Source organism: Melanostigma gelatinosum (assembly GCF_949748355.1).
Source record: "Melanostigma gelatinosum genome assembly, chromosome: 7".
Taxonomy (NCBI): domain Eukaryota; kingdom Metazoa; phylum Chordata; class Actinopteri; order Perciformes; family Zoarcidae; genus Melanostigma; species Melanostigma gelatinosum.
Window position 1 is genome coordinate 18,042,253 of NC_136640.1, and position 144,179 is coordinate 18,186,431.

At 43.2% G+C, this 144,179-nt stretch overlaps 5 protein-coding genes across 8 annotated transcripts; 4 read left to right on the forward strand and 1 right to left on the reverse strand.

The window, feature by feature from the left end:
• Positions 1 to 1,263: 1,263 nt before the first annotated feature.
• frya (furry homolog a) lies at positions 1,264 to 49,009 on the forward strand (the record flags this gene model as incomplete). 4 transcript variants are annotated; one of them, XM_079272033.1, is made up of 61 exons in its annotated part: positions 1,264 to 1,333; positions 7,937 to 8,136; positions 11,577 to 11,630; positions 12,479 to 12,618; positions 12,736 to 12,826; positions 13,016 to 13,095; positions 13,191 to 13,271; positions 14,149 to 14,317; positions 14,489 to 14,581; positions 14,709 to 14,807; positions 15,376 to 15,477; positions 15,667 to 15,770; positions 16,271 to 16,379; positions 16,528 to 16,614; positions 17,004 to 17,175; positions 17,321 to 17,453; positions 17,684 to 17,791; positions 24,477 to 24,732; positions 24,942 to 25,124; positions 25,217 to 25,303; positions 25,841 to 26,100; positions 26,234 to 26,423; positions 26,695 to 26,819; positions 27,051 to 27,108; positions 27,319 to 27,410; positions 27,628 to 27,800; positions 28,275 to 28,435; positions 29,629 to 29,739; positions 30,254 to 30,408; positions 30,735 to 30,837; positions 30,924 to 31,095; positions 31,448 to 31,704; positions 31,798 to 31,944; positions 32,031 to 32,199; positions 32,442 to 32,532; positions 32,618 to 32,700; positions 33,043 to 33,193; positions 33,462 to 33,565; positions 34,434 to 34,619; positions 35,832 to 36,033; positions 36,459 to 36,580; positions 36,689 to 36,876; positions 37,155 to 37,249; positions 37,349 to 37,911; positions 38,036 to 38,133; positions 38,213 to 38,383; positions 38,514 to 38,654; positions 39,166 to 39,345; positions 39,984 to 40,148; positions 40,296 to 40,370; positions 40,458 to 40,628; positions 42,595 to 42,795; positions 43,491 to 43,634; positions 44,465 to 44,628; positions 44,703 to 44,910; positions 45,274 to 45,423; positions 45,508 to 45,606; positions 45,705 to 45,788; positions 47,099 to 47,209; positions 47,297 to 47,502; positions 47,595 to 49,009. In XM_079272033.1, the coding sequence occupies 61 exons, from the start codon at positions 1,264 to 1,266 to the stop codon at positions 47,851 to 47,853; spliced, it is 9,003 nt and encodes a 3,000-aa protein (XP_079128159.1). In that variant the 3' UTR covers positions 47,854 to 49,009. The 4 variants fall into 4 exon arrangements, 3 of the variants coding, with proteins under 3 accessions (XP_079128159.1, XP_079128160.1, XP_079128161.1); XM_079272034.1 differs by having other exon boundaries at positions 30,738 to 30,837; XM_079272035.1 differs by lacking the exon at positions 1,264 to 1,333 and adding an exon at positions 5,510 to 5,656.
• Positions 49,010 to 54,686: 5,677 nt separating this feature from the next.
• Positions 54,687 to 68,178, forward strand: brca2 (BRCA2 DNA repair associated). Its single transcript, XM_079271666.1, has 27 exons — positions 54,687 to 54,788; positions 55,142 to 55,240; positions 55,446 to 55,667; positions 55,887 to 55,950; positions 56,506 to 56,558; positions 56,661 to 56,680; positions 56,802 to 56,913; positions 56,996 to 57,051; positions 57,509 to 57,599; positions 57,766 to 58,434; positions 58,558 to 62,973; positions 63,125 to 63,214; positions 63,304 to 63,373; positions 63,480 to 63,961; positions 64,051 to 64,241; positions 64,326 to 64,513; positions 64,614 to 64,784; positions 65,048 to 65,420; positions 65,499 to 65,654; positions 65,746 to 65,893; positions 65,967 to 66,079; positions 66,170 to 66,368; positions 66,466 to 66,632; positions 66,752 to 66,890; positions 66,977 to 67,233; positions 67,530 to 67,673; positions 67,761 to 68,178. The coding sequence occupies exons 2-27, from the start codon at positions 55,186 to 55,188 to the stop codon at positions 68,130 to 68,132; spliced, it is 9,018 nt and encodes a 3,005-aa protein (XP_079127792.1). The 5' UTR covers positions 54,687 to 54,788; positions 55,142 to 55,185; the 3' UTR covers positions 68,133 to 68,178.
• Positions 68,179 to 68,963: 785 nt separating this feature from the next.
• n4bp2l2 (NEDD4 binding protein 2-like 2) lies at positions 68,964 to 72,001 on the forward strand. The gene is made up of 6 exons (XM_079271443.1): positions 68,964 to 69,045; positions 69,314 to 70,293; positions 70,429 to 70,553; positions 71,335 to 71,423; positions 71,508 to 71,584; positions 71,678 to 72,001. The coding sequence occupies exons 2-6, from the start codon at positions 69,314 to 69,316 to the stop codon at positions 71,844 to 71,846; spliced, it is 1,440 nt and encodes a 479-aa protein (XP_079127569.1). The 5' UTR covers positions 68,964 to 69,045; the 3' UTR covers positions 71,847 to 72,001.
• Positions 72,002 to 93,222: 21,221 nt separating this feature from the next.
• On the forward strand, positions 93,223 to 98,694 carry trmt9b (tRNA methyltransferase 9B). Its single transcript, XM_079271482.1, has 4 exons — positions 93,223 to 93,288; positions 95,855 to 96,054; positions 96,188 to 96,361; positions 96,801 to 98,694. Exons 2-4 carry the CDS (start codon positions 95,898 to 95,900, stop codon positions 97,757 to 97,759), a joined length of 1,290 nt encoding a protein of 429 aa, XP_079127608.1. The 5' UTR covers positions 93,223 to 93,288; positions 95,855 to 95,897; the 3' UTR covers positions 97,760 to 98,694.
• A 376-nt stretch (positions 98,695 to 99,070) lies between these two features.
• On the reverse strand, positions 99,071 to 101,123 carry hdac12 (histone deacetylase 12; the record flags this gene model as incomplete). Its single annotated transcript, XM_079272291.1, is given in 9 exon segments — positions 99,071 to 99,317; positions 99,444 to 99,583; positions 99,667 to 99,783; positions 99,997 to 100,147; positions 100,261 to 100,329; positions 100,331 to 100,458; positions 100,546 to 100,604; positions 100,606 to 100,703; positions 100,956 to 101,123. Coding segments are annotated over 9 exon segments (954 nt in total), but the record flags the coding sequence as incomplete, so codon positions are not given.
• Between the last annotated feature and the right edge of the window lie 43,056 nt (positions 101,124 to 144,179).

The window sequence follows — 144,179 nt, forward strand, 5'->3', positions numbered from 1 at the left end:
GTGTGTTTACCAAACACTGCGGCAACCAGCGATGGCTTCTCCGTCACAGAGTGTTATGTAAGGGAGGTCAAGTGGCTGTCGCTTGATGGACGGACAGAGTTCCGGTAGGATTATGCTAAGAGCGTTGAGGGGACAGCAGAGTGAGGGGGGGATTGGAGGATGTGCCGTTTGGTCCATATGGTTGATGACATGCATCTGCTTTATACGTATAAAAAGGCTGTGAGGACTGGATTTAATTGTTGCATGCCAAAAGCAACAATAATGTGTGTTTTTTTAAATGGGTGAAAAGCTCAAAGGCTGAAAATACAGATCTGGAGTTGTTGAAAATGTAAAAGTGTTTTATTTCACATATTCAACATGCCTGCAGTACATATCTCCAAATTGATGCAAATAACAGTAATGAGGGAAAAGGCATGATTTAAGACATAATGAATGATAATGAAACTATTACACAAGTAATTATTAATCACATTTGTAAACTGGTTGGTTAAAAAGAGTTGATCGACAGAAATAAATGATTGATTTGTCTTTTTACTTCATATTTTAGCATTTTTTAAAAATGAATACTTTTGGACTTTTTTTTGTCTTTTAGATAAACTGACAATGAATAGTAATATATATGATACAATGACATGTTTATACTTGGTGCTGTTCAGGCAAATAAAAGCCACCAGTCAGCCCCTGCTCCCATGCAGATCCCTTGTGTGCAGTTAATCCCGTCTGCCCGCTGATCACTTCGGTGCCTTCTTCTTTCCGCCGCCCTCACAGATGTTGGCTGCTATGTGTCATACTTCCCGCGTTCTCCATCTCCTCTGTCAGTGGCGGTGGCCAGTCAGATGCTCCCAGTCACGCTGAAGGACGCACAGGCCCAGCGATGTCATCGCTGTCGGGCCCTGCACGCAGACAAACAGTGGTTATTATTAACTGCACTCCGCTAAGAGGATTGCTTCCTGCACTCTCAGCCTCCGCGCAGTTATTTAAAGGGAGCTTGCATTGCCGCCCACTGCCTGCCACAGCTTTAGAGAGAGAGAGAGAGTAAGAGGAAGGGGAGAGAGAGAGAGGGCTGATAGACACAAGAGGAGGAGTAGAGCAGTGCCACTGTGTTTTCTCAGGGCCTCGGCAGCACAGCATTGTGTGCGTCACAGAGAGGTGACAGCAGGCGCTACATGCTGGTCCCAGCTCAGCTGCTGCTGCTGCTGCTGCTGCTGCTACCGGAGGGAAACCACAAGTAAAGTGGGGGACACTCAACGGCAAGCTGCAGCCATGGCCAGCCAGCAGGACTCGGGCTTCTTTGAAATCAGCATCAAATCCCTGCTGAAATCGTGGAGCGGCAGTGAGTAGCAGTTTGTCTGTTGTTGTTGTTGTTTTGTTTGTCCTCAGCTGACAGAGCTGACTGACTCCACTGCGGAACCTGACTTTTTATAGCCTCTTGTTCCTGTTGTGGATCCGACCAGGATGGGCTGTTGCTTGTTGCAGGATGAGCAGAGTGTGATTCGTCGCTGCAAACTCGGAAGCGTCGTACTTTTAGCGGCAGAACGGTTTTAATCGTCTCATAGCAACAGCCGGGGAGATAAGTATCTAGCAAGAGTTGTTGGCTACGAAGAAGTTGCTCATTATTACACAGGCACACAGTGCTGTGGTACGGTTACTCTTACTCCGATTACCCTGCGTACTATGCAGTAAGTTCTGCTGATGTGTGCAGATCATATGTTCTGCTTTTCTTCAATCCCTAGCCTTATTCTTCTTCAGACTGTGAGTCTCTAACAGAGTCTAAACAGCTCTTATTAAGTGCGAGGGCACAGTAATAGGATTAGTGGAGGTTCAGCTTGGTTGCATATTCTGTCCAGAGCTCACCGCTCCACTGTCTCCCATCATGGCCCATGAGGATGGAGTAGGATGCCTCTCTGCAACCGATTCATGGCATGATTCTGTTTTATGTAACATATGAAAGGTGGATTATGAAGATGGACTCTCTCTGGGGAAGAAAAAACAGAAAAGTGGCTGTAGCTAAACCAGGAAATGTCACCTCAGCCAATGAAACAGTTGCAGTATAGATCCCCCGATAATAATTTAGGAACATATCTGACATGTAACGATGCTTAAGATCCAAAGTGAGTTATGTCAGGAAGTCAGCTGTGCCTCTCATGGCAGCTTGTGCTGTTGAATATGAATGAAAAGAGATACTACAGGACATGCCGTCCTCGTACAAACACTCAACATTGAGCCGTCTCCCGATGATGTTGCACAATCCTCAGAGTGGGTCACTTTGCTGATACAGGCACAGGCACTCATTGTGCAATACCAACCGTGGCAGCCCACCGCTACGCATTTAACATTAAACCTAAATTGTAAATATGTGATCTCCTCATCTCATCGCTCTGCTGCCGTTTACATGCGCTGTTTCGTAACGAATGACAAGATGACAAGAGAGACGGTGTATAAATAATCACTAGGATTTTAGATGTACTGATCTGGAAAATAAGAAGATATATATATATTATCTTTTAATTGCTGAATGTATAAGAATTGATCAGGTTTGAATCAGACTAGAAACACCTGTTTATCAGATACTGTTTGCACTGTGACCACAGGGTAAACAAAGTCGGGATCCTTCAGCCAGTGGCCTGTTATAAGTCAGTGTGTCCAGCTCTAATGAAACAGTGACAACCAGCAGCACAGAACTGGCATTGTGCAGCAGCAGCGTCAGGTCTGGTGTTCTAATGGCCTGAAGGCTGGTCCACCATCAGCCAATCAGAGCAGGAGATGAGCTGCAGCGAGCCGAGCACAGCGGTGCTCCTCTTATGAGCATAGTCACACGTGTCCAGTTCAGTTGTTTCTGTTGTGAAACGCTGTTGTGGCTCAATTTCCGTTTAGTTTGGCAGTTTCCTCACATTTTGACCACGTTTTTAAAATGATCCTTCCTCCGTGTTGTAGCTCGACGCGATATGTTTTGCTGTGCAATACTTGTGCTCTTTTTTTGAGGAGGTAAAAATAGAGTTTCAACAGTGAATGAAATTGCAGAAGTTATTCATCGACGAATCCTTTCCGTTTAGCTGGGAGAGACAGACGCAGGCGTTTTCACGGTCGAGGACTGTTATAAATGAAACGCTCCCTCACAGCAGGCAGCCGTTTCCAGCATGATGTCAGCTGGCTAAAACAGGGCTGATGGTCAATAGTTTCAGACTGACATTTAACCTACTTTTCACAGAGGTCTGTATTCACGCTCCCCATTTTTTTTGTTTGTTTTTGGGGCACTCAAACTGTGAACTTGTGATAAAGTATTAGTATTAGGATGTTATTGCAGGGGTCACTAATAGGCGGACCGCGGTCCAGACTCAGACGCAGAGAAGTCTTTAACCAAGAATGGACAGACTCTTGTGTCTTCATTCTTCCCACAGACAGCTCAAAACCAGTATGTGTCTCATACCTTCAGAGACCGTGGCCATTATTAAAAGCGGTAATGTGAAGCACCCCTACGAGACCAAGCTCACATCTTTTCTCTCGCATCCAAAGCGAAGGATCACAATCCTAATACATGAATTCACTGTCCACCAATGATGTTGAAGAGAGGGGAATATAATTTCTCTTTTTAGAAGATGAGAATATAATATTGTGGCTTTTTTTGGTGACATCTCTTCTTCACACCTGAATGAACTGAATTTAAAGCTCCAGGACAATTCAGTTCAGTTCATTTTTTTACAATCAAGTACTTTATTTTAAGATAAACATTTTTCAAAAGCTTTCTGCTCTGTTTTTTTATTTGTATACATCAATCATTTATAGTAATTGAAATGAGGGAAGAACATTTATTTATTATTAGAGTATTTATTGTTTAGAATTCATCCAGTTTAATTTGAAAACTGACGATAAATATTGTTGAGATATTATTCAATAAAACTTTTTTAAATTTAATTTGACAGTCAGTTGTTGACTACATACAGACGTTAATACAACTGTTGACTTAAATATATATATGGGACTAAATCGTAGCACAAGTGAGACATTATTGTGATGTCCCGACCTTTGCGTGAGGACATTCTCTCTAACTGGACCTCGTTGAACTTTAAATGAATACTCCTGCTCTGTTGGCTCAGCTGTTGCCTGCCTCCTCTTTTGATAAATATTTCAGCAAAAACAGTTCAGCTTCAACTCCAAACAGCATTCCAGGATTTTAAGTCATAGATTAAATGAAAGCTCCAGTGAGTTATTCGGTTTCATTTTTAATATGGAAATATAGTTGGTGTGGCACATCTGGTGGTTAACAGGGTTATTCCCTTTGGCCTTAAACTTTACGATCTAAACCAGATGACAACATTTTTCCCGCTCATTACGTTACATGACGCAAACTTCTTTATTAACGCCCACCTTTGGTGGAGCACCTAAGAACAGTGTCCCTTTATACCCAGCCTAGAAGGACAATACTGTACAGCGGTGGAGGAGAGAATTAAATGCAATTTCAAAGCCTATAGATTGCTTACTAAGCCCTCACAGAAATGCAGAGTCAATGCTTCTCACGGCAGCTGGACAAAGTGCTCCCAATGGTCTTTGTTGACGTTGGAATTTCTGGTTCAGTAAAGGAGGTCAGTGGTATCTAAGTATCCACCCACTGTTCACAAACGAGCGCTAAGGCCGTTGTTTACTCGGTTGGACAGTCGGGAACTGCATTCTTTGCACATGTGTGTACGTGTGTGTGTGTGTGTGTGTGTGTGTGTGTGTGTGCAAGAGGGACACTTGTTGGCCTGTTTGCATTGTCCTCTGGGGAGCACCACCATGCTCAGGGTGTTTCCAGCATGGCGATGATGTAATGCACACTGTGCCCGCGCTCCTTGTTTGCAGAGTCACATGTCGAGTCGAGTCGTGGGGACGGGGCAACAGAAAGGGCTTGATATGCACACTGGTTGCTCTCTTCACCTCCTATTTACAGTTTCAGTAATTATGGGATCGTTTTGACAAAATGACATGTCAATTTGATTTTATCTCACAAGTTGTGCCCTTTAAAATGTTCATTGAATCAGACGTGTTTGCATCTAGACTCTCTGTTGCTGGGAAGTTTCCTAGAAGTCTGAGATTGATTTGATTTGCCTTTAACGAGTGTAGCGCTTGAAAAGGTGTAGAAATGATTGAAGAACTCGCCTGTGTGCCGAAGCAGTGCCTGATCAACACTGGTGTTGATCAGGGGAGAAAGGGGAGAGTTGCTCTGTCAGTATAGTGTGTACCCCGGGATAAATATAGTCACACAACTATGCCACCGTAGCACGTTACACCTCGTCGCCGTGCTGTGCCTCAGCTAAAAATTCCTGCCTGACCTTCACTCTTGGAAGGCACCGGGTGGTCACAAGGCTCGAGGAAGCCACAGCAGAAGCAGCTCAGAGAGAGAGAGAGAGAGGGAACGAGAGAGATCTAGAGGTTGCGTGGTCTCCCGTACCAAACGCTACTCCCACTTTTTAAAACACACCCGCCGTTCGGCTCTGCGCGCCATGGAAACTATGCCCAGCAGGACAGTGCCATCTGACGCACAAGATATGGACGTCGGTGGATTTCACTAGCAAGCCTTGATTCAGGACAACCCTGGATACCATACCCTCCTTCCCCACTATGGACAGGACGGCTGTGTGCTGGAGTAAGGCCAGCGTCATCAGCTTCATCAAGGGCCTGGGTAGGTGCTGAGTTGCCAGATGTGAGGGGAGAGCGTGTTCTGAGAGATCGTCACACGTGCTGGGCATTCCTTGAAAGATATCCAAACGCTTTGTGTCCTGAAAGGACCTGGAGAAGAAGACCTGTTTACTGGTACCACGGCGTTCCTCCAGCTTCTTCTGTGCAGCTTTGTCAGAGCTTCATAATTCTAACTGCACAGCCTCTGAAATATGCTCATTGGAAATTTGTGAAGGCTAAAACTCACCCCACAGAGAAGGAGGCCAGAGCACGTGTCCGGCTGCTTTTACAGTCGACACGCTGCAATAAGAAAAATAAGAAAGACTGGTTTACAATTAAAAGGAATTTAATCCCACCGATGCAAGTACATTATTTACAGTGAAGTACACTATTTCATGAAATATTAAATCAATAAAACCCTGTTTGCAAAAAACTCAACTCAGCTCCTCAGGTATAAAAAACACGTCCGTCGTCCGAGAGCCATCACGCGAGAGAGAAAAAGACTTGAAATTAAACCATCCACATCCGTTCGAAACACCTCCTCTTTAGTTTATCCCGATTCCTATTGGCTAACTCCAGGAGTGTATTCGCCTGTCTGGCTTTCTGTCCCTGAGTTTACGAACACATTCAATGACCGTCAGTTACGGTTTAATCCCTTCTATGATAATCCTTCAGTATAAACGTTAAACTTCTGCAACTTTGGCAGAAGCTTCATGTCTTATTAGCTACTAATCCTACAACCCTTTATGTTTATCTTAATTATGCATTTCCAAAACCCTTATATTTATGACTAATTGTGAATTCTTAATTATGAATTATTGAACACTTTTATTATATCTACTAAACACAGTTCTATGCTCAAATTTCTTACAACTTCGCTCATCTGTCTTTTTTTTGTGCCGATGTGCATCTCAGTTTCCCGTTCCTTTGAGTGCATTTGTCAGTTTCTTTCAACTACCTGTAAAGAGGTAAAAGTTCTGAGTAAAGCAGTTTAGGTAAGTCATCAGAGCCGCTTTTATCCTCCCATCCTTTGATCTGCAAGAAAAGTGATGCTCCTGTTTGTTTGATTCCTCTTTTGGCAGGCTATAGAAGTAATTAGATTAAATTACCAGCTGTGCGATTCCTCTTTTTAATACACACTGTAGGTTTTTGTCTCGTCTCAACATGAATACATAAATTACTTCAATTTCAAGGTTCGACGGGTCTGCATGTGATGTGCTTAAACACGATGTGCAGGCCTACCGTACGCTAAAGTGCTGATTCTAATAATCTTATCTCACATTCATTTAATTCAGCATTTCACACAGTTGTCTCAGGGAATTCTCTCAATTTGACATTTTCACTTTGCATAACTTTGCAGCAAGGCCGAGCTGTTTCCATGTGCTGTGTTTTGTCTTCGTAAGCTCGAACCAAACCGGTTTTAACAAAGGTTTGAAACAGTTACAGTCCGTAACTCAACGAGCGAAGAAAACAAAACTCATGCTGGCCACAGAGTCTGGTGTTTGGCATGATACTTTGACAGATGTATTGTTCTCCTGACACAGTGCAGGCTCATCTTTGCCGCTGCTCATGTGATTTCTGTCCCATTTATTTATCAGACTCACACATTTTAACAAGCTCAGATTGCTTTGGCTGAAGGAAACGTGGTTGTAACCGTGAGGCAGTAAGTCTCTGAATATTTAACACATTTATGGCAGTGTGTGAGGTGGACCTGCAGTTAGTGCTTGCAGAGTTTCAGGCTGAAATAGAAATCTCACAGTTATAATGAGATGTTTGTAAGCGGTTCTTCACTATATTTAGCACTTTTGTGTCTGGAAGCAGCGGAGTGTAACGCTGAGGTACATTTTAACTTGTGTGTTAGTTTGCGTGGTTTTTGCGGCCTAAGCCATCCGTAATTAAACGTGGGCCACATCAGTGAAGGATGGTCACATGCACACGATGTTTTACTTCCCTCAAAGGGCAATGACATCTTTGGTACGAAATGAAAACACCAGCTGCTGTCCATGGTGTTTTAATATCCATATGCGCTGTGCTCACTGTAGCAGTAGGAAAGAAAGAGCAGACTCGGGGCAAGCCAGTGCCCTTTGGACCGTCTCCCTCAGGAATGTTCAACATGTTGGGAACTTCATGTCCATGTTTGGAAGCTTCACAGTAATACTCTATTCGGTGATCTCTCTTCGTAAACAGATCGGTGGCTGGTCCTGTCTCACTCGTTTGGGCTTGAATAGGAAATGTTGGACCTGACTACGGTGTTTACCATCTCGTGCTTTTTCTCTCTCCGCAGCCTCGCCTGTGGGGAACGGATTCAGCAAACCCCCCATCCCTCCAGTCTGCTGTCCTCAGGGAGAGAAGGGCCCACCGGCCATGTTGCCCATTAGCATTGACCCGGAGAGCAAGCCGGGCGAGTACGTCCTCAAGAGCCTGTTCGCCAACTTCACCACCATGTCAGAGCGCAAGATGCGCTTCATCATGGCCGAGCCGCTGGTGAGTGGTCAGAGGTTACTGCTCTTTGTGTCCTGTGGTGATTGGCTGTTGTTGATATTTTTAACGATGTGTGGAGATAGTCACGTGCTTCAGAAGTTGACACAAAATAAAAAAGATCAGATGTTGTCACTGCTCGTCAGAGGTTGCATGAATATAGTGTGCAATTCAAACACAGCTTGAGTAAAGATGTTTAAGATTGTTCCATTTGAATAATGTTGGACGTAAAAAACTGGATTCAATTATTCAGGAAGTAAAAAAGCAGAGATTGGAGGAAAGTCCCCAACATAAGCACATTGCTTTTAAGGTTCATTTGTTTTTGTTTTTCTTATTTGCTGCCCTGTTAACCATCTCATGACCCCTTGTGGGTGTCCCGACCCCCAGACAGAGTCAGACAGGAAGCCTCATAGACAGGCTAACAGGAGCTGGCTTGACATGAATCAATTACAAACTGTGGTGAAAGAAGTATTTAGATTCTTTACCTCAGTGAAAGTACCGATACAACTGTTGAAAAAGTGCTTCATTACCAGTTAAAATAATTAAAATCTACTTAAGTTAAGGTACAGTACATATTATTAGAAAAATGTAAAGTAAAAAGTACTCATTCTGCATAAAAATGTCCTCTGTGACTGATATATTATTATACATAACAATATTTGATTGTAATTACCAATACATGAATGCTAATGAAGCATTTTACTGCCGTAGCTTGAGATGATTTCATTTTAACTCACTAATAATGTAGAGTTTGGTAGTTTAGTCCAGTGGAAACCGAACTACAGCTTAAGAGTCACAAGATAATTATTTGGGGGGTCGTGAGATAATTAATTGGAGAGTAAGGAAGACAGAACTAAGTTCTGCTACTCAGGTTTTTTTCTACCAACATACGCACTGCATTGTGTTCATCTTTGAACTTTGATCTGATTCATGATGAATTCATAGTACACTGATATATATGTTTGCAACAACCAACAGCCTGACTCACTGCTAATGAAGCCAGTAACAGTTTCAAATTCAAAGTGATATAACACTGTCAAGGCCTTGGGCGTGCAACTGAGTCTCACACACATAAAAGCGGCGATGTTAACTACGTTGTCATATGGAATTGCCGGCAGCTAAAAGCCTGCTGGTTCTGTGTGCTCCATCAGCACAAAGGAAGGAAGCAGCCTTGGGACAAAATGGGGAATAGTTCGCCAGCTTCAGCGTGCGTGCGTACAGTGTTTACAGGCTTCAGCGTTTGTCAACACAGCAGTTCCAGGTTGTTTTGTAAGTGATCGTACATAGTCTCTACATTGCTGCAGGGAGACATTCTGTATGAATAATTTCATTTGCAGGTAATCTGCAGATTATTTATTAGATGAATCAATCAATCGTTTAGGATACGAGACCCTTAAAATATTCAGCTTAGAAGGATATATGACAAAAGAAAAGCAGCAAATCTTCTCATGGAAGGCGCTAGAATAATCATAATCACACCATTCTGAGGCTTTCAGCTCACTGTCAAATGCCTGATATTTAAAATAGGAAAGTACTTCCAGCTTGAATGTCAATCAGCAAGTAGTTGAATGTATTTGCTTTGGTCTGTTCCATCTCGTGTGTTCAGGCCTCGTCTTTATATTACCACTAAAGACACAGACTAATGAACACTTCCAGAAAGTTAGCTGACGGTAAAAGCTTCCAATACAATCTCTGAGAGACTTCTTGTCCAGTGGAGGTCGAAGCCGATCAGCGGGGCCAACAACAGCTGTCACAAATAATTCTGTGCACAGACAGCCAGGCAGACAGGGAAGAGCTACCGCACTGATCACCACCTGCTCCCAGAACCACATTAGTGTCATACAAGAGCTGCTGAAAGTCAACTAAAAATGACCAACTGATGCATCTTACTAAGAAAAGCCTCAGAGAGCAGAAGCTGCAGCTGTATGTCACTGAATGCATTGTTCACCACAAATACTTACCCTTTACTGTTGCGTAAATGAAACCTGAATGTGGTGAACAAAAGGATGGTGCGGAGACCATTTACAATGTTTTTAATGCAGGTTGCACAGGTCTGATTTACTGTGGGTTTACTTGTGGTGTCCACTTTTAGGGAGTGTGATTTATAGGAAGCTGTTCGTCACCGGTCCCGGTCTAAAGGGAAGTGTTAATTACCACAGGGAATGTGAGGACCCCGTCGTTTCAGCGTAACTCCCTCTAGAGAACTGCAGGGAGGATGTGTCTGTCCTTGTTTTTCCTCTTCAGTGGAGACTCGGCTGAGTAATTTGTTTTCGCCCTGCCTTGTAGTTGTTGGCACACAGTCGTCCCTCCTGCTCATCCTCATCATTCAGGGGAATTTGTTTCACTCAATCTGTCCTCTTCGACAAACTGAAGTCAGTATTAATTCATCAAATACAGAAGGAATTTCATTTTGCAGAAAAAGAATACATGAACAAACAAAAATGCTGTAAATCTGCGAGATAATTGAATCCAAACAGTGTTGCTGTTTCAGACGGCCACAAAGTGCAGTAAAGTCCTTTTAAAGCTTGACTGCGCATGAGGCATCGACCTTTCTGTCCTAAGATGCAAGCATCTGTCCAAAAACTAAAAAGTTCATCAGATCAGGGCCTTAGCTGGCGTTGCAGCTGCAAGGATAGAGAGAGAGCGACATTACCATCAGCCCACGCAACGTCAACGTCAGACACATCAGACAGTTGGCTGCTTTGGATGAATCATCAAGTAAACGATGCGCTGTGATTTGCTGTCTGGTCCAACGAGGCAGCAGAGGGACCAATCGAGCAGAGTAGCAAAAAGGTAAAGGGAAGCAGATGCTTTTATTTGTGCAAGGATACATCAGGTGGCAATGTAAACATGCTCCTATTACTGTTGTGTGTGTGTGTGTGTGTGTGTGTGTGTGTGTTAGATAGTGTGCCCTGCTAAAGCTGCGTTAAATATCTTTAAAAATGCTTAAGGAAGCTAAGTTAATGTGTTAGTATGTAGTCAAGTGTTACAATGTTGTGTCAGGCAGAATGTTCAATATATTCACCATCCTGGTCAGCAGCTCTTGATATCTAAACACATTCAGCCTTCATTTACTAACAAGTAGGATGTGCTACTACTGATATACAGAAGTCAGGGCTGTCGTCACAGCCGGAGAGGACCGTGCATAACCCAAATCCCCCATGAAGGCCTTTATCTCCGATGATGGATGACTGTAATAATGGGAGCTGTCATGCCTGTCCCATCTCTAATATCTGACCCCGGCTGCTCATGCCTGGCATCAGACTGATTGATGGCTCTCTCATGAGCTGGGCTGTAATGAGTCCCCGTTCAAAAATACTCCACACAGTCTCGGGACCTGGCGGATGGAGTTACGAGCTTCAGACCAGACTTCGCCAGTTTGACTTTGTACAAATAAGAAAACCTACAAAAGTTGTAAAATGACTCCCTTTTTCTGTGTTTTTTAGGAAAAGCCGTTAACAAAGTCACTGCAGAGGGGAGAAGACCCTCAGTTTGACCAAGTAAGTGCTGTGAAAAAGCAAAAAAAGTGATGTAAGCAGCTACTTTATTCATTTCACAATTAGATTAAAGGATGGGATTTTGTGGTTGTAATTTCATCTCCACGAGTTTTACAGTATAACCTGCAAGTGGTTATATACAAGACCAACATTGAACAGTTTTGCCTCTCCCTATGAGCACCGTGGCAAGTCATGCATGATGCACTGTACCATGAAAAAGGCTGACGGGTGAAAGCTGTGCTCACATCCCAAAAGGTCTTTTACATCCAGTCAAAGGCGGGAGTGTTTACCTTGAGAGCTGGCACTAGCTATGCGCTAGGTGTGTCCAGCAGGTCCGTGGTTCTGGAGAGAAGGCCCTTTCACAGCCACAGAGGTGTGTTTGTGCTGCTGCGTGAGGCCATTCAGCAGCCACACAGAGCCAGGATTCTTCTCCGGCCTCGTGCTGAATGAAGGGCTCGCTGTGTTCCCAAGCCCGACCAGACTCTCCTCCCTTCCTGTGTGCCCGGCCCATCCCGCCCGTTCCTTCCTCTTCCCTCTCCCTCCCCCAAGACTGAGGGAGGCTGCGCCACGGCCACCTTGTCTCTCTGCATAGTCCGAATAAGGACCAGCTCCCCCTTCAATCTCATCTCTGTCCCTTAATGCAGCTTTGGACTTCACTCAAAAGCTCCCTCGTTGACTCCGTCTATTGTTCAAATGTTAGAAACATCGTGAAACGTACACGAATTCCCTTTGTTTACATAGCTGCACAAATAAACAAAGGAAACGCCTACTGCTATCTCTTAGTTTGGTATGTGAGCTGACAAACACAAAACATGCATTTGCACGATGTATGTGTCTTCTTCTTCTTCCAGCTGATAAGCACCATGAGCTCTTTGGCGGAGTACTGTCTCCCCTCCATCCTGCGCACGTTGTTTGACTGGTACAAAAGACAAAATGGACTCGAGGAGGAGTTGCACGAGTACCGGCCAAGAGCCATCACCAAGTCCAAAAAGTGAGAATCGCTATGTTGATTACTGCATGCGACAATGGGTCACTTGTGGAAAATAGAAAGAAGTAATGGTGAAGCTCACGTGCAAACCTGTGCTCTTGTTTTGTTTCTCTCAAACAGCGATGAGCAGCAGAGAGATTATCTACTTGAAAGGAGGGATTTGGCCATCGACTTCATCTTCTCTCTTGTTCTTATAGAAGTTTTGAAACAGGTGACTGAACTGTTGTGCACAAACGCTGCCTAGTTTATCCTATTTCTCATGATATAAAACTCACTTAAGTAGAGCTGTTGTGATTTACCGCTGCTGCAAAAGGATTCTCATCATGACCGGTAGTTTGTGAATGTGTTGTTTTTGAACATTCCCTCTCACGCCGTTGTGTCTCCTGCTTGTTAACTACAGATGCCGCTCCACCCGGTCCTCGACAGTTTGGTCAATGAGGTCATTAACTTGGCCTTTATGCACTTTCGATACAAAGAGGGGTAAGCTTCTGTCCTTGAGCACCACTCCTTCTTTCCTGTTGCTTTAAGTTTCTCTAAGGTTTGTCTTATTCTGTCTCGTGTTGCGTCTCCCACAGGTATCACGGTCCTAACACTGGCAACATGCACACTGTAGCTGACCTCTATGCAGAAATCATAGGCGTATTAGCCCAGTCCAAGTAAGTAGCAGAGACAGAAGTTTGGTTATATGATTAAGTATTATTGTTTCGTTTTTTTCTGCTTCATCTGTCTTTATTGTAAATCTTCATTCTCTGCTCTATTGGGCTTTGGTGTCATAATGGTGTGTTGCCATTCCTAATGCCTTTCTGCAAAACATCTCCCTGTTCAAGAGACTGGAACAGGCTGTAGGGACACCACACTTTTGGACAGGTCGCCTTCACACCAAACTAGGACTGGAAATTGATGTGTGTTTATTTGAAGTTTTCAGATCATTGCAGCACGGAAGAAACCCTTTAAACAGAGATATGGCTGTTGAGCCCACTTCATTCCTCCTTTCAAAAGTGCGCTCTGCTTAATTTCCTGCAGAAGATACTTCACTGAGAGGCTTTTATAGAGATCTTTACTTTTCTCTGAGGTCAAGACAGAAAGAAAGAGGTCATGGATTTTACTGTGAACCCGAAAGTATTCCGGTGTAACTCACAGTTATATTTGGTTTATCAATCATAAAAAATAACAGAAACAGCTGTATTCAGTTTCGTATCAGTACACTACCAGGCACCAGAGAAGAGATTAAGAGATGAATTATCTTCTAAATTTAGAACAGCTAAAGAATCCCATCTCTGGTTGAAGTTGGGCAAGGGATCCGGTGCCGGGCCAGGAGTTCATCTTGGGGCACAGACTCAGAGTCTGCATACTGAGGGTAAGACGAGGGGATGGTATTTTTGGGAGACGTGCTCCTTGAATATTGTCTATATTCTCTCCCCGTCACGACTCTGAAGTAGAGGAACTTTTTTGTGGAAGTGCTGATTTGGGATTTGTCTGACTGAGCTATACAGGCATGTCTTAATATAGAATCTCTTGTTCTCTTTCTCTCAGGTTTCCTGCTGTGAAGAAGAAGTTCATGACGGAGTTAAAGGAGCTGCGGCAGAAAGAGCAGAGTCCTTATGTAATCCAGAGTACTATTAGCCTGATCATGGGGGTCAAGTTCTTCCGAATTAAGATGTATCCTGTCGAGGACTTTGAAGCCACTTTTCAGTTCATGCAGGTACAGCAGGCTTCTACAATCTACAATGATAGAATAAACCTGCCTGACAGTATAAACTCTATTTGTGTTATAAACTCTATTTTCTGCAATTTTGTGTGTAAGCACCACATGTATAGTCGTGTAATATGTTTTCATTGTGTGTTGAATTAGTTACTACTCTGTTTATTACAGGAGTGCGCCCAATATTTCCTGGAAGTCAAGGACAAGGACATTAAGCACGCCTTGGCTGGTCTCTTTGTTGAAGTCTTGGTTCCTGTTGCAGCCGTAAGTTGTTGTTGTTTCCTTCAGTATGTGTTGCATGCGTAACAAAGTATTTCATTTGAATGGTAGAAGAGCACTACTCTGGATTGGTCTGTGTCTCGTCACGTGACCGTGTGGAATGTTGTCCTAGGCCGTGAAGAACGAGGTGAACGTACCCTGCCTGAGGAACTTCGTGGACAGCTTGTACGACACAACCCTGGACTTGTCCTCCAGGAAGAAGCACTCGCTGGTCAGTTAATCGGCAGAAAAAACAAACACTTGACACTTGATTGTTGGCCTTGTTAGATTTGTAGACCCCCTGTTTCGTTTTCACTCTTGACACCCTCTGCTGCATGCTTAGATGTCCTGGATGCCTGTGGTCTCTGTGAATCCGCAAGCATTTCAAGGTTGCTCTTGTGTAATGTCCTCTTACAACGTCATCGCCCACACTAGAAATAATTTACGAGGGAAGACAGGTGGCCATTTCAAAGCATTAAAACGAGCATGAAAGCAGTGGAGTGTATATAAGCACATGTAAAGTCTTCAATAAAGCGTTTCAACACAGCACTTCACAGTGAAATGGAAGGACAACAACCCTTACAGCAACAGCAAAAAGCATAACAAAAAGAAAACTGGTCTTACATTGCTGTAATGCAGATATGGTTCAGCGATAATGCGTAATTCCTCAAATTACCCACTCGAAGGACAGACTCAAATATTACACCTGGAAACTATCATTTTTCAACCTGTCGTTAAGTCAGTGTGAAGCTATTTTAACATGATGAACGAGATCTAAACACTGACTGTTCCCTACGCAGGCGTTCTACCCGCTGGTGACGTGCCTGCTGTGTGTCAGCCAGAAACAGTTCTTCCTCAACAGATGGCATGTCTTTCTCAACAACTGCCTCTCAAATCTGAAGGTAACGCAACCTGGAAACCAGCAGCCTTTAATTCAGACTACAGCAGTCTTTGTGAATCACAGAGGACTGTTCAGATACATAACGGTTGTGTGTATCAAATGTGCACAACATTTAATAAACTGGTGGGCTGCCACTTGTTGAAAAGCTGTTCCGTCATTGACTTTGTTTCATATCTGTAATCTATTACAGAGCAGAGACCCTAAGATGGCTCGCGTTGCACTGGAGTCCCTGTATCGACTGTTGTGGGTCTACATGATCAGAATCAAGTGTGAGAGCAACACTGCAACACAGGGGTAAATATCTTAAAACTCCTTGGCCTCAGCCAAAGAGGAAGAATTATGTACTGCTTTTACTATTTTCTTCCTGTGATAATCATTTTCAGTCGGCATGGATTCTGGCTTTAGGGGAAGAAAAAAATAATACATTCAAATAGCTGGTTACTGGTTTTATTGGTGTTAGCCGAAAAAGGAATGCTTTTTTTCTTTTCTTTCCTTTTTTTATGAACTGGGGTCAGGCCTGCACCAGATTGTCAGTGCCGGTGGCCCACAGGTTTCTCAGCAGCTTTACAGATGTTATTATGAGCCTGAGCCCAGAAAAGAATACCAAATGGGTCAAGCCGGACATTTTAAACGTGTTAATTAGGCTCAAAATAAACTTGTCCTACAAATAGATTTCCTCTTAACGCAATGGAGTAAACCAAATGATTACAGTTCTCTATGTCATTTTATCAAACTGTTTTTAAAATGCTTGTTGAAGGTATCCTCATAACGTGTTTATTTCTCTGTGTCCACAGTCGCCTCAGCACCATTATAACAACACTTTTCCCCAAAGGCTCCCGCAGTGTGGTCCCAAGAGATATGCCTCTCAATATCTTTGTCAAAATCATCCAGTTCATTGCACAGGTAAACACAATAATGTGCTATACTGCACTATAGAGAAGTCACACAAATTATAATTCATGTAACTCTATGTTAAACATACCAATACAAGGTAAACTTGTATCTCTAGACAATCACGACATCACATTTTCACTTTCGTATTTCATTACAGGAAAGACTTGATTTTGCCATGAGAGAGATCATCTTCGACCTCCTTTGTGTTGGGAAACCTGCAAAAGCCTTTAGTCTTAATCCAGAGGTATGCATTCAACATTCACTCATACAGTTTAATGTGTTCATAGAAACATGTAAAGAAGAAGAAAATGCCCCATTTAGCCCTTTATCGAAATCTAATTACCGGTGTCTGAAAGTAATAATACGTCCTAACTGCTCCTAGACTACTGTATGTCTGCGGGACTTACAACTTTGTGTCACAGCATTTCCCTCAATTGTAAGGCAACAAAACAATCTATAACAAATCTATTGTTTACTTCCTGAAACTGCAGTAACTGCTGATACAATTGATTTTTTTTTTCCAGCTAAAGTGGTGTTTCATTGTCTGTTGTGTTTACTCGAAATTTCTCGAAGGACAAATAATGCAACATTGAAAATGGATGAAAAAAAAACAGGTGAACTTTTTTTGTGCAGAGAATGAATATTGGTCTGAGAGCATTCCTGGTCATCGCCGATAAACTGCAGCAGAAGGACGGCGAGCCTCCCATGCCTAACACTGGTTGCACTTTACCCTCTGGGAATACACTCCGAGTCAAGAAGACATACCTGAGCAAAACGCTGACAGATGAGGAGGCCAAAGTCATTGGTGAGTGAGACAGACCGTGGTCAGAAATGCTGAAAGTGCCATGCTGTTGCAGACTCAAATAGCAGCTTCAGCATCAGATGTGGAGTTTAAATGGCCGTTTGCAGATGAGTGACAGCGGTATCAACCGTTTTTCTTTCTTCTCCAGGGATGTCCCAGTATTATTTTCACGTGCGGAAGGCTGTTGACCATATCCTCAGACACCTGGACAAAGAGGTGGGACGCTGCATGATGATGACTAATGCTCAGATGTTGAACAAGGAGCCTGAGGACATGATCACGTAAGTGCACACGCCTCTCTGTCAGCCTAGAAGCCAAAACATTTCAAGTTAGTAGAACTCACGAGTGTTAAAATTGGTTTCAGCCCCATCATAAACTCTACCTTACCTTAATTAACCCTGGATGACAATCCGGTTATTTTCCCAATGCTAGTTCAGTTTACACTTGACAGTTGAACACGTTGAAAGCAAGCTTTTGCTGTTAAACCTGCTGTAAAATGTGACCTTAACAGAGGTGAAAGAAAGCCCAAGATTGACTTGTTCAGGACGTGTGTCGCTGCCATTCCTCGCATCCTGCCTGACGGGATGTCCAAGCCAGAGCTCATAGACCTGCTCTCACGGTGAGTCACCGTCTCTTGAGGAAAGCACCTTTATGAGGAAGACAAAGCACTGGCGGCACACTCCCACTGCCTGACAAGATAATTAACCTGAAGAGATGGAATCAAGTGCTATTAATGTTTGTGTTCAGGAGAAAAAAAACTGCCACAGTAAGAACCTGCATTTCCTGCTATCCCAGTTTTACCGAAGATGATAATTATAATATATACCGTAGTTTTCGGACTATAAGCCGCTAAGTTTTACCCCACGCTTTGAGGCGTCTGCTTATAGTCCGGTGCGCTTTATATACGGATTTTTCCTTAGCTTTTCTCCGCCACAACAACAACCGCAACTTCCGGTTCCGGTCTAACAGCAGCAAGCCAGTTAGCCGTAAATGCTATTCAGAGCTATGAGCAGAGACGATCAGTTTTTTCTCAAGTCTGCCAGTGGATCCTAACAGCTCGGAACAGTGTGACAGAATCCACCTTCACCAACGGGTTCTGAAAGGCTGGGATAGTACGAGATTAAGGGGACAGCGTAATGAGGACGACAACGCAAGCTCAGGGGCGGATTTGCCCTGGTTCATGATGTGGTGTGTTCAATGACCCAAATGCAGACTCGTTTTTTCCAGGGTTTTTTTTCCAGTTCTACAAAACTTGTTCTACAAAACTTGTTCAAGAGTTTTTTTGTGTGCGTGTTTTTGAGTGAGAGAAATAAATGTTTTGTATGATCTTAGTTCATGTATAATTGTGTTTACAACGGCTGGTATGATGATGTTGCGCGGACTTTTTTTTCTGACTTTTATTTTAATATGTCTGGACTATTTCCGGTGATCATATCATAAGATCGGCCAACAATCGACGAACTATGATCGCTGTATGGCGCCGTCTCACCACGGAGCATATGGGGGATGAATACATAACACACCTGTATTCGCACTGGGCGGAGCCGATCGCACACGGCGGATGAATGCATGCTCGTGATTTGACCCCGGACGGATAAAAGCGTGTCCAGCCACTGTGAGTTTCATTCATTCCACGCATCTCGCCTCGCTCGCCATGGAGAAAACCGGTACACGAAGAAATGCGTATGATGCTGCCTTTAAGTTAAAAGCGATCCGCCTGGCTGTCGAAGAAGGAAATAGAGCTTCTGCACATTCGCTCGGCGTCAATGAATCGATGGTGAGACGCTGGAGACGCCAGGCCGAAGAACTGAGCTGCTGCAAAAAGACGACAAAAGCCTTCAGAGGCAGGAAAAGCAGGTGGCCTGATCTTGAAAACACTCTTGAGGATTGGGTGAACACACAGAGAGCAGATGCTCGAGGTGTTTCCACCATGCAAATCCGACTGAAGGCTAAAGCCCTCGCCACCGAAAAGAACATTGGAGATTTCAGAGGTGGACCGTCTTGGTGTTTCAGATTGATGCAACGAAAGGGCCTGTCGATTAGAACACGGACGACCGCTGGTCAGCAACTCCCTCCCGACTTCAAGGAAAAAATGACAAACTTCAGCGAATACACGCAAAGACATATAACCGAAAATTCCATTGGACCAGACGACATCATAAATATGGACGAAGTACCTTTGACGTTTGACCTCCCTCTCACTAGGACTGTTAACAGAAAGGGTGAGTCTTCCATCACGCTCAAAACAACTGGCCGTGAGAGAACGCATTTCACGTGTGTTCTGGGCTGCACGGCATCCGGACAAAAGCTTCCACCCATGGTGATTTTTAAGCGGGATGACAATGCCGAAAGAAAAATTCCCGTGAAAGTGAACAAGAAAGCAGGCCCGGCGCTAGGGGCGGGCCTTGGGGTGCAAGGCCCGCCCTGGGACTCGGTTGGGCCCGCCCTGGACGGACGAGCCTGTCAGTCACTTATCACACGTAAAAAATCACAATTACAAAAATAACTATCTTTTCCCGAATAAATGCATACTATAATTATTATTATTATTATACTACACTTAATATGAAGTTTGCTAAAAAATAATTTTAACCACTTTTGGTTTGACGTAAAAACGGAAATGACAAGTGCAGAGCGGGCCGCGGCTGCGAAGTGCCGTGCGAACAGAATAGGCTGCTCAACAGTAGTTGTGATCCGAGTCCGAGATAGAGAGATAAAGAAATAAAAGATGGATATACGACGTTTCTTTCATAAACCGCGGAGTGTCTCAGAGGACGGGGACAGAGCGCGTGTAAGCGAAGCCGGGTGCTCACACGCACAGACGTCTGAGGAGATTGACAGCTCCAGAGAAGCTAACGTTAGCCACCCTGTCGAAGCTAGCAGGCAGCAGAGGTCCTCACAGCAGGCATCTGAACCAGCAGGAGATCTGGGCATTGATCAACCCAATCAAGTGGTGATAAAGAATTACCCATCAAGCCTATTTTCAGGTAAAAAGAGATCATTCCACAGCGCCTGGTACACTAATAGAGACTGGCTGGAGTATTCAGTTAATGCAGATGCTGCATATTGTTACCCCTGCCGAAAGTTCCGGGTGCCTGGGTCTTCCATGGACTCTGCCTTTACTCTGAATGGATTTTCCGATTGGAAGCATGCAGTGGAGATGGGGAAAGGGCTGAACAAACATGCAGCATCCAAAGAACACATGCTTTGTGCAGTTATGTGGAAAGACAAGGCAATGAGGATTGCTACAGGAAGAGAGGTATCGACGTTGGTTAACGCTGAACAGTTGCAGCGCAATAGATACTACCTGTCATCAATAGTAGATGTAATTGAGTTTCTCGCCGTCAGCCACTTGCCTTTCAGAGGCGATAATGACTCGTATGCGAGTATGTCTGATGATGGCTGTGGTTTGTTCTTGTCTATGTTTGAGTATACTCTACGGAAAGATCCTGTTTTGGCCACGATTGCCCAGTCCATTCCACACAATGCCAGATACACCAGCCATGAGATCCAGAATGAATTGTTGGACATCATGTCCACCATGGTCACTGAGCACATCGTGACAGAGGTTGGGGAGTCATTTTACACGATAAAAGTGGATGGTACTCGAGACCCAACAGGAAGAGAAAACATCTCAATAGTTGTGCGCTTTATTAATGAGTTATATGAGCCAACCGAACGTCTTCTGACAATTGCCACAGCTGACCAAGGGGATGCGGCTACACTGACTGACACGATCGTGGAGGAATTGTCTAAAGCTGGACTGAGTCCGAGGCGAATAATTAGCCAAGTGTATGACGGTGCTTCTCTGATGTCCGGTAAGCACGGGGGAGTGCAGAAACGGTTGCAAGAGAAACTGCAGCGAGACATTCCTTATGTCCATTGTTTCAACCACCAATTACATCTCGTGGTCTCGCATGCCCTGGCAGCAGAACAGGCCGTGTTGGATTTTTTCAGCACCTGCAATATCCTCTACAAATTCTGCAGGAGACCAACAGTAGCCATCCTGTACAAGGGAGAGAGGTTGAAACGCCTCTTGGAGCAACGCTGGACTGGTCACTTTGGCACTGTCTCTGTTGTTTTAAGATCATTTGATGACCTGGTCACCCTCCTCAAAGAGATTGACAGCCAGAGGACCTATGGCGCAGACGTGCGCGTTGAAGCGGCAGGTCTGCTTCGGACCATGTCTGAGCCCAGCTTCAGGTTCATCGCCGAGATGGTACACTCTATCCTGTCATACCTCGACCCCCCTAATACCATGCTACAGTCAGAGAACATGGATCTTTTGACAGGTATGCAACTTGTCAATTCTGCGTGTGTGTGTATTGAGAACCTGCGCTCTGAAATTAAATTTGTGGCTCTCTTGGAGCGCTGCCGGAGTGCAGAGCCTCCCATGGAAAAGAGAAGGCGCACCATCAACCCAGCCTTTGACATCTACATTGTTGAGGAGAGAATCGCACAGGAGGACCCCAACGACGAGATGGAACTGCGGAGGCTATATTTCAGCTGCATTGATTCAGTGTGTGGGGAAATCAAGGAGCGCTTCGGAGAGCGCAACTGCGCGGTTATGGGTGCATTAAAGGCGCTGGACCCAGAGGACGCAGATTTTCTCGACGCATCTAAGATCACCCCACTATTGAAGCTCACCAACACGTCCGTGGTGGATACGGAGTACACGGTTGCTAACCAGTTCCTACGTGCGCGAATGGATGACACATCCCCACCTGACGGGGGAAGATGGACTATGGCAAAAGTTCTTAAATACCTTCACCAGCCTCTTGAGGCAATGCCAAGCGTCATAACTGCTCTGAAACATGCACTGACTTTTGGTGCAAGCACGGCCCTCTGTGAGAATTCCTTCTCCACTTTAAAGAATGTTTTCTCAGATCACAGACAGTCGATGCTCCACAAACGAAAGGCCAACCTGATTATGCTAGCTTTCGAGAAGGACTTAACAAAGAAGTTCAGGAGTGAATGGAGGGACACTGTCCTACGCAGATTTCACTCGGTGGCCAATCGTCGTCTCCCGCTCTACTAATGGTGAGTTATCAGGTTTTATCCAGCCTCCTGGCCCTATGGACTAGGCTAAATGATTGGTTGTAGGCCTATGTGTTTGTTCTTTCTTGGAAAAACAAACAAATATGTAATGCAAAGCAATGTTTTCTTAATTTCTGTTGTAGGCTAGCTGTTGGTAGGCCCTTTTCGTTGTTGCTGCATGCTGCACTGCTGTGTTTCGGACAAACTCCGCACAGTGTGTTGTTGTAGAGTGTGTTATTGTTGTTGTTAATGTTGTTGCTGGATGTGCCTATTTTTTAAATGTCTTGTTGTGGCTGAATCTGCTACCTGCTGATCTTTCAACACACAAGTTGACCTACTATGCTACCATCGGCTGTAAAAAAACAAACAAAGAAAACGTGCCCCCCCCAAAGCAACGTAAGGCCCCCCCGCAAATCAGTGCCTGGAGCCGGGCCTGCAAGAAAGGGTGGATGATAGAAAGCGTAATGAAGGAATGGCTGACGGAATGCTACGCGAAGCGAACAGGGGGATTTTTTCACAGAAAAACGGCATTGTTAGTTTTGGACAGCATGAGAGCCCACATAACGGATTCTGTTAAAGTAGCCATCAAGACGACAAACTCTATTCTAGCTGTGATTCCTGGGGGCACAACAAAGTATTTGCAGCCCCTTGACATTAGTGTGAACCGTTCATTTAAGGTGGCACTCCGAGTTCAGTGGGAGGCTTGGATGACTGACGGAGCGAAATCCTTCACAAAAACTGGCCGCATGCGAAGAGCAACTTTCTCTCAAGTCTGCCAGTGGATCCTAACAGCGTGGAGCAGTGTGAAAGAATCCACTATCACCAACGGCTTCCGAAAGGCTGGACTACTGCGAGATGATGACAGCGCAAGGGCGGATTTGCCTCGGGAGCAAAGTGACACTGACGAAAGATTGACTGAAAGCACGAACGAAGCAATTCTGAGGCTGTTCAATTCCGACACTGAAGAAGATGACTTTGATGGTTTTAGTGCACAGGAGGACGAAGGCGACAGCGACAGCGATCAATAGCGATCCTGTGTCTATCCAGCCACTTTCCTGCTCGGATCAGAGGGATTACCGTAAGCCACTTCCCGGCTTGGACCTGTGCGGAGCACGTGGAGACGCCTCCTAGTTGACTTACGGTATTACCGTTTTTTCCTGTGTTTATTTTATTTTTTTATTTTTTATTTTTTTATTTTTTTTATTATTTTTTTTTAATTTTTTTTTTTTATTGTTTATACAGTTCTACAAAACTTGTTCCAAGAGTTTTTTTGTGTGCGTGTTTTTGAGTGAGAAATAAATCATCTTGGTTTGCAATAGAACTCTGCTGTCCTGCGTCTGCATTTGGGTCCTTCAACACACCACATCATGAAACTGTAGGTACCATACATGTCCGACTTGCTAGCTTCTAAGCTAATTTTAACATTACGGCCAATGGGGAAATGCTAACCGCGATTATCATTAGCGAATATAATATATCTTCGTACATCTTTTCATGCAGACATACTTACAGACTAAGGTCTCTCAAGGCTACCAAACAGAAGAAGTGAAACGAAGCAGCGTGTCTTCTCATTAGAATCTAAAAGCAACGAGGCAATAACTTGTTGCTCGTAGCAGTCTGCAGTTAGCCGTAAATGCTATTTAGAGCTAGGAATGATATATACTGTATATACGTGTGTGTGTGTGTGTGTATATATATATATATATATATATATATATATATATATATATATATATATATATATATATATATATATATATATGTGCGTGTATTTATACAGTATCCACACATAATGGCTATTTACTTTACTGTGTTTAAAACAATGTCATATATGCAGCTTTCATTTTCATTACTGTTTGAAGACTCAGAATCTGGGGTTTTATTGAAATTGCTGTCGAAATAGCGTTTGACAAACCCTCGTCTGATGAAAATGCACTTACCATCCACAGATGACAAAATAGTTTAAATTCTGATCAGCACTTCAACAATCAGTTTGCTTTCTTACACTTAATTCTTATTTCAGATGTGAGGCACTGGAAGCTTGACAATTTATCTTATTGTACACAGCAGGCACATTTAAACTAGCTAAATCAAAGAAGTACCTCAGATGAGATGGATTTTTGCACTGTTAACATCCTGCCCGCCAGGTAATCTTCAGGTTAAATGTATCTGAAATGAAACCTTCTCATTGGTAGAAGATAAGGGACTTAATTGAATGCCTCTAAAGAAACCTGTTTGATTGTAGTTTGTCTTTGTCCCCTTTTCAGATTGACAATCCACATGGATGACGAGCTGCGTCTCATTGCCCAGAATTCTTTGCAAAGTCTGCTGGTTGATTTCTCCGACTGGCGCGACGACGTTCTGTTTGGATTCACTAACTTCCTGCTGCGTGAGGTCCAAGACACTCACCAGGGACTGTTAGACACATCCCTCAAATTACTGCTGCAGCTGCTCACACAGTGGAAACTAACCCTGGCCGCCCCAGGGAAGAGCTATGACACCGTTAAAGTACACACAGCAGAGGTATACAGTACGCACCTTTGTGTCAGACATGGCATATTTTTGTGCCTTTCACAAGCGGTAAATCACAATTCGACTCATTCAGGTTTATTCTGCTCCAACACTTGAAAAATACCTGTTGTAGGAATACAAAATGTTATGTGCTAAAGTCTCATTTTAATCATGCTTTTTTAAAAATCCGCTTTTGTTTTATTTCCATGTTTATGTCACAGCTGCTGCAGTCCAGCTCAAGTGTTAAGACGCCTGCAGAGCGAGGTCCTCACTCCACTGTGCTGCATGCAGTGGAGGGACTGGCGCTCGTGCTGCTCTGCTCCTGTCAGCTGAGCACCCGCAGACTTGCCATCGCCGTACTGAAAGAGATACGAAGTCTATTTATGACCATTGGGCAGTCTGAGGTAAATGGGACAAAGTTAAACTGACAGAATACCTTAAAGTTTGATGACTGAGTTTACAGACTGTGATTTTATGCTTATTTTGTCAACCGCAGGATGACGATAAACCAATGATAGAGATCATGGACCAGCTCAGCCCTGTAATCCTGGAGAGTTTTGTCAATGTTACAGTCTCCGACACAGTAAGTTGTTTGTCGCTCCAAACTAAACCTGGAGTCTCAATAGCGATTCATTCACACCGCGGTGAGACGCTCATTCGTTGCGTCTACTCAGGCTACTTTCATGGAAAGATCCGGTGTCATTTAAATATCTAGCCACGTGGAATCTGGTTCACAAAACAGCAAATGCTTGTTACGTCGACTGTAAGACAGAAGCTTGGTTTTGTAATCTGGCGTGTAAAAGAGAAACAGCTGGAACTGAGCAGCTGTTGACCGTTTGACTCTGTCTTGTGTAATCGTCACGCTCTCAACATGACGCTAAGATTTATTGAGAAAGGGATAATACAGTAAATGTCCGTGTATGCATTCTCTAATTGTTTTTCAAAATATTCCATTTGATTATTTAACTGCATTAATTACATTTAAATTATTCTTTATTATTATTTATTTCATTATTCTTAAGCATCAGGATGAAGACAGAGTGGGAAAAGACATGTTGCTATTTGGACGAGTTGTCCAGTCATCACCTTTGACCCTTCTGTGCCACTTGCTCGTTTGCAGGTCCCGCTGCCAGCTGGCCACCACATGGACCTGCAGTGGCTCGTGGAGTGGAACGCACTGCTCGTAAACAGCCATTATGACATTCAGAGCCCCTCACACGTGTGGATCTTTGCCCAGTCCGTGAAGGACCCCTGGGTGCTGTGCGTATACAGCCTCCTCCGGCAGGACAACCTACCCAAGCACTGCTCCACGGCGCTCAGCTACGCCTGGCCCTACGCCTTCACTCGAATGCAGATGCTCATGCCCCTGGTAGACCCAAAGTAAGTGTCCTTGTTTTAAGAATAGCCACTTGATACCACTTACCCGTTGCATACGATAAACTCCTCCTCAAGATCCCCCGTTCTACACAGCTCAGATAAAAACAATGATTTTTCTTTTTGTATGATTCACCAGTAACCCCGTGTATGCGAAGAAGACCAGCGCGTCTGGCAGCGGGGACAATTACATCACGCTATGGAGAAACTACCTGATCCTTTGCTTCGGGGTAGCTAAGCCCAGTATCATGAGCCCCGGCCATCTGAGAGCATCGACACCTGAGATCGTGGCCGCCACGCCCGACAGCGGTGTCAGCTACGATAACAAGGTAGCTGCCTAGCGGTCCTCTGACCTTATTAACTATTAGCCAAGTCCCCGAGTGCTTTGTCTCTCCAGGATCAGGTGTTCATACGGAGCTTGTTGATATTCAAACTCTAAGCATCGAGTTACACAGCAGCTATCTCACATGAATGGACCAGGACGCCGGTATATTCTTCACTTCACAGAAACATCTTATTGCAGCCCTGTGTAATTAGTGGTGTTCAAGCAGCGTGAGTCATTTATGCGTGTGACTGAACCGTCGATGTTTGATGTTTCAGGTTATCGGGAGCCCATCTGTGGCTTGGCTTCTGAAGCAGTTGGTTCCACTGATGAGAGCAGAGAGCATCGAGTTGACAGAGTCACTGGTTCTGGGCTTTGGTCGCACCAATTCCCTTGTATTCAGGTATATCAGAAGGCATCATTTTTGCTATAATTGATTGACACATTGGTTTTAAAGATGGATAAATATTATAGCGGCTTATTGAAGTATTGTTGTTGTCACTTTTCCTTAGAAAATAACAACAGTCTTACTGAAGTGTAATTTGTCCATTTAACGAAATGTATTTACGACGGTTGTTTGACAATGCATTTTACCTGAAGATGACTTGTGTATGTTTTGACTGCCTGCACACAGGGAACTTGTGGAAGAGCTCCATCCCCTAATGAAAGAAGCGTTAGAAAGAAGACCGGAGGTTGGTTGATTTTATATTTACACCACAGCACACAACAAAACCAAAACACATACTTGCTGGATGTCATCAGTGAATGAACTGGATAGTGCTGTGTAAAGCTGTCAGAGAGCTGACGTGTCTCAGAACATCTCAGTCACTAAATAAAGATTAATAATGATATCACCAGCAGGACTTAAGTCATGAAGGACACTTCTTAATAATTGTTTGCAGAACAAGAAGCGGCGTGAACGACGAGACCTGCTGAGACTGCAGCTGCTGCGGATCTTTGAGCTGCTGGCTGATGCAGGTGTCACCAGTGACAGGTTAGTGTGGTGTTTGTTGACACATTACAGCCCCGCTGCACAGTGTCATACTCACTGTCCACAAAGGGGGAGCATAAGTAAGACACCAAAACAAGATCATCAAGGTATAACCTTTGTGTTACGTGACTCCTGAGCATTAATACAGGTTGAAAAAGAAGTTGAAATATTTTTGGTGTGTAATTTATTTCCACTGGGTGTCTCCCTGTTTTTCCTACAGTACAAACGGAGCTCTGGAACGTGACACCCTCGCCCTGGGCGCTCTCTTCCTGGAGTATGTGGATCTAACCCGTATGCTCCTGGAAGCTGAGAATGACAAAGACGCAGAGATCCTCAAGGACATCCGAGCTCACTTCAGCGCAATGGTGGCCAACCTCATCCAATGCGTACCCGGTACTGAAAGATTCAGCCTGAACGGCCTTTCTTGTCAATGCTCTGCGGGTCGCATTGATAAATTGCTGAATATGTTGTTTTTATTTAGATGCCTGACACAATCCATCTGTCCTTTTTTATCAATTTGTGGATTGTGAATTCTATAATAGGCTCCCGTTCGGCACGTCACATGGAGCACAAGACTCCTGATATTGATCTTGATGTGGACGTAGCCCAAGGGGAGTAGATCCAAAAATAGTGCAGCTTAAGGACAGAGCAGCCAAGGATAGATGATGACTCATGGGTTGCCGAGCCTTCACTGAATGGCTAATGATCTGTCAAGGGACATCAGCACCTTGTTATCATATCGCGAAATGCACTTTTAGGAGTTAGTTAAGGGTTTAATAAGATGCTTGCATTTTTTTCTTTATTGCTGACTCCTTACTCTCTCTCAATGAGCAGACCTATAACAGACTTTCTTGTCTCTCTCCCCAGTGCACCACAGGCGCTTCCTGTTTCCACAGCAGAGCCTGCGGCATCACCTCTTCATCCTCTTCAGTCAGTGGGCCGGTCCTTTCAGCATCATGTTCACCCCTCTGGACCGCTACAGTGATAGGAATCACCAGATCACAAGATATCAATATTGTGCCCTAAAGGTAAACATACATCATACAATCCAATGCCTTCCACAAACTATTATATATTTGAATATTACCCCCTAATGCACAGAAGAAATAGAAACATTTGTCTGTTTTTATTCAATTACAAAGCGCAGAATAAGTCCACAAATGTCCTCTTGTCTGTTGTAGAATGATACATTGAAATATGTTTTGTGTATATAACGATCTAACCTATTTTGCTGACCGACAATCTTTGAAACGAGACGCTGCCACCTTTTGCAATCTGTGTGCTAGCAAATCACTTTTGTGAAATGGCCGCTGCATCACTAGGTGGTGCTGCCTCCGAGGAAAATCCTCCCATTCTGTCTCTGCTTTAAATGTAATGATGTTGTTTGGTATGGACAGCGTCGGAAATACACGAGGGCAAAAATGCCCCTAAGAAATATAATTTTGCCCCTGATATCACTAGGAGGGGGGCAAAAAATGCCCCCATAATTTCCTCTAATAATAATTATAATTGAATGAACTTGTCAAAAACATCGTAGATGTTAGATTAAATTAATTATATTCACATTAAGTATAAAACATGCTACCTGCATCTCGTGAGTTAAAGGGAAAATACACCTAAATTGTGCGCAAAGTGTCTTTATTCTTTGATTTGAGGGTTGCTAATGAATAATACCTGACTGACAGTCAATTAAGATATTTTACGAAGTAGAAACTCTATCTTTCTCAATAATTCCATACAATGACTGATGTATATGTAATCAAGGCATCGTTGACTTAATAATTGTTAATAGTCGTTTAAAAAATGTAATAACAATAAATAACCACAAAGAAATAAGAATACAATTGAATATGATTGTCTGATTGGTTTTTTAATCTCAGAAAACACTTTGAATCTGTAGACTACTGCCTAATAGTCTTATGCTCATATACTGTAAGCCTAAATAATATAAATACGTATTTCAAAAAAGATGTAAATTTCCTACCCTGAGTACAGAACACTCTCTCCTGAACTGAAGTGTGACCGTGAGCGTAAATCCGCCTAGATTTTCTCAGCCCACTTCTATCTTTAGGTTCTAAAGCAACAACAGACTGTGTTGATTGGTAAACATGAGCGCTGCAGTGCAGTCACACAAAAAGGCTTCTGGGAGCTCAACACGTACCTCCTGCGGGCATTCTGAGCCGTGTGCAGTGTTGCAACTGTTGACTGTTTGTTCTTCCAGGCCATGTTTGCTGTGCTGTGCTGCGGGCCCGTGTTTGATAACGTTGGCCTCTCTCCAGACGGATACCTCTACAAGTGGCTGGATAATATACTCGCCTGTCAGGATCAGCGGGTACGTGGCCAATGCTTTACCACCGCCGTGCATTTCAACAAAGAGCTGACCCAGAAAGCCCCCCTTCTGATCGCTTACTTTGTCTAAAAGCCCAACAACAGACATTGCCAAGTGCTCGCCATTATCTTGCAGGATCACTGGCAAGTAGTGAGGAGAGTTTTTGTATCAAAATAAGTTTGTCTGATGTTCTCTTTTTTCCAGTTTTACTGTGATGCGAGATAAATCACCTGCATGTTTATTGAACACATTCGTCCTTGTCAAAGTTGACTTTGAGCCCTAATCCAATCATTACATGGCTTGATGTGTACCAGGCACTGGGCAGGTAGCCAAGAACATGTCATTCATCATATTTGCTGTATGACAGAAGTAAAGCTGTTGGAATGATTTGACTCTCCTAGATCTTTGAGAAATGCACACAGCCTCAGATATTTGTGTCACGTAAAATCAGGAATAGAGGTGATGCTTAAAACATATGAGAAAAGACCGTCTGTGTTGATGTCTGCTCCTGGCTCAGGTCCACCAGCTTGGCTGTGAAGTCGTCATCCTGCTCCTGGAGCTCAATGCCGACCAGGTCAACCTGTTCAACTGGGCAGTGGATCGCTGCTACACAGGCTCCTACCAGCTCGCCTCAGGCTGCTTCAAAGCCATCGCTACGGTCTGCGGCAGCAGGTAGAAGATCTCACAATCTCTCTGCTGTCTGTTCAGCTAGTTAAGGTCAGCTGCCTGTGCACAAACACAGTTTTCATCAAGGGTGAAACAGTTATGATCCATCAGGTATGATCATCCAGTTTTCTAGTCCAAGTGGGGAAACCGACAGCAAACTAGCTCTTTAAAGGATCACATCAGCTGGTCCTCTTAAATGGCTCATTACTTGTCAGAAGTTGGACTTCCTCTTGTGCTTTAACTCAAAAAAATCATCCCGAACATTATGTGGGACACTTAAGATATGAACACTGAACCATGAAGTTATTTCTTTCTATCTGTGCCCTAACTAGCAGAAACTATCCAAGTGATATAGTAACACTGCTGAATCTGGTCCTCTTCAAGGCATCAGACACCAACAGAGAAATCTACGAGATTTCAATGCAGCTAATGCAGGTGAGATACACAAACACAGCTGCTTCTTGTGCTTCCGTGTAGGGTTTAATGGATAAATGACACACTTCTCCTCTTTCTTTGAACAGATTCTCGAAGCAAATTTGTTTGTGTACTGTAAGAAGATTACAGAGCAGAAGCCAAACGGCATCCTCTACGGCACCCACGGTCCACTGCCACCTCTGTACAGTGTCTCCCTGCCTCAGCTCTCCAGCCAGCTGGCCAGCATGTACCCTGAACTCACACTTCCTCTTTTCTCAGGTAGCTGTTTCTATCATATCTGTGCTGCGTATGTGGCCACAATAGGGCTAGCCGTGGTATTTCCTCCTGCTCTAATACTCTCACAGGCTTGTCATCTCCTTATGGTTTCCCACTAAATGCTGCGTGCTCATCTTCCAGAGTAGTCTTCCTCTCCCACCACCCACACAAATACTGTATATAGGGACACTCCCACTGACCACAGAAACACTGAGAGCTTAAACCGAGTAAGGGAATCCCAGGCTTACGTTGAATTCATATGCAGTTCAGGATTAAACTGACGATTATGGTGAAGCTGAGTATCCCCGCTGATGTTATTCTGATGTTAACGTTGCCTTTTCCTTGCTTGTTCCAGAGGTTAGCCAGAGGTTTCCCACCACTCATCCTAATGGGAGGCAGATCATGCTGACCTACCTCCTGCCCTGGCTCAGTAACATTGAGCTGGTGGACAGCGGCCTGCTGCTGCCGGTCTTCACACCATGCACCTCGGATTATAACGCTTCTATCCAGACGACCAGCACAGGTTCATCCCACCAACTGCAGGGCACTGGCTGGGGCTCCTTACAGGCCACATCCATGGTTCTCAACAACCTCCTGTTCATGACCGCCAAGGTAAAGTCGTGTTGGGGAAATGTGATGAAATGGAACACGGGTAATCAGTCAGTGCCGCTAACACGTCATCCTTTTTTCAACCCCTGTGGTCAGTATGGAGATGACCTACCTGGACCAGAGATGGAAAACTCCTGGAATGCTTTAGTCTGCAATGAGAAGTGGCGCAACAATCTGAGGACCGCCCTGCAGTTTCTCATCAGCTTATGCGGCGTCAGCAGTGATACCACCCTCCTGCCATATGTAAGATATATGTATCATTATGGAAAACATCATGGAGCTACTTCTTTTTTAGTTTCTCACGTATGTTCTGCGATTTATTTGTTCAGATCAAGAAGGTAGTGATCTATCTGTGCCGGAACAACACCATGCAGACCATGGAGGAGTTGATATTTGAGTTACAACAAACCGATCCAGTCAACCCGGTGGTGCAGCACTGTGATAGCCCTCCTTTCTATCGCTTCACTGCTACAAGCAAGGCTTCCGCAGCAGCTTCAGGTACGTCTTCATCTCAAACACTGAACAGAGGGAACACCAGTTGAAATTTGTATTTTTTTTTTTTTAAATGAGGAAGGTTCAAACAACTAGGAAATCCGAAACGAACCATTTTGTGGCCAACCACAGACAATTGTGTTTGCTCTGTGGGGAATGTGAAGCGGTGTTGGTGTTAAAGATTATGCTCAGTTGAATTTCCTTAAATATACTGTAAAATATAAGTATTTTGCTCTCTTTTTTTCTAGGCACCACATCAAGTAGCAATACTGTTGTTGCAGGTCAAGAGAGCTTTCCTGACACAGATGATACCAAGACTGTAAAGGAGCATGAGGAGAGGTAGGGAGCAAGATATTAAAGCGTATCATGAGCTGAATTATACTCCTACCAATGCCCATCATGATGATTGTTTTTCTGACCTCAGGCTGAGCCACTTAATGAGAGCCCACAACCGCCTGGAATCACGCTACAGCAACAGCTCAGGAGGATCTTACGACGAAGATAAGAGTGAGTGTATTTCTGTACCAGACACCCTTTGAAAAACTGTAGTTGTCACGATCTAGTGAGTGTGGAATACACAGACTAGTTTGGAAGGTAAGATGGTGGCCGGCATGGTGTCATTGACGATGCATGAGCAGTGCAGAGTGTCCTGGAGTTCTTTAAAAGGCTTCTCTAAGAATGAAAAGCACCCTTTGACAAAATGGAAGTTCTCATGATTTTACATAGTTGTACATTATTTGAATTATTCTCCAATCTATGGAGTTCCACAAACTGTGATTGCAATTTGTCATATGTGTGTGTGTGTGTGTTGGATAAATGCCGGCATTTTAATTTTCTGTAATAATTTAGGTGAACCTCTGCCCCCCTATGCTGATTGGCTGATGGTTGTCATTGAGACCAATCAGCCCCATCCTCTGCCCATGCCTCTGAATGGAGGATGTTGGGCTCCACTGGTGGATTTCTTGCCAGAGACCATCACTCCCAGAGGACCACTGCACAGGTTAGACTGCTGCTTTCATTAAGGCAAAATGTGATTCTAATAATAACTAACTAGGGCTGTTTACCTTGAGATCAGACTGATCTTGGACCTTAAATAAACTGTCACAGTTTACCTTTGAATGCCCGCAGATAAAGGCAGCACCACTCAGCTTTTTCACTCTGATGCTGTGCACTTCACGGTCATGTTTTTGGGGATTCGATATGTTTGGTGTGTGGTTGTGTTTCATTTGATTGAGAGGCTTAGCAGTTGATGTTTTTGTTTGGTTTAGGTGCAATATAGCGGTTATCTTCATGACAGAGATGGTGGTGGACCACAGTGTGAGGGAGGACTGGGCCATGCACTTGCCTTTGTTGCTACATGCCTTGTTTTTGGGTGAGTTTACATTATTATCAGTCATTCCCATAAAAACCATCCATGTCATTTCATGATATTTGACGTAATACAAAAAAGAATCTCATGGCAGATAATGTTTAACCCTCTGAACTGCTAGCATTTTTGCTCCTGTAGCATTTTACTTACCGTGGCCTTTTGTCACAGCCGAGTCAAAAGAAACTCTCGTCGTTCAATAACAACCAACACCGTGTCTCAGTGTTGTCGTACTCAAGATCGATCCATCTTGGTCTCAAGACCACTTTTTGAAGGTCCTGTCTGTACATTTCTTCCTCTGCCTTGTCTCGGTCTCAGAGAGGACTTTCATTACAGGACCAGTCAAGACCAATAATCACTAAATTGCCTGTGCAAGTGTAATGTGTTAGGTGGATGGTAAAACATAGAACATGTTTAATAAAGATGGTTAAGTTGATTTCAGCTCATTAGATTTCTTTGCTGATGGAAAACAAAGGAACATTCTTCTCTATCAAGAAGTTCCTCATGGTAACCTTATTCAGTACATACAGTACATACACACATAAATGTGTATAAATGTCTTCATTTGTTTTCTGTGGTTGTTTTTTTATGGGAATGTGGAAATTTCAGATCATCATGAGGAGTGCTTAAGGTTTGCATGTTCCACATTTTATCATGAGCTTGTCATGCAGTGGGAGACTCGCACTGGTTCTGGTCTTGGCTCAGTTTTGCCCTGCCTTGGTCTTGGTCTTGACTAGGTGTCAACCCCTCAAAGTCTTGGTCTTGTCTCGGTCTCCATCCACTCTGGTCTTGGTTTAGGTGGTCTTCTTGACCACAATGCTGCTTTCTCTTAAAGATCAGTGAAACAGACTGACTGGTCCGTTCCTTTCCTCAGGTATGGATCACTACCGTACAGAAGTTTTTGAGCACAGCAAGCATCTCCTCCTCCACCTGCTCATCACGTTGTCCTGCAACAACAACTTCCAGGCCATCGCCTCAGTTTTACTGCAGACACGTGAGATCAACGGCACTAAGACCCTCACCTGCAAACCAAGTCTCCAGCCGGAATATTTACCTTCAGGTAAAAAAATATGAGCTTTTAGTAATACTCAACAGAGTTTTCTCAACTAAAACACATTCATACTGAAAGGCTTGGAGTAGACCTGGGTCCAGTTGACAGAGCTGCTTGGCTTGACACATTGCTCCTTTCTCTGGCTAATAAAAAATGTCAACAACAGGAGGGGAATGCTACCAACACATCTATCCTTTCAGAGGATGGATATGGTTCTTATCGGGGGAGAAAATAATTGGACACTGTGCCAAAAGCAATATTGAGCACAGAGGACATCAAAGGTCTTGATTAAAGCATTCCATTCTGCTATTTTCGTCCTCTTGCCCAAATTGGAGCCATCTGCTCGGGCTTGGATAGGCTAGTTTGACCCCCCCCCCCCCCCCCCATCTCTCCCTGTCGATTATTTGTTTTGCAAATGTATTATTTGTCCATTGGACAGTTTGAATACAACTTGCATGGTAAAATATAGTGTTCTTTCACACAGCCATTGAGATCCAAGGAAAACATCCCATTTTCCCCTCAGCCTTTGTAACAGCTGCACTCCCATGCTTATTGTATTTGTATGATTTGTGTAATATTTTGCAGAACTAATCAGTTTGTAAATTAACAACAAGGAGATTAAGTGTGCAGTGTCACGACCCGGCTCTTGAGCCACAACAAAACAGAAGACACACGGGTGGTTAGACAGAAAGGTTTGCATTTAATCTTAACAAAACAAAGACATGGTGCTGCAGGAACAGAGAGAGCTCCGGACTGCGGCAGGCAGGTACTATATACCCCTGGGAGACTGGCCAGGTGCTCCCAATTATACAGAGAGGCTCCGCCTACAAGGGACCTGCAAGACAGCACAGACAAGAAAACAAGGGAACGCCCACAGCAGGCCCTGCTTAAAGCCAGAGGCCGTCACAGCAGCGATTTAGTAGTTAAACCTGATTAAATGCATCTTATCAGCAGACAAGGCTAGGCAAGGCAAGGCAAGGCAAGTTTATTTGCATAGTACATTTCAACAACAAGGTACTTCAAAGTGCTTCACATAAAACCATTAAAAGCATCAAAACTAATTGGCTAATTGGATTTAAATTCCAGACATGTCAAAACACAGGCCTTGCTGCTCCTCAAATGTTCTCTCCTCCAAGTTGCAGTTAGGGAAATAAAATCAAACATAACTGAACCGCTGTAACCCGTTTCTGATCACAAACCTTGTTCCTCTGTTGTGTTCAGGAGGATGTTTTGACTTCCTGCGGGAGTGTCAAGCGTCTCCTGTGCCAGACTCTGGTCTGAGTTCTTCTTCTACATCATCCAGTTTGAGTCTGGGAGGCAGCAGCAACAACCTGCCGGAGATCTCACATGAGGTGGAGGAGCTGGTGGCTTCCAATAAAATGGACGAGAAGACGAACAAGCTCATTGAGTTTTTAACCAGAAGGTGCTGATTTAATACGCTGTCCTTCTGATGACCTTCTGATGCGCGGATATGCTTTCTCATGTTGCTTGATGTAGATTACCACCTAGTGGTGCTGCCTGCATAGTGCAATAGATTATTAAGTACATTAGATTACATATTTCAATTTAGTGAGTGCAGCTGGCATTTACCATGATTAATTGTACACTTTGGAAATATCAGTTAGGACTGTCATCTTGCAAACTCTCTTTAAATGTTTAGAATTGGATTTGTTTAGAACTGCTTTTTGCCAGTTTAAGTACGCCAGGGTAACGTCTGACTTTGGGCTCGGTACAGCTTATTCAGAACAGTCGGCTAATTGTCCCACTTTCTTCAATAGTGGACCTCCACATAGACACATAGACAATGTACTGTGTGTTGTTAGTAACCATGAAACTGTTGTTTTATAGAGCATATGGACCACTGTGGTGCCATGAGGACATTTCGGCAAAGAACCACCTTTCTAAAAGCACTGGGCAGCTGACAAACTTTCTGCGACATGTGGTTTCTGTGTTCAAAGAGTCCAAGTCAGGTAACCCTTCAGTAAATCCTTCACAGTAACTACTAATGAAGTAAACTACAGAACCTCACTTTACCACTCAATTGTTCCTGAGCACACTCTCATCTGTGTCCTCGTTAGATTTCCACCTGGAGCAGCAGCTCAGCGACGTGGCGCTGCAGACGGCCTTGTGCAGTTCATCGCGTCACTACGCTGGCCGTTCCTTCCAGGTGTTCCGGGCCCTCCGGCAGCCAATTTCTGCCCACGCTGTCTCCGACCTGCTCTCACGGCTGGTGGAAGTCGTGGGAGAGCATGGAGAGGAGGTGCAGGTTAGTGCTCGGTGTGTGTGCGTGTGTACATTGCTGCTTAGCAAATGACTTTGATGCCCCAGATGTTTGACCCTCTTATGAGCACAGGAACAAATCTAGTAATCATCTAATGGCAGAAATCCTAGATCATCATTAATTAAAGTTGAATCAGCATATCCTTGAACTACCTGTCCATCAAATATTATTTAAATCTAGCTGTTGCTTTTTAATCTATTATATAATGAAATGATTCAAGAAGATCCTCCACAGAACTGCAGTTGTCTTTTTCTCTCTTGCAGGGCTATGTGATGGAGGTATTACTTACACTGGAGTCTGTGGTGGATAACTTGGCTGAATGTCTCAAGAACAATGATCTCATGGCCATCTTGACGAGGTTTGTGTCTCCTGTACATATATTTATGTTGAAAGTATTTTTTTTCTTCTTTTTGTTAAAACATACAGTAACTTCAATGTGTTGTTTGTTTAATTCCAGAGCCTCGTCTCCCGATTTCCTCACCAGTCTCAAGCTGCTGTCCAACAGGAAGAGCACAGGGCAGCTCAATCTTAGAAGAGAAGAGAGGAGCCGACATCAGAGGAGCTCCTCTGTCCCCAAGAAGTTTGGAGAGGCGGACAGGTGGTCCGATCCACCTCGCAGCGCTACGCTGGACCGCATCCAAGCCTGTGAACAGACCCGCAGCTCTTCCTCGTCGAAAGACAACATCAACGACACGACCAATGTCAACCACCCCAGCAACCTGCTGGCCACCATCTTCTGGGTGGCAGTGTCACTGATGGAGTCTGACTTTGAGTTTGAGTATCAGATGTCTTTGAGACTGCTGAATAAGCTGCTGGGCCACATGTCGCTCGACAAACAGGAGAACAGGGAGAAGCTGGAGAAACTGCAGAGCCAGCTTCAATGGAGCAGCTTCACGGGGCTCCAGCAGCTGCTGCTGAAGGGCTTCACCTCCGCGTCCACCACTGACCTCACGCTCCAGCTATTCTGCCAACTCACACCGGTGTCACGAGTGCCTGTGGTGGACACGTCACAAGCCATAGGTATATGATTGTTGATATTCTTCGATTTTAGGTGTCAGTATTGTAATAATGTCGTGCATTAAAAAACCACATGTGTATATTTTTATTTGAAATATTGAATGAATTTGTCTGCTTCATCCACTAGGGTTTCCCTTGAATGTTCTCTGCCTGCTCCCACATCTGGTGCAGAACTTTGATGGGCCCACGCCGTTCTGTCAAGATGTTGCCGAGAAGATAGCCCAGGTTTGGCTCCATCAACATGTCTTCCTTCATTTTCCCTTAAAGATAATGTGTTTCAAGCAAATGCTCTTTTTGTGCGCAGGTATGCCTCGAGGAGAAGAACGCGAAGCTCTCCAACCTCGCTCACGTCATGACTCTGTATAAAACGCACTCCTACACACGAGACTGCTTCTCCTGGGTGAACGTGGTGTGTCGGTATCTTCACGAGGCTTTCTCCGATATCACCCTCAACCTGGTCACTTACATGGCAGAGGTTTGTGCAGCTCCATCAGCTGATCATATATTTGCCAAGTGGCAGTAGCACAGGCTTGTAAAAGAATTATACACTACAGCTTTTCAAAGGGTGCTACATTAATTCATGGCATTGTGTTCTGTTGCAACAGCTGTTGGAGAAGGGTCTCCCCTGTATGCAGCAGACTCTTTTACAGATCATCTACAGCCTCCTGAGTCACATGGACCTGGGTGTAATTCAAGCCAAACCGTTCAACATGGAGGTGCTCAAGACAATTGAGAAATTTGTCCAGGTGAGTTTGACGATGTGTGCTACTGCAGAGAATCACTTTAAATATGTGGTGACAGTGTGCCTCACATTGATTTTCAGTCAATGGCTGTATATATATATTTTTATACGTTTTGTGGTAACACTTTTACTCTTTGAGATATACGTGCTCGTAAAGGGAAAACATTCAGATCGCCTGCGTCAGATGTGATCACTGGAAACCTTTCAGCATCGTGCTCTGAGTAAGAGTCTTGTGTTCCCCGTTCCTTTTGTAAGTGTTCATGGGAAAAAAAAGCTGTCTTGTGTCGGTGCAGTCAATTTGTAGACACACCCAAACCATAAACAGTCTGCCCTTCTGCCACAGGCTGGGCCTCTGCTTATTCTCACACCGAGTCCACTTTCCTTCATCGGCCAGAACAAAAATGTCTCCAAAAATAGAAGCACATTGAAACACACAGAAAGACATTTGTGGTTGTGTTGGTTTTTTGTCTGCGTGTACGGGTGAATTGATGTGTGTATGTCCGTGTCAACTACAGACTGTCCATTGGAGGGAAGCATTGAATATCCTGAAGCTGGTGGTTTCTCGATCAGCCAGTTTGGTGCAGCCGTCGTCCACACAAAGTGTCCTCTCCTATGAGGACATCAGCCGCGTATGGGACCGCTCCTCCAAAGCTTTGCCTGGGAAAACGCTGGATTTCCACTTTGACATATCTGAGGTTAGAGACGCTTTCTCTTTCACCGTGCTCTTGGTTTGAAAGTCCCTGTAGCTCGGGGAGAGCTTAACGCTTGTCTGATTTCCCCTGTATTTCTTCCTGTGTTTTCCAGGGAGCGCTGCTTGTTGAGGTTGTGTGTAAAGCTTTTTGGAAAGGAAACAATTCTTCCCCTTCCGTAATGCTGATATTTCTTTTTGACCAAACCCCTCGAGATTAACTTAAAAGCTCCAAAGTTAAACACAATTAGCCAAGAAAGAGCTGGAAAGTGATGTCAAAGATACAGACAGGGTGGTGTATGTGTGGGAACTAAACAGGGAGCTATTTGGGCAGTTCATGAATGGCAGGAAATGATGTCAGCTCTTTGCTGCCGTCCTTTGTATGTGAATCTGTGACCTTTAGTATCGCCAGCAGTGAGTGAATCTAGTGGGATAAAGCAGAGGAAAGGTTTGTTTTTCCTCAAATGCTTCACGCATTCATAATAACGAGTTGAGTATCTCATCTCGGATAAAAACAGGAGCTGCTATGGAGCCTGAGTCATTGATTGACGAAGCAGAGAGTGACTTTCTCCTCTTCTAACTTTCCCTGACTCATCGAGGTTTCTGTCTGCACACGTCTGTCTTTGTTTGCGTCCTCGCCGTTAGACGCCAGTGATTGGTCGGCGTTTTGACGACCTGCAGCGTTCTCCAGGCCTAGATGTGAAGAGCAGGACCACGGCGGTGACCCGCAGCACCTCCTCCACCTCCTCCGGGTCCACTTCCAACAACGTTCTGGTGCCAGTCAGCTGGAAGAGGCCTCAGTCTTCCCAGGTGAGCACTTCTGCCCTTTCCTTCTTAGAATAATGCTCATGAATATGATGGGGGATGATTTGATAATGGCTCTATTTGGTGCCTATTTAATTCATTTTATTTGCATCTTTTGTGAAAAATATCTCCTTTTTTTCTTGCCCTCTGCAGAAAAGAACACGGGAAAAACTGGTGAATGTATTGTCTCTGTGTGGACAGGAAGTGGGGCTCACAAAAAATCCTTCGGTGAGATACACTTTATTTTGGCAGTGCTCTGAATTGTAATACTCGCCGTAAGCCCTTCTTAATTTTGACTCTTTGCTGCTCTTGTAGGTGATCTTCTCCAGTTGTGGGGAGCTGGACCTCATTGAGCACCAGCCCAGCCTGGTGTCCTCCGACGACGGGACCCGGGAGCCAGACAACACGGACGACACGACTTCAGAGCAACAGTTCAGAGTCTTTCGAGACTTTGACTTCCTCGACGTGGAGCTTGAAGACGGAGAGGTGAGTTTCAGGACCTCAAAAGTTTTGAAACAAGAAAACAATTCATTCCACTTCTCACCCCCTCGCACATTTGATTGAAAACAAACATTGTCAGACTTGTGAAGCAAAAGCAACAAAAAAGCAACATGACTGACATCAGCACAAGGGTGCCAGAGTATTTTACTCCAAAGAGCACTCGTATACTGTTGTGGGTCAGGTTGCCTGCTCTGAGTAATGGGGTTTCTTTTTTCTGTTTTTTTCTGTCTGTGCTATCTAGGAGCTACAGGTAAGTTTAGTCATATTACATTTGCTTTAAAAGAGCATTTGCTTGTGTACCGTAGATCATTTAGTGAACTGCCACACTGATGGCAAAGAGAAACAAATGTGTGTGCATGCCTTGTCATTTACAAAACCAATTCTGCAATGTTCATGTCGTGTAAGAGAGATATATCCACACAATTGGTAAGTATTAGAAACACAGTCGGTTTAGCATATAGACAAAGACATCACATAGGACGAGTAGTCTTAAAGTCACAGTCTGATAATCACCAGTGAAACGCAACTTAAGGTATCTTTAACCAGGATTTTGGATTTTTTTTAGCTCATGTATATAACCTCAGTTTTATTAAACAGTCTTTAATTATTTTTTCCTGGTTATAGAGAGAAAACTGTTTGTTTATATTTTACACACAGCTGACCTATATTAGAGTAACATCCCCCCCCCCCTTCATTTAAGTTGCAGATCTCACTCGATTTTACAAAGTATAGTATGTGCACTCAGTTGTAGGTCTCATTTGTACATAGACCTGTAAATGTGATTGCAGTTGGGATGTTATCGCCATCGACAGACACAGTACAAACAGAAACCGTTCAGTTTCAGCTGTTCTCATCCACATCATACTGAAATCCTTATTTTTGAAATACAAACAGTAAGTTTACCATTTGTACACTTAATAAGTTCATGCAGTTAACTTTTCTGTTGGTTTACCTTGAGGAGAAGAACATTCGACTCTCTCAAGTCAGTTCTGTCAATTTACACTGAAGCCCAAATGCTGATGATGTACACATTGTTGTTCACATTGTTTACCGCAATAACGTTGCTCTAACTGATTCAATTTAACATCACTCATGTTGCATTGTTCAATTATGAATATCTCTTTGTTTCATTTGAGTACTTCTTAGTCAAGCTTAAAAACCACAGGAACATCTTGGCATTTTCAGCAAAGTGATGCTGTGGGAATAACACATCTCTGTGCATGTAAAGCTGCACACTTTGCACTCTGGAAAACAGTGTCAGCTCTTCTGCCAGTGCCTGCTTGAATTTCAGACGGACTGAAAACTAAAACAAATGCTGTGGTCGGCTAAAGTGCGACGCTGTCAGTTTTCAAGTTAATGACACCACAACAAGTCGAATGACCTGACAAGTTTTTTGACCACATACGAACTTTGTTTTTGTTCACGAATGGTTTCTTTTTAAAGAAAAAGAAGCTGATAGACCAAAGTCAAAGCCTTTGCTTCCTATCAGTGGTAGGAGGCATTAAGCTAATCGTCACAGGAACTCTCCCTGGTCGAATCTGTTGATGTGGAGCTTTGGTGGAATGTGGAAGTTGGCTGAGTCCAGCTGAAAAGTCACTCCGCATTTTAAACAAGGAACAAACTCAGGGGCTAAAGACCTGTAAATATTTAAGTCCGACAATATCAGAGTGTTTTTACATCCACATTTTTCTGCCAGTTTCACCATCATCTTGGCTCTTTGGTTGCAGTTTGAGGAAACTCTCTTTGTGAGGATACTATGCTCCAGTATTCCCTCCATTGTTAGCTATGAGGGGAAACACCTCCCTCAGAGACTAGCCCCTCCCTGAACCTGCACTGCATGGTTGCGTGAATGAGTGTATACGGAATCTTTTTGCGTGTGCATGTGTTTGTGTTGGATTGTGCTTCACTTCTTGGAACTTACCTGGTAACTTAACGTCATTCTGTGTTGCAGGGAGAGACGATGGACAACTTCAACTGGGGTGTGCGTAGACGCTCCATGGACAGTCTGGACCGGAGTGACCTGCAGCCTCTGGAGGAGAGTCAGCTGTCCAGCAGCATGCCCAGCCTCAGCAAGATCACCCGTGAAGACTCAGACGAGTCGTCTGAGGAAGATTCCCTCATGGCCAGCCAGATACTCTCCCAATCACAGCTCGTAAGTTCACTTCCAGCTGTATGCCAATAGATTGATGTCATAATGGAGGGAAAACCTAGCTGTTAAAGCATCAGGAAACATATCTTTATCACAGGGTATGTGCAGGTTTTGAAAAGTCCAAAATACAAACATATTAAAGCACATTGAATTTAATTTTGGCGGACATAATTCGCTAACCAACAGCCAGTAAAACATAACATTAATTAGCATTCTATGTGGTCTTACATTTTACTTGGTGAACCCTGCAGAAACCTTTTTATCAGTATCATGATATTGATTTCAACCATAATCCCTGACAAACCATATTGGCAAATGAAAGCTACTCACTTTAGCTACTTTAATGAACACTGCAGTGTCCAGGGGCTGCTAGCAGAGCCTTAAAGGTTTGCATCATCTTTCTGTTATCCCTCGACCACTGGTCCTCTTGTAGTATTAGCTGAAGTTTGTGGAAATCGTGGTGGCAGAAAGCCCATGTGTCCAAACAGCTGTCATCCCACTCCTGTCTTGTTCCGGATTAGTTAACCAGTGTCCACTGTCGGTGTTTACAGCTAATTCAGGGATGTTGACTTTGCAGCGTTACAGTTTTTAATCCAGTGTTTTGAGCGCAGCTTTTTTCTGTTTCTAAAAAACTTAATTGTTTGTTTTAAAAAAAATATTTAGAGATTTCAACAAATTTGACTTTGTCTCTTTTGCAGATGGTCAGCATCTCTCCAACAGCTGAGCTCAGTAACAGGGACTCTCCTTCTGCCTTTTTCGATACAACCTCAGCTGATTCAACTCCCCATAACACCAAAAATCCTAGTTTCGATGTCCAACTGCCAGAGGACTCGAAGCAGCGGGTGAATAAGGGCTTCAGAGTGTCTGAGATACTGGGAACTACTAATTCCTATCGCAACTCCATTCTAGAGTTCTTCACTAATTTTGCCAAATAGGGAGCTATTCTGTTGCATCTTTTCTTGGGAAGTGTCTTGGATGTTTTATGTGCTTTGGGTTCAGTCTTTGTAAAGTATTATTTCGCGGTGCTGTGACTTTTCTACATTTCCCCTCTTCAGAGTAGTGCATGAGCCGGCCTTTTCTTGATATTTATTTCATTGGTTGCATGCTAAAGGAGAATGAACTAAAACCCTGCAAGCAGGCAATCGATAATGCTTTGGGTTATGGGCTAGTTTGTGCCTTATTTTAATCGTGGCAGTGTTAGGGGGTCGTAGGGGCCGCAATAGAACAAAACAAATCTCTTTCTTTCTGTGTCTGTCTGTTTAAGGCAATGTGTATACCTATTGCTCCTGTGTGGGTGGCTCTAAGCAACAACTAAAAACTCTTGGCATGTGGGAGGTCAAGAAAGGTTTACACATTGCCTGCCCCCCCCCCCCCCCCCCCAAAACATGAGTGTGCAGGGCCACAATGCTGGCTGACCGAAATTATTCTATAATCTATTTGATTGGCCTAATTTATGCACACTGAAATGACCAAATATAAGAGAGCAGCACAAGGAGTGTCCATAGGGTCCCACGCCAAGGTTAGTGTATCCGTTTTACCCACGCAATTATCTGTTTAACAATGAAGTCTAACATAGGGAACACATTTCAGTTCATTATAACCTTCACTGCATGCTGTCTCAGTGTTTGTTCATGACTGGGTAACTTTGCATGTGTCCTCCCTGTTCTTTTAGCATGAGGTGTCACAAGAGGATGAAGACACCAATGTCCACGAGGACGACGTCTCTCTCTCCATCGGTGAACTACCCCTTGCATTTCACTGTGGAGACAGTTTGATAATGGACATGGTTCACATTAATTACAAAAGAGAACTTGACCGTGACAGCTGCCAGCCCAGGTACCTACTCACAACTTTTCTCAACAGTAGATAATGTCCGGGGGGGAAAATGACATGGCTTTATGTGCACTCAGTCTCGCCGAGGAGGAGAGAGACGACATGCTGGAATCCCGATCTTCACCGCCACCGTCACCCTTCTTCTCCGCCATCCTCGCAGCTTTCCAACCTGCGGTGTGCGACGATGCAGAGGAGGCTTGGCGAAGTCACATCAACCAGCTTGTGTCTGACTCAGATGGATCCTGTGCAGTCTACACTTTTCATGTGTTTTCGTCACTGTTTCAGGTATTACAGCATGGCCTTGTAACCAGCATTGCCCCCGCATGCCATTAACAGTGTGCCTGGTCAAAGTGAATAATTAAACTGAAAGGCCAACAGGATTAGTGATGTGGCTGATTATACTTTAGAGAAAGAGGCTTCCTTTCAGACAACATCTGAATAATTACATATAATAATTACATATCGGATATGTCTGTAGATGCTTTCAGCTTGAAAATCTTCAGATTCATTAACCAGATGTTGTTCACTTCACTGACCAGAGCTGACAATGGGGATTTTCAGAAAAACAATGACAGAATGTAGGTCCCTAACATGATCTAAGAGGGACTTTGGCAGTGTCACAGCCAGCCTGTTTTTCGTACTTTGCAGAATATCCAGGCCAAATTCTCTTCCTTGACCTGTGATGCTGTGAGTTACCTCGGCGATGGCATGAGAGGATTAGGATCGAAGCTTTTAAGGTCTTCTCAGATGCTGACATCATGCTCGGAGTGCCCAACACTATTTATTGATGCAGACACAGTGAGTAACCTGAGATGTTTTTTTTGACAGAATGACGTTCGCGGAAGTTGAACAAATTCAACAAGAAAACTCTTATTTTCACAGATTATGTCTTATGGTTTCCTGGAGAAAATGAAATTCAGCGTGTTGGAACTTCAAGAGTATCTTGATACTTACAACAACAGAAGAGAGGCCGCTCTCACTGTAAGGACATTCAATAGTGTGGCCTCCAGTCTCAATGTCACCTGCATGTTGTCACTGAGCTGTTAACGCTGTGATTCTGTTGTCTCTGTTACTCACAGTGGTTGAGCAACTGTAAGGCCACCTTTCCCAAGAGTGCTGGGGGCAGCGTGATAACAAGTCAACCAGCGGAGCACAAGGACAAGGTAAAACCTTTTTCCATGGTACAATAAAACCTTAGCTTTTTAGGAATTTGATAATGAAAAATACTGCTTTGGTTCTGTGGTTTAATGCATCCAGCCAGTGTGCAAACACACAAAAGGCTGAAGGATGTTCATGAAAAAAGTTGTTGCTTCTGTAAGAATGGAATTAATAAAATGACTGAAAAATAGATTTCACTTCAACTGACCTCTCATACTGTACTCTCTGCATTACTGTGTGATACTTTAGCTCTGTGAGTGTGACCTCTAATTTTCTCACACTATGTCAATTTTAGGTTTTTGACAACAACTCATTCCAATGTGCATTGTGATCATTTTCAGCTCTGCTGGGCATGGGAGTTGCATTTGATCTAGCAGTAAACAATTACACTCACTTCAAAACAGAGGAAAGGAAACAGCTACATGGAAAGTGTTGCTGCTAAAACTTTGTACTTAACAGCTGAGAGATTCCCACCAAAATGAGTGCATTTGTGCTAATTTACAGGCAAAACTTTTCTTTGCTTGGCTGTTTTTTTTATTAAAGGTGCCCTGTGGAGTTTTCTTCTAAACAATAAGAATGATTACATTCAGTAAAAAAAAGCCTTCCTTATTCAACATTTGCAAAGTGTTTTGGATCTTTGTTGCATTGCATCATATCTTGGTAAATGACCTGTAGATCAGTAAAATAATGTGACACCATCAGAAGAACTCTGTATGACGTCACCCGCGTGCACATGATAAACAAAACAGGAACCCACTCAGAAAAGCACCTTGCTCGTGCTGCTAGATGTCAAAAACTCCACAGGGATCCTTTAATTCATGGTGACTACCAGCCCTCCTTTCAGTTCTAATTTGCACATACACCGTCCCTCACTTTTCTTCCCCTCTGCATGCCAATAAAACCTGTGCTAATACTTTCCACCCTCTTTCAAATGGAAATACTGAGGAGTTGCATGCCTTTCTTTTGATTCTCTGTTTTCCCGACCTCTTTTCTGTCCTGTAACACGCTTGCTTTGTAGCAAATGGAATCTCTGGCTGTAAGTTGGAATGACTTGTTCCTCTTTGTTATTTTAAATGGTCTTCTGTTTTTAAAAGCAAACTTTTGGCTCACTGTAATCCTATTTTCAGCACTTTTAAAGTGTTCCACATAGCTGCTGCAGGTCTGACTTCTATTTACAAGTAGTTCACCAGTAGCTTCATGTGAGTGTACTATCAACCAAATGCAGAACCATACCCGATCAGTTAATACATAAGAAAGAGAAACCTAGCCCAATGAGAAGGCCTTTTGCCAACAACCACTTTTCTCTTACTTTCAGCAACTGGAGCTCTGTCAAAGACTCTACAAACTCCACTTTCAGCTGTTGCTGCTTTTTCAGTCCTACTGTAAACTGATTGAACAGGTCCATGCAATAGGCTCTATTCCCGAGGTAGGTACACAATGCATTTGCTTGGCCTCTCTTTCTGGAACCATGGCACCCACCTTATAATCAATTGATGATATGAATCTCTTATAGCTGACAAATATGTCCAGAGAGATAAACGAGTTGAAGAGCAACCTGAGAGTAGCAGCCGCCTCTGTGACGAATGATGAGATTGCTGCGTGTGAGAGCTCCTGCTCTGAGCCCACCTTCAGCTCATCCGAGGCTGCTGTGCAGGCCATCCTCGAGTGTCTGAAGAACAAAGAGTTTCCGACGGCCATCTGCTACATTCGTGAGTGCAGGTGAGAAAAGGCTTGTTTTTCTCTATGTGAGGAATGTACATCGTCAAAATATGTCCCCAGTGAAACAAATAACTTTTATTTTTTGAATGCAGAACAATGTGGCCTAAAGACATCTTCGGCAGCCACTCTGAGGAGGAGGTCCAGACTTTACTCAACATCTACTTCAGACATCAAACCTTGGGTCAGACGGGAACTTTTGCTCTGGTGGGCTCTAAACAGGACCTGACAGAAATATCTGTCAAGTTGATGGAACTTAACGGAGCGATCCGGGACATGATCCGACGATCCCAAGGCTACCGAGCCATCGCAGCTTTCCTCCCAGACTCCAGAGTTTCGGGTTCGACTCTTTGATGACGGTCTGGCAGCAACCTGTCCCATGCCGAGCCTCTGGTCCTGTTTGGGGGCTGCTGCTATTGTCTCAGTGGTTAACAAGCGCTCTGCTCTCACCTGGGAAAAACCAAACCCCCTTTCCTCTTCCTGCTCAGAGCACATCCGAATGTCATAAAGTCAGGTCATCAGATGTGCAGCAATACTGTTGTTTGTTTTTAGAAAGATGAGCGACTTTGCTGTTGCAGAGAAACGTAGGCTTTTATTGCACTAATAATAGAAATTGTCACAAAGCGACCATTTGCTACTGAGGTCAACAACTTTCACATTTAGTTAACAAATGACATACCAAAGCTAAGTGATTCTCTTTCAGTTATGTTGTTTTAATTGTCAAGGGAAAATGTGCAATCCTACACTAAAGTGGAAGAATTTTACTGTATCCTGAAAGAATGTATTTGAATATCATAGCATTGGAAAACATAAACATTATTCGTACAGAAGAAGGGAGGCTTCATTACTTGGTAAAGGTAGTGGGTCTTTTGTGTGCGTGTGTGTGTGTTTCTGTGTGCTTGTGGTGTGTGTGGGTGCTCGAGTGTGTGACATAAACCGGAAGACCATCACAGATGGAATTATGAATACTGATTTACAGAAATTGTTTGCATTTAACTCCTTCGACATGCTGCAAAACTACTGTAACGTCTCCCAAACCTACACTACATGCTGCTGGGTGGGCTATCTGTTCCATGAAACATCTTACTGTACCTTTTAACTGTGCAGCTTTTAGCAATTAGGTAAATTATGTAATATTATTTGCAATAGAAGAAACCTGCATTGATCAGACTAGATTTATAGAAACCAAACAGTTTGTATTATCTTTAAACCTGCCAAGCTTGCAAATTCTATGTAAGTGTAATGGTAATGTTTATGAACAAATACAGATACTATTTTAACTGAATGATTGTACATAGTGCAATGGGGGCTTTGCTCAGACTCATAAGATTGTATTTTTATGAACTTACAATTTGAGCTGCATGTAGAGGGAAAGAGAGCTATTCATAAAGATTCCACACAAACTGTTTGTGTAGCTTCTCGCCGTGTAAATACTGCTGCCTTTGCAATGTACTGTACTTTGGTGTTCTGTACACTTATGTAACAGTAAAAATAAAACGTACATTTGTTATCTGTGGTTTCATTTTGTGATTTGTGTGATGTTGTTAATCCTATTGTATATGTAATGTAATGCCTCGCCTGGGAAGTGGACGAGAGCGGGCGGCAGCAGCAGGGGGCGTTAAAATAAAACTGCTGTCAAGTGGGACAGTTTTCAGTCAAAGAAACAGTTACTTCCTGTTAGATCCAATCTGTAGGCTACTTGTAGTTTACAGACCTCAATCAGATTTATTCATGTGTGTTTGTAAATATATATTTATGTGGAAATGTGCGTGTATCTGCATTATATGTTATCCTTTGTTCTTTTTATGTCTGCCTGGGAAACACATTGACACTTGTGATATATAAATGTGCTTTATTATTTTTCGACAAAATTGAAGCCGTCAAACCAAAATAACCGTGTTTTCAAATCCCTAGAGTGTAAAACATGGAGGATGAAATATAGGTTGTGGTATGTGTGGAGATTTTTTGAGCCTTAGTGAGTCTGTGTGATGTGATGCAACATCTAGTAACTGATTCGATAGAATAAAATATAAGTAAATAAATGAACAAATAAATAATAATTGTGCTTATCTCACTCATTATTTGCCATAAGAGCAGTAAATAATCATTTCAGAGTAGAATTCTGCAAGTTCAGTGAATTTCACATTTATATAATAACAAAACAACAACAAAAAACTGTTGCATCAGCATTAAAGTTATAGTCTTGACCCAAAATAGAGAGTAGATAATGGAATTCTGTCATTAGAGGTCTTTGGCTGCTGTCATACGATTTCATGTGTGCCTGTCGTTCAGATTTGTGTTAGTGAGGTATAAATCTGCTAGTCGGGAGCTACCCAGCATGCATTTCTTCATGACTGTACATTACCAGTGACCATTTGTAAACATCTACTCGATCACAGTTGGAGTCTTCTATAAACAATGATTCTAAACTGTCAGGCAAGAGTTTTTAATTAAATGAATATAAAATAGCCAAAATGAAAAAAACAGAAGCCGGTGTCAACAACCAATAAACACAAACTTTAAAAAAGATACAGTACATCCAAGGCAAGGCAAGTTTATTTGTATAGCACATTTCAACAACAAGGGAATTCAAAGTGCTTCACATAAAACCATTAAAAGCATCAAAACATAAGGCAAAAGAAATGGAGATTTAAAAACAATTCAGAACATTCATTAAAACATTAAAAAACAGTGCAAGAAATAAAATGCAGTAGTAAAATGCAGAAATGCAGGAAATTGATTAATATATGAATTGAATGTGGTTCAATTAAAGGCAGCAGCAAACAGAAAGGTCTTCAATCTTGATTTAAATGAGCTGAGGGTCTCAGCAGACCTGCAGCTTTCTGGGACTTTGTTCCAGATATGTGGAGCAGAAAAACTGAACGCTGCTTCTCCATGTTTAGTTCTGACTCTGGGAACAGAAAGTAGACCGGTCCCAGACGACCTGAGGGGTCGGGATGGTTCATAAGGTCGCAGCAGATCAGAGATGTATTTTGGCCCTAAACCATTCAGTGCTTTGTAAACCAACAGCAGGATTTTAAAGTCAATTCTTTGTTGGACAGGAAGCCAGTGCAAAGACCTCAGAACTGGAGTGATGTGATCCACCCTCCTGGTCTTAGTGAGGACTCGAGCTGCAGCTTTCTGAATCAGCTGCAGCTTTCTGACGGACTTTTTACAGAGACCTGTAAACACACCGTTACAGTAGTCCAGTCTGCTGAAGATAAATGCGTGGACAAGTTTTTCCAAATCCTGTTGAGACATAAGTCCTCTAATCCTTGATATATTCTTCAGGTGATAGTAGGCTGATTTTGTAATTGTCTTGATATGGCTGTTCAGGTTGAGATCTGAATCCATAACTACACCTAGATTTCTGGCTTGGTTTGTGGGTTTTAACATCAGTGACTGAAATCCAGGTGAAAGTGTGTATTTACTGAATATAGAGAGATGTTTTGGAGTTTTGTTTGTTTTACCCTGGCTCTTATAAAGATGACATTTAGTTTCAGTTAATTTATACTTGGAAAGAAAACATATAGCTTGTCTTCTGTGCAAAGAATAAAATTGTCACAGTATTGAACATTAAATACATATACAAGGGTTTAGATATGGGAAAGAAAAACGGTATGTTCATTTTTAAATAGTTATTATGCTTCGTTATAATAGTATATATTTTATCAATTATATTATACAAGTACAACTGTTACCACATATTTTCTGTATCTACATGTGGAACTAATCCGCGGGTGACGGCTCACATGACCGCAGTTGTCCTACGGAGCTAATGACGTTAGCATGCTAACAGGAAGTAGACGGACCCGAACGTAACTTTGCAACACGTTTTTAACGGAGTTTATCTGGAAGAAACAATTCGGTGGTTTCGTAAAAATGTCTAACAACCAAGTGCTGAGAACTGTATTCCTCCAGCGACTAACTGCGGCTGGTGAAGACGTATTTGGTATGTTTGAAGGAAAGATAGCAGAGCTCGAGGAGGAACTTTCTCGTACTAAAGAGGAGAACGCGCTTCGACAAAAACTACTGGACGCTGTTATCAACCATGAAGTCCGGAAACAAAGAGGAGGTTGGTTCACTATGTTTCGTCTGTCAGTTTTCAAATGCTGTTCATGCTCCGGCTGCTAACTTTTTAATGTAGTTTGGAGTGAGATTCGGTTGCAATGAATCTTCTCCTTCTGAGCTGTCCTCTGTTCTGAGTTGATTAAACTATTATAATATCTGGCTCCATTGCTACGCTGGAAAGGCGGATCAGTGGATGGCGGGAACACCAAACCACTCCCATCCTGACAATGGTCATGATTATTTAATTTGACCTTAATTTACAGAATTGTTACTTACTAGTTACTTACATAGTCTATTTGATTTTTCCATATTTGAAATGTGGACGATCTCAACTACAGAACGGTACCAAACGGTTGGATATAAACCATTGAATACAACCTGACTGATGATATAATTAATTATACAACATAGATACTGATCACAAATCAATAATATACATCAGACAATTACAAGTATACTACCTAAAAGCAACAAACAATCGTGTGTGTAGATGTAGGGCTAATTATTTTTCCCAAGGGGCCACATGAGAAACAGGGACTGTTATGGAGAGTCCAATTCAGTCCAATAAATTGAACTCAGTCCTGCTCTATATTATTCCAGCTCTTTATAAACAGTAAATTGTTGGTTTTGATAAGCTGCGAGTGGTAAGAGTAAAAATGATGATCAGTGAGGGAACATAACTAAGTATATTTGCTTATGTACTGTACTTGTGTACAAATTCAAGGTACTTTACTTGAGTATTTCTATTTGATAAAACTTTGTACTTTAACTCCACTACATTTGTCTGGCAGCTTTAGTTACCAGTTACTTTAAACATTATAATTTTTCAAACCTTTCCTAACTACCCAAACTGAACAACAGAGTATAAAAGAGTTAAAATAAGCTCCACCTGAAACATCTGCAGCAGGAATAATGATCCAAACAAATATACATTTGTAATATCCATATATAATAGTAGAACACTGACAGGGATCATGTTTCTGATAGATTAGTACTTTTATTCCTATTTTTTGTTGTCAGTTGCCTTCAAAGAATGCAGTCAAAGAAACAGTTACTTCCTGTTAGATCCAATCGGTAGGCTACTTGTAGTTTACAGACCTCAATCAGATTTATTCATGTGTGTTTGTAAATATATATTTATGTGGAAATGTGCGTGTATGTTAAAATGTCTTTGTAACGTCTCTGTGTGTTTTCCTGCAGACGTCCAGCAGCCGTTGGTCGTTAAAGAAGAGGTTCCCCCTCAGCAGCAGCAGTGGAGCTCCAGTCTGAAACAGGAGGACCCAGAGCCCCCACATGTTAAAGGAGAACAGGAGGACCCAGAGCCCCCACACGTTAAAGGAGAACAGGAGGACCCAGAGCCCCCACACGTTAAAGGAGAACAGGAAGACCCAGAGCCCCCACACGTTAAAGGAGAACAGGAAGACCCAGAGCCCCCACACGTTAAAGGAGAACAGGAGGACCCAGAGCCCACACACGTTAAAGGAGAACAGGAGGACCCAGCCCCCACACGTTAAAGTGGAACAGGAGGACCCAGCCCCCACACGTTAAAGTGGAACAGGAGGACCCAGAGCCCCCACACGTTAAAGGAGAACAGGAGGACCCAGAGCCCCCACACGTTAAAGTGGAACAGGAGGACCCAGAGCCCCCACACGTTAAAGTGGAACAGGAGGACCCAGAGCCCCCACACGTTAAAGGAGAACAGGAGGACCCAGAGCCCCCACACGTTAAAGTGGAGCTCTGCACCAGTCAGGAGCTCCAAGGGCTGGAGGATGTCAAGTTCTCATTCACTCATGTGAAGAGTGATATGTAGCTCTGGAAATAATGATCAGAATGTCAACAAATTTGAACTGGATGTTCAGAACCAGTTATTGCATCAAATAAAGCAAATGTTTCATAAACACCTTTGTTCATTTTTGAAATGTACAGTTAAACAAACATTAACTGTAAGTGGAAAGTGAATAGGAAACTAAAAATCCAAAAGCCATGTTTCTCCACATTATCATAGTAAGGAGACTGATACTGATCACAAAAGAAAGTCATTGATACCAAAGACTGTCATCTTATCATAAAAGTAGGTTGTCTGATTATTCACTTCACCCCCTGATGGCACCATTTAAATGTTGTTTATGAGATGGCTGAGGGGAGGAAAGGCCAAAACGGGAGCAGTTTTTCTGCTGATAATACTCGCAGAAACGACAGCTTCCGTACTATCGGCTTCATATTTTGCCTTTAAGCCTAGTGATCAAAAGCATCTTTTAGTTCAAGTCAATACAAGCTTATTTTTTTACAATTATATACCATGGAGTAAGAACACATCCTTTCCTTAAGTAAAACTAGCCTCCACCAAAACAGTTCGTTAAGGTTATAATATTGCAACACTCCTAAAAACTACGTTCCCCACAACACTAAAATGTATTCTCAAATATGTTTGACTGGAAACGTATTTTCTCCCTGATTACGTTCGTGTGTGACGTTTTATAAATACGTTTAGAAGTATCTTTTTTTGTTTTATTGCTTTCCTACAATGCGCCACGCGTCGGGCTGTTAAAGACTATATAATAACGTTTGCACCTTTGTTTCTGCATAGATCGCGACACCATTATTATTTTCGTTTCATAAACGTGGATTTGCATACCCTGGGTGTTACCTCCAGACAAGAGTGTGCACCACTCAAAAAGCACTGCCTGCCAGGTGTATCGGTAAGATTCAAAACACCATGCACTGGCAGCAGCATTTATACCCAGGGCAGGAGGCATAGCTGTATGAAGAACACATCCATGACAGAAGGGCCATGGGTGACGTGTGGCTCGATCGGAAAGTCTGCCTGAAAGGCTAAAAGTAGGGCAGAAATGGAGTATAAAGTTTCAAGTATATTGTTCATCTGTTGTTGAAATAATGCAACCAAGTCGAATATCATCGCCACTCGCTATTAAAAACATCCTGATATCCATGTAATGAGCCCCATATTGTTTTAAAAGCACGTGTAATTAGCTGGATTTCAGTCGCCATAGTTTAATTTAAACCGGACTCTTATTTTGAAGTTAGACTGAGTTCCGGTGTGCAGCGCGCGATGTTTGTTTTCTAAGCAGGGCAAACTAGCTAGCAGGTTGACTCTTATTTAAACTTCTTTATCATTTGGTTTGGTGGTTTTCTGGATTGTCGTCAACATTTTGTCAATAGTCGCATTGAGACATGAAAGTCAACTCTACGCCGCCATGGTAAGTTAGTCTAACGTAGTTAAAGTAAGTAGTTACATCTATTGTTGCTCTGTTTTCTTTTTGTGAACGTGTAACATTAGCAGTCGATGTAAGTTAACCTTCATGATGCGTTCGGGGTTTTCTAGGCGTTGGCAACCAACGATAACATTTGCCATGGATGTGAATCGAACGTTAGAAAGCGTTACTTTGTCGACATTTTGTCCGAAGTATTTTTAATGTCAAGTTGAGTTGCCTAACGTTAACGAAAGCTGATGAAGTTGATCAACGCTAGCACCACCCTGGGGAATGTATAGCTACTAACGTTGACTGAGATAAGTTTTAAACTTTTAACTTGTGTTACTTTGTCTTCGCAGCTGTGCCACATAACAAAAGTTGAGGGGTTACTTAATCACCTGGAATGGATTTACCCTCTAAAAACATGTACGAGACATTTAAAGATGAAATCTGGAAAGGTAAGACGTCTGTGTTTACAACATGACAAGCTACACAAAGGTTGTCCATGTTGCAGGACTGTTATAATGCATTACAGTGTGTCTAATCCTTTAAATCCAGCAGCATAATCAGATAATGGTACTTGTTGTGCAATCACAACAGACAAAACATAAAGGTTGTGTTCTCATTGCTCTTTTTCATATCATTATTCATTTTCTAATATAGACTTGGGAGCCTTGGATCCCGACTGGTTTGGGACACTGACATCTCAAATGCTCACTGAGGACAATGTCTCTGATCAAGATGACCTGTGTGGGAACCAAGAGGCCAACTTTAAAACACCCTTTGGCAAAACTGCAGTAGACAGCCAGCTGTTCTCAACCCCCAAAGTCTTCAGGCACAGACGAGTTGTGTCTCCTGAAACTGAGGATGAGCAGTCATTCGCTGGTGAACGAGGTTATGTTTGATTAAAGTGTGACAGTACTGCATGTCTTTATTTATGTTATTATTCCTCGTACATACACTCGTGCTAAGCACAACAAGAATATGTCTACATGGGGCATTCTGAATTCATTGTTGTAAATTGTAGTAATCTACTTGTGTCTGCATTGAAAAGCTTTCTTGAAGTTGCATCTAAAATGAATGTTTCTCTGTGGTACCACCTAGAAAAGGAAACATTGCCGTGGGCGACAACCCAAAGTCCATATTTGTTCCAGACGTCAAAAGAGGGGTGAGTGCAACAACACTGTTGACTTTAAACTTGTTTTCTTGTTTTTGACTTTCTCTGCTCTATCTATCTATCTATCTATCTATCTATCTATCTATCTATCTATCTATCTATCTATCTATCTATCTATCTATCTATCTATCTATCTATCTATCTATCTATCTATCTATCTATCTATCTATCTATCTATCTATCTATCTATCTATCTATCTATCTATCTATCTATCTATCTATCTATCTATCTATCTATCTATCTATCTATCTATCTATCTATCTATCTATCTATCTATCTATCTATCTATCTATCTATCTATCTATCTATCTATCTATCTATCTATCTATCTATCTATCTATCTATCTATCTATCTATCTATCTATCTATCTATCTATCTATCTATCTATCTATCTATCTATCTATCTATCTATCTATCTATCTATCTATATATATATTATATTATATTATATTCCCGTGCTTTGTTCATTCAGCGTTGATGGAGATAATTTAAAAGCCATTTGTTTTGTCAGTGCAGTTTGTGATGTCTCTTGTGGTCTTTATAGGATCCCAGGTGCAAAATATGGAGGTTTCCATCCTCGGAGTCAGGACCGTTTTGGTGAGCTGTAAATGTGTCTGTATTTCATCTGTTTGGATTATATCTGGAAAAAAAAGATGTAACCATCTCTGGTTAATTTGTTTTCTTTTGTCATACGCACAGATCTGCATCACATATCCCCAGTAAGTGTCCTGAATCTAACAGTGATGTTCGCTTATTTTCAGCAAATGTCAGTATGTGAATGTGGGGAAATGGGTAACATTAATGTTTCCCCTCTTTATTCTGTTTTTTTGAATGATACAGGTCAGCTATGACAAGCAAATGTCTGAATGTCTCAGAGCCCAGCTTCATCCTGATATGTCATGGACCAGTTCTCTGAATACCCCACCGGCCGTACCATCCACCCTCATTTTGTGTAAGCAAATCACACAACTAGTTGTTGTTTGTAAATCTAGATATGTGAATTACATGTAAATAATTGTGTCTTTATTTTACAGCTAAAAGTGACGACAGTCCCTTTCCAGTGAGTATTTCTGCAGACAGAAATGTTGTGGTGAGTACTTTGTCCAGTCCAAACATGCAAGAGATATATCTCCCCGATTTATAGAATGGAGAAATAAACGAGTTACAAATATTGTGCTTATTGTATATTTCATGATCTGTATCATATCATATGAAATGACAACAGATAAGGGATTAAGAGGAAGAAAAAAGGCAGATGTTCACATTCATTGATGTATTTTATATTTTTATAACTCAATTAAATTTTCCAAGTTGTATACAAAAACATCCCCACACACACACACACACACAGAAAAACCACATCCTAGCACACACGGACACATATCTGGCCTCTGAAACGTAACCCGTCCCTCCCTCCCTCCTAAGCTACAGGGAGAGGAGTCATGTACTCTAAAGTGAAGGGTCCAGATCTTGTTCCCAGTGTACAGTAAACATAGTGAATAAGCCGGTGTGACAATTATAATTGCTTCTGTTTTTGTCTCTCTCAGTTTGTACGGAAGCTTTTTCCGTCTCTTTCAAATGCATCCAGAGTTGGAGCGGTGTCGCCCAAAAACAATGACCTACCTACCATCCTCCAAGGTACTGTGTGTTTTTTCATTACAATTTGCTCGTATCCAAGATGGTGCAGTAGCTCTGAATATGAATTGCAAAACTATGAATTGCAACAAATTGATACTTATTTTCGCATTGCACAGGCTTTTAGATGCGTAATGCAAAATGATACTTATTGCTTGTCTGTAATCAGCAGGTGCGGTTTCCCCTGAGGCGGTTCAGAACACAGAGTCCCACGACTCCCCCCACAGTTCACTGAATCAGAGCGACCTTGTGTGGAAACAGACTCTACCGGATGCTATCGAGGATGGAGAAATTCGCAGAACAGTAGCAAGTGTTCTTGATGGAGCTGAAAATGTTCTGTCTATGTTTTTCACCAACAGTAGCTCAGCGCTGAGGAAAGTGAAAACTGACAGAACCAAAAGAAAGCACATCATTCCAACAAAAGAACATGGCTGCAGCTCTACGGACGTCTCATCAACAAACAACGCTGCGTCCAGTAAACAGATAACAGCTGATCAGCGCCCTGGCAGGCTTCCCTCACCCCCACCGGTGAAAACTGTAGAGAGTGGAATCACCCAGTGGTCTCCGTTGAGTTTATCTGAACTCCCACCTTGTACTGTGCAAACTTCTTGCCATGATGATAGTCCTGCTCTACAAGTGCAAAACAATATTCCAACAGAACACCTGCAGCATGACTCTGGCCAGCTGGTAGGCAGGCCGCCTATGAAACACACAGACTCTGGATTTACCAAGAAAAAGAGAACATTTGTTTACACTGTTGAGACCTCAAAACTGCAAGTTCAAGGAAAAGAAACGCCGTGTCCGAGGATGGACTCATCACCCGCAGTCCCAGATTCTGGTAACGCATGTCTCATGCATGTTAAGTGTAGCAATGCTAAAGTAGATTATGTATCAACATGATAAAAGCCCCTTCTCTACAGTAACGGAATTTATACTTTTTTTTTTCATCCTGCTTTTTCAGGACAAGAAGTCAATGTGAAGCGGTTGAAAGCCCCGGACGAAGCGGACTGTTGCAGTATCGGGATGAATGAGATGCAGAAATGGGGAAATCTCCCCGTTGACGTAAATCTACGTCCTTCTGTACAAGCAAAAATCCAGGATCTTGACATGTCGCAGCTTTGCAAAGACTTCGCACAAGATTTCAGTCAAATGTCCGACCCCTGTAAAGTGAGTAAAGTACCAGAGGATGCTCCTGGAAACGGCTTCTCTCCGTCGGCTTGTCTGTCGGCCATGAAGCGTGCCAAGCAGAAAGCAATGCAAGCAAAGCCTCACCGTGACGGCGCCGGTGACAGAACACACGTTTCTGCCGCTCATCAAAACAACACCATCAATGAGGGAACAATCGGTGACAGTGGATTCCAGTCTGCTGCTGCAGATAGCGCTCACAGGGCTGCACCGTCATTTGTTCTTCCCAGCTCAGAGATCGGTGGTCGTCAGTGGGCCGATAAACAAAGGACCGCTCCTGTCACATCTACAAATAAAGGGAACGGAAAAGCCCATCTGGATGATATTTTACAAGCGGCCGAAACAGATGCCAAGCGGCCCAGTGCAATCGGGGGAAGCCAGACCCTGGGCCCTGGCAGAGAGAGCGAGTTGCACATAGAGAGCACATCAGCACGTCGGCCCAGCAGTGCAAAAGAAGCTGTCGAAAACGGTAATCGCAGTTCACTTAATGGTCAAGCTCGTGGCAATCTGCCAGAGAAAACGGTTTCTCTTCCTTCCGTCCATCCATCAGGATTCAAAACCGCTTCAAATAAGGGTATACGCATTTCCTCAACCAACCTGGAAAGAGCCAAGCGTCTCTTTGAAGAGACTGAAGGGGAAAGAAGTTCAAGTGACTGGCCCACCAAATGTGCCCACGACACTAAAAATCCACCCGCTAACTCAAACCAGCCACGTTCTGCAAGTGAAAGAAATGAGGATATCAGTTGCCAGTTAACAGCTTCACAAAGAGCTGATGTGACGGATCTGTGCACTCTCTTGGAAGAAGCAGATAGCCAGTTTGAATTCACACAGTTTAAAACTGAAAAGCCCAAACAAAACTGTCCCGATAATGCCTTCTCTCCCCTAAAAGTTGACGGAGAGCTTGACCCACATTTTCTTTCGGGTATAGATTTTGATGACAGTTTTAGTCCAGAAGCTGAAAAGGCAGCAACCGTGTTGCCTGACGAAACAACCTCCATTTCAGATGGTAAAACGAACCGTGAAACATCTGACGTCGCGTGTAAATCCACAGGTTTGTCGTTGTCGAGCGTAGTGAAAAAAGAAAACTCCTCTCCTGACGAGGTTTCTACCTCTTCAAAGCACATCTCCGAAGGCAGTCGTAGTGTTAAGTCAGCTGGACCCAAAAAGCTTGACGGAGCTGTGCACGGTGAAACGAGCAATCTGCACAACACGCATCCTTTAATGCTCGGTGTGGGGTTCAAGACCGCAGGAGGAAATGTTTTGAGGGTTTCGAAAAAGTGTCTGGGCAAAGCTAGAGCTTTGTTTGCAGATTTGGAGGAGAATGTTGTGAAGCAAAGTAGCCAAAGGGATGCTAAAGGACAGCCGAGGTGCAGTGTGGGTAATCCCACGGGTAACTTTCTGCCTCATGGAGAGGATGATTCTACGCTCACAGGTTGTGGTAACGATGCTGAGGGGAGGGTTCAGGGCGGTTCTTCCAACACGAAGGACAGATGGGTCACGGGCATTAGAGATGAAGAGGCTGCAAAAAGTTTGATGAACAGCAAAAGGGACACAGTCACGTGTCAAAGCGGGTTCCAGATGGCCAGTGGGAAAGGGATTTCTGTTTCAGCCAAAGCTATGCAAGAGGCAGATGCTCTCTTCAGAGACTGTGATGCAATTGACAGTAACGCTGGCGTGTCAGTTAAACATAAAGAGAGCTTAGAAGCCTTGCCCGGAAGTGTCAGTCACAAGGAAACCCTTCCAACATGTGGAGTTCAAGGGATGAAAGTAAACTTTTCTAAAGAACCAATCGGTGAGTTTGAAAATGTGAGCGCTGGACCAGCTGCGTGCCTTACAGAGGTTGTACAGCATAACGAGGAGATTCACAATTTGGGTTTTACGAAAACACCGGCTTTAACAAACCCGTCTCCGTCTGCAAAGGCGCTTTCATCTCTCTCGTGCACAACATCGGAGAATATCGGCTCCTCTACCATCAATACATTGAGCAGTGTTGGTGGATTTTGTACAGCCAGTGGGAGCAAAGCGTCCATGTCAGCTGACACACTGAAAAAAGCAGAGCGTCTCTTGAATGAAAGTCGTACACCTGAGGACGCAAACAAACAACTGAAAAGAAAAGGGGATGCGTTAAGAACCGGCCATCTCTGCAACCAAAGTCATGTTTCAACACCTAGAAGTGGTGGATTTCAGACAGCCAGCGGCAAAGGAGTGGCCGTTTCATCCGCAGCCCTAAAGAAAGCAAAAACTCTGCTGAGTGAATGCGATGAAGTTGAGGATCACATCTTTGTTAAACCAACCCATTCCAAGATGCCGGTTCCTGGTCCAACACCCAGGAATAGTGGATTTCTTGCAGCCAGTGGGAAGCAAGTGGCCTTTTCATCTGAGGCCCTCCAGAAGGCAAAAGCTCTCTTCAGTGACATCGGGTTCAATGCAGAGATCCCAGCTGTTCCAGATGCAAGGAACGGAGACGAGACACGAGACAATGCCGACAACGCAGAGAAAACACATTGTGGTTTCACAACTGCAGGGGGAGCAAAAGTCCACGTGTCACAGAAAGATCTGTCGAAAGCAAAAAACCTTTTGACAGGATTCGATGGCTGTTCTATTTCAGCAACAGCAATGCAAGAAGCGGACGCTTTCTTCGAGGACTGTGACATGATGGATGGTAACGATGGCATGTCGGTAAAACAGAAGAAAAGTAACGCACCTGTGTGCGGAAGTGGCAGCGAGAAGAAAAAGCTTTCAAACTGTAGAGAAGATCAGAGGTTGGACAGAAACATCTCTGAAGAGCTCGGAGGGGGACACACCGAGTTTGAAACTGTGAACATGGGGTTAGTTGAAAACCATGAGAAGATGCATCCCGATGATGTGGAGAGTCACAAAGGTGTTTTTAAGAATACATTTGATTTTTCCAACGCAGCTGCTTTACATGGAAACCCATCTTTGGTGACGAAGACTCTTTCTCCCCTGATGTGCACAACATCAAAGAACAGTAGCTCCTCCGCCATGAATGAGATGAGCAAAGCTGGTGGATTCTACACCGCCAGCGGGAAAAAGGTATCCGTGTCTGATGACGCAATGACAAAAGCAAAGTCTCTATTGAATGAAAGTGCTACATTTGAGGACACAAACAGACGACTGAAACAAAAAGAAAACACTTTTCCACCACCGAGTGGTGGATTTCAGACAGCCAGCGGCAAAGGAGTCGCCGTTTCATCCGCAGCCCTAAAGAAAGCAAAAACTCTGCTGAGTGAATGCGATGAAGTTGAGGATCACATCTTTGTTAAACCAACCCATTCCAAGATGCCGGTTCCTGGTCCAACACCCAGGAATAGTGGATTTCTTGCAGCCAGTGGGAAGCAAGTGGCCTTTTCATCTGAGGCCCTCCAGAAGGCAAAAGCTCTCTTCAGTGACATCGGGTTCAATGCAGAGATCCCAGCTGTTCCAGATGCAAGGAACGGAGACGAGACACGAGACAATGCCGACAACGCAGAGAAAACACATTGTGGTTTCACAACTGCAGGGGGAGCAAAAGTCCACGTGTCACAGAAAGATCTGTCGAAAGCAAAAGAAAAACTGACAGATTTAGCTGATGTTGAACATCATGATTCAAACTCAACAAGCCCACATGACGGAAAGTCAGATCGATCAAAAGTGAAGGGTGTGAAGACACCTTGTAATCCCACCACAGCCAGGTACAAGGACGGGTTTAGTGCCCCTCACGTAGTTACATCTTTATCCTCTTTGCAAGAGACTCACAATGAAAATAAAACAAGTGTACCCCGTTGCATTTTTATCAAAGACCAGGAACATGCAGATGCATGTGGGGTCAGAGAAGACAAAATGACCCCACCGGTACTGGGCAACCTCCATGACGGCCCTGTAGAGGAAATGTCAAGTGTAAAGCAGACAAGCAGCAGAGCGGGGTCTACGGTCAAAGGGCCACAGGTGTCTTCAGCTCTAAACTTCCACTCACTTAACCTGACTGGCTGCACTGAGACCCAGCAGAAGTTCTTCGCCCAGGAAGCACTGGACTGCACTAAGGCTTTGTTAGAGGACGAAAGTCTAGCTGCCCAAAGTCTCTCAATGACTTTAGAAAATGTGCCACTGCAAGAAAACCTCAAATCCAGCCCGAGGTCTGTAGAGGAACGACGGGGGACAGACAAAAGATCAATGGAGGACCCGGATATGACTGGTCAGTGTTTATCACTCAGACCTTTAAGTAGCACATGTTTTTGTTAATGCTGCACAGATTGCCTAGATTTCACTGCGGTCTTCAATGGACATTCTAATTTAAACAGATTGTTCACACTCTTAACCAGTAAGACTGTTATGAAACATTCCAGGTCAGCCTCCCCTGAAAAGACGATTACTGGAAGAATTCGACAGAACTGCTGATGGTTCAACACTCCATCCGGAAAAAAGTTGTCCAAACGGTAAATCCCTAGCGCTGTAACAACACGATATCTAAAGAAGACATATTGTGTTTTGTACAGTAACTGATCTGAGTTTTATCTCAATGAAGGTGTGATGAAAGACAGAAGGATCTTTAAGTACAGCGTCTCTCTCCATCCAAACATCACGAGGCCACACACGTAAGTACAAGTGATTTACTCGGCCATGTTTTCAAGCGACTGACACGCTTTTCAGCTCTTTTGTGATGTATTTTTTTTTTTGTGTGTGTGTGCGTGTGTGTTGCAGCAATGGAAAAAACTATGTGGAAACCAGATTGCAAAATACAACACCAACACAATACTCAGGAGAAAGCAGATCGGCACATTCCAAGAAGCCAGCGTTCGTTCCTCCTTTCCTCACCAACACAAAGACAGAGAGGCTCAAGGACAACATGCCAACACCTTCTGCATTTGTTCCTCCATTCAAAAGACAAAGACCTGGTGTCCAAGAGAGCTCCTCTGAACCACAGGTGGAGGAGAAGGAGGATAAACACCACCATCCCTTTGTAACGCCCTTTAACCGCAACGCTTATGTACCGCCCACTAAGAAAACACAGTGCACTACAGGATTAACTGGTCACAAAAGCACAGAAGACGTTGAGGCGGTGGCCTTGGCTGACAATACAAGTGACAAACTGATGAAGAATCAAAAGCTCCCTGTTGGCTGTGGATCAGAGGACACTGCTGCAGAGACATCACATGTGGAGGACTCATTGTCCACATGTCAAGGTGCAGTAAGCTTTTTGGACGAAAGTCAGCACTATAAATAGCTCTGCTGCATACCATAGGTAAACTAATGATGTGTTTATGGTCCACAGATATATTTCAGAATCTTCATAATGTAGAGCTGGCACGAGATATGCAAGACATGAGGATCAGGAAAAAGAAGCGACAGACCATTCGACCTTTGCCGGGAAGTTTGTTTCTAACCAAGACCTCGGGAGTGACGAGGATACCGCTGAAGGCTGCAGCGAACGGAAGGCCTCCTGCAAGATACACCCCGAAACAGGCAAGGCCAGAAGCGTTGTGTTGGTAGATTCTGTTGTGTTTGGTTAAAAACGCGAACGCTTTTTGACGTGTTCTTGTTCTTCAGCTGTATGGACATGGAGTTCATCAGCATGCGTGCGAGATCTCCAGTGAGACTGCAGAATCTTTTCGCTTCAGTTTGGAGCAGTTCATCAAACGGGAAGCTTTTCTCGACGGAGGCGGGGTTCAGCTTGCTGATGGAGGATGGCTGATCCCCAGCAAGGATGGGACGGCAGGGAAAGAAGAGTTTCATCGGTATTATTGATTTTTACTTGAGTTTAAATCAGGCTTCGTAGTGTGTCTTTAAAAGCAGGCTGATTGTACTGAATGCCATCTTGTTCTACGCTGTCCACAGAGCATTATGTGACACCCCAGGTGTGGATCCTAAACTGCTCTGTGAGGGCTGGGTGGACAATCACTACCGATGGGTTGTGTGGAAGCAGGCGTCCATGGAAAGATCATTTCCAGAAACAATGGGCAGCCTCTGTCTCACCCCAGAGCAGGTTCTCCTGCAGCTCAAGTACAGGTGGGAGGGATGATAGCGTATTTCAGTTCAATGTGTTCCTGTTGTTGAAGTTAATTTCATCATGTTTAACGAGACATCCACACCCTGAACTAACAATGATATCAAACACACTACTGCCATTTTGTGAAAGATTCAAAGGCTGGATTATTTACATTCTATGAGGATTTAATTATTTTCATTTTGTATTCATACAATCAAGATAATCCAATGTGTTCTATGTATTACATTTAAATGTCATTTTGACTAAATTCATGTTGTGTCAGATATGACGTTGAAGTGGACCACAGCCGCAGGCCGGCTCTGAGGAAGATCATGGAAAAGGACGACACGGCAGCCAAAACCCTCGTCCTCTGCGTCTGCGGGGTCGTCTCCAGGGGTCAGTCCCCCAACAGACGGAGTTTCAACGACACCAAGACCCCACGAGGTGCCGACGCCAAGGTAGAAAACCCCTCTGCAGTTGTCTGGCTGACAGACGGATGGTATGCCATTAAAGCCCAGCTGGATGCACCTTTGACCGCCATGCTGCACGGCGGTCGCGTGGCTGTCGGTGGCAAACTGATCATCCACGGGGCTCAGCTGGTGGGGTCACAAGAAGCCTGCTCCCCTCTGGAGGCCCCTGACTCTCTCATGTTGAAGGTACTTCAAGAAGCACAAGTTATTCTGTCTTTCTACGAGGCAATCGTATAAATTGGCTTATTTGTGGTTTGTGTTTAGATTCGCGCCAATAGCAGCAGACCCGTACGATGGGACACAAAGCTGGGATTTCACAAGGATCCAAGGCCGTTCCTGCTTCCTGTCTCCTGTTTGTACAGCAGCGGAGGACCAGTGGGATGTGTGGACATCGTCGTACTGAGAAGCTACCCCATACAGGTGCGTTTAGTCTTGCATTGATATATTGTCACTGTTACACCTGGGAGTTTATCATGTCCCCCTTTGACTGAACGCTTGTCACGTTGTGCAGTGGATGGAGAGGAAACCAGACGGAGGCGTTGTCTTCCGATCCGTTCGTGCCGAAGAGAAGGAGGCGAGACGATACAACGGCCTCAAGCAGAAAGCGATGGAGATCCTGTTCGCCAAGATTCAAGAAGAATTTGAAAAGGAGGACAAAGGTAGGAACTGTGATTTCACCTTGTTGGGTACAGGTTGAAATGGAATTAGTTTTAACACAATTATCATCTTCAGGTAATAATAAACCTCAACGTAGGAGACGGAGCATCAGTCGTCAGGGTGTTGCAAGTCTTCAAGGTGGAGAGGAGCTCTATGAAGCAGTGGGGGATGACCCAGCTTACCTCGAGGTGATAAGACATTTACTTCACAGATTGTTCACTTAATGTCTCTTATGAACAGAGCGTTAACTGCGCGCCTATTTCACTTGCGTGTCCAAGGCTCATCTGAGTGACCAGCAGTTGGAGACTCTACGCGCCTACAGGTGTTCTCTGATGGAGAAGAAGCAGGCCGACCTGCAGGATCGCTACCGACGAGCTTTAGAAAGCGCAGAGGACAGCGAAGGGAGCTGCCTCAAGCGAGACGTGACACCCGTGTGGAGGCTCTGTGTCGCTGACTCCACGGACCAACACGGCACTGGTGTGTTTTTATTCATTGTAGATGTGCTGTGGTTGTATATACTGTTGTGTTTTCAACATACTGGTTTCAAATGATGCTTTTCTTTTTTTTTATATAGTTTACCAGTTAAACCTTTGGCGACCGTCCTTGGATCTTCAGTCTTTCCTGAAGGAAAGCTGTCGATACAAAGCCTATAATCTCACCACTTCGGATGGAAAGAAACACGGTGGCAGCACGAGTGTTCAGCTGACTGGGACAAAGAAAACGCAGTTCCAGGACCTACAGGTACTGTGGGAACAAACTCTCTTGACTCAGTGTCCATGATGAACTGTAGATGCAGTAGTTATAGAGTCGGATAGATGATGGCAATAACTTACAATATGTCATATTTGTAAATCATTCAGGCTTCTCAGGAATGGTTATCCACACATTTTCAACCGAGGGTCTCTACCTGTTTTGTGGATCTTCAAAACCCAGAATTCCAGTCGCTGTGTGGAGAAGTTGATCTCACAGGATATGTAATCAGTATCATAAATGGACAGGGTAGGTTTTTTTTTTTTATCCTACCAGTTCCTGCCATAACTCCAGTGTATTGTTTACTAAATGATTGTCTGTGCTTTTGAACACAGGTTTCTCTCCTGCATTCTATTTGGCCGATGGGAAACTCGACTTTGTCAAAGTGCGCTGTTTCAGCAGCTTTGCTCAGTCTGGTCTGGAGGATTTGGTAAAACCACGTGTCCTGTTGACTCTGAGCAACCTGCAGCTGAGAGGTCAGTCCACGTCTCCCACTCCTGTTGTGTTCGCCGGAGATCTGACCGTCTTCTCAACAAACCCCAAGGAAGGCCATCTACAGGAATCACTCGGCCAAAACAGAAACCTGGTCCAGGTACAGCAGTATTTTTGTCATACTTCCTAACCTGACGGCTAAAAGAATTTGTGCTGAACAGCATTGGAAATGCATTTGTTGAAAATATGCTAAAGTGGAAACGTTTTAGTCAGTGTAGCCTTTTATAATGACCTGTAGCGTCAGACGCAAAACTGCCGAGATATGTAATATTCTAATGATCTGACGAAGATCGTTTATAAAGGTTTAAGCTTTTCTCCACCTCCTTGGTTTGGATACAGGAAAATGTTGTAAAATAGGAAAATGACATCACTATTACTTTCATCTTGTGTTTTCAGAGTCAGGAAAACTTCTTTCTAATTGCTGAAGAGAGGCTTTCATATTTAGTCACATCTGATGGCCTGAGGTCCATCTCCTCTCCAGCTCTGCAAACACGAGCCACAGCTTTTACAACAGTCAGAAGAGAAGACACAAACGCAAGTGTGAGTTCATGTACTTGCTCGTCCATGCATTTGCTCTCATGACCACTTCATATTCATTCAAAACTAAAAATGTGTCATTTTATGCAGGTGACTTCTCAGCTGCCAGTCAGAAGCCTCGGATCCTTCACATCTGTCAGCAGGAGACCTCCTGCAGCAAACAGTTCGACAGAGAAAGACCCTATCGGCGTGAAGAGGAGGAGAGCTGTGGACTATCTGTCTCGCATCCCGTCTCCACCACCTGTCCTCCATCTGAGCCCAGTGGCTCCATGTGTAAATAAGACATTCAACCCCCCTCGGAGTTATGGGACACCTAGCACTTTAAAAACTGTACAAACTCCGGCTCACACACCTGTCAATTCACCGGTGGAGGATGAATGGGTGAATGACGAGGAACTGGCTATGATTGATACTCAGGCATTGCATGTTGGTGATTTACTGCAGGTCCATAAGACTGTATGATGCCAAATGCACGACAACTTTCAATACACTGTACAAATAAATGAATGTTCAGGCTGCATATGGAACATATTTTGTGGTTGTTTTTGTTGTCCCACTGGACAAATTAAAGAGTTTAAATCACTTCAGATTGGTAAAATCATGTCATTGCTTCATACTGATCTTCATTCTTCTCGTCTGTCTACTTTTTCTTTTGTTTACTGTAAAGTTGAACTCTAATCTATAATTTCATTCCTGCAGTTTAGCTCCATGATTCCCTATTTGTGATGCGTTTGAGGACAAATAACAGAAGTCTGATCAGGGAGTCACACTTGTAGATAATAACATAGGTTGTTTTATTTCATTTTTTTAAGTGAATTCTAAAATGTTTACGCTGATCAAAAACGCTGATTATAAGTACAATTATAGAAAATTGCCCAAGATTCTCATTTTAAGTAAAATTATAATAAGGTTAATGTCGTCAAAATACTTTTATTATATGTTAAACTAACCCAGTTTACCGTTAAACAATGTTTTACTCCTAATCAAGCCCACTTCCGGTAATATTTTGTTTTGAAAAGGAGAAATAGGGGAAGAGAAAGCAAAAACATCTTATATTTTGAATAGGATTACGATCATATTTTGTCAACGACTCGTTCATGGATTTATTTAGGTGATGTCTATCGTGTCACACTCCAGTCCAGCTGGTGGTGCTGACACACTCTTTAGCCGGTTCCCCGGCCAGCCCTACTCTGCCTCTGATTGGCTAGTTCTGGTTGAAGGGTAAACCGGTCATACCTTCGCCCCCGGCTGCTAAGGAAGAGAAGAAGAAGAAAAAAGACGTCACTTCCGTAAACACAGGCACCTGCTATGTGAAACTCGTGTTTTTTTTGTTTATGTCGTTATTTCCATCATTTATGCGTCCTGAATATATACAGTGAGTATTGATGAATAGTGACATTTACTTTATGTTGAATATTAAGGTGGTAATAATACTATATGACATATAATAATATTGTAACGTTGTGTTTTACGCCGTCTTCCGTGTAGCTCGTGCGGTGACATTAGCTAACCTAATGTTTTAGTTAGTTTCGGTTTTAGCCTAAGTGCACTGATATACCTACTTATTTAACTGTTAGCTACTCACGTACATTGTAACCATGTTTTCTCAGCACTAAAGACTGAATTTGTGTTGTCCAATGCAGATGTCTCACAGTGGATCCTCCTGTACGACCTCTCGCATAAAAAAACCTTTGGTGGGTGTGGGTGGAAGAACCAACAATGGAAGAGATGGCTCTGCTGTCAAAGACGCTAAATTTGCGAGCAATGACTCCGGCAGTCGAGACAGACTTGTGAGGGAGCGAGCGGTAAAGCAGGTAGGACTCACCAGCACCACCTTCATCGGTCCAGCGTTTCCTCCTCCAAAATCCAAAAAGGTGAAGTCTGACATTGAAGATACACTGAGTGAGTTTTACAAAGAGCTTGAGAAGATCGATGCACCCGATGGTCAACCACCCATGCCTCCCAAAACACCTACAAGCAAACACACTCGGGACCTAAGCGAGGAAAAAAATGTTTACACAAGCAGTCGTGCGGGAACAGAGGGCTTCCAGAAAAACAGTGGGCAGAACCAGCCGTCCTGGTCCCACTGGTATCAGAACGAGCCGTACCACCCTAGAAGACCGAGGCCAGCTGCTCCTGCTCAAAACCAATGGCATAATCCTCAAACGTTGAACAGACCACCAAACCCAAGATTTCACAGACCCCCATTCCATCGCCCACCACACCCAACTGCATTCCCAAATCCACAAAACCCACCATCCACCGCGAGTCCAAACTGGAGCGGCTCAGGCCCGACAAACCAGTATCAAGAGGAGTTTTCTAGCTTTCCACCTCCAAATGTATGCAGTCACCCCTCTCAGGGCTTTTATGGAGATTCTCCACACCAGTTTGACAGGGACGAACGGCGTAGCTATCACCGGCACTCGGATGATGTAAATGTTGGTAGAGAAGAAGAATCGTGTCACTTTGTTGAAGATTATGACAGATCCCAGAGATACGACTCAGAAAATGAACCGAGGGAGCATCCTTGCCGACCTCCTGCCAACACTAATGCATTCCATTCTTCCTTGGTGCTGATCTTGATGAGGGGATTACCCGGATCTGGGAAATCAACACTGGCCAGGTACGTCTTTGTGTAATCTCGAGTCTCATAAATACGTGCATTGTCAGTTTAAAGGAATCTAAAACTCCACCTCTATACTTCCAAGCCTTGACGTTTTATTTTCATTGCACACTTTGCGTCCCATCTTTCTCACAGGGAGCGGCTCTTCGCTGGTCCCAACGGGCTGATACTGAGCACAGATGACTACTTTGCTTACAGAGACGGGTACCGCTATGACCCGGGCCTTCTCGGTGCAGCACATGAATGGAACCAGAACAGAGGTATCGTCTCCTTCAATGCGCAGACAGCTTAGATGTTATAGAAGTTATTTCTTTTATGTTTTCATCACGAAGGCATTTCTGTCAAACTTCAATCCGGAGAGTCTTTACTGTGTTCTCTTCACAGTGAGAGTATTTCCAGACATGCATGGAGAGTAGTTAAGCCAGACAGAAATGCTAGTTCAGTGTCTCTGCCTGTTAAATGTCATCCCCACCTAGTCCCACACAAGCTAACATCAGGCACTCTTTTAGCTCATGAAGTGGATGCATTATGAAAGCAACACGTTATCTTTAGAGAATCCTTCACGTCCCAAATGATCACAAATATCTCAGAACGCCTGGAGGTCATTTCTTCAAATGTGGCCCAAACATCCATTTGTGGTGAAGTGATTCGATTTTGGTGGTTTTAAAGGTCACGGTCGCTGTGACCTCACAAAGCATGTTTTGTGCCATAACTCGATAATTCATACTCCAGTTATGACAATTTCACACAAATGTCTAAAAGGATAAAATGATGAAGTGATGACTGAGACTATATATAAACTGCAACTTGTCGGAGGCATACAACCACAAGGTGTAGCACAAGTTTTGTGCTTCGCTCTATGATCGTAATAATATCTTGTAGTGTGTGCATGTTTGAGATTAGAGAGAAGAACATCTGTGAAGTTTCTCCTGATGTGTGTAGTCTGAGCTCGCCTTTAGGTGGATGACAGATTAGAAAATGGGATTTTTATTTTCTTGCCAGAAATCAATCTGTTTGTTTTTGTGTTTAATTCTCTTTCAGCTAAAGACGCTATGCATGATGGCCGATCTCCCATTATTGTTGATAATACAAATGTCCAAGCCTGGGAAATGAAGCCATACGTCCAAATGGTGGGTATGGGATTTCAGATATAATTGTGTGTTTTGATTATGGAGTACGACACCACCTTCATAGATTTCCTACAATTTGAACAGGCCCTGGAGAGAGGATACAAAGTGGACTTTTGTGAACCTGACACCAGCTGGAAGTTTGATCTTCATGAGCTGGAGAAGTACGATTCCTTAATTATCATGTTAAAATGTACATGCCAGACGTTTAATACGTGTAGATACTAACATCACCACACTGCACTCTCTTCCTCCAGGCGGAACAAGCACGGTGTCCCGCAGGAGAAGATCGCACGGATGAGGGATCGTTTTTCATTTCCAATATCTGTGGACATTGTCATGAGTTCACAAGAGCCCGCTCACGTCAACCAGAGGCAGCGACCAGAGCAGCCACAGCTGATGACGAAGGACCGAGACTTCCGTTAGTTTTTCACAGGAACTTAACCAGCTAAATAATTTGCCTCGAAGAACAAAACCTTTGTAATGGAGTAAATATTGTTAGCGACTGTTTCTTCTACGGGATTTTTTTAATCATTTTTTAAAATATTGTAAATTATTGTAAAGGATGAAGAAATCTATTTTTTCGGGAGGGATTTTCATAATAAAATTTTCACATGTAACGTCTTTGCTTGGAAGAGAAGTCTGCTTTATTTTTGTATTTAATAATTGGTATTTCAGACGTGTCCTTTTTTGCAGATTGTGAGTTATGTACAAAAAGCAACAATATGGAAAACCATCTGCCTCAAAATCAGCAGTTGAACTGCTCCGTTGCTTTCTGGTAAACCACAAGTTTCGTACTTAATTTACCTCTTTGGTTGTGCCAAAATGTTTCTTTAAGGCGAGGACTTATTTTTTGCATAAGGCCTGTGAGGGGCACCGAAAGCTCATTTTCCATTCGTCTCCCAGGAAGTGCCAAATATCCTCACAATAAAAGCATGCAGGAGTGTGTTGTGTACTGTGGTATATACACTTACAGTACACCGTAGTGCTGCCGCCACGCTTGGGAAGGGGAGGGTTGAACGGAAGAGAATAATGCAGCAGAATAACAGTGAGTGTCGAGAGCTCTGTGTCTCATGGCATTCATTACTGTGTCTTGCCGGAGATCACATTTTGCCTTTGTATTCCCTCCGGTGTTCATAAAAGCAACACACTTCATGTGTTGCTTCAATCAGTGAAGTCCTCCGGAGAGATAGGAATCATTTATCTGTGTTTACTCAAACTCGTATCTCCATTCGGCCATGAAATTATGATCCCGTTGGTTTGTAATTCTACAGAATAGATGGTAGTTAAGAGAAATCTTTATGTCTACGTGCCATTAACCACGTTGAACACCAGTGTTTCATCGTTCATGTTTTTCATGCGACAGATCTGGGTTACCTTTCCTGTTCTCCACTCCACTATTTCATGTCTAAAAATAGAAAGTAGGATAAGAACACTGGCAGTGGGGTGCACGTGTGTGGAGGCTTGAAACACTAACAGAATGGGGTGGACAAAATAACAGAAACATCTTAAGTTAATAGCTGTGAGTCAATTTAATGAAGCTCATCTTTTTTGTTGATACTGTCAATGGTCATTTTGAGTCTGTAGATCGTGTTGTTAAGCAGATATGCTTGTTAAAGTCTTTAAGTCTCATTCAGTCTGATGGTGAGGGTCTGCTTGTGATCGCCTTTCCTCTTTCTGTTTCATTGTTTTGTCTCATGTCGTGATGTTTTAGACTTCCAACTGCCACGTTATTTCATTTGGCAGCAGTTTTCCAGTCAATGTTATATTCGCTGCCCTTACATTGTTCTGTATCGTATGCTATTTATATTAATTCATCGCTCTCCTGTTGAACAGACACACAAACAGATTTCAGCAGCTCTTTCATCTGGCCAGCTGTGCATTTTTCCGTTGGACTTTGTGCTGTTTGGTTTTGAAGGTTTTTCACATCCCAGCAGCTCTGATTGTCTGAGGAGCTTGAAGTGTCTTTTCCTTCATAATAACAATGAAAGTTAAGTTTGGTAACCGTCAGGAATCGTAAACATGCCTCTTGACACATCGATGACTCAGATTGCAGTATGCAATGTACTGTTGTCCACAGCTTCCTGTCTCTTCTCCGGAGGTTTATTTACACAGCGCTGACCTTCATCGGCAGAATCCAGAGCTAATGTGCAAGACACCTTTTAGTGGTGAAGGAAATAATGTGAATCACAGCTTTTTCTGCAGTTTATATGTATCAATGTTGGGGATAAATGACTTGGGAACAGGAACAGGTAAACAAAGTACAAAACTACTGAATTGATGATATTTGAAACGAAGAAAAGGCCGTTTTATTTCGACTGAGGGTGAAGTCATGAGAGCATTTTGTTTCAACTACAATCTCGAAAGGAAAATCGAAATATTGCGTAAAGGGTTTTAATACACATGTTGCAATAGACTATGCATGGTAAAATTATGACGAGAGAGATGCAAGGAAAGATGAAAGAAAACAGACGCAAGCGTGGTATTTCCACATTTGTACTCAAGTAAATAGAAGCTGATGAGATCTTGGGAAATAGACTTTCAGTGGATATGAAGGCTCAGCTGTTTAGTGAGATGTCCCTGAGATAGTGGTGACCTTGTGTAAGATAATCAATGCGGAGGCAGTTAAAGGAGCTTTTAACTGGGTTCATGTCCCTCATGTGGATGGCAGTGCCTCCCTTTCTCCAATTAGCAGTTTGAGTCATTGAGTGGTGCTGATGGATCTCTTTTCCAGTCTGCAGCAATAAAAGAGATCCGTCAGTAAGCGAGAAGGACTGAGGGATGTTGATGTTATGGAAGAATTTTTACCTCATAACAAAGGGGAGGCCGGAGCCAGCCATGTGGCCGGCTTTGTGCCGTCGACACACACGCTGCGATAATAACGCTACCAAAACTGGTTTACAATTATAAGGAATTTAATTCCACTGATGTAAGCACGATTACAGTTATACATTGGAGTGTACACTCCTATGACATATTAAAACAATACAACCCCATTTGGAAAAAAACTACCTCAGGTCCCAGGACACAGCCGTCCCGCAGATTCACAAGCTAAAAGAGGCAGAAAAAACGCTTCTAACCCGCCCACATATTAATTCACGACTCCTCCCTTCCGTCTATCTCAATTTCTATTGGCTACCCACCCTCAGCTCAGCAAACGCCTGTCTTCACATCTGTCTCTTCTGAGCAGCTAACACATTCAATGATTGTCAGTTATTGTTTAATCCCATCTATAATAATCCTTCAAAATGAAAGTTAAACATCTGCAACTTGGCAGAAGTTTCATGCTTCTGCATGTCTATGTTTATGCTTATGTTTATCTTAATTATGCATTCTCAAAACCCTTATGATTATGACTAACTATGAATTATTAATTATGAATTATTAAACACTTTTATTATATCTACTAACTACAGTTTTTTACTCAAATTTCTTACAATTCCCCCCTAACTCACAGTTCACTGTGAGTTAGCTACTCAAATGTAGTTAGTTTTTCAAATGTCCCTGGAGACCTCCCCCCTACTCAATCCAGGGAAAGGCTCCCTATCTATCTAAACCGAGGCAAAGAATTCATGCACACAGATATCATTTCAAGTATTTCTGTTCAGTTCGTTTCAAGATAGAGTGCGTTGAAGGTCACTGCCTTCCATGTCTTGGGGCTGGCAGGATCAGGATACAGCCTGTAGGCTAGAGAACACATACTGAGAAGCCTTGACTGTTCATTTACACTTGACAAAATTGCATTTCTTAATCTTTACACCTTAAAATCCCTTTATAACCCAATTAAACAAAAAATTTAATCTCCAAATACTCATCCAAAACAATCCGTCTATTTTCCAAACTTCCAACATCTCACTGGATGTTTTAGAAGTCCATCTGGGCCTCTATCAGGTCCTTCAGGATCTCCGAGAGGATGGTCAGGAACCGCTCGTGAAGTCCCTCTGGTGGCCTCATCTAGACTGTGGCCATCAGAAGCTCCAATTCGTCCTCATCCTCGTCACATAACTGGTTGCCTGGACTGGTGTCTGGCTCATCGGTGAAGCAATAAACCCCTGTAGAGGTCCACGGATGCAGGGGAACCCCCATCCACAGACAACTCGGAGGCTTATGATGACAGCACACAGAATAATTACGATTGCCAAAAATGTATGTTTTCACTGGCTAAGCATACTTCCCAACCAGTCGGTGAATGGATTCGTGACACCAGAGTTGTCTGCTAGCTCTTGGCTGAGTGCTGTCAGTCCCTCCAGAGCCCTGGTCACCGATCCATCAGGAGCTGTGTTATTTGGAATGAAAGTACAGCACGCAGACCCAAACATCTGGCACACGCCACTTTTCTCTGCTAAATCATCTCTAATGCCATTCTGTTCTGCAAGGTCATTAAACTAGTCTTCGCCAGCTGTGCATGCAGTCCTGATATGGCGTCACTGGTGAAGTTTACTAAACGCTGTTGGTTATAGTAAATGTAGTTGATCCAATCGACATTTTTATTAATCATCACCTTCTGAGAGAAAACAGATTCTAAATCTGCTGCTATTTGATTTCTGGCTTGAAAGTCATTAGACACCCCCCTTGGCAGTCTTATGACATCTTATGTACACTTGGTCATCAAAGGCCCCCTTCGGGCCGCCGGCATCTCTTTTGGATCTTCTGTTAGCATGTGGGCGTGGAGAGATGAGTTCTCCATAAGTTGCATCAGTGACAGGCAGGATATAGAATGACAATACAAGTTGCATCAACGCACCTGTCCAATCTTTAGGCAGGATTGGATGTATGGTTCTTCCTCCACACCACCACCATAAATCAGCTCTAGGTGCTGTCTGTCTTAACACACTGTTATATAGATAGTCGCTAGCGTTGTGACTGTGGCTACAATTTGCAATAATACTACCTACATTGGGCCCCATAGCTGTATCTGAGACTATACAATCAAATGGACCCTCTGTAACCTTGAACAGAGGTGGGGTATTATATTATACAGGTGGGTAATCTCAGTGTAGCCTCTGACACGTGTGTTGGAGGGGCAAAGTGTCATCAGTAAACAGAGTTAAAATACAACTAATTCAGGACTTAGGAGTCTGAATCTTGAAGGAACTGGTGTTGCTAGGGGTCTAGATCCTAAACACACAATACAATCTGTACTACTGGCTTGAAGCCGTATATTGTACCCACCATAATTCCCATCTGCCATTCCAGTTTCCACCCCTTACCTCATCCTCTGCGTCAGTCGTATGTCGAACCTGGTCTTTTTACAGGCTTAACAATAATCCTAATGAGCCCTTGTGGGGCAGGACTATCAGTAGCCTTTCCCTGTATTACGTAAAGTCCTCAGTCAGTCAATTTAGGTAAGTCTTAAAGGATTACATCTACCCACCCCCTTTGTACACATCACAGGCATAATATGATAACAGCTTCCCATACTTATGTGTGGCAGGCCCACACTCGTCAGTTATGATGCACAAGGTTTTGGACATCCACCCGTAGATGTGTTCATACCTGGGACCGGAAACGACTTCACAGAAGTCGAACTGGACCGTTGATGTTGTACCTTCTTTGAACGTAAGAGTGAGAGTTACATTTTCATAGGTGAGCGTCGTCAGATAAGCCTCTCTACGTGGTCTAAGATCGGTTTGATTAGCTACTGAGGCTAAATGTCGAATCCTGATGTAGTCATGCATGTGTTCTGGTTCCTGTCTGTGGTTAATTCCACATACTAAGAGGGAAGCTACTCAACTCAGGAATAAAATAATTACAGACTTCCATAACCTACTGAAGCTAGAGTCTCCCAATGGAAAGCCTCGCTTAAACTGTGGGGGAAACGTCATTGTCAGTACTGTCTAAACCCTCTTTTGAGGTGTCTTTAACTTCAAATTTTCCTGTCTGATGTTCACTCCTGTCTCTGCGAGTGTCACACTTGTTACCTTCGCTGCTGCACAGTGAGTGAGGTGGTGTCAAGTTGCCAATACTACCTCCCATGGACCGGTCCACCTTGGTTCACTCCACTTGCGTTTGTGGACTTTTATCCACACCAGACTGCCTGGTGACACATCAGCCTGCTTCCTTTCGTCAGCTGCTGCTTCTGCGTTTGTCACCTGAGGAAACAACACTCGGCTCATGTTAGTTAGAGCTCCCGTATATTTCTCAATTTCTAGAGTTAGCAAGTCTAGTTGTGGTTTATCATGACGTCATTAAATCTCAAAAATTGTGAGTCGCACCTTTACTGAAAACTATTCTAAATGTGGATCTACAAAAAATGTTTGACACCTTACCATAAATGTTTGACACCTTACCATATCCCCCTTCACCTCGATATCTCTGCTGTAAGGGATCACATGGCAACCATCTATGTATCTTGGCTATACCCTGAACCTCCCCATGGTCCTGGTGACAGCATGGGCATCTGTTGATGTCTCATGGGAGGAGGTCCAGCTGGACCTGGTCGTAGGTGCTGCTGATGTTGTGGTGGGAACGGAGCATGTTGTGGTGCTGCACTGATCTGTCTTCCTCTCCTTTTATGTGGGCAATCTCTTACCCAATGACCTTCTCTCCCACATACGTAGCACACTCCTTTACTTACAAGACCCCCACGCCCCCCTTTATCGTTACCTCTCCCTCTGTTGGATGCACCACTTCTGCATCGTGGTGGGGGCTGATTGTACACCACCGTGGGGGCTGGTACTGCTAGATTTTGTTGCTGCTGGGCTTCTGCTGCTATCATCTGTTTCTTGGCCTGAACTTTTCTATTTAATTCTCTGTCGACCTCTGCTATTTGAAGTTTCAGCAGCCGCCGCTGCATGCTCTTTATATCCTCGTCTTCTTTACTTTCTGCTCGTCTTTCCTCTATCTGCTGTTGCAAATCTTTTCTGATGCATTCTACTTCTCTTACTTCACATTTTAGTCTTCTTACCAGTGCTCCTACTTCCTTACTCTGCTTCTTTAATGTAAACATTATGCAGCCTAGGAGTATTCAGATGTGTGTATTAAATGTGCATGCTTGTCATCACCTGAATCAAAGTCAACTCACCCTCTGTGCTGTATGGCGTGTGGCCGCTGACTCCAAAACTGGGATCCGCTCAACCACGCACCTTGACTGAAACAAACACAGAACTGCCAAAAGTTCAGCAGTAAATGTTAGCATACGTCTGTAGTGTAAGAGAGGTCAACGATCTCTCAAATATGTTGCGCCGTCCGTGTCAAAATTGATTCTTAGGAACTATGTAAAATAGTAAATGTACCAAAATTAGTCAATACTGGATATGTGAAGGAATCTCGAATCCAAAATTGAAGCTGGAATTCCGAAATCAAACTCAACATCTAAATCAGAATCACAATCACAATCCAGTTCCAAATCAGAATTCGAAAGGTTTAAAATTGGAAGTAAAATGAAATTAAAAAACAATGAATAATTAATCAATTAAATATTAAATTCAACTTTAAAAATCAATAACTGTGTTCAAAGATATTCAATCAGAAATACCAATGTAAGTCAAACTGTTGAACTGCACTTACACTCTGGTCTGCACAATACTGAGTCACAATTAAGTTCAAGAATTGAAGAACAACTGAAACCATTAATCTTTGTTAAAATGCTGAATTAAAACCAAAGTCAACAACTAAAGTTATAATGCTTAATTAAAACTAAAGTCAGGATGTAAGCACAAAGGTCATAGACAATGAATTTCTAAGACTGTTTTGTGTAATTTATCTAGGAAGCCACTGGGTGGCATAAAACTATGCTGTGATTGTCTCTCTAAGTCACCAGATGTCAGTCTCTTTTAGTACTAATGTAATGACAGATTCAAAACACTAGGTTTAATATTATTATTATCATTAACTAGCAGTTACTCCTTCTGTTTAATTGTTTTTAAATCTCCTTTTCTTTTGCCTTATGTTTTGATGCTTTTAATGGTTTTATGTGAAGCACTTTGAAATGTGCTATATAAATAAACTTGCCTTGCCGTCTGCGCCGGACCGGAAGTTGTTCTGCGCCAAACCGGAAGTTGTCATGAAACCGGCTTTTTTACAGATATGCTATCCGCAATGCTAACGAAAAAACGGAGCTTCTGATAAAGCGTACGCACACACAAGTATCACCAAAATCCCACACTTTAATTCCACTCATACGCCTTCTGTCTCCTCTCTCAATCCAGCCGTTATTTTATTTTATAAGCACTTATTTTACATACAGAGTGCCGCAACGCCGGAGCTACACGTAGCTAGCGTTAGCTCCCCACAGCGCGGTCATGCAATAGCAATCATTTTAAACGTATTTCCACGCTGCTAAAACACAGACTAGTCACACGTATTATTGGACTTATTTAGTCATCATTTTAAACGTATTTCCACGCTGCTAAAACACAGACTAGTCACACGTATTATTGTTATTATTAACCCTTAAACCTCCGGTTAACGGGCTTTAGCTCCGCCGGACCTGAGCTCACTGTTACGTATATGAAACGCGAGTTACTCACTGCCAGCGCCACAACCACTCACCCAGTCTGTCTAGTTTCACCAAAGCCCTTATTCTACGTCTCTGAATCAACCACACGATCCACTAATTATACATTCACAGCCAAAACAAGCGAGTGTGTCTTTCCTGAAGCCTGCGGCCTCAGAAGCTAACTCCCGCTAGCCTAGCTCACTAAGCAGCGTATGCTCAAAGCCCGAAGATTCTTGGGCCACACAACAAAGGCTCGCACCCCTAAGTCGGAATGCCAAGATATTTCAGTCCGCCAAGTCACATACCTGCTTTAAACTAGCTATCTGCAGGCCTAACAATACTTATGTTGGGCCGAAGGAGACTCCCAGCATGAGCAAAGCAGTATCGCCCGTACCACAGCTTGCTTGATTCCAATGTGGTGATTTACTTACTTACACAGCGCTGTCCGTCTTTAATTAATTCTTAGGATCCTTATACTCTTGACTAATCCCTTAAGTTCATCATACTTCAGACAGCAAATCGTACTTACCTCAGTGGACATGGCCTCCCTCTGTTGGAACGTACCCACCGGCAACGGAGCTAGCCGTTAGCAGCGCTTAGCCAAGCAGAGATTCCTCTAAGATTCCTAGTAGCTAACTCACAGATTTCATGAAACGGCTCTGCCGACCGATATTGTGGGCCCAGGATTGTCTGCTTGACTAACGTCGCCGTCAGCACACACAGCGAGGCCGGCAAGACTGTCCCATCTGGGGTTCGCCAAATTTGTTATGGAAGAATTTTTACCTCATAACAAAGGGGAGGCCGGAGCCAGCCATGTGGCCGGCTTTGTGCCGTCGACACACACGCTGCGATAATAACGCTACCAAAACTGGTTTACAATTATAAGGAATTTAATTCCACTGATGTAAGCACGATTACAGTTATACATTGGAGTGTACACTCCTATGACATATTAAAACAATACAACCCCATTTGGAAAAAAACTACCTCAGGTCCCAGGACACAGCCGTCCCGCAGATTCACAAGCTAAAAGAGGCAGAAAAAACGCTTCTAACCCGCCCACATATTAATTCACGACTCCTCCCTTCCGTCTATCTCAATTTCTATTGGCTACCCACCCTCAGCTCAGCAAACGCCTGTCTTCACATCTGTCTCTTCTGAGCAGCTAACACATTCAATGATTGTCAGTTATTGTTTAATCCCATCTATAATAATCCTTCAAAATGAAAGTTAAACATCTGCAACTTGGCAGAAGTTTCATGCTTCTGCATGTCTATGTTTATGCTTATGTTTATCTTAATTATGCATTCTCAAAACCCTTATGATTATGACTAACTATGAATTATTAATTATGAATTATTAAACACTTTTATTATATCTACTAACTACAGTTTTTTACTCAAATTTCTTACATTGACTACAATTAGGCAACTCGTTTTGCAGTGGCAGACTTTAAAGACGATGTGGTTTATATGTGTTGGTGTCTATAACCGTGCCCCTCATAGACATTTCCGAGGCTTTGATGCTTCCATCTCTCTGGTTAGAATATATAATGGAGAAAGAAACAATCTATTTGCGATCTAAACCTGAGCCAACACAGAGAATACTGTTTGACCGAAGACAGAGAAGCTTAACACAGAGCTCCTAAAACAGCTGGTCAGTTTGTGACTTCACGTAGGAAACCACCGTGCTTTGTTTGTAGGTATTGAGATTTCTACTTCAACTTGGATAACAATGAAATGAAAGAGGTTATGCAGACCGTGAACTGTAATTTGTGCAACAATGACATAATATCCTGCTGTGTTTCAACAACAGGATGTCAGATGCAGGAAAAGTCATGCATCTGAATCTGTGGAGGAGCTTTCTGCTCTCCCTGTTCTCTGAGCACTTCGATCACTACACAACGATTACATCTATAAGGAAACGGTGGTCAAAGTGCAGAAGACTTAGGATCTTTTGTACCTATATTTTGATGTGTTTTTGCTTTGGAGGTTTTCTTCCTAATGTACATACAAACATAAACAGAACTAGAAAAAGCATTTCCTGCTGAAAATGCGTTGGAACCCAGGTAGCCAGCGGACTCGGCCGTATTGCGGCTGAGTGTCGGCTGACTCGGCTGTGTTCCGGCTCGATGCGGCCAAATGTGAGCCAGCTTTGGCCCATTTAATTTTTGCCAAATCCGGGCCCAATCTGACATTATAGACGCGGGCCGATTCTGGCTGTGGTTTCAGGCGATCCACCGACACACATGCTCCAGTTTCCCGCCAATGTCCACTTTCAAGGTTTTGTCCCCGGTCTCTAGTACGCGAAACAGGCCCTCGCAGGGAGCTTTTAAAGGGTCCGTGGTGGCCGTGGTGGCCGTCCTGGCGAATGAACACATATTCTGCTGCCTTAAGGCTGGACGGGATATGCGACTGTGGGAGACCTTGTTGCGACGTAGGCACAGGTTAGAACACTCTGGCTTTTTCCAGGAGAGTGGCCCGCTGTGTCGCAGACCAAGGGTCTGTGACCTTGAGGATGAACTCCCCAGGGACCTGCAGCGGCAGGCCATAAACCAACTCGGCGGATGAAGCTTGAAGGTCCTCCTTTGGGGCTGTCCTGAGCCCCAATACGACCCATGGGAGCCTGTCCATTAATGCTGAAAACTGAAATTAATCGCAAAAACATTGCTGAAAATAGATATCCAATTCAAAAACAAATTGCAAAAAGCTTAATCATTCAAAAAGTTTAAAGATTACAAATATGAAAGTCATATCACACCTCTCCTGAAAGAGCTGAACATTTTGATATTTGAACAGTTTCTGTGGCTTAAAAAAATTCATCAGTGGTGATATTTGTAGTCGTATGAGTTGTAGTAGAAGTATGATTAGTAGAAGTATTAGTAGCATTATAATAAGTACTAGTAGTAGTAGTAGTGATATTTGTAGTAGTAGTAGAAGTTGTAGTTGTAGTAGAAGTATTAGTAGTAGTAGAAGTATTAGTAATTAGAAGAAGTAGTAGAAGACGTAGTATCAGTAGTCATAGTAATAGCTGTAGTATTGGTCGTAGTATTTAATATCACAGCAGTAGTAGTAGTAGTAATAGTAATAGTCATGGCAGTAGAAGATGTAGCAGTAGTAGTCGTACTAGTAGCAGTCGTACTAATAGCTGTAGAAGTATTACTACTTTTAGAAGCATGAATAGCAGTGGTAGTAGTAGCAGTTGTCGTATAAGTAATAGTAGTAGTGGTAGTAATAGCAGTAGTGGTAGTAGTAATAGTAACAACAGCAAAAGTTATAGTAGAAGTAGTAGTAGCAGTAGTAGTAATACTATATTAGAAGCAGCAGTGGTAGTTGTCGCAGTATTAGTAAGAGTATTCATTTTTTTAACAAAAAAGCCAAATTTTGAGCTTGTTTAAATACAGTTAATCCATGGGGCTTTTATTTTGAAAGGGTGGTGCTTATAGTGTTATAATTGTGGGTAATTATTAAAGCATATTTTATTACCTACAAATAGACACCAAGATCATTCAAATCGGGGAAATACAAAGTTTTATTAACAAAACACATTTTCGGGAGGCCATCTTGAAAATAGCCGCCATCTTGGATTCTTGAATGGCCAATCAGGCAGGTTTGACCAGATACCTCTGGAGAACAACTCCACCAAATTCCATGCTTGTATCATAATTTGAATGATTAATCTACTATCTACCCCACTACATAAAACATTACACGATCATTTATGCAGTGGTGTATAAAGTACTCAAAAGCCATACTTGAGTAAAAGTAAAGATACCTTACTGGAAAACTACTCAAGTAAAAGTAAAATGTCACCTCTTAGAATACTACTTGAGTAAAAGTCTTAAAGTATCTGATATTTATTGTACTTAAGTACAAAAGTACTTAAGTATCAAAAGTAATTTTCTGATATTAAATGTACATCACAACCTGAACATTAAATGAACATCATAACCTGTTCATTGGAAGTAAAAGTACAAGTAAATGCTGTTAATAAAAAAGCAAAGGGTCAGAATTTTGGGAATTATGAAGTTTATTCTTTTAAGTGCTGTGGCACCATGACCAAGGACATGAGCTGTGTTGAACATAATTGGGTTGGCTGTGATCCATCCAGGAGCAACAATGTTCAACATAATATATTGCACATAAGTATACTTTTGCACCGACTATGAACTTATCATCATAATTCTCCGAAAAGCAATATGACACTATGAAGGAGTTGTAACAGTGCGTTTATAAGTCTGCTCATTAGACTAGAGCAGCGGTTCCCAAACTTTTTAGGCCACGCACCCCCTTCTACATCCCGACCGGGTTCACGCACCCCCAACCCCCCCCCCCCCCCCCCACACACACACACACACACACACACCTTAAAAAAAAAAAAGCAACAGAGCCGCATAAAAATTGGACTAATGAGAGAACAGTGTGCTCGCGCGTGGCGTTTGTTTACAAGATAAAAAACACAAAAACTCTTCCTGCACCGTGCCTTCGAAAAGGTAACGGACGTAACGTTACGAAGGTAACGGACGATTGGCCAGATTGGCCACATCTGTAGGCTCGTCTACTTGCGGAGAGTGAAACTCACTCTTCTTCACGCGACCGACTAATGTAGCCAGGATGTCTTCGGACAAAGCATCGATGCGCGCGACAGTGTTGTTGGACACCGGGATCACGTCCAACCTTTTCGCTTCTCTCTCTCCAATCCTACATTCCACCATCTCTTTAACATTTTTCCCTCTCCTTCTCCCTATTACGCGGTCAGAATACGACCACAACACGCCGCCTGTCTCCGGCAGAAATGCGCTCATCCACGCACGGGAACAACACCGAGTTGTAATATATACCTCCATAACACCCCGCCACTCTCGGCTCATACCTCCCCAGCAACGAGGCACATCACCCGGTCACAATACCTCCAGAATGTCCCCCGGGTGAAATCCGGGACTTGGTTTTATGGTTCCGAGTGGCGGCGCTCACCCGTTGGCGCCGGGACGCGAGGTCTCCAGCCGCCCCCGCCGTGAGGCACCCGATCGTCGGGTCTGTCAGCCCTCGGAACAGGCCGCGGGTCAATAACTTGTGGGTGGCGGGGTAGAGGCGAGGCAGATCACAGAAACATAATAAAGACTAGAGTACAGCAAAGATATGTTGATGAGAAGCGTATTTGTACGTCAAACACAAACGTAATCAGGGAGAAAATACGTTCGTGGTAAAACGTAATTGAGAATGCATTTTAGTTTTGGGGGAACGTAATTTTTAGGAGACAGGACTGCACCGCCATTACACTTTTCCTCTCGCGCACCCCCTAGAGGCAGGTCGCGCACCCCCAGGGGTGCGCGCACCCCACTTTGGGAATCCCTGGACTAGAGGATGTAGAGGACCAATGCATAATGTTGTGTTCAGCAAAACATATCCACTTGATGCATCAGGTCAGTGTTTAGTGAAAGGACAGCGGAGACGAACAGGATCGCACCATCTCTGAAAGTCTCCCTACTGTCAAAACACCAGACAGTAAAACACTGACGGGGTACATTTTACTGCACGGGTACTTCTGGTACTTTTAAGTACAACTTGTAATTGTACTAATCACTTACAAGTAATTAGTGTAGGAAAATGTATTCAGATCCAGATATATATATATATATATATAAAATATATATATATATATATATAAAAAATGTATATATATATATATATATAAAAAAAAAAATATATATATATATATATATATATAAAAAAACATACACACTTCTACCCTACCCCCCCCCCTCCTACCCCCACACACACAAGTCTATCACACACACACACACCAGGAAGCCATTCATTTCCACACTGCAATTAAAGACACTGGAGGGAATAGATTTCTGTACAAATTACGCCGTGTGAGAGGGAATGAGGCGCTTTTGGCCCATCATCTACTCAAGACTTGAAAAATGCTCGATACACGTTGAGTAATGCCTTCAGAAAATAAACATTTGAGAAGGAGGATTAAGCTTTTTTTCCTCCCTCCATAGAGCAAATCTTCTCTGAGCATATCCATATGCGGTTTTAGGATGGCGCTCTGGGTTTTGTTTTTTTTGCCTCAGGAAAAACAAAACAACAAGTCAAGTGGGCTAAAAGGTCTGGTGTTTTTTCCCCATACATCCCTTACATCGGCTGAAATAAATGAAAACAAGAGGAAGAGTTTTGAAATCCGCCAAACTATTTTTGAAAACTCTCTTCACTTTCTCAATCCTAAACGGTGCAGTGCTTACTATCAGCGTTGACTATGAGACAAACTGGCCATTGTGCAGCAGAATTCAAGGCTGTTAGAACCGCTGCAGAGCTGAGTGAAATGCAAAGTTAATTCAAAAAAGTTTTTAAAAACTCACTAATGGCTCCTGCAGGTCCCTAAATGTATGCATTAATGTTACATAACTTTGTATATGTATGTAAAATGTATATGTTTGCAGTTGATGGCACCGAAATCACACTGCATGATGCATGATGCAAAAAAGATCACTTGTCTTAGAGGTAAATTGACCCTTTACTAAGCCTGCCACCCAATGCGACTCCATCAAGCTGTCAGAGCTACCATGGAGCCCACACTGTCACTAACTGTAGTCTTGCATCAAATTTTGGGGAAAAACTGGGGAATGCAGTCAAACCTCTTGGCTGTACTTGAGAGAGTATTCTGTCATCACACAAGTACTGTGTGAACGTAAAACTGCGTCTTGAATGCAAACTGTGTGCAATTCACGTCCAGTGGCCGGAGACGGACGTTGTAAGAATTCAGATGCTCACACCAAACTTCATGGCAACCTTGAAGAGATGTATTCCCATTCACAGCAGCTTATATGCACGATTTAAAAAACATTTTGAAATGATAGAATGCCCTAATCTGCACATCATTTGGGAAAATCATGATGAGCCTCTTTTTTCAAATGCAGGAACCTTCCTCAGGGACGATGGAACCTTTTGTGGAACTCATTGCATCTCGCCCTCAGGGACCAGAGTCCAAATGAAGGCCGACGCTTCAAGTCGTGTACCACTTAATTAATAAAACAGTACTCTAGTGTCGATTTAGGACCATGTTAAGATGAGGGAAGAACATCTTTCTTTGTTTGATAACATTAAAAGTAAAGTTAGGCGAATGCAGACAACAATGGGCTGAAGGAAGCTTTTAGTTCCTTTAAAAAATATGGTTGGCATTGTTTTTAACTTCCATAGAGCTCCTGTAATCAGTTTAATTGATAAAACAAGCTAGCAACCTCCTGACTCGAGCTTAATACTTGTGACACGAACAATGAAAGTGGTGAGCATTCCTTTAACTCCATTTACTGATGTAAAGGTGGACTACAGTGGGTAGGAAATGCAGTGAGAATCCCACCCAGGCACAAGACCAGGAAAGATGTTGCTCAATAACCATGGACCACGAGCATCGTCCCGTCACTTCATGTCACAAGGTTCACTTTCCACCAACCATTCAACAACTCCAGATCTCTGCTGTTACAGTATGTGGTAAAGCCAGTACCACATGTAGTACATGTGCAGTTCCTCCCTGTTTAATTTCCTACATGGCTGCTTCACGATTCATTGAGTAGTTTATGTAGAGATTAGGCCAAGGATGCTCCATTTTCAAACATCCGCTCCTCTTAGACCTTTCCCCCGAAGCTTGCCTGGAGTACCAAGTGCCGAGGGGAAGTGGAGGAGACAGAAGGTTACATTCTCCCCCTATACACGACCACCTGTTATCATGTGACCGACATGTCGTATTGCAGCACATGATGCAAACTTAATTAGCTGATTACGAGGGTGAGATGCGGTTTAATGTCCGGGAGAAAGCCAGTAAAGCTACCTTGAGTTACAATTGCTTTTGTTCAGATGTTTTTGTTCAAAATGAACCTTCACGCTCAGTTTAAAAGCTTGTTACGATGGCAGTGTGACCTCAGAGCAGAGGTCAACTTTACCTGGAGCCTTGAGATGAAAGACGACCATCCGTAGGATGATACATTATCTCGACCCCCTCATGACCTCACTGTGACCTGAAGTCATTGCCATTCTCTTCTCTGCTACATTATGCCTGCTACAGAATGGCTTTCTGTCACTCTGCATGACGTGATGTATTTCTCCAACAGTATGATAAAGCTTCCAAGACGAGTGATTTACCCCAAAACGTTGCGTAATCATTATTGATTCTCATTGTTCTCGATTTGTCCAATCACCTTAATTGCTGAAATACTATTTTAGAGAGCAGATAATCACATCCATAATAACTGTCTGCTAATCCTTCTCCAAAGCTACTGATGAAATTTTATTTATTTTAATTCTTTTATTTTTTTAAAGCTAGCGCAGGCGGGCAAGAAACCCAGAGATATGGTGGAAGTAATCAGCTCTCTGAGTCAAAGTCCAAACCAGGACAGCCCAGCTGAAGAGGTGCAGGTCAAAGAACACCAGCAAACTCTCAGCAGACAGCTGCAGGACCTGACAACAGCCCAAGTGGACTCTCAAAAACCAGACAACCAGCTGGCATCAGAAATTGCTGCCTTGAAGGAGCTGATGGCCACCAAAGAGCTCGGTTGGGAACAGGAGAGACAAAGAATTATGAAGGCTCTCAGGTCAGAGAGAGAACTTAGGAAGATAGCGCAGGCTGACAAGAACGTCACAGAGAAGGACACAATTATCCATTCTCTTCGTCAAAGTCTGCTTGAAACGCAGAATGAGATCCAGTTGAGCAACAGCCAGTGGAGTGCCAAGTTCAACCAGGTTGTTGAGTCCTTGACAGAGGAGAACAACACCTTCAGAAAGAACTGTGTGACGAAGGCACATCATGTAATATTTGGCTTGAACAAAATAATGTGATGGAATTGGACGCAAAGATGCTTGTAAGAGAGAAGGAGAATGTCACTGCGCTCAAAACCCAGGAAGAGAACTGTGACAAGAAGGTGAAGCAGACCGTCCTGGACCAGGACAGCTACACCACGCGGAAAGACGGTGATCTCATCCGGAGCGAGGCGGAGTGGAAAATAAAACTCACGGCTCTGGAAGATCGGATGAGATGCGAGCTTGCTGCAAAGGAGGAGAGCTTCCAGAGAGAACAGGAGCTGCAGAGACAGAGCAGAGAGATGGAGGAGTGGCGCAACCAAAAGCAGGAAGAGATCAATCTCCTGACACAGCAAAGCGCTGACCTCCAGGTACATAACCTCCGCCTTCAAGAGCTCGCCCAACAAACTGACAAGGAGAAGGCGCAGTTTAAGAAGGAGGAGAAGAAAGCCAGGAAAGAGGCTGAAAAGATCCTGAAGAAGGACAGGGATGAGGAGGAAAAGATCCTGAAGAAGGGCAGGAAGGAGGAGGAAGAGAGGGAGAAGAACGAGAAGAAAGAGAGGGAGAAGAGAGAAAATGAGGAATTGAAAAGACAGAAGAAAGAAAAGAAATTGATGGAGAAGAGAGAGAAGGAGAGGACGTAGAAAAGAGAGAAGCAACATCCTTTCCCTTCTCCTCACCCATCCCCACTTCTCCTATCCCCACTTCCACCCTATCTACACACACACACACACACACTTCTACCCTATCTACACACACACACACACACTTCTACTCTATCTACACACACACACACACACACACACTTCTACCCTATCTACACACACACACACACACTTCTACCCTATCTACACACACACACACACACACACACACACTTCTACCCTATCTACACACACACACACACACACACACACACACACACACACACACCACTTCTACCCTATCTACACACACACACACACACACACACACACACACACACTTCTACCCTATCTACACACACACGCACACTTCTACCCTACCCACGGGAGAGCCCAGACTAAGAGCGGTTCAAAACGACCCATAGCCCACGGACTTTAGCCACCTCGCCCAGACCAGGGAAACCGGGGCACCCTCCCGGAGCCAGACCCATCAGGAGGGGAGCTCGTAGGTGAGCATCTGGTGGCCGGCCCTTTGCCCATGGGGCCCGGTCGGGCTCAGCCCGAATAAACACCATGGAGCAGCCACCCTGTGGACCCACCACCCGCAGGGACATGCATCGGGGTCGGGTGCTATGCAGACCGGGCGGCGGGTCGGGCGGGAGGCCTGGACTAGCTCTAGGGACGTGGAACGTCACCTCGTTAGCGGGGAAAGAGTCGGAGCTGGTGCAGGAGGTGGAGCGATACCAGCTAGATATAGTTGGACTCACCTCCATTTACCCCTTTTACATTTTGAACTTTTGTTGAAAAAAGAGTTTTCAAACATTTTAATATTCAATATATACAAGACTCCAGTTTAATTCTCCATCTCCGTGTTGTCTTAGTTAAGTTTGGTCTCTGAAGTTATTCTGGCGATCTAGAAATGGGGTACCGTGTTCTGTGGAAGATGTTTTTGAAGCAAAATTTAACATTGGTCTCTATGGAGAAAGTTGGTTTTCCTCTCAATTAATGGCTTCTGTGTCAAATGTGTAAATCTGTGGGATTCCACAGTAATGTTTCTACGACAAGGACAAGATAAGCTACTTCTACATCCAGAAATTATGCATGAAGAGTGAAGATTGTGGACACAGTGACAAAATACAAATGTTTTTTTCACAAGAATCTCAAGCTGCTCTTCACTCTAGCGGTGACATCACGCACTCTAAGCTGCGCAATACACACCCATTATAAAGTCAGAAAAGGGCTGAAAAATCATAGAAGTTAAATTGCTGCAGTTCAAAAAGTGTAAAAGATATCAAAAAGCTGAATCATGTGGCAATAGTTGAGGGTTTTCTCAACATTGTAAAGTTGAAATGGTGTCTGTAGCTGAAAGTATGAGGAAGTTGAAGGATTTGAAAGTTGAAGAAGTTTAAGAGGATTTGAAAATATTCTCCATAGAGATCCCATTGAAAATAAAAAGCTTAATAATTCAAAAAGTTTAAAGGTTAGAAATATGAAAAGTCAAACATGAGCTGAACATTTTAATAGTTGAACGGTTTCTGTAGCTTAAAAAATGAAGGAGGAGAAGAGGTGCGACGGAAGAAATAGAAGTTGAATAAAGAAACAGGATAACAATAGTTGGAATGCTTAACAGCATTCCAACAATAAAGATATTTGATGGAATTCTTAACAGCATTCCAACAAATATAGATAAATATCAATGGCTTAAATCAACAACGTGATAATATGGCTCCTCTTTTGGCTATTCCTCCTCTCTTTTGTCTTGCATTATCACTGTGCTTTAGTTTCCTCAGCCAGAGAGACTCTTGGTTTCCCCTCCTGTGAGATTATGTATGCCTCTGACTAACATTTGCAGCTGTGTAAAAACACCAATATTCATGCTGGGGGGGATGGTAGAGTCCTTGAAACATCAACAATGTGAAGGATGGTGCCTGCCTACTATGTGAGTCCATCATTGAATAGATTAAACAGAGCGTTGGTAAAGAGGCTGACAGTAAATGCAGCACTGTGGAGGTGAAGTCACTGTTGTTTATGAGCCTCTAAACCTCACCCGCAGGGACACGTGTGTTTTCAACAGCTCTCCCACAGTGTGGGAGTGTGCTGTGAGCTCATACTTCTGCCAATGCCTGTAATTGTAATGTGAGGCAGTGCAGCAGCCGTAAAAGAGCATGTGTGCTCTGAATGGTGATGATGTGAGGGAGATGGGATGCGGGCTTTGTGCTCTCTGAATGGCAGTGATGAGCCACAATTAAGTCACTGCCATTAACCATCTTAGGGACAGAAAAGCGCAGACGAAATCAGAGCTGATGCACCTATGGGAGGCAGAGGACAACAACAACTGGATACGACATGCTAATGTCTGCTAATTACCACTCCACCAATGCAAAATAGTTAACTCACTGCTAACCATATTTATATTTTTAGTTTTAGTTTTTGCATTATTATGACCTCCATTTCATTTATGTCTTTGCAAAATCCAGTACACTGATGCACACTGTAGCTCACTATATTGTTTATGCTTGGTGCCAAAGAGAGGAAGTGATCACTGCATGGATTTTAACAATATATTATTTTGTTTTTCAAAACACGCAGGTCATAGCCCTCATGCGTGTCGTAGATCTGTTTGCCACCATGTGAGCTAAATACTGTAGATTGCAAACTAAACTGAGTTGCAAACAGGGATTTAATAGAGATTATAAGACATTAAGTCTGAGAGGGAATGAAGCATAACATTTAGTTTATCATGAGAACAAATAAAATGTAATCATAATGTTGTTTTGTTTGTTTCACAACTAAATGCATAAACATTAGCCTTTTCTGGATACTACAGAGCACGTTATTTAGTTTGGTTGTCACGTGGCCTTGACAGCCAATGACAACCGTGTTGTGCAACCGCACAGCGTGTCATCTTTTTTACACACCACCAACCAATCATCTGGCTCAAGTCCACCACAATAAGACAGGACACGAAGCCTTCTATTCTTCAAAATAAAAGCGTAAACTTGTGTCATTTTGACTAGAAAAATGACAAGTAGTGAGCAGCTGTGTAGAAAATGTACGGTATACAAATACATACAGTTTTAGTAAATACTGGACAGGACTGAAGTTAAATACAATAATGAAAGTGTGCCTCGCTGAAATAATCACACTTTTTGGTTCACTTTTGATTTTAGTTTTCTATTAAACAGAGAAACCATCTATTCCAGGAATGCGCATAGCTTTGCTTTTGGTTTACATTGGTAGTTACTGTGGTCTCCGTGTACTAAAAAACAATTGGACACTGCAGTCCGTCATTGCATTTAGTGGCATTCTTCAAGCATGCACATTGTCTTTATTGTATACTCTATAATTTAGAAGGGTGACAGGCCTATGTTCTTCAATCTACTCAATCAATATACTGAATAAACTTAATCATCTTACATTTACTTTGCCTTTATCTCATAATATACAAATGTAGGCTATTGCCATGATTCCATGATTTGGTGCTTTGAGTGAAAATCACACATTTTAAAAGGTATATACTTTTTTTTTTACGTGCACACAGAAATATACATGTGTTATAGTAGCGGGTATAAGGTCTGCCTCCAAAATGTTGGGTCAGCACTCAATATTTAGGCTACTTGGTCATCAATAATTTCAGGCGACTCTCTCGCCAATGAGGCTTTAATTTTGAAATATCATCATCGGAAGTTTTCCTTTCATCGCTTTCTACCTTGACAGGTGTGGGGCTCAACATGTTATGGATTTGATAGCGTCCGCGGGGGGGGGGGGCGGTACGCTGCTGGCGGCTCCACACACGGCAGGGACCTCACTCCGCTCACGTTATGCGTCCGCACGATGTCGTTGATAATGTGCTCGGTGCCGCCGCGTCGAGCGCGTGCCTCTGATCCTCATGGCAGATCGATCATTTAGATCAGAGAGGGGCTTTTACCTCCAGCGACTCGTGCTTAGAGGCGGGCACTTGCGCGGCGGTTCAGGCTACACGTTGTACGGTAAGAGGCTTTGCATTCTTGGTGGATCAGAAGGATGCAGCAGAGGATGTGCAAATATATACACCATTGTTGCATTCATTGCAGGATGGGAGTTGCATTTTGGTTGGTTATGCTTCAAATCTGACCTTGGTTATATGTATATGTTTTTTTAACCTAGATTTGAATCAAGTCATTTAAACAACTTTGATGGGACATAAAGTAGTACGCTAGTCTGATATCCATTCTTAAATTTAAATACATTTGGCTATAATTTGGAATACCTTATACAATTGACATAAAACAAAAAAACAGATTTCGATTTAATGAAGTTGCACTTTATCTGGCCAATGACTGTGCTCTCTATAGAATACCGTAACTCAATATGTTCTGCATGTTATACTTTGCAGTGAGAGAACAATATGTGCGTCCAGCAGTGAAGGGAGTCTAAGTTTAGCAGACTACCTCTCCCCACATGTTGAGTCATTAACTGCTGGCACACTTGATGGGTAAACCTGTTCTCTGTGGTTCCTCCTCCTGCAGCGGTTAGTGTCAGCTGGCAGCATGACTGTGCAGCCCTGTCTGCTCATAATAACACCACTAAGTACAAAGTACTGCTGAGGTCATTCTGTCTATAAAGTTAGACGTGTGCAGAACTGTGCAACTTTAAAGGCTATAGCCCGCTGCTCATATTGTGAGCTGTATGTGTTGTGACAAAAATATATTTATATGTATTTTCTTATTTGTGGAGATTCATCAGGGATGCTAAATTTAAAAAAAAAAGCAAAGGCTAAAAGTATTGGCTGATTTGATCTCCATCCAGTGAATGTCCTCTACCTCGGACACATCTGTGTGTCAGACGTTACCTCTGTCCCCTTGATTTAATTTGAGTTCCCATTGTCAGTCAGAGGCAGTGCTCTGAGCCTCCCCAGCTGCCAGTTACATAATGTCAGCCGAGGACTGTCACATTTCACTGAGCAGACAGGGGGGGGGGGCAGGTTTCCAACGTTGCATAAGAAATGTTTTCCTTCCACTTGGCTGGGAGGATGCAGATGATGGTGGTCCAGAAATAGTTCTGAGTGGAGGAAAGGGGGATGCTGCACACACTGTATTTACCAACGGAGGCTTACGCAATCAAGCCTGGTAATGCACTGTGAGGGTGCGGGTCTGGCTGTTTATAGAGAGACATATTATTTTCATGTAGCACAGGCTGGCCGCTGTATGATGGCAGTGATATACGGTGCATGCTGGTGTGGGTGGGCATTGACAACTTCCATCCATCACATGTGACTCAAAATGACAAATGATCTGTATATCACATAGAGCAGAACATCTCCAGCCTCAGGAAGCAGCAAATGCACCCATGTTGTTTGTGCATTGATTTTGCACTGTGATTTAGTGATGATGTGTTGCTTAATATCAGTGTTTGTACCAATCGGATGTTGAATGTAGACGAAGACAGAGGGCTTACTTCTCCTCTGGTCTTATTCAATTGTTAGAAATACAACTTTTTAGCTACAACCACATATAAAAGGCTATTTACCTCAGTAATTGCAGACTTAATGAACTTCTTCAGGAGCTAAGTTGTCGATTGCAGTCGACAAAAGATAAAGAAAGCAAGCTATTTCTAGCAGCCCACATTTTGAAATAGTCTTAGTGATTCAACATTTGTGAAAAGGAAACAAATCACTGTGAGGTTTGACGAGTCACACGTCAATGTGACCCATCTGAACCGACTAATGCCATGCTGCAAAGCATGTGGTGAAGTTTTCGGTAAAAAGCTCTGAAAATTGTTTGTGTAAATGAGAAGCCTGCATGTTGAGATCTCTTTTTTTCCGAAAACAACAATGATATTCTTAAAGTTTAGATAATAACATCGGAAAAAGTCTTTGTGGAATATTGTGCTCGAGGGAGCCGCAGCAGCGCTGCAGGAGCTGTGGGCCGCGTCCTAATAAACTGAGGAGACTGCAGTGGGAAAACCAGACATAATACAAACATCACAATTCCATGATCCCTCAAATCACTTCTGAAATTCTGTGATGCATCTCTGAAGGTTTAACAGTAAAATCCTCATGAACATAATTTTAAAACCTGAGAATTTTATACTCAGTTATGCAATGCTGTCAGATGATGGAAAAATAATTGATGTTCTACGAGTTGACCTTTTGTTTCTGTATTACGGCAACAACTATTCGACACGGCTGCTGTCGACATGGACCTGCTGATTGCGCTGTTCCCTTGTTAGTTCATTTATGATGCCCCCGCAGTTGTAGACGATTGATGAGAAATTAAACACGACTTTGTACTCATCGTGCTAAAGATCAGTCTGTCCTTCAGGAGGACTGCGGGCTGGATGTGGAAGAGTGACCGATGATGACCGCAGCGCGTACTTAAAGTACAAAGCAGAGGGTTTAGTGTTGAATTACGGCCACTGCTCGTTTGAGTGCGTCTCTCCTGATTAAGGTTTCCTCTGTGCTGTTCTCTCCAGGGGGTCCACACTGCTATATTTTACTCTCCTATAGGAATCGAGTGAACGTTTGATGGATGATTGGTTTGGAGACGAGCAGTTAGATGTGTTTTGTCCCTGCAGGCATGATACTGTGAGGCCGCTGCGTGAGGCAGCCTGGACGGGCATGATGGAGGAGGCTGCCAGTCGGCTCGAGAGGGACCATGTGCACAGTGTCTACGACAAGATTGCTCCATATTTCAACGACAGCCGCTATAAAGCCTGGCCGAAGGTCCGACAGTTCCTGCTGGACCTGCAGCCGGGGAGCATCGTGGCTGACATTGGTGGGTGTCCCCTCCAGCAGTGATGTGATCTTGGCCATCCCGCGACACTTGATCGTTAAAACATTGTTTGTGTGCTTTATTTTTATGGAAACACAAAGTCATTTGTTGCAGCTGACTGTCGTGTTATTGGCAGGTTGTGGCAATGGCAAGTATCTCCACATCAACAAGGAGGTGTTCAAGCTGGGGTGTGATGTTTGTCACCCCTTGGTGGACTTTGCCTGGAGCCAAGGACACGAGGTCCAGATGTGCGACGGGCTGCATTTGCCTTACAGAGACGGCTGCTTCGACGCTATGCTCTCCATCGCAGGTAATGGACAAACACACACACACACACACACACACACACACACACACACACACACAGTTGAAAGGAGGTTTTGATGTTGTTGATTCCTTCCATTCGGTAACGAATCGCTCCCTTCATATGCATGAGGTGACACTGCTGTAGCTGCCATTTGCCTCAAATTCAATGAACTCACAACGATGATAAACATCAGTGTACCACAGGCTTCTGTTGCCTAGCCGACGGTGTGAGATAATTATTGTGTCGTCCAACAAAAGAGTGCAATTAGGAGCAAAGACGTCAGCAGACGCCCACATTATTAATTTGTGTTGTGCGCCACGCACAGTGTGCAGAATGTGTTTTGTTGACTGCAATGTGCCGAATGTGACTTCATAATGAATTAAATGCCGACTCATCAGCCGACTTAATTCTGACAAATGAGTGCTTTTCCCATTTTTCACAGTCATCCATCATTTGTCCACCAAAGAACGTCGTGTTCGAGCAATAAAGGAGATGGCTCGCACCCTGCGAGTGGGTGGACGCATCATGATCTACGTGTGGGCTATGGAGCAGAAGCGTCGGAAGTTTGAGAAACAGGACATCTTCGTTCCCTGGAACCCCAACCCTCACTCGCCCTCCGATTTCACCAGGGAGCATGCCAAACCCAGAAGGAGGGCCACCGCTCAGAGTGTGAGTGAAGCCACAGACAACACTGACAAGCACAGGAAGGTTAGAAGCACATCCTCCGTGGCGGACGGGGAAGATCTGGCCAGCGCCACGCCCCAGCAGAGCACACAGAGACTGTGGTTCTTCTCCAGGTCCCTGGATTCTGTGTTTGACTTTGGAAGCCTAGCCATCTCCCGGTCGTCCTCCAGAGACCTGAGCACTTTATCTTCACCCGCGGGAGAAAACGAGGGGAACAAGGCCAGCCGGCGCGGGAGAGGGCGAGGCCTCATCAAACGGGTCTCCAGCTTCTTTTACCCGTCGCCTGTGATCGGATCAGAGGAGGACGTCTTTGACTCCGTCACAGACCTGCACAAGGGACAAAATGATCCTGGAGGCAACAACAACAACAACAACGACGGCAAACAGAACCAGAGTGTCTCGGTATCTTTAGCCCGGGAGTGTGGCTCTCTGGCCCTGCCGGATCTGGTCCCTTTCCAGAAGGAGCACCTGAAGCAGTCTGGAGATGAAAGAGGAGGAGGGCCGCAGGGAACAGAGCAGCCGGAAAGCACAAGGAGTCCTCAGGGGAGCGAGGGGCAGGTGGAGGGCTCCTGCTTGAGGTACTATCACGTCTTCAGGGAGGGAGAACTCGCAGAGCTGATAGAGAACCATGTCGAAGAGCTTCATGTCAAACACGCCTACTTTGATCACGCCAACTGGTGTGTGGTGGCAGAGAAGGTTCGGTTATGGAACATATGATTTTAACTTGTTTTTTATTTTCTCGCATCAACTCTGCCTCAAGTTTTAGCACTGAATCACACGTTTGATGATTACGCCATTCTTGTGACTGAAAAGTGAATCTGCAGATGTAGCCATTGTTGAAAGTACACTAAACGACTCCTTTGCTGCAATTCTCTACTTAATAGTTTCTGGTAGTACTAGAGCCAGCTGTGTGACAGACCTTTTCATATCTCGCATTAAATATCACTTTAGATGGTGTCATGGTTTTGCAGCAGCAGTAGAGGTAGGAGGTGTTCAACAATGGCCGTCACTGTACACTATACCACATGTTTTAAGTATTTATTCTATGTCGCTACATGAAACCACATGTCCAGTGTGTGTTCTCTTTTAGTTTCAGGAATTAGTTTTAATTACCAGAGCGAGCTGCAGCGCCGCTCATGATTTGAACTCTTTTAAAAAGAGCATTTCTGCACCAGAGATTTTAAGAAAAGCACTGTTTCTCTCTTTGGACTTTTAATATTAGCCAAAGAGGGAATTTGTGGGAACACAGTTCCACCTGCTCTTAAATGTTTTAATGCGTTTGATTACAGTGTAAAATTCTTACTTCCCGGTAATTCATTGTTTTACATGTTCCGTGACTTGAATATGAGCTAAAGTGTCTGTTATGGACTGTTTGGTGGGACTCCTTAAAGCTGCTCTTGTGTAATATCTCATAACACTATCATAAGAAGAGCTGATTATCTTCCAAAGCATTTGTGCGTCTGCATTTTATTCTCCAAGCGTTTCTAAGAACGTGCTGCCAGTGTGTGTGTGTGTGTGTGTGCTTGATGTTTGTAGTAGTTGTGTAGTCTTGTGGTGAAGTACAAATACACTGCCTCATATACTGTGAATAAACATTGCACTGTAGCACAAACACGTCGCTGCTTGATGTCGTTGATGTGAATGACATGAAAACACGGTCGAATCTGAAACCTACGTGCCAAGGACGGTGCAGATCCTGATCGGTCGTGTGCGTCGACCAGCTGTTTGTTCTGAAGTGACACTGGTACTCATGTCTCATGTGACCTGATGTAAATACCTTTCAATTTGGTTTGCCTTAATAAATATTTTTGTTCATGAGTGGTGTTGTGCTGCATTTACTGTCATGAATGATACCTGTAATAACTCTGAGGATTCTCAATTTGTGTTTATTAGTTTAATAGTTACACAGACAGTTGCTACTACAGAAGTACTGATGCAGTATCTTGATGAGGTAAACCGCATGTTAAATCACTCTTCAGACAAAACATACCACACACTGTGATAGTCACTTGCGTGACCATTCCCATATTAAAATAACCCTGAGTAGAGCTCAGATACTCCGAGCAGACGGTAGAATCAGTTATGAATGAATCGTGCTGCATGTACAGAATAGATATACAGTATATAAAACAAGTATTGATTCATAGAATGTAGAATTACCAGCTTTTTTACTTCCGATATATAAATATTGGCTCCTGAAGATCAAGTACCGGTTTGGCTCTGAGGCTCCTTGATTTAGGGCATAAAGGTTTCACATTCCACACTCCCTCCACACCTGAAATATGAAGAGCATTAATGCAAAATCGTTCCCTGAAACCGTTGACATGTTGTGGACGGTTAAAGTAAACACTTGTATGTAAAAGCCTCATCCAACATCTGGTTTTTCCCCCGTGTACCGTACCCGAGTTGCTATTCTGTGAACGACGGAGTGTCTGACGGCCAGTTTGTCGATGTCTCTCGAGTATCCTCCGATAACGGCAGCGAGAGGAACGCCTCTGCTCACCACGGTCTTCATCACGTACAGATCTCTCTGATACAGCCCTGGGGGACACGCACGGTCATTCAAACGAGTCTAGAAATGACTTGTAGGTGGAGACACTCGGGTGTCAAAGCTTATCGGTCACCTTGGTCGGTCAGACGGAGCCGCCCGAGTTCATCCTCCCCATGAGGGTCGACGCCTGCGTCGTACAGGACCAGGTCTGGACGGAAGGTCTCCAGCAGCCGGGGGAGGTGGGCCTCCACTGGAGGGAACATCAGACATGTAAGTAAGTTCATGGAAACACTCTCTTCATTCAGCATTTCATTTCGCGTGTCCATTTTAAGCCTCTTTTTAAAGCAGCCAAGAGAAAAAAGAAACAAATGTCAACTTAGAACACAGCAACACTATCTGGATCTTAACTTTCAACACGTTATAATGAGGAGTATTATGATTATTATGGCCTGTGTGAACTTGCCTGTGGAGAGGTACTCCTCGTCTCCCAGCCCATCCTCCACGCTGACATCTAGGTCACTCTGTTGTTTACGGAGGGGGAAGTTTTTCCCACAATGCACAGAAAATGTAAACACGCACGGCTCGTCTTTCAAAATGAAAGCAGTGCCGTCGCCCTGTTGGATGCAAGAGATGAAAGGTTGACCGCCGGCGTAACGCTGAGCTGCTCGTCGGAGCGATGAATGACATATCGGCAGGACATTGAAAGCAGCAGACACGTTAACGCTACCTGATGCACATCTAGGTCCACAATCAGAACCTTCCTTCTGGGCGAGGAGCTGCCCATCAGGTATTTGGACTGCAACTGCCAAGTCATTGAGGAGACAAAACCCTGAACCGTAGCTTGGAAACGCATGATGGGTTCCTCCTGCTGTGCTGCAGGCCAGACCCCTCTGCAGAGCTACTTCAGCAGCTAGCACAGTCCCACCTGGCGACAGCAGAGAAGGTGACATGTCATGTGTGACCTTTCCGGGGCCATTCAGCTGCTAGACCGCCCGAGAGGTGTTCTTCTCACCTGTTTCATATCGACAGCGTCTCACTACACCTTCACTCCAGTGGAAACCTGTCCTCCTGTTCTTGCTCATTTGTTTTCCCACTCATGAAGTTGTTGAGGTATTCCTCAGTGTGCACACAGCTGAGGAGATCTTTAGAGGCAATTGCAGGGACCCACACCTACTGCGAAGAAGGACATTGGCATTGGTGGGAAAATGTGAGAAAATAAGAAATGTCAATGGAAACAATGATTTTTACTCATCAATCCATTGGTGTATTTTTTTTATTGCTGTTAAAAAAATTGTACAAGCACCCAGGGTAACGTCTTTAAATGTGTTTATTTTAATATCAGCTGACTAATTAATTGTATTTGGTGACATTTCAGCACTTAAATAACACGATTTAGAATCAGGACTTGAATGAGTCGCTCACCTGTTTCTCTGTAATGACTTGATCTTTGATTAAATGGTGCAGAACCCGGGGGACCTCGCCCATGGGACACCTGTGGTTGGGTGGCAGGTCGCACACATACTCGCTGTGATGAACTGTCGGAAGTCCGCTGGATTCACGTCCGACCTGCAAGGTGAGGAGTCCCCCGCAAAGTCAGTGTGAATGCAGGTCACTGCCTCGATGAATGTGAACTTCTTACTGGTTCAGTGTGGAAACATCTGCAGGCGGTCAAAGCCGCACCCACTTGTATGCGATGTCTTCCAGAAAACATGAGTGTAATGCGGGTCATCGCTCCACTGACAGACTGACGAGCACGCTGCAGGGAAATGTTGAATGTTCTGCAGATGTTATGGAATGGGACTGTACCCGTGCAGAAGGCGTGCTGCTTTGTGGGCGGATGTTTCACTGTGTTTGTCCTCCTCTCTCGCGCCATCTGCTGGGGTGGAGTGAAAACACGGAGACGTGTGTGGGGGTGACACGGTGGATCATCGCCATCTGACGATGCGGAGTGAATACTGCAGATGTACAACATGATGGTGAGAAGTGAGAGTGAAAAGACTCAGATATTTCTCTTTAGGAATGCAAGGCAACTTTACTTCATACACCAGGGCAATTTAATGTGGTTTACGGGGTAATACAATACAACAAAGGTAAGTGTAACAGTACAGGTAAGTGACTCATTAAAGTACAGTCGTGTTGTTTGAATCAAGTAAAAATCAAATAGATTTGAAAAACAAACACAGCACACTCCCACATTAATATTACATGTTATCTTAAAATGCTAAGAGGATACTTTTTTAAATCATTGCTGGTAGTTGGCAATGTAAAGTCGTGTTTTTAGCTTTGACTTTAAAGTGGTCAGAGTTGGTTCCTGCTTTTTAGTCCTAGATGTCCTCAGGGTTCTAGGGTTCATATGGCACATGCATTGTTGGGCCCTGAGACACAGAGGGATTTATAGACAAGCAGCACGATTGTGAATGCAGGAATGCATCACATTTCTCCTTCTTCTTATACTATATTAAGTGAGGCACTTCAGATTCTGACTGAAATTGATTTATTTTTTATTTTTGAGTTTGTTTGTGACAGTGTGTGATCCTTTAAAGTAAATTATCACCAACAGACTCAATAAAATAAAATGAAAAGGACATATGATTCTTTTTCTCAGTAGTACACAAACAAGATTTTTCTTAATTTTCTTCATCCTTGAGTGTGAAAGGCATCAGCTAAACTTGAGATTGGGATAAAGGCTCAGCACTAGAACTGCATCACAAAATGTAAACGTCAATTTGAATTGAATAATCTGTTTTTATTCACAACCCACCAAGGCATTTAGCCTTACATTCATCTGTCTTTTCTGTTCTAATTATTCCTTATTGGAACAAATGAGACAGTGAGGTTTGAATATCCAGAACATAAAATCAGTGGACAATTTGACTGGATCTTGCTCTGTCCTATCTTTTCACATTGTTCTGCATCTATACTTATTTATTCCCGAGAGCAAAGTCAGGGTGAGTGGAGACCCCATGCAAAGGGGATGAATTATGATTTTCATTCTCCTCCTGATACACCAAATGATCAAAGCTATTGTTACTTTAAGCTCTTTTAGCGTATTTACATAAAGCTATGAGAGCATTCTTTCTCTGCATTCATCAGATTTCCTCCTCGTCGTTTGTCAGTACCCTCACCATCTGTATCCCCTCCTCCTCTGCAGCCTCCCCTCCTGTCAAGCCAGAGCGAGCTGGTTCATCACAGTTGTCGAGGATCATTTATGGTGTCACACCGAAATCATGTCACACTCATAGCCTTCACCGTCTCCACTCTCTCTCGTCGTGGTCCAGTTTCAAGTGACAGAGGACTCCGCCCAAGGGTAAGTGATGTGATGCAATACTTGACTTGCATTTTACAAGTTCACAACAGTGTCAACATTTGCATTTTGGTGCTTTTTATGGTTGAAAGATGTATGTTTTTTTAGCTATAAAATGCCAGAGTTTACTTATCACTGTAATGAGCTGGGATTAGCTACTTTTGGGGCTGGTTTTGCCTCTCGCATCTGTCACTGTTTTACATTGCTCGCAGGCAGCTCAAGGCACTGTCTGGCGTACTCTCGGCTGTGTGTGTGTGTGTCTGTATAAAGAGTCTGGTGAATGGGGATTAGTGCACCCCCACTGGGTAGGGCTCGTGTGCTCACGGGCAGATGACAATCTGCCAGATTAGAAAAAGAGATGAGAGCGTTGGCCCCAGGTGCACAGGAGAGATCTCATAATAGCGAGAGGAGATTAGAGAGCTGAAATCGATTACCGACTTCAGCTTTGTGAAAATAGGGAGAGAGGAAGGAAGGGACTCTCTTTCTCAATGAAAGACTCCAGTATATCCTGACAGAAACATTGTTTGCTTCATGCAGTAGATAAAGGTTATATTCATTTATTAACATTGATTTTTCTAATATTTCATCTTATCTTTTTAAAGGCCCACACCACTGGTTTTGCATGTTTTTGCTTCACCTTTACTTTACATCACTGGTAATCGGTTTGCAAGCCATGCTTCTGTTTTTCTAAAAATGTAGCAGAATTTTAAAATGTTTGATATGTACTATTCATCTCAGTGAACATCAAGTCTGCATTTATTTTTTTTACAATTTTTGAAATTCTTGTTTGCCAATCCAATCGTTCCGGTCGATGGCATCTTCACATGCTTCTTTTGCACGATTAACAGTTTGAAAGCACATATAGTCAATTTGTTATCATGAAGGACAAGAAAACCAGTGATTATCCACACTTGATTCATCAATTATTTTCAAAATAGCTGCTGATTAAATGTCTGTTGATTGACTAATAGATTACGTGTTTCAGCTCTATTGCAGAGCCTTCTAATCAGTCTATATGTAAACTGTAACTGTGATCGATGGCCCGAATCAAGCAAGTTTCAAGAATATGCTAATAGATTGTCATACCATTCAGAAACCAATGAAAACCAATGGATGCCCGAAACAACAGTAACGGTACATCCAGAAACCTAAAACTGGAAAGGATGTATTTGAAAATGGTCAACAAAATGTATTTGAAGTAAGAGTTAAAAGCTGCAAACACGCTGGCGTGCTTCTTTAATATTTAGCACCAGTGAAAGAGAAACCACATCTGGCAGTCAGCTGTGAGTGAGCAGCAGTCCGCTTCAGAGCAGCTGCTTTCAACACTTTACAGCTCCTCGCAAAGCTAAAGAAGAGGCTGACAACTGCTCAGCTTTGATCACATTTTCTCTTCTCTCATCGGGCAACATAAGAGCATGCCGACTCACAACAAGTTTTTCTAAATCTCAGCATTGTGTTGTCATAAATTACAGTCAGATTGTCTCTCAGGTGTTTCCCTGCTTTGAAGGTAGAGTTAAAGTTTATTCAACCAAAAAAGCCACATGTTGGACTTGGCTTAAAGAACGTGTCGGACACATATTGTAGGCCTTTAGTTTACACAAGCATAGGATCGATGACTTGCTGCACGCAATGTGGTTTAACCGAAAGAATAACCCTGTCATCTCCGAATAGCCCTGTCATCTTGGCATGTATCGTCACGTTCCTGGAAGCAAACATGTTTGATGTCCGACCCCAGTGGGGGCAGTACAGGCGGTGTGATGCGTGCATCAGACACTGGATTCAAACATACCTGTCAATTACACAACGGCACAAATCACAAAACCCCCCGGTCCTCATCCTCCGCCTCACAACTCAGAGCGGAAGGAATTCGCTGGTTGATTGCGAGTGCTGGCAGAGCGTGTTGCAGCAGGTGAGGACTGGGCTTGTTGTTGGAGGGAATTCATTTGTAGCTTCTCTCTGGGTGCTATACGGTGACGGCCTGCTGCCTCGTCCCTCCGAGGCAATACCCCCCCCCCCCAAAAAAAAAGGCTGAGCTGATTCACCACTCATCATCCCCGGCCTCCTATAATCACATACGTGCTATGAAATCATTGTGCAGCAGTATAATTTACCCTCAATGTTTTACATCCGTCCTCGTTCTCACTGGACCTGACAAACTCTCCAGCACCACTCATTGTTTGGGAATGTCCTGTCCTCACAGCTGTTCTCTAAGTTTTGCCATGTTGTCGTGTGGCTGTTGCGCGGTGAGCAGTGGGTGCTGCTGCTCGCATGTGTTGTCAAAAAGCAGTAACGTGTGAGCCAGTGAAACATCAAGAGTTCATGATTAGGAGCGAGGCCAAGAAATATGCACATACCCCAATATTTGCCAAGCCCCAAAGCGTTTTTTACACAAGGCAAAAATATATTTCTTGCAAGTAGTTCATCCGTTGGGTTTTTGTTAAGCTCTTGGTGCTCTTGGTGTTTCTTTCTGGTTTGAACGTCTGAGGTCATAAATTTTAATGTTTAATCAGCTTTTTAACTTGTCAAACAATTCCGGCACACTACCGGTAGGCAAAGCTGAACAATTGGACAACCTAAGAAAGAAAACAGCATTTAATAATAGCTCTCATGGTGTTAGAAGCAGTTGGGATTCTGATTAATGATGAGATGTGTGATTTCAAGTCCATGCTGGTGGGAACACGAATTAGATGATGGTACCACAGTTAGGATGTGTCCACCATTTTACATGAAACACTCCTGAATACAGATGAAAATATGGACTTTGGGGATTTTGGAATACTTTAATGGAAACTGCTTGAATGTGAAATCAGATTCAACATGAATACGATGTGACTTTAGTCTCTTAGTATTCATCTGGGACCCAAATTAGACTTTTCCCAGGAAGGTTTTTACACTTTTACTCTTATCGTAATCTTACGTGGATGTCGTCTCCTGCTGAGTGAAAACATACATTTCTCATTTGATATGATTTTCTTCTTCGTAACTATCCAATTTGTTCCCATTTGCATGTTGCTGATATTTTGAGTTAGCTTGCTCTGTTCTGAAAAACATGAAGGAAATGTCTTGATTCTTAATTACTTTGATTACATTTACAGTCAAATGATTATTATTATGAGTATAATGATTATTTATGTAAAAAAGATTTCAATTTACACCTCAACGACCTCTTAACACAATCTGAATAGTGGGAACAACAACTCGGTGATGATTTGATCAGCTCTTGGGATAGAGACAAAGTGAGATTGCACAACATCTGCCCCGTGGTCTGTGGTATGCTTGGAATGCAGAGATATTGAGTCAGACTGTGGCATTGCTGGAATGTTTTCGAATGATGTCTACATCTTGTTTTATACTCGTCTGTTTTCCACAGTTGAGTGGTTCATGTTACATAAGAGTGCTGCAAGCAGCGGCAGAAAAAAAGCCCACTGAGATAGATGTGCATGCTTTTACACGTATACTATCCTTCGATAGAAATGAATGTTATCAGTGTTGCGGGCGCAGATGAAATGTGATGATGTTCCATACTGTGTAGATGCTGCTTAACCCTGTCACTGATTGCTGCCTTGACAGACTCACTCTTGTTCTGTGCAGCTGTAACGTGTTGCGTTGCTGGCAGGCAAACCCACCACCATACACAGCCGCATGTTTCAGCAACACAGCTGGCTCCATTCTCTTCCACTCACTTTAATCTCGCTGTGCCATGTGAAGATTACAGGCCATTCAAAACGTCTGCCCCGTCTTGACAGCCGTGTTGATGGCGCTGATAAGGGGAAGAGGCAGAGAACAGACAGCAAGTGAAATGACAGCGCAGAACGTTTCTCCTCGTACACTGCAAAACACTCTCATGAGCCGTAAACCATTCAATGATCGGATGAATAGTTACGTAATATAAATTTAAAAAAATACTTTCGTCAGATGTGTAACATGTTTCTTTTGCCACTAACTGTTTTATTTTTATTTTGGTAGAACCTCTTAAACACTAGCCCTATTTGTAGGCCTCTGCTCGAAAATAGCATACCACAGTTCTGTAACTACAAGGTCTATTTTAATAATTGTTGAGGCTATAATCAGATCACAACACTGGGGAGATTGTTCAGTGGGTAATATTGTGTATATGTGGCTGGTTAATATAGTAAATTAAGACATTATACAGCTCAAATATTCAGGTTCGCCTGAAAAAAAAGCACTTTCATTGCTGTTGTGTTTTTGAAATAATGCAGCAGCTCCCTGAAAACTCTCCCAAATCATTGCACAACTGATCAGTAGTTGCTGAATAAAGGTTAAAGTGGGATAAAGTGAAGAATAAGAGGCTTTCGTACAGAGAGGTCACACAAGGTCATAATTTTGAACCAGCTGTTTCAGCTCTTACATTGTAATTTTATGTACTATATAACTATATATTTCACTTTTTTATCACTCATATTATTCAATACATCCAAATACAGCTGTTAGGAATCATTTTGAGATTTCTAACATCATCAGAGTATGTTTCTGGCTGTCATCCATAGGATTTTCTCACTTCATGTGTGTGTATTGGGCTCCATGATTGGTCGATCTCAGTCATTGAGCCTGCATTCGATGCGTCAGAGTCTCGGGAAAGCGGGTGTAGAATTTGGTGTTGATTGACAGAACTTTCAGCGAGTAACATTGCAAGAAGTGCCACTTATCCCCGAACGTAAAATTATGTTGGCTGAAAGTCTGACCCCTGGCCCGAGGTGGGTTGACCCCCCTTCCACAGGAAACAGCTCGGAAGTAAACAGGAAGCCCTTGGTTTTTTCGGCTGAAGACCAGCGCCATGGTACACTTGACCACTCACAGCTTTATACTGGTTAAACGGAGAGAAAAAACGAAGGTAGTTATGATTTCTGTGTCGCATGCTAATGCTAATCGATGTACGGATTAGCCCGCTAGCGCCGAGCTAAGTGGTGCAAATATGGATTTAAAGCACACATGACGCAGATTTCTGGCCAGATTTTCGTCCTTTTATCACACATTTTCTAGATGCGTATATGAGTAGTATATAGTTGTGTTTGGAGTGTGTAAAAAGGCTATGATCGTGTTGCCCATATACGTTGCCCATACGTCCAGTAAATGAAATATACACATGTACACTTCTGGCTATCAAAATAAGCAATTTCTGGACGCTACTTATGAGCCCCCCTCCCCCCGAGAGCCCCCAAATTCGGGGGCGTCGTGCTTTAAACAATTGCTCCAAAAGTTGATGTTGCATTTTCATGATGGCGTGTCCTCAAATATGAAAATGAATGTCTAACATTGTTGCACCAGAGGTAGAATCATCCTAACTTTTATTCCGACATATGGGTCAAACTCAAAAATGTTTCTACATTTCCCACAATGCACATTAACGGCGTCTTTTTGTTAGACCATCATGTCTCTGAAACTAATCTCAAAAACTGATATTTTCACTGCAGGTTCGAATAAACTCTCTGAAGTAAATATGACTGAAGCATACTGTCTTCAACAGATCCATAATAAACATAACAGTTAGGTTAGAGAGTAAAACATAAACCTTTCAAACGTCCATGCACGCTACAAATGATAATTGTGAGAAGTTCATATTTACTAAAAGCTAACTGTAGTTGATTTGAGGCACTGAGATGTTTTGATGAATCATTTTTACAGTGTATCAGATGGCTGTCTGTACTCGGGGCTGAAATGTCTTGCACAAGCTTGAGTCAGGATGTTACTTGTCATACTGTCATATTTTATGAAGTTTAAAATGCAAACGGACCAGAATAATTCCAGAATAGAAAGAAATGTTTTTTTCCGCAGATTCAAATGTCATAATAGAAAGTGTATATGTCTAGTCTAGCTTGAGATTGATGATTCTTTGAAAACATATTTTGTACCCTCAGGTTGTTGCAATTCTTTCGTGAATAGTTCATGAACTCTGTCAACTTCAATCTGTTGCACTCTTCCAGCTGAAGTGAGCGGTGAACAGAGTGGCAAATTATCATTCGTATCGCTCTCTAAATCAGCCAAAGACAAACAGTGATATCTTCTCACTCTCACATTTGCTTCTTTCTGGAGGGGTTGGCACTGAGCGTCTCCGCCTGCTGAGGATCTGCGTCCGGGCCTTGGTATGCCTGCCATCTCTGGCACTTTGCTTTGGCAGCTTGTCCACAACCCCCCTCCTGTCTTGAGATAGTTGCCACGGTATAGAAATCTGCAGCAGGAGCCCTTGTCTTGCTTTTATGTGGGTCAGCACAGCTGAGCTGCTGTTGGAAAAAGTTACATTTAGGAGATGAACGAAGAAAACAGAAGCTCAAATGGGCACACGGGCCCCATCATGTCACAGTCAGGACTTTTTAGGATAATTTAGATGTACATACTTTGTATTTGAGTCATTCAAGTCAAATTCATTCATGAAGCCCAATATCAAGAATCACAAATCTGCTTCAAAGACCATTATAATCTATACAACATCATCACCCTCTTTTCCTTAGACCTGCAATTCATATCAGGGAAATTTAACTTTGATTTATGACTGAATACCTGCAAAACATGACATGCCTATCCACCTCATCTGCACTTTGAGAGTACAGTCTTCACTCTGTAAGATGGGGAACATCGTATACCTGCTAATCACCAGCATGTTAGATGTTGTCATTGTGAGCATGTTAGCATGCTAATGTTAGTATTTAGCCAAAGTCCAGATTTACAGTGTCACTAGCATGGCCATCGACTCTTAGTCGTGTTAATAGCCATATTACCAAAAACAGCAAATCATTTTTTTTATATAAAAGTGAGATTGTGAAACTGGTGTAAGACTTTTGACATAACACAAGTGTAAAGAAGAGTCATGGTGGAGACAATTGAACACACTTGACTGAAGCGAGGTGTTTGGCCGGTGTGAAGTGACTAAATCTACAAAGGCCTTGTTCTCTTTAATTCCCTCCCTCCTGCTCCAGGTGCTGATTCTGCCCTCCATCCCCAGTGGAAGTAAAGTCAGTGTTTTGCTTGCAGTGACACAAACAAGGCTGTTTTTATAGAGGCGTGGGCAGAGAGGGGTCTCCTAGGTTAGCGTGAGAACATCCAGCCGTGTTTGAGCCGAACTGTTCCCACTCCCACTGGCCCTGTTCACTTGCACAGCTCAGAGAGACCAGGCAGAGAAAAGGCTCATTAAGTGCAGCCAGTTGTTCAAGTTGGTGTTTCTCAAATGTTTTTTTTACTGTAAGAGCCGACACAGGGGACACACACATTTTCTCACTGCTCTCGTGTTTCACCCTTTCTGTCTCTCTCCTGCTCCTTGTCTCTCGTCCACATGCGCCTGCATACTAGTGTTACCTCTCTCAGACAGAGTCAACAAGACCAGAGCACATTTTCTGCGAATTGCTCCAAATTCATGTTGTGCACACATTAATGTGACTGTACACAGCCAAGGCAAAATTATTTTCGGATGTCTTGTCTTTCAGTGTTAACTGTGTTTTAGGAATTGAATAAACTGATTACTAAGGAGTTTGGTTTTCAGGGACGATTCTTCTATATGATTAGTTGGCATGTGGGCTAAACCTCCCGCTCGCCTCCTGCAACCTTTCAGACAATAGGGGGAATGTAAACACTGATATCCGACAAGGACATCAGGAAAGTCACTCGCTCTGAACAAAAGATCAGGAAACAAACAAAGGTTTGCACACATACCTTATCTCACCGGTCAAACAGTGGATTTATTGCTGCTGCATGGCTGCTATGTCGAGTATGGCTCCGTGAGTGATCCCAAATGCGCCACAGGATATTTCTACCTTTGTCTTTTATGACTTCTAGCTGAAATTTAGTTGGAAAACTACTGTTTTCTGCATCTTGTTAATATATAAGTACAGAAGTCAGTACAACCTGAAGGAAGACAAGGCCTTGTTGATGGGTAAAGTGAGGATATGCTTTCAGAAATCAAGGCAGATGCGAAAGACGACTTGTGAAAAACATTTCAAAACGGGGGGGGGGGGGGGGGGGGGGACAGGAAGAAACTTTGAAGCATTGCCGAGAGAGAATGACAGCCCCGGGCAGATTGCAAAGTATTTTATGAATGAGAGAAGTTAGTCAGCGCTTATTTTCTCCCCACTGGCCAGAGGTCGAACTGAGGCCAAGTGATGATTTGTGGCCGTGGCTTCAGCACCTCTCTCCCGGTGAGGGGACTGAAGGGAAAAGTGAAGAAACAAATGAATGAATATCCCTGTGTGTGGTATACTTGGCTCTTCCTACATGCATTTCTAACTCTCAATCACAACAGCTCCGTTGTTTACTGAGGAATGCCGTGGTTCACATTTGCAGGTTCATTTATCATTCATGTCAAATTCATGTTTAATCGTTGTGTAATGTTCCCCAGTAAATCATGGTGCTTCGCAGCTTTCCCCTTTGACTTGAAAGCATTCCTCAGCCCACTGTTTGGAAGCGATAGTTCAGCGCTGCAGAGCATCTTGCTCCTGCAGAGCTCGGCCCGGTGAAGTCAGCCATTTCTCACAGCCTGTTTGTGAGGGCTGGACACCTAGTTCACCTTGTTACAGTGCCAACCACTGCTGCTCCCCCCCACACCCTCTGTCTCCTTTCTCCTCCTCTTTCCATCTCCCAACGCGTACACATACTCCCCGCTCGTACGCATATTCTGAATGGTTTAGTCACTGCTAGCCCCCCAGGGGAAAACACAAGAGGAGGGGGTGGTGGTTGTGATGACAAGCTTGGCAGTTAGAAGAATAGGCCTATGGGGACATAAGTGTGGCTCTGCGAGTGGCAGTCCAACCCTCTCTGCTGTAACAGGAGCGAGCCTCACTGCCACTGTTTTTTTTTTTTTTAGCCATATGCTCTCGGTGACACTGTTTGGGCAACACAAACAGCTTTTTTTCCACCCCGCAGGTGAGTCTTTTGTTTTCTGTTCACCTGTGAATCTGACTGTTATGTGCTTATGTGATTGTTATTATTGTTATGTGAAACAAATTAAAACTCTCAATTCCTCTCTTTGCTCATCCTCCTTTGCTGAGTTGAGAAAGTTCTGCTGTAGATTGTTTCTGCGTGAGAGGACTTGTTCGGGACGTTTCTGTTGAAAATGATCCGAGATGATTTCTTTTTTTCACTCTCCTAACTAATTTGTGGTTTTGGCTTGCAAGTCAACACTCCCAGTTCATTTTCAGTCTGTGACTTCTTCCCTCCATTTGAATCTGCTCTGCATTCATCTGAGAATAATGAGACCCTCTTTGCAGAGTGTTTTTTTAAAAGAGGGGTTTCTTGGAAGGAACCCTAATCTCTTGTACGCTCTCGTTCACACTCACCATGAAGGCACAGCTCTTACAGGAGGCACTATACCCCATTTCATTTACTTATTATTTATGCTGTATTCATACTGTATGTATTTCATCCAGTCAGATTTATAAAACATATCTTCAGAGTCAGATTTTGTCCTTGTCCGTGGTTGTTTTATCTGCTTGTGTCCTAAAAGCATAAGATTGTCTTTGCGTGTGTGTGTGTGTGTGTGTGTGCGTGTGTGTGTGTGTGTGTGTGTGTGTGTGCGCGTGTTTGGGTGTGTTTCAAGTTGCTCAAGGCCATGGTAAAGGCGCTGCCAACTGCAGCTTTCTCACAGCAACAGCAGAGACGTGTGTAAATTCATGGAAATGAATTAACTCTTTGCTGTGTAGAGCATTTCAAGAAAACTCACTGAAATAGCTGGTTGTTTTCTGGGTTTACATTTATACAATCAAGTGTTTGCTGTTAAAACATGACGGGCAAAAACTATTGGACTCAGCAGGTCTTGTGCAGGTTGTTTATTTTCAAAGTTTATTATGACAAACAATTCCCATCCTGACTAAAAATTCCCTCTGAGGAAAGATTTTTTGTTTGAACAAGATGATAATCATCTGTAGCGGCATAATATTGCAATTGTTTGCTTTTCCGTGTGCTCTTTGTATGTCTCAAACCTGTCAAAGGTGTGTTTTAACAAAGGGCTTAATGAAGGGGTGAGCGGGATGTTAACCATAGTCGACTGGGGACATCTTCTGCCCTGATGAATGGTGTAGCTCGTAGTAAATCACAGACTGGGGAAGAGCAGTCGGATTCCTCTGTGCAGTGATGTCACCACGATCGTGTGTGAAACAGATCCAGACTTGAACAGCCCAGCCTGAGCCAGATGTTGAATTTCACAGCACACTTCTGATTGGATAGTCAGAGCTGTTCAGGGCTGGATGTAGAAGCTTTACATAAAGCTCCGGTAGAATAGCGAGACTTCGACAATTACAGGACACGGAGACATCTAAGACGTATGTATAGTCCATCGTGTTGTTCCTGTGTTGTCTTTGGAATTAATCTTCATCTCACTCGCTTGTCAGATGTGTTACATGCCATTCACGTATTTTCTTTTCTGTTTATTTCAGGTGATCTGCTGCGTGGTTTGACTGAGCATCTTGGATAAAAATGGCCATCCGATACATCAAGCACAAGTACCTGTGGATTTATGTTTTGAATTATGAAAAACTGTAGAAAAAAACAACAATGGAGATTCCAGCTGTGGTAAATTTGGAGGACCGGTCTTGGACAGGTTCAGGATTACAGAACATTGCCTTCTCAACACAGGAGTTGACCTCAGAAAGCTCTGCTCTGTCGGCCAATGGCTCAGCAGACCGCAGAGGGGATGATTGTCTCCCTGAAGCCCAAAGCTCGCTGTTGGGGTCGGATGAAGACATACACAGGCTAAAGAAGAGTTTTATTTGTGTCAGCCACAACAACATTCAATCTCATGAAGCTGTGTGCTTACAGGAGTCTCAACAGTCAGTCCTCAGTGACGCGCCCTTGGACCCTGGTCCAGTGGCCTCAGCCCGCCTTCATGAAGCAGGCATTGTGTCCACATTACCTCAACAACCTGTTCCGGTTGCAGAAGACCAGGTGGTTCAGAATCATGCTGGTCAGACAATAGATTTTAACTCTGAATGTGTAAAAACTCACTTCAAGAGGTTAGAGCCAATCTCAAATGGCCATGTCTTTATGCCTCAAAGGGACCCGTGTCCCATCCTCAATCTTGACTCCACTCCTACCCTCACTGTCCCTGCAACTCTTCCTGATCCCGGCCCGAGAGTCCTGGATCTCCCACGCATTGTGAAGCACAAACCGAGCTCCATCACTTTCTCACACTACACCTGTCCCTCAGGAGCTGACGGCCATGCTTTTGTCAATGAGAGTTCTGACGATGGAGAGTCATCACTGGAGGAGGAGGACGATGATCACAATGATGGTGATGGTGATGATGGGGACGACGACGATGTGTTCCCAGAGTTGCCTCAGAGTAGAGAGTATGCTGTCAATCGCAGACAGAGGAGGACAGGCAAAGACACACAGAAGAGGAGAGGAGCTGTGAGCGCCCGAGCAGAAATCAACCACACGGCCAGAAACTGTGGTTATGAGGCAGAGCGGGAGACCAGCAGTAAGGAGGTATGCATGCTATTCATTTAAAGGCATCCACTAGGAACCCTTTACAAAAATGCACGTAAAATGTCAAAATGTTGGTTTTACATGTGAAATAACTCAAAACCATGGAAAATGTGGGAAAACCCTGCGTGCATAATTGCGAATTTATCTCTGCTTAAAATACTAATTGTGTTTCACGTGTAATAAATCCACATGAGCTATTAAAGGGAAAATAAATCAAACATTTTAGATAGTAAAATTAAATATAGGCACAAGTAATACAGTTCTAATGCAGGTACTGTTCAGTAAGGAATTACCCCAAATTCCAGTCAAAGGCACCTAAAACTCTGTGTATAGAGATCTAGAAAACATTGTTTCTAAATTAAAATGGACTTATTGTGACCTTATTCAGCTTCATTTGGTCCGTTCAAATTGAGCTGACATCATTACTCTGTGAGATAATGCATAGTTGGTATCCTGAAAGCGTGTAGGAGTACACTGACTTCACATTTGTACCGGTGAAAGGCAGATCCAGAAGGAATGCAAACGGCCTCTGCTTTCTCTCCACTCCCTCAGCAGGCAGCGGTGTTTTGACAGATGCCATTGCAGGCCGTACGAGCGCTGAACATCCATTACTGAACGGCTCTCCTAATCTGTAACAAAAGGCACATTTCAGTCTCTTTCTCACACAACCTCTTGCCTGACCTTGGTTGTAACCATCCTCTGAAGTCGAAACCCTCATCCCTGATTTGTATTGCCTTTAAAAGCCTCACGTGAACATTCATGAATATGTTCAAATCCGTTACAACTGGTAGGAACATATCCAATAACACACAACTGTCATCCTTTTCTAAACAGTCTGCAGATAATAGTGCACATGTAAACAGGGCGTCGTAAACAGCTGGTGGAGATCAGCTTCTCTGTCTGTTGGTGTGGTTAGATGTTGAGGTCATGACAGCTTTGTGTGCCGAATGACACTCTGCTCTGAATGAGCTGTCTTAGAGATAAGTTGAGGAATGCATGGAATCCAGGGAGCCTGTTGTCAATAATACCCAAGGACTGCAGGTCAATGCTTCTCATGTCATCCCACCACAAGCTCTGTTATCATAATGGTGGACTGCGATGTGGCCATCGCTATAGGAAAGTCACACACGCACGCACGCACGCACGCACGCACTAGATACTAGACAGCTTATCCAACCACAGAACCACAAGAATTCGGCCAATCATTTCATGAAAGACCTTAAAGGAACAGTGTGTAGCATTTAGGTGGATCTATTGGCAGAAATGGAATTTAATATTGTAATAAATATTATAATCACTTTGAAATAAGCATTTAGTTTTTGTTACCATAGAATAAGTCGTTCATGTCTGCATTCGAAGCTGGTCCCCTTCAGGGAGCAGAATGAACTGAAATAGCCGAAAAGATGATGCTTAGAAAGAAAAAGACACTAAATACGAGCAAGGTACTAATATTCATTGTGAATGGGAGATTAATTTGCATAAAAATAACACTTGAACTGCATCCTTATTACAACCCCACACTGTAAAACTTTACAAAGTGATGACAGCAATTAAGTCCATTCTTCATAATTCAAGCATGCATAAGTTTTTATCAATAATGCAACAAGTCCAAAACGTATTGGGCAAATTATCTGAATGCAGAAGGCCACAACAATTATTGAACTAAATGCTTTAGTTTTGTAATTTAATCAGTTTTTAAATTTTGTGAAACTGTTGAAGTGGGGTAAAGTTAGAGGAATGGCACATAGATGCAGTTGTTGAAATTGACCATATGAGGGCACTGTATGCACAGTGTTTCCACTGTGTGTCATCTCATGACTCCCCCCCTGTTTGCATCATTTAGCTCAACTTTGCCTAAATGCCCCTAGAAATACACTTTTCTTCACCTCTCCTTCCCGCTCCACAGACACGGTTGTGGCTGTGTTCAGTTGGTGTTTTGCATCGGAGGATATTAAGACTGTAATTTATTCCTCCGAGTAGCCAGGTAGCCAATGCCCTTTCGCATGACCGCCTGCTACATTTGGATACCTCCATGGTGATCGCTGGCACTCTCTGTGGGTGGTGCAGTCCAGGCACCGAGCCCAGAGCTCACACACTTAACTCCTCATTTCCATGTCAAAGCCGCTGTGTTGGGGTTCACAATGTGGCCAATTTGCGCTGATAAAGTTATAGTGGGCTCACATTTTGTTTGTCCCCAGAAGATAACAGTAATGCATTTCGCTAAAGGATTGACTCATACCAGCTCAGTTGCCATGGTGTGAAGACTTCACACAAAAGAGCCGGACCGAGGGGAAAGGCACCAAGAGATGAATCAAGGGTAGTGTCTCACTTGAGCGTCAAGCCCTCTCTGGAATTTGTCTCATTCTAAGTAGAAGTGCCGACATTCCTGACCAGCACCTTGTGGGGATGTGACTGAAAAGAGACAGTGTGAATGTGTTCCAGATTTGGCTTGAGCATGTGCCAGAATGGGAGCATCCGTTTCTTGCATTTCTGTTTGTCTGACTCCAGGGGTTAATTAGGAGTCCAGCGCCCAAGATCTGCTGCTTCTTTCATTTTCTCTTCTCATACAAAACACATTTTCAGTCATTTAACTTAGAATATCAAGCGTTTTTTCAAACATATATCTTGAAAGATTACTGAGGTGCAGCTTTTTGCTCTTGATCTGAAGAGTTACAATCATCTTTTCTCACACAAACATACACCGAAGCTCGAGGCTACTTTCTTGTTCACTCGGGGCAACTCCTCACCGTCAATGTTCGTCCACTAAAAAGGCTTGTTTCTGCCACTGACAGGTTCAGATTTTTAAAAGTGTCTGACATCATGAAAAGAACCATACAGAGAAATAAAACATTTTTCTTTACCTTTCGCTTGATCCGGCCTGTTGTTTATTGCGTGTCTCGCTCGAAGAAGTCTTGTTCGGAAATCTCGAGTCGCATCCACATTGTCAAAATCATCTAAATACTCAACCATGACATTGAAGATCTTTCAGACAAATCTAAGCCACACTTTCTTTACTTCAACACAACAAACTCTGACAACACTGGCATTCCTTTCACCAACTCTCACTCACCGTTGCCTTCCAGCAACACGTCAAATGACACAATAACAAACAGGCCGGATCAAGTGACAGGAAAATGTTTTATTTCTCTGGAGGGTTCTTTCCATAATGTTGTCAAACACTTATAGCAACAATCTGAGATTGTCACATGATGATAAACAGGAACTAGAGCCGTTTGTGTTCCTGCTCACAGGACCATATAACCAACCATATCACCATTATTTTGTCAAATACAAAAAATGTTCATCAAACTGCGTCATTCTTTGTATTTTTGTGACTCAGAGGTATGTATCAAATTACAATACAGAAGGAAGTATTCATGTGTCTTATTTCAACAATTGGAACAAGAGTCTTGTCCTTTCATCTGCGATGACACTTCGGTGCTCCTTGGAAAATATCTTGTAAAGATGGAAACAGAAACTTAAAGTGAATATAAAGTTTTATAAAAAGTGAAGGCCTTATATTTGTTGAGCAGACACAGAGGATTGAGCTGTTTAAACATACTGATCCCATGTCAAACCTGTTATATTCCCTGGTCAGCTTGGAAGGCAGACATAGCAGAGAAGCGTAGCATTTTGTTTTCCTCTCAGTGACCCCTCAGGCCTCAGGGGTCAGCAGGGGATTGGCCACATTTAGGTCATTCCTGAGAGATTGAGTGGTAAAAGGCATTCTCTCCCAGTGCGGAGTCAGTCAGCTGACACTGGGTGGTCAGCGGAGTCAATGGACCGTCTGGTGTCTGGTCACTTATTCCTCCCAATTTAGGGAGAATACAACATAATATAAGTCTGTCAGTGCCTTAACTTGTTATATGATATAGAGGTGTTGATTTTCATGTTCACAGCTGTAGAAAGGCATAATACTGATATACGCCAAATAAAGACATATTTACAGAGATGTATGTCACCAAACACTTTCTTTTGAACTGAATGACATTTACAGTTATGGGAAGTCAACGGTCTGTGGATTGCAAACACTCTCAAAATAGGTCACATGGTTGGCCTGTCCTCATTTGGACTCCAGCTCCTTTCTACAGTGAATCAAGGAAAATACGACAACAAGTGTCATACGCCCTTTGCAAGATGTTTTGGGGATTTCCCATGAGAATATGTATTGACGAGTCCCTTCAATGAAATGATTGTGCATTGAGAGGCTTGCAGTTAAAAATGGAATAATGACTTGATTTAGAAGTGACTGGCGGTAATCAGGGCTAAATTAGTTAAATATTGTTACTACGCCAAAAACTGTGGAAGAGAAGTTCAAGAGAAGAAAATCCACTCCTCAATAGTTCTGGGATTTCACTCTGGGATTCATGAAAATGTTCCACATCGATGCTGTAGAAGAGTATGCATCATGCAGCAGCTTGTGTGACCCTCGTCCAGGATTAACAATGTTAATTTCTGCTTTGGTGACTGAGGAGCATCTTGCTGATTTATGGGGCTGGACCTCCAGCTCCTCAGACACAGCTCCTGTCTGTGTGGGGAGGGGACGGTCTATTTATATACACGGTGCGTCTGGGGAGTAGTGAAAGCCAGTGCAGGGAATTCCATCATGCTCTGTACGGAGCACACATGTCTGGAGCCCTCCTCCTTTGCTCTTTCACCCTGCGACACAGCAGAGGAGATCACATTTCCATGTGCGGCAGCAGTGAAGTCCACTGATGTAGCATCTGCAATTTACAAGATACTTTTTTGGGGTTTGCCTGTAACTCTTTTTGAGTTCGTGGGCAGTGTGGTAAATCGACAGAGCTCTCACCTCACCGAAAGCTCTCATGTGTGAAATAAGTCTGGCGAGGATGACAGGCAATCACTGGACGAACTAATGAACCTGATTTTACCCCTGATTTCAATTACTGTTACTGCGGGTTTGAAAGTCAGATGAAGAAATTAGTTTCTGATTTTGATTGGTTTAGCTGAAGCGTATAATTAAGATACTAATCGATTTTGATGATGTGTCAGCAGCTGTACTTGACATTAACCGCAAATGACTGAAAACTCACATGTTGCATTTTGTGTATGTGTAGCTTACATAAAAAACGTGTGTGTGAGTATCTTTCCCTTTGATTATTGCTGTGAATTGAACTTTCCATAATGCAGAAATGCTGCCATTTTGGGGAGGAAACTGAAAATGCACATAAAATGAGACAAAAAATGTATTGATATTGAAGTACAAGAAGTTATGTTAAATTGGTTCAATTCATGATACAAAATAAAATTAAATCATTAAGATTTAACAAGACCAAGTAGTAGCTTAAATACAGAAATTGCAAACAAAACCTTGTGAATTGTATCAACCTGCTGCGATTGGCTCAATCTTTGACTCAATGCTCTTATAGCAGCAGTGGCCTTCGCTTAAATCAGTGCTTCTCTCATTACCAGCAGGTCAAGTCCCCCTGGTCTGAGTCAATGAGCCAACTGATGAGGACACTGGACCAGCTTAATCTAGACATAGAGGAGGCGCTGAGTGCAAACTCCTCCCCCTCCGACACACCCTGCACCACCCGCAAGAAACAGGTGAGAGTGTGTTCACGCAGCCCTGCAAGAGCTTTGTACCTTATACTTTGATATGAACGCAGAAATGAACTGCGTTATAAAGCAGCATGTGGTTGCATAATGGTATGCGCACTGTCACGGTCGGTACTGTACACATTCCTATGAATCATACGCTGCATACTTGGTCATGTTTGTAAACTCCGCCCAAATCAATTTACTTTGCTCTGCGGGGATAAAGTCCTGATGGATTATTTGGACCTGTGAGAAACAGGTGTTCATCGTAACTTTATGTCCTGCTGAGTTTTAAACGTGTTCTACATTCAAACAAGCTCTCTCTCATCCATAAACCCAGTATGTGAGAGGGGAGATCCAGTACGCTGACCTCTTGTGAGTCGTATAACTGTGTCTGGGACTTGTGACATATGGGGATATAGTCTGTCTGCAACACTACGTGCTTTGTCAGGCCATCTTATAGCGTCCTTCTGACTTGAGTCTGTTTTATGACGTAGGTCTGCCGCTCTTAGATGTGATACTGGAGTGTACAGGGCTTTAGCCGGGTCACAATGGTGCGGCAGGAACAGACAGCCATTGTGCGTTTGAGGTTTTGCGACTGGGACCAAGCAGCTCTGTCCCTAAAAAAAAAAAAAAACAGTTCTTCTCATGGTGGCATGTTTCATGAAATATCCCACCAGAGTTAGCATTTGGGAACAAAAGTGCTCTTTCGCCGTCCATATGTATGTACCGCACAGAAGAGCTATTGTACTGAAGGGAGTTTGTATAATTTGGTCCATGAGGAATGGTTGAGAGAGGCTCACATGCCTCCCAGGCATCTGCATAACCATCCCAGGCATTCACTATTACTTGCTTTAAGTAATGACAGGCGACTGGGCAGGACAAGACATCTTTACTGGGCTATTTGACGAGGTCATAATCTCTGTCCTCTCAAAAGAAGATCCGCAGATACAGGCTCTTTTGTGTATTGAGAGTGGAGGTTTCACTTCCCCAGCAGTTGACCTCAGCCTCTTGTTTTCTTTTCCGCTGGCCACCGTTGAGACCATCCCGTCCCAGCCTGCTCGGCCGGACAGAGACGGACCCGATCTTTGATTGTTGTTGTGATGTTGTTGCAGAGTGGTGCCGTTTCAAAGTCCACGTTGAACCAAGCCCCGAACCACCAAGTTCTCCAACGACCAGACAGGGGGGGATGTCCGAGCAAGGACAGGTCCCCCGCTCCTCGCAGCGCCTCAATGGGAACAAGAGCAACAACCAAGAAGACGGTAAGTGTCTCTGAGTGTAACAGCTTCCTGCAGGGGTCCCACAGGTTCTCTGAGTCAAAGAGAAATCATACAGTACAGGCAGTGTGTACAGTACCTGCAAACTTGTTTTTAACATCTCATCTTTAAGGCTGTGAGCTGCTAAATTCCTTCGAGTCTAACTCCACAACTGGTTGCACATGTTTTATTTTTTTAGCTCAAATATGGCTTTAGCATTTTTGGGGGACTGCAATGACCTGTTTACTTCCTGGACTGCACTCAGTATGTCTCCCAGACAATTCAAAGGTCTTGGAGATGAAACTGAAAAGAATCAAATGGAATTCAGTTGAACCTTTCGTCTTTGGTTGCTGAACAGTTTGGATTGAGACATTTGATTTGTGTTTTACTGAGGGTTAAAAACGAATTGACTGATGTTGTGGAATATTTCTATGAAAAGTCGGGATAAGAGTGTCAAAGTGTTATCAAATCAATGTCAAATGAAACAGAGTCTGGATGAATGATCAAGGTTGTAATAGTCAATTTATTTGCTTGCAAGCAAAGAGAACACTGTCCCACAGACACATCACGTCATCTGCAGGAGGTGCTCTGAATAACACAGTCAGATGCATGTCTTGCAAGCAAAGAGAGCACAGTCTCACAGACACATCGCCGTCATCTGTTAGAGGTGCTCTGACAACATAGTCAGATACATGGACATTTATACTGCTTCCTTTGATTGGGTCACTGTGACCCAATCAAAGAGTTCAGATACAAGAAATACAGATTCTGAATAAGCCTGTTTTACCATCACACATCACATATACATACAGAGGGTCATGCTCTTCAGCTGATGCTCATCAGGAAGTACCGTAATCTAAACCTCTGTGTGTCGCCGTCTTTGAAGACAGAAACAATGCACAGGAGAACAGATAACAAGATAACAGATAACAAATAACAAGACACCTGGATGCAAAACTGATAGAATCATCTACTCAAATAGGTTTTGTGCCTGCACTTTTAAAGACTTACATTCTTCAATCCTAAAGCATAAGACCATGACATATTTTCCCATAACATTCCACTCTTTGATTACATAGTAATCACACAATATAGTAAAAATATGTTATAAGGACATTTCAATAACAACAGTAGTATTACCCAAAAGTATGATTTGAAAATACATCACTTGAAATATCTGAAGGAAAACAGTTCTTGTGAGATAAAAGATCCCATAAATGTAGCAGGCAATATAATTCAATTAACACAAAAGAATAAAAAGACAGAAATCAAAAACTGTTTTTTAGACCTGCGCATCAAAATCATCAAAGGAATCAGTGTCGCTGTCAAAGTCGTCCGCATAGTCAGTAATAGGAAACAGGTCAAGTTGTTGGTCGTTAGTTGCCACACGACAATACATAGTCAGCTGTTTGGCGAAGAGCTGAGAGATCATGTTTCAAGTTTTTTTTTTTTACTGCGGTGCGTCTGGTACAGTTATGCGTCGTTGAGTTGTCATTGTCTGAGTCAAAAGTCGTGTTGTTGCGCTGGTCGTGGTTGCTCTTCATCTTTGTTGTGCGTTCTCCTCTTCTTGTGTTTGTTGGCATAAACACGTGTCGAGAGGGGCTCTTCATCTTTGTTACTGTACATTACCAGGATCCTCTATATTGCTGAAGTCAGTGAATTGAGTCTGACTTGCTGCCAGTCAGACATGTCCTTCACACCAGTCCTGGGCTTGTACCATGTGGAAACATGTGGAAACATGTGGAATCCTCCCCCTTTACAAACTCAGATTGTGTGGGACACAGAGAAACAGACAGCAGCAGTACTTTTTTGTCCAACAAACTCTTATTATACCACTATATCATTTCCACTCCTCTAAATCATACTTCCTCTAACCTTGAATCTCGTTCACGTAACCCATGTGCTGTGCAGTGAAGTGAATCAGCCTGCATGTGACAGTCTAAACATTCTATTTTTCTTCTTTTTTTTTCCCTTAACAGTTAACGTGACTTGCTGTAACTTTATAAATCCTTCAATCTCATTCGAATACATATGTGGGTGTGAGTGGTGTTTGTCTAGTTCCTAATGTGTGTATTAAATGTACAAGTTTGTCATCTAAAGAATCTAAAGTTAACTCACCCTCTGTGTTGTATTTGTGTGCGGGTCGTTGGTCCAGCTCTGGTCTCACTCCGGTCCCTGCTGCACCCCCCCTGATGGCTGACTGTCGAGCCCTCCCACCACTCCTTGTTCATGGAGCGTGAGCATCTGTTCCTCAATGTTCAAGCTGCCACATTTATGGCACACAAAGTCTTCAGTTGGTGTGTGTCAAAGTCTCAAAGTGTCTTTCAGCTTCCTCTCATGCCCTGATACATTATCAGCTGGGCATGCTTGCATCTGTGCTGACGAAACTTCTCTGTTGTCCGTTGTTGAACTGATCCTCATGTTCAGCATGCTGCATGTCACACAACTCTCTTGTGTGATGTTCTCCAGGCTTATGGATGGCGGAAAGCCTTCTGTAGATTTTGACGAGTCTCGTTCGTCTTCTTCATCCTCGACGTGTTGAGTGGTGGGTGTCGTTCAAGTTGTTTGTGGCTGGGGAGCATACAGCAGGAAGCGGAATCCCCAGATCCGGACCAAGGACTAAAAATCAACAAAACAAACAAAACAAAACAGCTGCCGAAAGTTCAGCAGTAAATGTTAGACGTTGTCTCATGCAGAGATACAATTCTTAGATCTCTGTGTGTCTGTGTGTGTGTGTGTGTGTGTGTGTGTGTGTGTGTGTGTGTGTGTGTGTCACCCCTGCATTCCTCTCTCTCTCTGCTCATATGCCTCTCTGTCTATTTTAAACAGTTACACCTATTTTCGTTTCCTCTTGGACATCAACTTATTTGTATCTGCTTCACCTTTTTATCTGCTCCAAGCACGTTTTGAGTTGATCAAATTTTAATCGTAGGCTAAAACTGCCTCTTTCAGGGAATCCCAATTTTGATCATTCTTTCAATTATTTGGCAGTGTGATTGTCCTTGTCCCACATTTATTTATTATCGGAGGTAAGACCTTGGCATCGGGCTGCTCAGACTCATTCTATGACTTTTATCATTCCCAAATGTTTCACTTTTATTTCTAAGTCTTTGACTCGGTCTTTCTTCGTACATTTAATCTGTTTCAATTTACCTTCTAAATCCCCTCTTAACATTTTGAGCTTCGCGGCGCTCAATCAGCCGTTTTCAGGAAAACCAAACTCCTTTAACCAGTACGTGAGGCATTCTAAACACCAGTTTCCATATTTCTGTCTCATCACATCCACTATCGGACCCGAGGGCTCCGCGCTCTTACTATCTTTACCACCCATCTTTCAGGCGTGGATACGTTAACGTTACCGTTACAATACAGTCGTCACCATACAGCGTATGTTTATTCTCTCGAAGGAAAACTTTTTGCAAAAAACCTCGTTTGAAACTCACGTTATGTTGTGGAAAATCACGATTCTTATGTCAAACTTGTTTGAAACTCACGTTATGTTGTGGAAAATCACGATTCTTATTTCAAACCTATTTGAAGTTCACGTTAGTTATTTATCACGATCTTATTCTATCAGTATAGAATTCACGTATTGGCGCACGAATCTTATTCTATCAATTGCTTTAGTAGAATTCACGTATTTAGCGCATAACAACGGTCTTACAACAAACCTATATCTGTAGTCAAGCGATCTGTGTCTACGATCACCGTATAACACAATCCTGTCTTCTACGTAAAAGCGTGCAAATAGTGAGATGCCAGAACATGAAAAAGGGAGTTTACATGAACCACATTCGTAAAACGAAACCACGAACGTCAAAAACAATTGTTACCCAAATAATAAAAAATAAAAAATGACTACTTGACCATTCATCTGTGTCTGTTAAATCATATGACCTTAGTATAATTTTACCATTACTTTTACAATTGGAATTTTAACTTTCTTACCCGATATTGTAGAAATTAATTCTTTTTCGTTGGATTCGCGTGCCGTCAATCAGAAACTCCCTCAGGTCTGCCGGTTCTCTCTCTCTCGGCCAATGAGGTATAAGACAGGAAACCACAGTTGTGGATTCCCGGGAGAGGCCTCTCCCCCGGTCAGTCCCTCTGGAGCTCTGACAGACAGACAGCGAACCCTGCTCACAGCGCCAAATTGTTGTGGAATATTTCTATGAAAAGTCGGGATAAGAGTGTCAAAGTGTTATCAAATCAATGTCAAATGAAACAGAGTCTGGATGAATGATCAAGGTTGTAATAGTCAATTTATTTGCTTGCAAGCAAAGAGAACACTGTCCCACAGACACATCACGTCATCTGCAGGAGGTGCTCTGAATAACACAGTCAGATGCATGTCTTGCAAGCAAAGAGAGCACAGTCTCACAGACACATCGCCGTCATCTGTTAGAGGTGCTCTGACAACATAGTCAGATACATGGACATTTATACTGCTTCCTTTGATTGGGTCACTGTGACCCAATCAAAGAGTTCAGATACAAGAAATACAGATTCTGAATAAGCCTGTTTTACCATCACACATCACATATACATACAGAGGGTCATGCTCTTCAGCTGATGCTCATCAGGAAGTACCGTAATCTAAACCTCTGTGTGTCGCCGTCTTTGAAGACAGAAACAATGCACAGGAGAACAGATAACAAGATAACAGATAACAAATAACAAGACACCTGGATGCAAAACTGATAGAATCATCTACTCAAATAGGTTTTGTGCCTGCACTTTTAAAGACTTACATTCTTCAATCCTAAAGCATAAGACCATGACATATTTTCCCATAACACTGAGAGAAGGATTTCAACTTTTACAACATATTTCACAAGCTTTCTTATTAGTTTCCTTCATGAAAAGAATCCCACTCTGTGAAACCTACATTTCACAATTATAAATTTGACCACTATGTCGTGATCATGTGTTGACAGAAGAAGAAGAAAAATCACAGATTTCTTAGGATAATTCCAACTTCAGTCTGCTGAAATTCAGACTTTCACATCTGTTCAGCTGCTCTTCCTTCTACATCAGCAAACATTTGAGGGTTTTCGTTGAGAATAACGTCAGCTTAGGCATTCTTAAACAAGCGGGACTCACTTTGGCTGGACAAAGTATATAATTGTCACCATTCGGCGGCCCTAAAAGAAACAGACAACTGAGAGATTTGCAGAATGCAGGGCGGGTTTAAATCCGAAGCCTTTCAGCTTGTGCTTTGTGCTGTCTCGATGGCTCTGCTGCGATGGGATGGCAAACAACCTGCTTATAAGAGAAAACTCCAGACTCTCTTCACTTTACAATTTCACTTCACCATGCTACCGTGTGATATTTTTGATACTACATTTTGTCGACTGACGGCTGGAATCACACTGAAGTTCCTTGGGGTGAGACAGAGTTGAGCTTTACGGAGATTATTTTGTCTCTGAGCACTGGGTACTTGAAATTAAATGATGCTTACTTCTCAGATGTGTTGCCATCTGTCTTTTTTTTATGGAACCCATAAGGGAAAATAAGAGCAGCATGGGTTAAAATGTGGCCTGAGACAAGAGTATTTTGACTGCAGTGTAACCTTGAGTATAATGAGATCAGATGTTATTCAACGGCGAGATGTTTTCGGGTGTTTGATGATTAAATGTGATACAGTTTCATCGTCAATGATGAAATAATGAATTTCACAAATACTGCACTCAAATATTCATATTCTATAGGTGTTGAATTAAAATGTGGATTTCTTAAGGCTGAAAATGAGGATAGGACCAGAGGATCTGATCAGTTTAAGAATAGTTTAAGTTTAAAGGTTTGGCGTTTTGGGAAATATGCTTATTCGCTTTCTGGCAGAGGTTATATTACTGAGCTTAGAATAAAGACTGGAAACAGGGGGAAACAGCAAGCTTTGCTCTGTCCACAGGTCACCACATCCCCATACCAGCAACTCTACACCAGCACGCAAATGAACCTATTCCCCAAAATGCCAAACTATTCCTTTAGGCCTGTGCACTGCTTTCAGCGTGACCCTGTAAAGTTTCCAAAAACAGATGAGACGAAATGTCAGCAGCTTTGCACATGCAGAGAGTTCCTCCTCTGAGTCTTACATAAGAGCTCTGGAGGACCGTATGAAACCTCTGACAGCAGGGAGCGAGAATGCGATACAGATTAAATCACAGTCTTGGAGTCTAAGAATAAACAGACCAAATGTGTGAGCCAGTACACCCTGCCTCAACAGCAGGTATGGATTTACTGAGCGATGCTTTATGGATGTATCTGGTAAAGGTTGTTGGCACCTGCCCGATAACCTTTGACCCCCCCCCCCCCCCCGCCTCTGGATGATCTCTATAAACTGGAATGTACTTCATATCTCCCTAAATCTGCTGCACATCATGCATGCAGAGCCAATCTTCGCTGGAATGTGTTGGATGTTGACAAAGATTTTGTCTTCTGCAGGGAGATATGAATATTTATGTTTGTTTATTCTTCATATCATTACTTACACAACGTCTAAGGTGATGGTATGCACCTTTAGTCAACAGACTTCAGAACAGCTATTGTTTCAACAGCAAAGGGCAAAATCTCTCTCTCTCTCTCTCTTATGAATATATATATATATATCTATATATATATAGATATATATATCTATATATATCTATATATAGATATATATACACGTGTGTGTGTATATATATATATATATATATATATATATATATATATATATATATATATATATATATATATATATATATTTATATATATATTCATAATTGAAGAGCTGCAACTTACTATAACTTGCAGTTTTTTTGCCAAAAAGTCTACTAACTGAACATTGCGGGATTATCATTTATAGTAGTTGCTCCAAAAATGCAATTTAGTCTGTTTTACCAAGTGTGTTGTTTATTCTCAAAACCAGTCTTCTGTGACTTATTTAAAAGCTCTTTTATACACTGTATTTAAAGCGGAAAAGATTTGTTGATGAATTGAATTGTCAACGAATACAATATTTCCGTTTGTGAAGATAAAGTGCCCAAACATTCCCGACTCACAGCTTCTCAAATGAGAGGATTTGCTGTTTTTCTTGTGTTGATTTTGGGCAGTCACTGTGGACAAAATCAGTCCCGAACCCCTTTAGAAAACCTCTCATTTTACTGCAGCAGGCTCTGACCGGCGGAGCTGCACCAACTACATAGAAGTAGACTATATCCTCGCTGATGGTCTCATTTGCTTTGGTCATATGCTGAGGCCAGCTCTTTAATGTGTTCTAGTGTTGGTGAGTAGAGATGTATTTGGGTGGAGGATTCTTACTTTAATTGGTCTTGACAGAGATGGGCAGAACAGGGGACACGCCGCGCTGTGCAAAGAGGATGTCACTTTTCCTGACCTGCAGCCGTTGACATGTGTCCACCATCTGACTGCCACTGGACTGAACTATACGCCGATGTGTTTAAAGTGGGTCAGCGCTCTATCTATGCCAGGATGAAATACTTTCTCTTGGCTGTTGAAAAAGGGAGAGTTCAGTGTTGAAGTCTTTGAAGCCTTGTCAAATCGGCACATCTCCACTGGGGCCCGGCATCCGGTTTTTGGAGTGCTCATTTTTGCAGGTTTATTTCTGGAACTGGGTCTAAAGCTGGTCCGTGGAGATTAATTTATCAGGTCCGTTGCATTTCCCTCCCTTCAAAGACACATGTGGGTTTTGAATGCACAGAGATGATGGCCGTTCATGTTTCTGTACATTAAACCCTGCCTTTGAGCTCTGTTACAGATTTATATATGTGATGAAATTCTGCCAAATCTCACAGTCAATAATGAGGGTTACATCAGTGGCTGCCCCTCATAGTTTTCAGAGACCCCGTTCACCTCTTCCATATTTAAACAGAGGTAAAAATACATCTGTAAGGGTCTGAGTCATACGTTTATGACTTGTTTTTCTTGTTAAGTAAGAGTCAGAGACCCTGGAACCCTGGAACCACATGGACACCCTTGGTGATTTCATATAACCTGCCAGAAATCTCTTGGCTGGGACTCTCTTTGCTTTAAATCTTCCTCTCCATCTGAATAAATCAAAGCCGGTCCTCCAGGTGCCCGCTGTCCTCCGACCTCATGCCGTGTGGCCTAAAAGTGTCAAAGGCCGTGTAACAAAGACAGATAGTGCACAAACAAAGCCACCTGTCCTGTTTAATCCAGCCAATCGGGTCTTTTTTTTGTTGTCACAGCAAAGTGGCAGCCATATAGGTCGCTCATCCAGCCTCGTGCTTCTTTACACTGCGGGCGTTTCTGCTGCCATGACCACAGTGGGGGGGCGTGGCCCTCATGCAGTACACGACGAACTTATTACGTTGAGTCCAACTGACCAATGCAACTTTTGCACATACGTTGATGGAAGTTTGAATCAGCACCACGTGGGCTGACTGCCAAGTGACCGTCCTGACGGAGAGTCGACCGTATTGCAAACCTGCAGGCTGGGAGTTTTTGCTGCGTTTCATCTCTGCCAGGGTAGAAATGTGGAAACGGTGAAAGCTAACGAGAGCGTAAATCAGACCAGTGGGGCACTGGAGGGGAAATGTTTTTTAAGCATAGATTATATATAAGAAGTGGACGTATAGTCACCAGGACGTCACTTATTGGTTTGTGGACTGTGGTTTTTATAGCCTTAAATTTAGCATTTGGGCCATCGCCATCTTCGATTTTTGCCGTCGCCATCTTTTTTTTTTGCAACCAGTGAACGGAAGTGACCATATTTGGACTGCGGAAGAGTGATGCCGTGTTAGAGACGCCGTATACAGCTCTGGTAGCGACCAATCAGAAGGTAGCCACACCTTAAAACATACCCTGCTTTATGGTCTACTTTACTCTAAATGGGACCATAATTTACTCAATGAACATTATGCCAAGACTAGATGACTCTGGTGACCAGTAGTTCTCTTGAATACCCATGTTGAATACACTTATTGTAATAAAAGCGTCTGCTAAATGACTGTATTGTAATGTAATGACTATAAACTAGCAATTGAGACAATACATTCATATTTACAATGTTTACTGAGGTGATTATCCAAGGGAGAATCTTCTTTTTGCAACCAGAGGCCCTGATGGCCAGTACAGAGAATGTAAGTTTAAGGCACTTCTGCATTGGCTTCACCTTTCAGAATCAGAGGTTGACTGGTTTTAAGTGAGAATCAATGTTTTCTTTCATTTTGCAGGAATAGGTTGTATGTATCATCCATTTCCTTACACCACTTTCCCAAACACAAACAATGTAAGAATGTGTCTCAATACAATGTAATCTTCAGCTAAAAGTATGACTCTCATGGTGTTTCCTGTCTTTTTTTCCATTTCTTGACTGAACAACAGATTATTTGGAGTTAACGAGTGCTAAATCATGCCACCATCCCTGCTGGGGATTCTCTTCATTGACTTGGTCATTACAACAGTGATTGCACTTTAAAAGAGTGCAGGGTGACATCCTCTATTCCTGAATCCAGGGAACTGGGTGTGTGCCTCTAATGGTTTTCACAGCCAAATAATGTGACGTGTTTTTGAGCTACATTCAAATAGCCAAAGCCAAAATCTTGTGTCGTTGCTCTAATCCCTCTTCCATGGTTTCAGCTATCCACCTCCTTGTGATGAGTAGCCTCCGCTCAAAATGATCTTACTGTCTTACTAATAGCTTGTTATTTCTTTTGTCTTGTAGATGTTCAATAAGATGACCAACGCAGCAGGGGCAGGTAAGACTTTATTCATATTTCTTTCCAGCAGTTTTTTGATGCAATGTGCTTACATTGCTCCCTCAGAAGTCAACACTATCACCACACATAAGAACGAGTCAGTTTTGGGACAGCACCCAGTGACCCAGGTCTAGCAGGTAGAAACAACAGATCAGTAAATGTGATAACAGTCGTGACCAAATGGATATTAGAAAGCCTGATGAACATGTATCTGTATGGCAGAGACCTTTAGAACTCTGCACACTTTGCCTGCATGTTTATACTGTATTACCTTTAATCTAATGGTAAGTACATTTACATTCACTGGAATTGAAAAGGAATGTCCAATCTTGGCACTGATGCCCGGGTATATTTCTTGTTCCCATTCCAGCAAGAAAAGGTGCTGAAATGTAGAATTTAGACTCTGTTGCCTTGTGAAATTATAAAGTATAAGAATTATTGGTGTTGTTGACTGAACTTCATGTAGCACTGGACTGCGATTGAAACACTGCTGCTCTGCTGTGGGGCACATCATGAAAATCTCCCTGCAAGTTGATCCTGCACTGTGTCTGGGCTTGAATGGTGGCATTGCTCAGGCCTCAGACAATAAGACTGACAGCCGCAGGTGTCAGCTCCCTCCCTCCCTCCCAGCCGGCGTCTCAAGAATGTCTCTTATTTTAAAGGCCTTCTATGTGTTGGTCACTTGGCGGGATGCAGTTCAAATTGGGCAGCGTGCCAGATCATTGTTTTATGTTTTGCTGAGGGGAAATATTTGGCCTGTGCGATGTGGCCCTTGGGGGGGCAGCTGCGGGATTTGGATAGATGCCATTTTGGGCTCAGGTTGCACTCTCACATGACCTCTGTTGTGCATGATGGTAACGCACAAGTGGACATTATGGTCTGGAAAAATTCCATGTCACTTTTATGCAGCAGTTAACTAATGTGTGGTCTGCTGGTGTGGATGAGATATGCGCTGTGACCGATCTCGGGTCGCTCCTGACTGTAATTCTTGGAAACCATTGTGAGACCACCGTGAATAACATCAACAAGTTTGTCAACACGGCTATGAGATTCCCCTCAAACACATTCATCATTCTATTTTGCCAACCTATGATTTTTACAGCAAGCTGCGTATTAAGCCACATGCCTTCTCTTTTAGCCGGCTGTCTCGGCTGAAATAAACCCGACTAGAGACGGTGACACTGTCAACTTTATATTTAATCATGAAGTTAATGAAGTCAACATATGGTTTCAACTGGACTCTAATAATAATATAAGTGAATGAGAGTGATGAATGTTGTAAAAAAGGACAAAGCTGGCAGAGAGTCGGATACATTCGGTGTGATATTCCCTGTTTGTATTTTACAGCTGGGCTAAGGAGACCTCTTTTATGACACGGATACGAGGTGGCCAGATGGTTCTCAGTATCATCCATAACAATGCTGCCCACCTCATTAAAATGACATTGTCCAGGAGAGGAAAGCACATTCTCTGGGTCCAGATCCAAATAGCAAAGCAGCAGTGAGAAAACCGTTGGTATTCTGTGCTTTGAATGTGCAGCGTCTTTTTATTGCTCTCATATGCACGTGGTCTGCACATTCAGTGTGTTTGCAAGAACACACACATTTCCTTCGACAGCTGACCATGAATAAAGCAATCTGGTAAACAATAGCAAGCTATTAAAGAACAACGTCACGCGGTCGGCTGATGTGCTCGAACACATAATGGGCCACAAATTGTAGGCTTAACCCTTAACAATATATCATTTTAGCAACTCATAGGTTTTATGTGTGAAACTGAAAAGTAACTAAAAGCTGCCAGTTAAATGTAGTGGAGTAAAAAGTAGCTACAATATTTCCCTGTGAAATGTAGAGGACTGGAAGTATAAAGTATCGCTCAAAATGGAGATACTCAAGTAACGTAGAAGTGCACACAAATTGTAGCCTACTTCAATTGTACTTTAATACCGAGAGTGAATGTACTTTGTTACTTTCCAACCCTGATATTTCTTTACAAACATGGGTCTGTCGTCCACATGTAAGTTATATTCTTGATAGAAATGTGGATGTTTAAAGCAATGATTGTCTTCTTTGAGAGGCATCTAAAAGCTCTTTGAATGAAACAATCTCAGAGGGATTTATTTGTGTTATTTAACTGCTCAAGGTCATTTCCACACTCACGCTATTTCCTGTGATGAGGTGTCACACGTAAGCAACTACATGCTAAAAAGGTTGGGAACTATACATACAAAGCCTATAGTTTTCAATGTCTGTACTCATTTAAAATCTACACTTGGACTTATGCCACTTACTTTAAACCTCTGAATAAGATAATGGTTTGAGTTATGTCACTTAGATATAACACAAAAGATCACTTTCTGAGTGATCTTTGATTAAAGACCAGGGCGAGTTGAACTGAAATGTTAGACAGCTTTTCACTACCCTGACTAAGTCATATTTAGGATTGTCTTGAGGGGAAAATATTGATCCGTTTCTAGGTACGTAGCTTTTAGATGGCTTGTTCTTGATGTAATCTGACTTTCAAGATGTGAAAGAAAGGCAGAATAGTTGTTGGGATTTGTTCACACCTGAATGCTTACATTTGGTTACATTGCTATTTGCTGTGTCATTGAAAATACAATTATTAAATAAGAGTGTATGTATAGGCAACTTCTATCGTTTAAAATCATGTCAGCAGGGTCTGTTGGCCCTTGGGCATTTTCACATGATCAAATCGGGCCCTCTTTGAAAAAAGTTTGGACACCCCATGGTTTAGAGAAAACAAATACATGAGAGACTTGGTGTGCATGTCGGGTAACAGTGTTTCGTGTTTATTCAATGAAATAGTGTTTAAACTCGTCCAGGCCCCGGGCCCGGCCGCCGCCCGGTCTGCATTGCACCCGACCCCGATGCTTGTCCCTGAGGCTGGTGGGTCCACAGGGTGGCTGCTCCATCTTGTTTCTTCGAGCTGAGCCCCCTGGGCGAAGGCCCGGCTACCGCTGACGAGCTCCCCTCCTGGGTCTGGCTCCGGGAGGGTGCCCCGGTTTCCCTGGTCCGGGCGAGGTGGCTGAAGTCTGTGGGCTGCTATTTATAAGTTTTGAACCGCTCTTAGTCTGGGCTCTCCCCTGGGACCTGTTTGCCTTGGGAGACCCTACCAGGGTCCCTGGACAACATATAGCTCCCAGGATCACTGAGCCACGCAAACTCCTCCACCACGTTAATGTGGTGATTCACGGAGGAGTATCAGTGTGTGTGTGTGTGTGTGTGTGTGTGTGTGTGTGTGTGTGTGGGGGTAGGGGGGGGGGGGGGGGGGGGGTAGTGTGCGTGTGTGTGTAGATAGGGTAGAAGTGTGTGTGTGTGTGCGTGTAGATAGAGTAGAAGTGTGTGTGTGTGTGTGTGTGTAGATAGGGTGGAAGTGGGGATAGGAGAAGTGGGGATGGGTGAGGAGAAGAGAAAGGATGTTGCTTCTCTCTTTTCTACGTCCTCTCCTTCTCTCTCTTCTCCATCAATTTCTTTTCTTTCTTCTGTCTTTTCAATTCCTCATTTTCTCTCTTCTCCCTCTCTTTCTTCTCGTTCTTCTCCCTCTCTTCCTCCTCCTTCCTGCCCTTCTTCAGGATCTTTTCCTCCTCATCCCTGTCCTTCTTCAGGATCTTTTCAGCCTCTTTCCTGGCTTTCTTCTCCTCCTTCTTAAACTGCGCCTTCTCCTTGTCAGTTTGTTGGGCGAGCTCTTGAAGGCGGAGGTTATGTACCTGGAGGTCAGCGCTTTGCTGTGTCAGGAGATTGATCTCTTCCTGCTTTTGGTTGCGCCACTCCTCCATCTCTCTGCTCTGTCTCTCTGGAAGCTCTCCTCCTTTGCAGCAAGCTCGCATCTCATCCGATCTTCCAGAGCCGTGAGTTTTATTTTCCACTCCGCCTCGCTCCGGATGGTCTTTCCGCGTGGTGTAGCTGTCCTGGTCCAGGACGGTCTGCTTCACCTTCTTGTCACAGTTCTCTTCCTGGGTTTTGAGCGCATTGACATTCTCCTTCTCTCTTACAAGCATCTTTGCATCCAATTCCATCACATTATTTTTATTCAAGCCAAATATTACATGATGTGCCTTCGTCACACAGTTATTTCTGAAGGTGTTGTTCTCCTCTGTCAAGGACTCAACAACCTGGTTGAACTGGCTGTTGACCAACTGGATCTCATTCTGCTTTTCAAGCAGACTTTGACGAAGAGAATGGATAATTGTGTCCTTCTCTGTGACGTTCTTGTCAGCCTGCGCTATCTTCCTAAGCTCTCTCTCTGACCTGAGAGCCTTCATAATTCTTTGTCTCTCCTGTTCCCAACCGAGCTCTTTGGCGGCCATCAGCTCCTTCAAGGCAGCATTTTCTGACACCAGCTGGTCGTCTGGTTTTTGAGAGTCCGGTTGGGCTGTTGTCAGGTCCTGCAGCTGTCTGCTGAGAGTTTGCTGGTGTTCTTAGACCTGCACCTCTTCAGCTGGGCTGTCCTGGTTTGGACTTTGACTCGGAGAGCTGATGACTTCCACCATCTCCTTCTCTCTGCTGTTGTTCTTCACCTGTGCAATCTTCCTAAGCTCTCTCTCTGACCCGAGAGCCTTCAGAATTTTTTGTCTATCCTGTTCCCAACCGAGCTCTTTGGCGGCCATCTGCTCCTTCAAGGCAGCAATTTCTGACACCAGCTGGTTGTCTGGTTTTTGAGAGTCCACTTGGGCTGTTGTCAGGTCCTGCAGCTGTCTGCTGAGAGTTTGCTGGTGTTCTTTGACCTGCACCTCTTCAGCTGGGCTGTCCTGGTTTGGACCTGGTTTGGCTCATCATGATTTTCCCAAATGATGTGCAGATTTTTAGGGCATTCTATCATTTCAAAATGTTTTTTTAAATCGTGCATATAAGCTGCTGTGAATGGGAATACATCTCTTCAAGGTTGGGGCATGAAGTTTGGTGTGAGCATCTGAATTCTTACAACGTCCGTCTCCGGCCACTGGACGTGAATTGCACACAGTTTGCATTCAAGACGCAGTTTTACGTTCACACAGTACTTGTGTGATGACAGAATACTCTCTCAAGTACAGCCAAGAGGTTTGACTGCATTCCCCAGTTTTTCCCCAAAATTTGATGCAAGACTACAGTTAGTGACAGTGTGGGCTCCATGGTAGCTCTGACAGCTTGATGGAGTCGCATTGGGTGGCAGGCTTAGTAAAGGGTCAATTTACCTCTAAGACAAGTGATCTTTTTCGCATCATGCATCATGCAGTGTGATTTCGGTGCCATCAACTGCAAACATATACATTTTACATACATATACAAAGTTATGTAACATTAATGCATACATTTAGGGACCTGCAGCAGCCATTAGTGAGTTTTTAAAAACTGTTTTTGAATTAACTTTGCATTTCACTCAGCTCTGCAGCGGTTCTAACAGCCTTGAATTCTGCTGCACAATGGCCAGTTTGTCTCATAGTCAACGCTGATAGTAAGCACTGCACCGTTTAGGATTGAGAAAGTGAAGAGAGTTTTCAAAAATAGTTTGGGGGATTTCAAAACTCTTCCTCTTGTTTTCATTTATTTCAGCCGATGTAAGGAATTTATGGGAAAAAAACACCAGACCTTTTAGCCCACTTGACTTGTTGTTTTGTTTTTCCTGAGGCAAAAAAAAACAAAACCCAGAGCGCCATCCTAAAACCGCATATGGATATGCTCAGAGAAGATTTGCTCTATGGAGGGAGGAAAAAAAGCTTAATCCTCCTTCTCAAATGTTTATTTTCTGAAGGCATTACTCAACGTGTATCGAGCATTTTTCAAGTCTTGAGTAGATGATGGGCCAAAAGTGCCTCATTCCCTCTCACACGGCGTAATTTGTGCAGAAATCTATTCCCTCCAGTGTCTTTAATTGCAGTGTGGAAATGAATGGCTTCCTCTGGTGAGAGGAGGGAGCTATGGTCATCCTGCTGCCTTGACTGACATTAATCAAAGAATGAATGAATCCGCAATGACATTGCAACGCTGAGAGCTCCACATTCTGTCAGAGTTACAGGACACATAAGAGCGATGTTGCTGCATTCATCTGTCTGGCCTAAGACACGTTTTTAGTTGGCAGACATAATATTTTGCAATAGATGCGGTTGTGATTTCGTACAGCTAATGTATATTTTGTAACTGCATTTGTGTTTCACAGTAAAATAAAGATTGCAGCGGAGAGATTAGACGAACGGAAAGATTGACAGGGTCCAAGGAGAAGCAGTTACGCAGAACTCTGTGACTTTTAACTTGCATAAATAAATGGTCATGTGCTTTGTTATGATAAACATCACCTTCCCAAACACCAGTCTGAGGGAATGTGAGGCTTAAACAGCACTCTCTGGCCCAGAACTGTCAGGACGAAGTTTCCCACTCTGAGCTTTCAAACAGACAGACTGTGCGCGTTTACACAGATCCTCTCTCTGAATAAATATGCTAATCTACTTTCAATGTGGAAATCTCCTGCTACTGATTATAAGAAAAGCAAAGAGGAACCTCCATGAATCCCTTGGAGACTTCTTTCTATTTGTAAGGAAAGTAACGCTAAGCCCTGTCTCCCTCACACATTGGTGTGAATGATTCCCTGTGAAAAGCTGTGGAGCAGAGGGAAAAGGGATGTGTTCAGTGTTTTCATTTAGCCATGTTTCCTTCAGGGGCTGTGTCAAATGATGGATTCCCAAATGCAGCCTTGCTGCTTTTATTGATTGTCTAATCAAGCTGCAAACTGTTTTCCCACTGAGAGAAGTGTCTTTGGCTCCAGACTGTGAAAAGGGGGGATGAAACATGTGGGATCGGCAAATGTTTCTAATGAAATAAAAATCTCATTGGTAAGATTTAAATGTCTTTTTTATTGTTTTGTTTTGGCAGCATTTCTGTTGATGTCAAAGTAAGTGCGTCTGCAGTTGTTCTTTGATAGTGTATGTTTATCCATAGTGGGGTTCAACTTTGCAACTCGAAACATGTCAAATCGTATTCTGGAAATGAGATGATTTGATGAGAATGTGAAGATTTTAATTATTTATGTGAAACATTTCTTCATTTTCCATCCTTGTAGTTGTGAAATGAATCACCAGTCCAGCAATACATGAAACACCAGTGTGTGTTGTATAATGTCTACAGCTACTAATGCATTAGTGCCACGCCTCCCACCCCATGCAGGACACTCTGCCAGCTCTGCACAGCTCCTTCAGTCACCGGCTGATTCACCCCCGGTGTCTGAGGGAGAGGTACCGCGAGTCCTTTCTCCCCGCTGCTGTCAGGCTGCACAACAAACTGCTCTCTCGGTAGACCACTAACACACTGAACACGAACACTTGAACACGAACACTTTGAACACTTCTGAACACTTTAATTCATTCACCTGGTGCAATATCTAATCCGTGCAATCCCGTGCAATACCCAATACGTTTAAGTATTTATCTTATATTTTTATTCCGTCTGTATATTCTGTATATACTGGTATATTTAATATTCTTCTTTACTGTCTTATTTTATTGCTGTTTTACTGTTTACTGTTTAGTTTATTATATTACTTGATTTTTATCTTTATTTTTTACTTATGAGCAATGCTGCTGTAATCCTGTAATTTCCCCACTGAGGGACTAATAAAGGATTATTTTATTTTATCTTATCTTATCTTATTGCAGCAGGGTTGTCGGTTGTTCCCAGAGCCCAGGCCTTCAGTCTCAGCCTCCACCAGCAGGCAGTGACCCGGGGTGACTGTGACCTGAGGCAGCTGCAGCGTCTCTCTTTCTCTATCTCTGGAGGCCTGTTACAGACCATAATATGCACATCACAAAACAAAACGCAAACATGTTCGACTTTGGATGTTTTGCGCTGTAACAGGATTATAAACTCTGTTGGTATTCACTGGTCTCTATTGGATTCTGACCTCAGTACTATTTTTATTATGATTTTTTTTTTGTGACAGAAAATGTTCACACTTAGCTCACAGGGGAACTGATGTTTTTTAAAGGAATAGATCATTTTAGAAGAATTGTACTGTATCATTCATCCGAACCGATGATCAAAGATGTTAATATGTTGGATGGGGCTGAGATCAGGTTCTGTGCAGTCCATGTTCTTTCACACTAAACTTGGAAAAACATTTATTTTGATGTGTTGACACGGAGGTGGAAAACACACTATTGTCTAAAATATCCTTCACTGCTACCACATTCACATTTCTCTGAATTTGAAGTTGTGTCCGCATACTTATAGCCGTATACAGCATTGTAATCATCATGTAAATCTGTGGATCAACTATTCAACATGATGTATGAGTGAAAAGTGAAATTAATGGCAGACCAACTGTTCTTCTCTGGAAGTTTTAAGTTATATTTCCATACTTTTGAGCGGCGCTGTTACAGACGTCCAGCAATCAGACTGCATGCAAAGACATAAATAAGACGTCGACAGTAACAGTCTGTAACATTCTGGGTTAACAGGGAAAAATAAAAAATTTGACAAGAACCAATGTGTTCCTTGAAGGCCTAGACAACGTGGATTAGCTTGAGTGTACTAAGCGGAAGAGAGACCCTTCTTCTTCTCTGTCTTCTCAGTGAAGTGTTTACGACAAGAGCCATGATGTAAGAGTCATTTTAAACTTGGTTGAAAAGGAGACATGTCAATGAACCTGTCTCACCTCTTTGTCACCCCTAAGAGTATGTGTGGCGCATTAGAAGTGGCTTAGAAGAAAAGGCAACGTAGCATTCATTTTTTTCCACCCCGATGTTTGAAAATGGCCGAGCATTTCCATTTTCATCTGCTCTTAGACGATTTAAAGAAAGCCCTGGACACTGTGAAAGGCCTTGCTTTAAAGCCTGCACATAGCTGCACGGAAATCAATTTTCATGAGATCGTACCGTTAGTTGTGCTCCCCGTCTGTCCGTTGGCTAACAGGTGCCAGATCAGTGACATCATGCGCTCAATTTATAAGCAAGTCGTCATTTGCAGATCCAGCTCAGACTATAAAGGGTGCTGCTGGCATGACGAGTGCATGAAAAATTCCACACATGGAGAGATGGAAAATGACTTGTGGTTTCCTGAGTGCAGAGGCCAACTCGGCTGTTTGACAGCGAGCGAGTGGGGGGGAGCGGGTGGTAGTATTTCTAGACTTTTCTTTGTATATACAGTCATTTGTCAAGGTTGTGAAAACATTCGAGAAACTATTTGGTTCACGTAAACGCTGAAATCTTTTAACCTTTTTATTGCAATTTCAACACTTTCATTGCAATTATTGTAGCTGTCGCACATAAAATAGCCCATGATATAATTTAATCACGCCTTCAAGGCCCTTTTACTGAATGAGATCATCGTGTTTGGGCCTAATTTATTACCAAGTATAAATCATCTGGTTTGATCCTGTCGTTGTGTTGCTCAAGCTATTTGAACAGAAACTGTATTATCCGGCAGTTTTATTGTTCTTCGGTGAAAGGAAACAGAGTTATTGTTCTGATTTCCAATTATTACCACACTGTCAATTAGAAAAGAAGCAATAAATCCTTCTGGGGAACAACTTCCTCAAAGCGACCAAGGTGAGAGTGTTTTCTGTGTCTTTTGTGGTGTGTGTGTGTGTGTGTGTCTTGAGGAATTTAGGCCTGGGTTTTGTAAACTAAGTGGAAAGAGACGTGTGTGTGTGTGTGTGTGTGTGTAAGGCAACACAAAAGCTAGCAGGTTGGTCCAGCACTGAGCTGCCAACTGAAAAGAATGGCAGAAACCAGATTTAGGAAGTAATGAGGCAGGACGGTCCACACCACCTCAAGAGCATGCACCAGGACTTAGTGACTAAACAGTCAACAGGCTGGAGTCCTGATATCTCCTTATGTGTGTATTTGTGTGTGCACCTTTCCTATGAATGCTCACCAAACAAATCCAAACAACAACTCCTTTCTCATCCAAAGCCTCATCGAGTCTGCTGCTCCACTTTGTAGTTCCTCAGTGCTCCTGCATGCTCACACTCTCTCACACACACACACACACACACACACACACACACACACACACACACACACACACACACACACACACACACAGTATCCAAGCCAAGAACATTTCCGTAGGGTCGGTTTAGATGCAGCAACCACATTGGCCTCCCAGATTTCCCACATAAACCACAGAGATTCCAGATGTTGCAGGCAGGCAAAACGTCTGCTCCTCCGATGGGCCTGTAGCCCTCGCCTCCCCATGCTCGGGTTGGCCGAGCGCGTGGCACGGCTCACACCAAACACTGTGTCCTTCGGCACTGAAGCAAGGCCGGGAGTAACCATGCTACCGGAGATTTACATAGCTGTGCACTTCCACCTGCACCGAGATAACAAAAAAGGCAGCGCGCCGTTAAAAGAGGCTCTGTCCCGGGGCAGTGTAGCACTTCAGCTTTCTTGTGGTTTCAGAGCTGATTAAACAATTTGGCTCAGTAATCAAAGAGCAATAGCAGGCAGACACAGAGCAGACTTCCTGTATCCTCTGCTCGGCGGCATTAAAAGTTAAGGGCCCAGCGGGACCTGTTTGTATCTCAGTTTGAAAACAATACCTGCACTGTCCTTCCAGCTTATCATGGCTGATGAGTTGAGCAGGATTGTTGGACAGTGAAACCAGACACGCATCGTTATTAGAACTTATCATTCATTTGCTGATGTTTTAGAGAGAGATGATGAAAGCACAAACACATTATTATTTATCAGAGTAGAGCATAGACTGTTTATAAGAAGTGGACATCATCACTTTGATGTCACCTATGAGGATGTAGACTGCGATTTTGAATCCTTGAGTTTTGTTTTTGGCCATCGCCATCTTTGTTTTCTCAATCTTCTTATTTTGCAACCAAGTGACACGAGGGGGTGGAGCTATGTACACTCGAAAGCTGAACAAGACATTTTCAGGTGACGATAATGTTACAATTGGAGGCTGCCACCCGGAGATGAGGCATACAACTTTATTTCTTTTTTTAAATTGTTTTCTTCTGTGTTGCTAACTTTGTGTGTTCACACAGATGTTGACAACAGTTTTGTTTCTATTAGATGGAAATGTTTTATTTTGTCATTATTTTGAGAATCATGTGTTTGAGACCTTTGGGCTAAAACTGTCATTTCATAAGGATTTTATATATCAGACATTTGTCATAGGAGGGGAAACTTTAATTCTAAACGGCTGTCATTTTCTCCTTTGGTCTTTGTCAGACTCTTAACTCCAGTTTGTCTCTTGGGACGACGGTCATCTTGAAATATAAACATCGACTTCCTGTTTGAAAGTCCAATGTCATGCTACAGTAGGCTGTAATTTATGAAGAGTTATCCTGTCAGCTGTACTTATCAGTGATTGCTGTGAAGATGCCTTGGAGCAAAATTCCCCAAGTGTGCATTTCACATCACCAGAAAGGTGATGGAAATTAGTCCCTGGTGAAAAAAAGAGACTTAAAACCAGCTTTAAAACGACTTAAAATCAATAAAACATGAGCTTGTTTTCCGTCTGCCACCTCTGTGAGAAAAAGAGTGAAATGGAGGCAGTGAGAGTGATTGAGAGAGAAATGCACCTCTGTGATTAGATCCTCATTGCTCTAATAGAAACCAGGTGCTGGACAGTGGTGTAAATGTTTTCCCATACATTTCTGTGGGCAACACAGCCTTAACAGACCTGACAGCATTACATGCTTTGTCATTCAATGAAACAATAGCCACGTACGCTTGTCATGCCAGTTTTACATTCCTCGTGCCTCTTTATACAAACGTTGACCCCTGCGAGCTCTTCTGTAACAAAACTGCTGATGTGGGAAGATTGTGATACACATTATGGGTGAGTCATGTGAAAATCTGCCGTTTTTTTAATGTTTCATCTCTGTTTTGAAAACAGGTTTTATGTAATTGATCATCCGTTTAGGAATTAATGATTCCGTCAAGAACAACCTCCACTGAGGGAAGAAACGTTCCCTGTAAGAAAACAGAATTAGTGGCCACATTAATGGATTGGGACCAAAGTCAGCCCCTCCTTCCCCAACCCCATAATCTAAACCCAGATATACACCACATGTGTGGCTCCTCTGGAAAATGAACTGGACTTGGGAATATATTGTCAGGAAATTTATAGCACATGCCTGGGACGAGCCCTCGGGGGCCGGGGTGGAGATGGAGGGGAGATCTCCCCACTCCTCGCTCCCCGAGCCTTGTTTTCATTAGGCTGGGAAGAGCAATCTCCCAGACTAGTTGGGGGTGGGGGGGTGGGGGGGGGGGGGGCTGGTCTAAGACCTCCTGGCCAAGAACATGACCCAATCACGGAGGAGAAACCAGTTTCCTCACATCTGGGATTTTCCCACTGCAGCTATGGGGCAGCATTCCACATCAGTCACCAGACCCGGACACAGCATAGACACACACAAGCTCTGGAATTCAGATAACTTGAAAACAAATAAATATGTGTTGTCTCTGTTTGTGGGGGGAGGGAGATGACACGAGAAAGTGGACCAAAATCTAGACCAAAACATTTGTCAGTTTTTTGGGGGGGAAACGGGCGCTTTCTCTCAGCTGCCCGGCCAAAACAAACAAAGTGGGTGAGTCAGTGAAGGGAAACCATTCCCAAGCTGATTGATGTTTCCTCTCCTTGCATCTGCTATTACTTCCACTGCCAAGGTCCGCTCCAGAGGCTAAGTCATCATCTCGCCACAATGATCCTCGCAGCGATAATGCTCATCTTTATTGTACAAGTTCGTTTTCTTTTGTTGGGCTAAGAGAGGAGAGGCCCCGCGGTGGGCTGTGTTTACCTCTCTGGAGATTCATGTCGAAAGAGGTCAGAGCCTTGTTGCTGCGCTTCCTCCATCACTTTTACACATGTGGGCTGACGGGGACAGGGTTGTCCGTCTGTCCGTTCCTGCCTTGTCAGGAGATTGATACTTCGTTTTCAACTTATTACACTCGTTCATTATCCTGTTTGCAACCCATGTCAACCGAGGGATTTGTAAAATGATGGACAGATGATGTTTTGAAGATTGTTTTAATGGTTCTTTATGAACAATGTCATGAACTTATATTTGTAAGTTAATGCTTGCACCTTTGGCAAAGACAAAAACAGATGGTTTTATTACCAGATCGGCGTTAAAGTGTGTGTTAGTTAGTGTTCAGCCTTTTCTCTGTAACCTTCTTGGTTCTCATGACCAGCGTAACACAAGGTGCCGAACCCTGACCCTTCCTAAAAAAGTCCCAGGATCAAATGAAACAGGTTCTCCTGACAAGTGTCCATATTTTCTGTCCTGGGGTCTCAACAAGTGAGGCTGAAAATAGCAACGTGATGATGATCACTGGTGAACAGGTTCCTCCCTCTGACCCACACTGAACCAAAACAAAAGGCCTGCGTGTTTCCTCACACATTGTTTCATTCCTGTGACAAGTAACTGTCAC

Excerpts from the sequence above, each read along its gene's own strand:
- brca2 (XM_079271666.1), top strand. The coding sequence starts at position 55,186 with ATGGATTTACCCTCTAAAAACATGTACGAGACATTTAAAGATGAAATC. Across the intron at positions 55,951-56,505 it reads TTCCAGACGTCAAAAGAGGG|GATCCCAGGTGCAAAATATG; the intron begins GTGAGTGCAACA and ends TGGTCTTTATAG. Across the intron at positions 56,681-56,801 it reads ATCTGCATCACATATCCCCA|GTCAGCTATGACAAGCAAAT; the intron begins GTAAGTGTCCTG and ends TGAATGATACAG.
- trmt9b (XM_079271482.1), top strand. The coding sequence starts at position 95,898 with ATGATGGAGGAGGCTGCCAGTCGGCTCGAGAGGGACCATGTGCACAGT. Across the intron at positions 96,055-96,187 it reads GAGCATCGTGGCTGACATTG|GTTGTGGCAATGGCAAGTAT; the intron begins GTGGGTGTCCCC and ends TGTTATTGGCAG. Across the intron at positions 96,362-96,800 it reads CGCTATGCTCTCCATCGCAG|TCATCCATCATTTGTCCACC; the intron begins GTAATGGACAAA and ends CATTTTTCACAG.
- n4bp2l2 (XM_079271443.1), top strand. The coding sequence starts at position 69,314 with ATGTCTCACAGTGGATCCTCCTGTACGACCTCTCGCATAAAAAAACCT. Across the intron at positions 70,554-71,334 it reads TGAATGGAACCAGAACAGAG|CTAAAGACGCTATGCATGAT; the intron begins GTATCGTCTCCT and ends ATTCTCTTTCAG. Across the intron at positions 71,585-71,677 it reads GATCTTCATGAGCTGGAGAA|GCGGAACAAGCACGGTGTCC; the intron begins GTACGATTCCTT and ends CTCTTCCTCCAG.